The sequence below is a fragment of the Felis catus genome, chromosome C2 (genome assembly GCF_018350175.1).
Source record: "Felis catus isolate Fca126 chromosome C2, F.catus_Fca126_mat1.0, whole genome shotgun sequence".
Classification (NCBI taxonomy): Eukaryota; Metazoa; Chordata; class Mammalia; order Carnivora; family Felidae; genus Felis; species Felis catus.
The window spans coordinates 53,418,894-53,563,072 of record NC_058376.1 but is presented as its reverse complement, the minus strand read 5'-3'; the positions used below and the strand labels follow the sequence as shown (position 1 = coordinate 53,563,072).

General features: G+C 37.1%; 1 long non-coding RNA gene across 2 annotated transcripts; it reads right to left on the bottom strand.

Moving 5' to 3' along the window:
* Positions 1–57,961: 57,961 nt before the first annotated feature.
* On the bottom strand, positions 57,962–118,084 carry LOC109503421. 2 transcript variants are annotated; one of them, XR_002162384.3, is made up of 3 exons: positions 117,813–118,084; positions 76,237–76,314; positions 57,962–58,150 (listed from the first exon to the last, which is right to left on the bottom strand). It is a non-coding gene; the product is annotated as an uncharacterized LOC109503421 (long non-coding RNA). The 2 variants fall into 2 exon arrangements; XR_006585020.1 differs by lacking the exon at positions 57,962–58,150 and adding an exon at positions 74,333–75,010.
* Between the last annotated feature and the right edge of the window lie 26,095 nt (positions 118,085–144,179).

Below are 144,179 nucleotides of genomic sequence, written 5' to 3'. Positions count from 1 at the left end.
ATTCCTTGATTGGGTTCTTGGAATGTCATCACTCTGGTCAGTGATTGAATTGCTTATTCTGCACCTTGTCTGAACAGCTACATGGGTCTGTCTCTCTCTCTCCTTCTGTCAGCACATTGTGGAGGAATCTCTCTCTCTCTCTCTCTCTCTCTCTCTCTCTCTCTCTCTCTCTCTCTCTCTCTCTAACTAAAAAATTCTTTTTAACAGGAAGGACATTTTTTTAGTAATCTATTTAGAATTCTGTACTCACAAAACCTAAAACAATTTTATTTCCTATGGACTTTTTCTCTATTTCTCTTTTAAAAAGAATCTCCAAATATAAAAAAAAAGCTTTTTAACTTTTTGCCATACCTTTGACTAAAGATGTCTAAGCTGACACTGACACCATCTTTTAATTCTTTATTTTCATTCTCACAACTTGTTTTAACATGAATGAGGAAACTTTAATTTTTTTTGTTTGTATCAGTGTCAGAAAATATCACCTTTGAACTCAACTTTTCTTCTTCAGCTATAATTAAGCTTTTTAAAAATGTATTTGTGGGGTGACCTGGATAGCTCAGTTGGTTAAGTGTCTGACTTTTGATTCTGGCTCAAGTCATGTTCATCTCACAGGTATGAGATCGAGCCCTGCTTTGGGCTCTGAGCTGGCATGGAGCCTGCCTGAAATTCTCTCTCTCTCTTTCCCTCTGCCCACCCCCACCCCCCAAAATGAAAGTATATACATATTTGTGAAATAAATCCACAATCTCAGCCATGTGTGAGGCACCTTTCATGTAACATACAATGTGCTAGGCATTTAAATTATTTCTAAACCTTGGTGTAGTTGTATCAAATGTATATAATGTATAGAATTGGTCTAGATGCCAATGGCTGACTGGGACATAAGAAATTACCTTACATAAAATTCAAAACTATTCCTATATCCATAAATATAGCCATAAAATCAGAATTGAGTTGATTGCAGATCTTTTCATCAAACAAAATAAAATTAAATAAAAATAAACAATAGGGGTGACAAGATCTCTATAATATAGAGGATTTATTATTGTCCCCTAATTGAAGGCCCTGAAAGGAACAGACAATATCCAAACAATATCCAATGTGGTGTGTTTGTTTGTTTTTTTTTTCATTTTTTCCCCTAGCTCCAACTGCTAATGTTTCTGACACATAGTTGAAGTTCAAAATATGTTTGGAGATTAAATTTGGTAATTTAATGTCAACAAAATAAATTTCTATTGAGTTTTTCTGTGTTCACAATGTATTTTAAGACACAGTTTTGCATTAGCTCTTCTCATCAAAGGACACATGCCATTGTACCATTAGAACAATCAAGTTTCAATACTTTAAAGATTTTTAAAATACTTTTAAAATACTTAAACAAATTTTAAATTGATCAACTTGTCTTCTTTGTGCAAAGAGAGGCAAAAGTCCTAGAAACAACACAGGCATAGTAATAGTACCAAAGACTTTATGTTCATCAAGTTACTTCATTCTGTTCTATATCTTCATTCCATAACAGTCTTGATTGGAAGATGAAGTGTGCAGCAAGAACAATTGTATAATTAGAAGACAATCATTTACTCTGGCAACGTCTTGAAAGTATGAGTTTTAAAGAACAATTAAAATTTCTATGTGTTTGATTGGAATGTGTTTATCCTGATTAACAATTTACCAACATTTCTTTCTATAAACCTTCTCTGAGAAAATCTCAAAAACATTTTAGCTTCCATATGGGCCATTAGGTGATATGTATTTTTAATTCTAAAATAATCAAAGGCTTACAATGAACTTTCCATCTCATTCCATTTATTTCCCCCATGGCAGGAGAACTCCTTTAAATCAAGAATTCAGCCTATCTATAGTTCTACAGCAAAATGGCAAAAGTCAGAATAATCAAATTAGAAGACCAAAGTTTGAAAAGTAACATAAATGGAATAATCCACACCTGCCAAACTTGAGAAGTTTTCAAATCATATCATTAATACAGAGGAAACAGATCTATATTTGCTCTTTGGAAAGACACAGCAGAGGTAATGACTATAGTTGCCTGCCATTCAGAACATCTTTATCGCAGGACAGTTTGATAATGAGATTCTGCACAAAAGAAATAGATACTTTTAGAGAGAAGTCATGATGTAAAATGGATTCTTAATAAGACATATAAAAGACATTGAAATATAATACTTGTGGATTGCAGTGGTGAGAATATTTCCAGATTAGACTTCTCTAGTTGATAATTTTTATGAAAGCTATTTTAATTATAGTACTCATAACGCTATTGTATAATTTTACTAGGGCCTGTCCTTGGCAAAGGGCTTTTTTAAACTCACAAAAAATTCTATATATGATCTATATGATAAGTCATTTCTCCATTTTAGATATTAAGAATTAGAGGTTAAGGGCATTGCTTAAAATCTTACAGAACTTTTGGAAAGGTAAGAGAATTCATGCCCATTTTCTTACTTTCTTTTTCTTATTTCCTGGGCCTTAAACCCAGAACTTCCAGATCACATTCCACTGCATTTTACCATAAACTAGTTAACTCTTCCCCCAATCTCTCTTTGTTAGGAATTTACAAATCTCTCCCAATGAATGCAAGAACTAAATGCCATATTTACAGGTCTTGAATCCAAGGATCTATCTTAACAAACATGAGCCTAGGTTGAAAACAAAAAGTAGGAGTTCGTTTAAAAGTAATCTTTCAAAAAATAATAATAATACCTTTCATAAATATGCTTTTAAGGGCGGCAAAAAATGCAAAATTGGTGTTAAAAGAAACTTCCTTTCTTTTAGCTTCTTTCCATGATAATATATCTGGTAATGTATTTGCTTTACTGTACATATGCATTTATGACTTTTTTTATTATCTAAATTTATGAATGAAAATTTGAGTTAGGTGTTTTCCTCATACCCAAATGCTTCTTAATCAAATCACACATACTCTATTTGATGCTACCTCCCGCTGCTTGTTGAGAAGTACTTTTTCAAATTTTTCTTCCTAATATTGTTCTAATAGAATTAGGGTTGCCAGATTGAACAAACAAAAATATGGGGTACCAGTTAGATTTGAAATTTCACATAAATGATGAATAATTTTTTGTGTTAGTATGTCCTTAACATTGCATGGGACATAATTATCCTAAAATATTCATTGTTCATCTGAAATTCAAATTTAACTGGGCTTCCTGTATTTTATCTGGCAATTCTAAATAGAACCAATGGGAAATCAAAATAGTTTTGTCATTGGTTCCATGTGTGAGGAGTAACAGCCAGAAGTAAGGGAAGAGTCACTGAGACAGGAATAAATTATCCCTGAATTGGATTCAAATTACCTTAATGAGTGAGGGATTATTTTTTCCCACATAGCTGAATGTCAGAGTAAGAAGAAAGGAGGCCCCAGGTGCAATATGATCAACAATTCAATGATGTCCTCAAGGACCTGATTCACTGATTCCTTCCATGTCTCTGCTGGGCAGCCCTCAGGCCTCCCTTCCTGTGTGCAGGTTGCTAAAGCAGTTTTTGGATCACATCAGGAAATGGTAATGTCCAGAGGCAGAAAATAAGCTCTCTATTTCTGTGTTGTTTTCTTAACGGCAAGAAAGCCCTTCCCAGAAACCCTGTGAAGCCCTGGCTTCAAGAACACATGCTTCCCTCTCCTGCAAACTAGACCAGGATAATGAAATCATGAGTTTTAATCCAGTCTTGATACACCTGCAAAGGCAGGCAAGAGGTCGATTTCCAATGAGACATATGGAAGAAAAGGAGACATGAAACAATTAGGTTCTATAAGGGAGGAAGAAGATGGTAAACAAACAAACAAAACCCCCAGAAACTAGCCTGTATGTTCTGTTAGTTCTTCTAGTATCAATCTCATTGATATAGGGAAACCTGCAGGGTTCCTACAAAATTAAATGTGATAACACGTAGAATAGCCAGTCGTATAAGGAAACTTCAAATGTTTTCAATTTCATTGGAGTATTTCCCGTTCAGAAGAGGGAGGGAGCTATACTAGATTGTTGAGCTTATCACTGAACAACAATTGTACAGAAAGGATATGGTTTAGTGATGGTGAGAAAAGGAGACCAAAACTTTCCTCCCACTAAAAGTCTTCAAGACATTTTCATGTTCCTCTAGAGTTGAGTTGAATTTATCATTTAAGATCTTATTTCAGAGACACCCACACAGAGCTACCGTGAACTCAATTGATCTCAATGGCAGCATGAAAACAATGAGTCACTTCTAGTGAGATTTTAGTTGGTATTTGCTGAGAATCGATTTTGAGATTAAAAAAATAACCAAAAACAATAAGATCGTGTTCTCCTCCTCCCCTCTCCTTTATTTCCTCCTTCTTCTCTTAATTATTATTATATCATTAAGTTGTTTTTAATCATAAATAAGAATGTAAATTGAAATTTGAGAACATAGATTGGGAGAATTCTATTCTTATACAGTGGAAATTCCTAATTTAGTTGAACTGGGTGAATAATTATTGGGATTTGGAATAAAGAAAGAAACTGAAATTGGTTTGACATATGAAGGAACTACTGTGCTTTTCTTCATGGCTTTAGCTTAACATTGAAATTCCTTATTAAAGGGGTTCAGGACTCCCAGACAAGTGCATACTGTACAAAACACAGACTGTGTGAGTGGCCTAATGCTGCTAAAGCAAATAATAAGCAGTTAAAAGCACAGAATATAGAAGGCAAATAGACATACCCTTGGGAATTCTTTGATCTGGCTATCAAGTTATCAGCCCTGCCTGCCTGAAATGAATCTATTTATAACCAATGAGAGCAAGGTTTCTAGTTCTGATCTCTCACTGTGAGTACTCTACTGTGTATATTTCTACTGTGAGTACTCTAGAGGTGGGGGCAAGACTGAGATGCTGTCCTGGGAACCATCAGGAAGCAAGTGGCCTCACTAAATAGAATAAAAATAAGAGCTGCAACCTTGGGAAATGTATCAGGCTGTTGAGTGATAGAAAGTAATGATGACAGGTATGAAGAGTATCACATTTCAGAAGAGCTTTAGAAATGAGAAAAACCCTCGGACTCCATCCTACACTATCCAAAAAATCATGGATTACTACATATATTCTAGGGAGCTCAGACAAAAAGGTAATGAACAACCACTATGGCTTAATGATAATGTTCCAGAACATTCTTCGGGTGTCTTTTTCTCTGAGTCTATTTTTAGTAATAATTTTTTATTTTGGAATGTTTTAAAATAGCTTTTCCTTCTAGTATGGACTAAATATCAGGAATGCCTGTGAGTTATATTTCCTGGTACAGATTAATAGGTTAATTTGACTTTTACTGAATTCTGGTAGTATTTCAGACACCAGGGACACAAAGACCAAAAATAGATGAAAGTAGAGACACAGAAACGTGGATTGAGCTTGCCTTGGCTCTTCTGGAAGAATGGATATTACTCTCAGGGAGCCTACATCTTTGTAAACATTGAAAGATTATATATTGTTAATTACAATAACAGAAACACAAATCTTGCCAAAAAACACAAATAGAGAAAAAGCAGCACAGTGTTACTAACTGTGATGTGGACTGGAGAGTATGTGGGGCTTTCTAGGAAGCCTTTCTCAAGGATGTAGAATTTGAGATGCAAGGATGAGGGGAAGATAACAGGAAGAAATGTGAGGAGAAGCATGAGGGTGTGGAAAAAAATATGCTGGTCTATAAATAATCCAATATGACTGCAATATAAAATGTGGGTTATTGGCAAAGTTTAAAGGCCTTTCTGTAATCCAGTTGAAGGACGATGAGATTATAGACTAAGTCAATAACTAAACGGAAAGTCGAAACTGAAATGAGTTGTCAAGGAACTGGTCTTGGTCATGAAATAAATGTGAACAATGAGGAAAATGGTAGTCAGTAGGGTTGTTTACCAAATATTTCCAACTTTCCTTCTAAACACTGTTAGTTTTGTGCTTTCTCATCCCCCTGACGTGAGGTGTGGCGTTGTGACTTGCTTTGGCCAATGCATGTGAGCAGAAGTGATGTGTGCTGCTTCTAGGTGCGTGCTTGTTAAACAATTTGACATGCTCTCTTCCCTTGGCTGTGGTAATCATGGAAATGTGTGTTGGGTTGGATCCTGTTAGTTCAGATCTCCAAACAACTATGATGAACAGAACCCCCTGTCAACTCATGGTGAACATGTGTGAGCAAGAAATAAACTTCTGGTGTGTGGAGCCACTGAGATTTGGCACCTGCTATTTGTTATTGGCGCAACGTACTCTGGCCAAAAAAACATACTATCCAGCGTTCCAGAATACACTATTAATTTACCAGCACTTGTCTGACACAAGCGAGCTCGTAAATTCATTATTGAGACCTGATTGCATGCCTAGATTTAGATTTTGAACAAATTCTACACATCAAGCCTTGCAGTTTAGCTGCTTATTAAGGGTCATTGTGAGATGATCTTGTTAGAAGACGAAGGGCCCATTTTTTGCAATTTTAAAACAGAATATAGCAGTGACAGTCACCAGCAAGAAAACATTTGAAGAACACAATAGTAATCAAAATGCCAGACAGACCTTTGAAGGCATCTGGATTCACATCTTAAAATCACACGTCTGTGAGTCTGCAATACTGGACAAAGGAGATATGTAACACTTTGCAGGAAAGGGCAAAAGTGTTCCATGCTGATTGGAAAATGATAGTCATTGAGGTATGTACAGTCAGCACAGAGCTGCATCTATAGAATTAAATTATCTTTTGTGTCTACAGCGTAGGGACAATGAATTTACAGAGAGCTGTGGAAGAGCATGCTGTCGTAGTTGATTCCTGTTCATACACAAGTTGTCTCTTATTCAGCTTGCTCCCTTCTTGCCTGGAACTTTGTGGACCTGGCTGAATCTATGAAAGCAGAACACGTTTCCAGAGTTGCAGACAGTATGTTGGCCATTTAAGAGAATCAGACCCCTGTCTGAACTCCAGGAAATCCAACATCTGTCCCACAAGCTTCTGCAAGGCACCAGCTGGCTATATTCGCCATGACAAATTTTTGTTATTTATTATTATTATTATTATTATTATTGTTATTATTATTATTTCAGTGACTCTTCCTTATGTGGTTGCAGGTATACTTCCACTGTTTTGGAATATTCTTGCTTAATCTTTGTCTTTTTATGAATTTGGAAAGAACAAGAGAAATCCATGGGAAAAGCAAAACACAGTTTAGTTCCTGATTGAAGTTAATCCTTAAGTGGCCCTCTTGGGATCTACCTGTAAAGTTGTCAGATCATCTGAAATGGTATTTTTCAAAAGTATAATTTCAAAAGTTTATTTGATGATGTTCCGTATAAGAAGTCAGTTTTATTTTATTTTATTTTTTTTTAAATTTTTTTCCATGTTTTTATTTATTTTTGGGACAGAGAGAGACAGAGCATGAACGGGGGAGGGGCAGAGAGAGAGGGAGACACAGAATCGGAAACAGGCTCCAGGCTCCGAGCCATCAGCCCAGAGCCTGACGCGGGGCTCGAACTCACAGACTGCGAGATCGTGACCTGGCTGAAGTCGGACGCTTAACCGACTGCGCCACCCAGGCGCCCCAAGAAGTCAGTTTTATATCACTTACACAAATCTAAACATATCTTTAAAATTAAATAGAAGTTTTATTAAGCAATACTTACCCTTACTATCTGTTATACACTCTAATATCATGCACACACACACACACACACACACACACACACACATATAGTCATGGGGGTCTTGTTTGGTTGGTTATTGTACTTTTTTGGAGGGAAGAAGATGATCAGCTACTACCTACCTACCCAGCATCCACTCAGTGCTCTTAAATTACATTAATCTGCTCAGCACTGCTGAAGTCCTAGAGCTACATGCTTACTTCTCCTTCTAACATAATCTTTTACAGAATACTAGAAACACCTGTCATTTGATTAGCTTAGGACATGGAAACTCTAGCAAGGTGACAGTTTTATTGTTGCTGCTGTTGTAGTTCTTGTTGTTGGTACCATGTTTAGTTAAAAAAAATTCTGTGCCCACAAGAAGAGATAGTGCTACATCATGGACTTGGAATGTTAAAAAGAAATCCTGGAGGTGTAGAACTTGTCAGAAATTCTAGATGTGATATCTGCATGCTCTATTTCCCTCTTACATCTCAGAAAGCTTTGTAGCCTAAACTTTGTATCCTAAGAAATATTTTTCAAACTGTATGTCAAGAAACAATAATGAGACATAAAAAGTTATTTAATGGGTAATGGCCAAATTTTTTTCAGCCAACTATGGAAGAATAAAATAGAATGCATTGCACATAATTAGGTAATTATTATGTAATAATACTTCTGTTTAATGACATATGTGTATACATAGGGCTATAAATGGTGTATATATATGTATATATATACATATATAAATATATATATATATATATATATATATATATATATATATATACGCACACACACACACACATACACGTAGACTCTGCGTCTAGAGTTCTTGTCTAGCAAGAAAGCAGGATGCAGGATTAAAATGTGAGAGATGGCTAATGTCTGGGAGAAGACAAGAACCCCGATTAAGGGCCCTTGCTCCGTTTTTATTAAGATCAGAAGGCTTACAAACATGGTGATGGACGTGCACAAAGAGACAATGAAACTGAATATTAACTCATGGACATGACGGAAAGGGGGCTTTGAAGATATACAGAGTTAGGGGTTTGCATCAGTACAAAACAAAATCCTGGTGCCTGGCAGAAAATTGTTTCCAGCAGATGTAAGGCACCACCTCTGTTTACCTAAACTGGTCTAGGGGACAAGAAAGAGCAAGGTACCTCAGGGTCAACAAGGCACCTTTCTTTTGTTAATTAGCTCCACTCTGGGCAACTTCTCCCTGCAGCTGTTTATAGCTCTATTTACCTGCTTACCTAATTTGGTCCTTCCTTCCTGTGAAAACTGCTTTCTGCTATAGTACTAAGTTGGGGGGCGCTTCCACCCTGAATACCTAATCTTGTTTATTTCACATATCCATGTTTTGTATTGGGGCCTTTGCCCCACCCTCTCTATACCTATTTACCTAATCTTGTTTACTCAAATTTGAGAGTGAGCATCCTATGGCTTTGTAATTCTTTATGCCTTGTTAACCCATCAGTGCAGGCTCAGGGAATTCCTAAACTTATTCCCCACAGTTCCCCCTTGTTGTTTTTAAAGGTGCCTTGTTGACCCATCAGTGCAGGCTAAGTGTGTGTGTGTGTGTGTGTGTGTGTGTGTGTGTGTGTGTATACTTGGTCACATTGTAAAGTGCGTTCTTACTATTATAGTAAAAATAGTTTAAAATTGTTTTTAAAAAATCATTTACATTTTTAAAACAGTTTATTTATTTATTTTGAGAGAGAGAGAGCATGAGAAGGACAGGGGCAGAAAGAGAGAGAGAATATCCCAAGCAGGCTCTGCACTAGTACAGTGCCCAATGCAGGGCTTGAACTCACAAACCTTGAGATCATGACCCAAGCTGAAGTTGGATGGTTAACCAACTGAGCCATCCAGGTGCCCCCCAAGAAATCATTTACATTTTAGCAGTGATTTTTATATGCCAGACTTTATTCTAAAGGGCTGTATGTTAACTCATTTAATCCTCACACCTGGTCTTATAACTTTTCCCATTTTACAAACTGAAGCACAGGGAGGTTGAGTGATTTGCCTGACTTTATAGAACTGTTTAAACTTAAGCAGTTTGCTCCGCATCCTAGTCAGCTTGGGCTGCCATAACAAATTACCATAGATGGGGTGGTTTAAAAAACAAATGTTTATTTCTCACAGTTATGGAGGCTGGGAAGTCTGAGACCAGGATGGCAGCATAGTTGTGTTCTTGGTGAAACATCCTCTTTCACTTAGAGAGGTCGTCTTCCTGTGTCCTCACATGGTAGAAAAAGAGCTGCTCTCCAGCCTCTTCCTAGAAGGGCACTAATCCTATAAGGGCATGTGGAGGCTCCATCCTCATGACCTAATTACTTCCCAAGGCTCCACCTGCAAATACCATCACACTGGGATTAAGTTTTGACATATGATTTTGGAGGGGACAAAAATATCAGTCCATTGCAACAGGAGACTGTAATAACCTGTAACCTATATATACTGTTTGCTGAAAACATTGCTCTGGGTCACCATTGGCAAAGGGCAGGAAGGAAAATATCTGTGGAAGAAATGAATACAGTGAATGAATCCTATGGTCTGGGACAGGGTATTCCAGGCATAGGTAAACATGTATGAAGAAAGAGGTGATGGAAATGAAAAAAAAATAGTAGGGAGAAATTTCAGTGCAGAGGGAACGATTTATGTAAAAAAAGAAATAAAGAAAAAGGCAAAAAAAGAAATGACGATTGCTTGCTTAATTTAGCTGTTAGGAAAGGTCAGGCCATTCCAGACAATCATGTTCAATGCCCCAGAATCTCCAAACCATCTTTAAATATGATCGTTCTTGCTTCTGACTTGGAATTTAGATCCTGAAATTCAAACTCCTCTTTTTCCTTCAGAAACACATTCATACTTGCCTAAGTTTTAGGTTGGTGAATATTTCCAGAAAGGCACTCTACCCTTATCAGTTTAATTTCCTTTTCATCCTTTATTTATCCCATTTTAAACAACCTCTCTGTGAGTCACATATTTGCTGACTATTATCATTCTCTCTCTGGCCAAGCTAAACAAATTTCAGTGTTTTCATGAGTTTATGAGTCATCCTCCCCCTGATATTTAGTCATTCTTGTTGCTGTCCGTGGTACACTACACCCCATGGACCACTGCTCTCTCCACAGTGGTCCAGGTGTGGTTTAGGCTCACACTCTGCACAGCACCTCCAGGCTCAGACCTGTAGTGGGCATGGAGACAGGCCTTGGCTGGTTGGTAGGGAGGAGGGACACTCCCTGCTTACAGTCTTTAGGGCTCTCTCAGGGATGTATCACCTTTAAAAAAACTCCACCCTTTGGCTGCCTCCCTTGGGACCAAGAATTACCAGCTTCTATAATCAGAGTGATTTCAAACAGATGGTTTTTGCCTGTGGAATCTCTTGAAAATGTCTTATTTATTTGCTCCCCGGGACAAGAAGGATAACTCTTCGTGTCTTCTGTGGATTTTTAGAGACTGAATTTATTATCCTATCACATTCACATTTACTTAGAAACACATTAAAATATACACACACATACACAAATACACACACACTAAATTCCAGACATTAAATAATGGGTCTGTATCAATTTATTGATATTGGCCTTCCTTAAATATAGGAAAGCCTTGCTGAAATTGTTTCTTCTTCTTTTTTTTTAAAGGACTTCTATTCTTAGCCCCGTTGAGAATGATATAATTAGATTTCATTGTGCTTTTAGAGATAACTATGAAATAAATATCGCCTGACTTGAAAAATGCAGCATTTCTGTTTACAGAGAATTTATGGGAAAAGCTGGAACTCTTTGGTTACCAAATATAATAGAAACAAACCACATTTCTTCCTAACAAAAAAGCCCAGCAGCTGCATTAGCAAAGCCCCTGCAGCGGACTGTGGCTTCCAAAGTGTTGCTTCTTCTGAACACTAGAGGGCACTGGTGATTTACCCAACTCTTCTTGGTTCCAGGGCTTTTTAAAAATTCAGTGTGTTGCCAGCAACTTTTCAACTTTCAATGGGCAGGAATGGAGTGGAAAATAACTGTTCAAAAGTCTGTGTTTTGAGAAAGAGAGAGGTTAAAAATATTCTCTTCAGAATCTACCAGTAGAGAAAGGAAAAGTGGCTAATCTCTGTCCCATGCCGTTTAACAGTCCTTGTCCAGAAGTTGTCCTGGGCTCAAACTTCATCAGTTGTTAATGCCAGCAATGAAGCTTGTAAAATAGGAGATGGCTGGTTCCAATCCTATGTTCGAACACACTATTTTCCTTTTGACTCTGACTTTTGCTGTCATATGAGGAAACAGGTTTGTAATTATGTGTGTAACTATGTCAAAAAGAAAAGATATTCTGGGCCACAAGCACTGATTAAATGGAGTATGTTCATTTGGACATAATGAGGCGAGACAAAAAGGATTCAAATAAAACGAGGGCAGTAAGAGTATAGGACACCTTCACAAATGGAGTTTAAAACAAAAGAGCAGAAACCCTAGTTATCTATATGATCCATGCTCCTGATGCTTTGAAGCACAGGGGAAAAATAAACAGCAGCAGAAAAAACAACTGGAAAAAAAAATTTAAAGAGGCACCAATATTTGAAGTGAGGCCTTGAAGGAAAGGAATCTACCAATTAAAAGCAGTGACAGTTAATCAATTAGGTGTGACTAGGGTAATCAAAGCAACAACAGGCAGGGGCCACTGTATTATCTGCTTGCTTCATAATTATTTTTTCATTACAGATTTTTTTAAAAAGCTCATTTTATATTTCCCTAAAGCTTATAGAGAATTTGGGGGAAGGGAAGCCTATTTTCCTCTCAGAATCTCCTCTTGCCCAAATATGTCGGTTTGACCATAGGCATGAAGAGAAGAGTGACAGGGAAGGCATTGCATGTTCTTTTTTAAAAATTTTACATGCTTATTTATTTTTGAGAGACATAGAGACAGAGTGCAAGCGGGGTAGGGGCAGAGAGAGAGGGAGATACAGAATCCAAAGCAGGCTCCAGGCTCTGGGCTGTCAGCAGAGCCTGACAGGGGGCTTGAACCCACAAACTGTGAGATCATGACCTAAGCGGAAGGAAGTCGGTTCTCAACCAACTGAGCCACCCAGGTGCCCCAAGGCACTGCATGTTCTTAACATGCTTTGGGAAGCATAGCCTGATAGCAGCCAGGTTCAGCCCCCTTCCTCCTTCTGAGCGAGTCCCCAAAGCACTGAGGTCACTCCAGCCTTGAGGCTGCCTGATTCCCATCTTGATACATTTCTGGCATGTATCCCTGCTAAGGGTAAGTCATCCGCAACATAACCCACCTTCTTGGATGCGATATGCCGTGTGCTGTGTTGGTGCATAAAGGTGAAATTTATTGGGCAGCCACATCGCTTAGCGTCTGTCTGTCTGTCCAGGTTAATAACAGGCAGCTCAGCTCCACATCTGAGTTTGTCTTCTCCCAGCTCAGCTGTCACCTTCTCAGTCTCCAATAAATTAGTTTCTTCTAATCCCGGTAAACTTCCTTTGACCTAAAGACTTCTTTACTTTGCTGACTGGTTTCTACTTTTCATCCAGATGACTGCATTGTTTGCTGATTTCAAGAGTCCTTTGGTGTCAGCTTGAGGAGGTAATGGTTGTTTACTGACTGTGATGTTTAAAATAGTTTAAACACCCAGAAGATCTCATAGTTTGTAGAGGATGATGGACTAAATTACTCCACATGATGTTATTAGTGAAAGAATTTGCCTTCCTTCTTGTTGCAAACAGTTTATCCTCTGAAGAGTGGTTTAATAAAGATTTCAATATTATTAAAACACACAGGTAATTAAATCTGAAATGTACAATTGCTTTCTTTATAAAACGCTTTTTTGGTAGGGTTAGGTTTTGAAATGTGCATACACATACAAATCATTAAACCTTGGAGAGAATGTTATTGAGGATGCAAAGATCAGTGTAGGTATGGAGGTATGGAGGTTAAGTGTTTCAACTTGCAATGTTTTGTGTTTATTTTATAATGTGTTTATATATTTCTTTTATAAAATGAAAATTCTCATAACTTTTATAAGTTCTGCATATTCTTGTACATTTTAATTCTCAAAGGCACACACACACACATACACACATATGTTTATTACCAGACCCAATTTTTAATTTATTTTCTGGACAAAAGCTGATCAATTTCGAGCCATTTTTATTCGTTTGCTTGTACAATGACCAAGTTTACTTTGTTATAATAAAATGTAGAATGGGACATCTAAACATCAGACTTCTTTCTTAAAATTCTCCCTTTTTCAAACAACATCAACCTTATTTTAACTGGGTGTGTTATAAGTATTACATATTACATGCAACACATATTTTTAAGTTTGTTCAATTTACAATTGAAAGTACTTGGCCTTCTCTTTAAAATCTTGTCACTAATTTATTTAAAGGTAAAATTCTTTACTGAGACAATTTTTTTCTAGTGGTAACTAGGTTAAGAATTTGGGGACATAGTGACTAAAATTATTCTGTTTTCCTTTAAAAATTATTTGTAATGTTTATTTATTTTTGAGGGGGGGAGGGTAGAGGGGCAGAGAGAGAGAGAGAGGGAGACAGAATCCCAAGCCAACTTGGTGCTGCACAGTCCGGTGTGGGGCTTGAACTCACAAGTTGTGGGATCGTGACCTGAGCCAAAACCAAGAGTCAGATGCTTAACCCACTGAGCTGCCCAGGTGCCACTCTTCATTTTCTGTCAGAGATGTAAAACATACATTTAGGATATGATCTCTTTGGTGAAGACTGTCCAAGCTGCTATATCCTAACTACCTCAGAATCAGAAGGTGGTTTATACTCATGGCCCCCAAGAGCTATTTTAAGATGATTATCTCTTTTAAAAAGACAAAACAAAACAAGAACTCTGTTCTCTTCAAATGTTTACCATCAGCATCATTACTTTCTACCCTGTCTTTTTCAAGATCATACATTATTATTCTCACACCTGACTCACAATGCACCTCTCTATTCCTCGTCCTGCCATGAGGCTGAGTGATTGAAATTTTCACTTGGCCTCAGTTTCTTCATTGCCTCATGTCCAATGACTTCATTCACTCTAGCATTTTGACCACTCACTCCATTTTTCCTTGGAGCTGGCATCACCTTGAAATAGTTGACTTACACATTTATGCATCAACTACATTTTGAGCATCACCTCTTATCTTTCTGGTCACTGTATCAAATACTTGCACTCTGTCTTTCCTTTTTTTTTTTTTAATTTTTTTTTCAACGTTTATTTTTGGGACAGAGAGAGACAAAGCATGAACCGGGGAGGGTCAGAGAGAGAGGGAGACACAGAATTGGAAACAGGCTCCAGGCTCTGAGCCATCAGCCCAGAGCCCGACGCGGGGCTCGAACTCACGGACCGCGAGATCGTGACCTGGCTGAAGTCGGACGCTTAACCGACTGCGCCACCCAGGCGCCCCTGTCTTTCCTTTTACTTCCTCCTGAAAATTTCAACTTTTTCTCTACCTACCTCCTATTTTGACTTCCATCCAAAATTAATTTGGGTTCTGTAAGCCATCAGTTAAGGGACTTTTGTTGTTGGTATTCTACATTCCTTTGTTTCTTTGTCCTTTGAAATCCCATCTTCAGTCCATTATCTCTGTTGTTCCCTCTACCTTAAAGACTTCGAACCTGACCACAGTCCCTCACTGACACATTCTTATGTAGAGAATATAGACCCCACCTTCAATCTGTGGCTTAGATATTACTTCTTTAGGGAAGCCTTCTCTGAAACTCATATACTCTAGGAGCCTATTAGCTTCAACTCCTCAGTCTTCCATTACCTTTTCTTTCCCCTTGACTACTCACATTGGTAGCCACATGTTCATTGTCTTATCTTCTCTAGGGTTGTCTTTACACACCCCAACTGGTGGACCTGCAAAATCCCAGCACCTGCCACTGTGTGTATCTAGTTTATACTAACTACTGAAGAAATATATGCTCATTGGAAGCTATATGACTTTGGGCATCTAATACAATGATTTTAATATTTCTTAGGAAAAGCTTAATTCCTCTGACTCCTTCATGTCTCTATTGCTACCTATTATCTTCACCAATACTACTGTCTTTCTGGTTTTAATGAAATCATACTTAATATTTGCTTAGTGCATATTAAGTGCTTATAAGGGTCATTGTGACAAGTGCTACAGCTGTAATTTCACCTAATCCTCCCAATAATCTCTTAAGGTAGGCCCATGTTTTTCCCCATCCTAGAGATAAAGAAGCTGGATGATTATGTAACCTGCCCAAGATCAAGGACTAACATGGAAAACTGAGGACATGAACCAAAATTGTTCAGACTTCGAGCCTGACTATATCAACAGACCTCCAAAAGTGTGTTTAAGTTTCAATGAAAAGAATATTTTATTTTTTTATTGCTTATTTTAATTAATTTATTTTAATGCTTATTTATTTGAGAGAGAGAGAGAGAGAGAGAGAGAGGCAGAGTGTGAGGGGGGGAGAGGGAGGGTCAGAGAGAGAAGGAGACACAGAATCTGAAGCAGGCTCCAGGCTCTGAGCTTCCAGAACAGAGCCTGGCATGGGGGTCAAACTCACCATGAGATCATGACCTGAGCCGAAGTCAGGAGCTAACTGACTGAGCCACACAGGTGCCCCTCAATGAAAAGAATATTTTTAAAAATTAAAAAGATAGAATGTTTTTTAAAAATGGAAACTTTTTCCAGGTGTCTGGGTGTCTCAGTGAGTTGAGTGTGCAACTTTTTTTTTTCCTATTTTTTTCTTTTTTTTAAAATAAAATTTATTATCAAATTGGTTTCCATACAACACCCAGTACTCATCCCAATAAGTGCCCTCATCAATGCCCATCACCCACTTTCCCCTCCCCCCATCTCCTCATCAACCTTCAGTTTGTTCTCAGTATCTAAGAGTCTCTTATGGTTTGCCTCCCTCCCTCTCTGTAACTTTTTTTCTCCCTTTCCCTTCCCCATGGTCTTCTGTTAAGTTTCTCAAGATCCACATATGAGTGAAAACTTATGGTGTCTGTCTTTCTCTGACTTATTTTACTTAGCATAATACCTTCCAGTTCCATCCACGTTGCTTCAAATGGACAGATTTCATTCTTTCTCATTTCCAAGTAGTATTCCATTGTATATATAAAACCACAATTTCTTTATCCATTCATCAGTTGATGGACATTTAGGCTCTTTCCATAATTTGGCTATTGTTGAAAGTGCTGCTATAAACATTGGGGTACATGTGCTGCTATGCATCAGCACACCTGTATCCCTTGGGTAAATTCCTAGCAGTGCAACTGTTGGTTTCGACTCAGGTCATGATTTCACGGTTTGTGGGATTGAACACTGTGTTAGGCTCTCTGCTGACATCTGAAGTTGGATGCTTAATCAACAGAGCCACCCAGATGCCCCTAAAGAAATAAACTTAAATTTTTTTTTTAATAAAAATGGAACCTTTTTCATCTCTAGCAATGATGAACTAACTTAACTACATAGTATTTGTATTTAATCCTGGGTCATCTTTAAGATCTTGGACTCTGGTATTTTGTACTGTCTTCCTCTTCTCAGTCCACACTCTTGTCAGCCTTATATTTAAGTTGTATAGACTAATAAGATTCTACCACATGGGAATGAAAATTCTAGCAGGCTACATCTGAAGATGATTCTATGATCATCAACCTCTTCTCCAGGGCCCCAAATTTTTCACCTTTGTTTGCAGATGGTTGAATCCATGTCAGTGGATTTTGGTTAATGGAATGTGGGTTAAAGGGAATGCTGCTTTCAGGACCAATCTCTAAATCCATCCATTTTGTTATCTATCGCTATATAAACATCCAAGACTTAGTGCTTCTAAAAAGAACGTATATTATCTCACATTCTTTCTGGGTAAAGGATTTGGAAGTGGCCTAGCTGAGTAGTTCTTGCTCAAGGCCTCTCATGAGGTTGCAATCAAGATGTTAGCAGGACTGTGATTATCTTAAAGCTTGACTGGAGCTGGAGGATCAAGCTTTAAGATAGCCCACACACACTGTGGCTATTGGAAAGAATCTTCAGTTCCTCACTGATAGGAAGACATAGTTCATTATCACATGACCCTCTCCGTAAAGATGCTTGAATATCCTCACATAGAGCTGGCTGCATAATTTGTGGGGCTCAGTGTACCATGAAAATGTGGGGCTCTTTGTTAACAAAATTATTAGTAATTGTATGTAATATGTCAACCACTGACAATTAAACCATGTGTGAAGCCCTTCTTTTTTTTTTTTTTTTAAATCTTAATCTTTATTTATTTTTGAGAGAGTGACAGCGTGTGTGCAGGGGAGGAGCAGCGAGAGAGGGAGACACAGAATGTGAAGCAGGCTCCAGGCTCCGAGCTGTCAGAACAGAGCCTGACTCAGGGCTTGAACTCACAAACTGTGAGATCATGACCTAAGCCGAAGTCGAATGCTCATCCAACTGAGCCACCTAGGCAACCCTGTGTGAAGCCCTTCTAAGTGTGGGGCTTATGCGATTGCACATCCATGAAGCCTCTTTCTCACAACCTGGCAACTAGATTTTCTGTATATTACCACATAAATAGGTAATCAGGACTGGTGTTCACAATTATACAATTATACTGGCTGTTCAAAATATTGAGATACTTTTATTTTGGTTGGTAAATAACCATTGCTCAAGCCCTCCAACTGTCACTGCTCCCACTGGCCCCTCCCTAAGATAATCTAGGTGGATACTTTTGGTAAGCTATTCTGGTACCCAGCAGCCAAAGACTCCACAATGACTCCTGTGAGATGGCATCAATCACCAGAGGTAGCCCTCTGTCTATAGCAGCCTCCAACTTTGTCAGGGAAAATGGGCAAACATTCAGTGCCATTTGGGCCCCTTAGATTTGTCTTCTCACTACAGGTAGATATTTACCAGAAGTATCCTCACAGTCTTTTGTTGCATCTTCCAAAATATTGCGTACCATTGGTTAAGCATTGTTTAAAATTTTTTTTTCTTTTCAACGTTTATTTATTTTGGGGACAGAGAGAGACAGAGCATGAACGGGGGAGGGGCAGAGAGAGCGGGAGACACAGAATCCGAAACAGGCTTCAGGCTCTGAGCCATCAGAGCCTGCGTCTGAGCCTGACGCGGGGCTCGAACTCACGGACCGCGAGATCGTGACCTGGCTGAAGTCGGACGCTTAACCGACTGCGCCACCCAGGCGCCCCTAAAATTTTTTTAATGTATATTTATTTTTGCGAGAGACAGAGACAGAATGCGAGTGGGTTGGGGCAGAGAGAGGGGGAGGCACAGAATCCGAAACAGGCTCCAGACTCTGAGCTGTCAGCACAGAGCCTGACGCGGGGCTCAAACTCATGAGCTGTGAGATCATGACCTGAGCCAAAGTTGGATGCTCAACCGACTGAGCCACCCAGGCGCCCCAGTTAAGCATTTTTAATTTCAATTATTCATAGAACCACCAGCATTTTAATCAATTTCTGTCGCAAGGAAAACACTTAAAAAAAAACAACTCTTACTTACTCCCTGACCAATGGATAGTCTAGGTGAAATTATTAATTTTTATTTTTCAGAATAATTTGAGTTATCTTGTAGTAATTTAATCTTTGCTGTGTACAGGAATTTTTAGCCTATGATACATGATTCGTACAAATTGATATTTAATAATTTTAATTGTATAGGGCACATTCTGCCCTATATCACACTCCCCTTCCTCATTTGTTCATTCCCATCTTCAACAAAGACTCAATGAATACTTACCACATACAATGCTGTGGTAGGTGCCATGGGTGATAAAGTGTATCAGCCATAGATTATGTTCTTCAGATCAACTTGTTTGTCCGTCATTGCCAAGACCACTCACATGAATTACTAGGTGTTCTGAGACTTCTAGAACCCGTGCAGCCCAAACATACATCTTCAAAGGACCTCAGCACTGCTGAAAAAACATGTTCCTCTTTCTTGTATATTTAGCTACTGTCTTAACCCCTTTAGCTTTCCATTTATGAGGAATTGAATAACAGAAGTTTTGTAAATTATTTTTATGTGTAGTGCTGTTTATTTTTAGTATTATTTTTCATTTTTAAAAATTTATATCCAAATTAGTATTATTTTTCATTTTTTAAAATGTATACCCAAATTAGTTAGCATATAGTGAAACAATGATTTCAGGAGTAGATTCCTTAGTGCCCTTTACCCATTTAGCCCATCCCCTCTCTGCCAACCCCTCCAGTAACCCTCAGTGTGTTCTCCATATTTATGAGTCTCCTCTGTTTTGTCCCCCTCCCTATTTTTATATTATTTTTGTTTCCCTTCCCTTATGTTCATCTGTTTTGTCTCTTAAAGCCCTCATATTGGTGAAGTCCTATGATATTTGTCTTTCTCTGACTGACTAATTTCACTTAGCATAATACCCTCCAGTTCCATCCACGTAGTTGCAAATGGCAAGATTTCATTCTTTTTGATTGCCGAGTAATACTCCATTGTATGTATATATACATACACATATATGTATATATATGTGTATATGTATACATATATATGTGTATGTGTATGTATATGTATATGTATATATACCACTTATTCTTTATCCATTCACCCATCAATGGTCATTTATGATTTTTCCATCCTTTGGCTATTAATAGTGCTGCTATAAACATTGGGGTGCATGTGTCCCTTCGAAACAGCACACCTGTATCCCTTGAATAAATACCTAGTAGTGCAATTGCTGGGCCGTAGGGTAGTTCTATTTTTAGTTTTTTGAGGAACCTCCATACTATTTTCCAGAGTGGCTGCACCAGCTTGCGTTCTCACCAACAATGCAAAAGAGATCCTCTTTCTCCGCATCCTTGCCAACATCTGTTGTTGCCTGAGTTGTTAATGTTAGCCGTTCTGACAAGTTTAAGGTGATATCTCATTGTGATTTTTATTTGTATTTCCCTGATGATGAGCGAAGTTGAGCATTTTTCCGTGTGTCGGTTGGCCATCTGGATGTCTTCTTTGGAGAAGTGTCAATTCATGTCTTTTGCCCATTTCTTCAATTGGATTATTTGTTTTTTGGTGTTGAGTTTGATAAATTCTTTATAGATTGTGGATACTAACCCTTTATCTGATATGTCGTTTGCAAATATCTTCTCCCATTCTGTCAGTTGCCTTTTAGTTTTGCTGATTGTTTCCTTTGCTGTGTAGAAGGTTTTTATTTTGATGAGGTCCCAGTAGTTCATTTTTGCTTTTGTTTCCCTTGCCTCTGGAGACATGTTGAGTAAGAAATTGCTGCGGCCAAGATCAAAGAGGTTTTTGCCTACTTTCTCCTCAAGGATTTTGATGGCTTCCTGTCTTACATTTAGGTCTTTCATCCATTTTGAGTTTATTTTTGTGTACAGTGTAAGAAAGTGGTCGAGGTTCATTTTTCTGCATGTCACTGTCCAGTTTTCCCAGCACCACTTGCTGAAGAGACTGTCTTTATTCCATTGGATATTCTTTCCTGCTTTGTCAAGGATTAGTTGGCCATATGTTTGTGGGTCCATTTCTGGGTTCTCTATTCTGCTCCATTGATCTGAGTGTCTGTTTTTGTGCCAGTACCATACTGTCTTGATGTTTATGGCTTTGTAGTATAGCTTGAAGTCTGGGAGTGTGATGCCTCCTGCTTCCGTTTTCTTTTTCAAGATTGCTTTGGCTATTTGGGGTCTTTTCTGGTTCAATAGAAATTTTAGGATTATTTTTTCTAGCTCTGTGAAGAATGCTGATGTTATTTTGATAGGGATTGCATTGAATATGTAGATTGTTTTGGGTAGTATTGACATTTTAACAATATTTGTTCTTCCTACCCAGGAGCATGAAATCTTTTCCCATTTTTTTGTGTCTTCTTCAATTTCTTTTATAAGCTTTCTATAGTTTACAGTTTTTATAGATTTTTCACCTCTTTGGTTAGATGCATTCCTAGGTGTTTTATGGTTTTTGGTGCAACTGTAAATGGGATCGATTCCTTGATTTCTCTTTCTGTTGCTTCATTGTTGGTGTATAGGAATGCAACCTATTTGTGTGCATTGATTTTAATCCTGCAACTTTACTGAGTTCATGAATCAATTCTAGCAGTTTTTTGGTTGAATCTTCTGCACTTTCCATATGGAGTATCATGTCATCTGCAAAAGGTGCAAGTTTGACCTCCTCCTGGCTGATTTGGATGCCTTTTATTTCTTTGTGTTTTCTGATTGCTGAGGCTACGACTTCCAATACTATGTTGAATAACAGTGGCGACAGTGGACATCCCTGCCTTGTTCTTGACCTTAGGGGGAAAGCTCTCAGTTTTTCCCCATTGTGGATGATATTAGCGTTAGGTCTTTCATATATGGCTTTTATGATCTCGAGGTATGATCCTTTTATCCCTAGTTTGTTGAGGATTTTTTATCAAGAAAGGATGTTGTATTTTGTCAAATGCTTTCTCTACAGCTATTGAGAGGATCATATGGTTCTTGTCCTTTCTTTTATTGATGTGATGAATCACATTAATTGTTTTGTGGATATTGAACCAGCCCTGCATCCCAGGTATAAATCCCACTTGGTCACGGTGAATAATTTTTTTAATGTATTGTTGGATCCAGTTGGTTAATATCTTGTTGAGGATTTTTGCATCCATGTTCATCAGGGAAATTGGTCTGTAGTTCTCCTTTTTAGTGGGGTCTCTGTCTGATATTGGAATCAAGATAATGCTAGCTTCATAGAAAGAGTTTGGAGTTTTCCTTCCATTTGTATTTTTTGGAACAGCTTCAAGAGAATAGGTGTTAACTCTTCCTTACATTTTTGGTAGAATTCCCCTGGAAAGCCATCTGGTCCTGGACTCTTGTTTTTTTGGAGATTTTTGATTAGTTCTTCAATTTTCTTACTGGTTATGGGCCTGTTCAAATTTTCTATTTCTTCCTGTTTCAGTTTTGGTAACGTATATGTTTCTGGGATTTTGTCCATTTCTCCCAGATTTCCCATTTTATTGGCATATAATTGCTCATAATATTCTCACTATTGTTTTTATTTCTGCTGTGTTGGTTGTGATCTCTCCTCTTTCATTCTTCATTTTATTTATTTGCATCCTTTCCTTTTTCTTTTTCATCCAACTGACTAGTGGTTTATCAATTTTGTTAATTCTTTCAAAGAACCAGCTTCTAGTTTCATTTATCTCTTCTACTGTCTTTTTTTTTTTTTTTTTGGTTTGGATAGCATTAATTTCTGCTCTAATCTTTATTATTTCCTGTCTTCTGCTGGTTTTGGGGTTTTATTTGCTGTTCTTTTTCCAGCTCCTTAAGGCATAAGGTTAGGTTGTATATCTGAGATCTTTCTTCCTTCTTTAGGAAGGCCTGGATTGTTATATACTTTCCTCTTATGACTGCCTTTGCTGGATCCCAGAGTTTTTGGGTTGTGGTGTTATCATTTTCATTGGCTTCCATATACTTTTTAATTTCCTCTTTAACTGCTTGGTTAGCCCATTCATTCTTTAGTAGGATGGTCTTCAGTCTCCAAGTATTTGTTACCTTTCCAAATTTTTTTTGTGGCTGATTTTGAGTTTCATAGCGTTGTGGTCTGAAAATATGCACGGTATGATCTCGATCTTTTTGTGCTTGATTAGGGCTGATTTGTGTCCCAGTGTATGGTTTATTCTGGAGAACATTCCATGTGCCCTGGAGAAGAATGTATATTCTGCTCCTTTAGGAAGAAGTGTTCTGAATATATCTTTTAAGTTCATCTGGTCCAGTGTGTCTTTCAAAACCATTGTTTCCTTGTTGATTTTTTGATTAGATGATCTGTCCATTGCTGTGAGTGGGGTGTTGAAATCTACTATTATGGTATCACTATCGATGAGTTTATTTATATTTGTGAATAACTGATTTATATATTTGGGTTCTGCCACATTTGGCACATAAATGTTTACTATTGTTAGGTCTTCTTGGTGGAGAGACCCCTTGATTATGATATATGTCCTTCTACATCTCTTGATACAGTCTTTATTTTTTTTTAAATTTTTTTTCAACGTTTATTTATTTTTGGGACAGAGAGAGACAGAGCATGAACGGGCGAGGGGCAGAGAGAGAGGGAGACACAGAATCGGAAACAGGCTCCAGGCTCTGAGCCATCAGCCCAGAGCCCGGCGCGGGGCTCGAACTCACGGACCGTGAGATCGTGACCTGGCTGAAGTTGGACGCTTAACCGACTGCGCCACCCAGGTGCCCCATACAGTCTTTATTTTAAAGTCTAGATTGTCTGTTGTAAGTGTGGCTACTCCAGTTTTCTTTTGTTGACCATTAGCATGATAGATGGTTCTCTATCCCATTAATTTCAATCTGAAGATGTCTTTGGGTCTAAAGTGGGTGTCCTGTAAATAGCATATAGATAGATCTTGTTTTCTTATCCATTCTGTTACCCTATGTCACTTGATTGGAGAATTGAGTCCAATGAATAAAAATTCATTTTTATTTTTAATTTTTATTAAGAATATTTTTTTTAAATTTTTCCCACTATATTCTTTACTTTTGTGTAAATTTTTCAAATTCTAATTTACTCCCATCATTTCATTTGAGTCTACTTCAGTGTATTCATTTTTTTCAAATTCTCAAATGATTTCCTTTCAGTGAGTGCTGAAAGATATGAATTTATTGCCATTATGATACTTGTAGAGTTGGAGTTTCTGGTGGTGTTCTCTGGTCCTTTCTAATCTTTGTTGCTTTTGGTCTTTCTTTCTTTCTTTCTTTCTTTCTTTCTTTCTTTCCTTCCTTCCTTCCTTCCTTCCTTCCTTCCTTCCTTCCTTCCTTCCTTCTTCCTTTCTTTGTCATCTTTTCTCCCCTCAGAGAGTCCCCTTAAAATTTCTTGCAGGGCTGGTTTAGTGGTCGCAAACTCCTTTAGTTTTAGTTTGTCTGGGAAACTTTTGATCTCCCCTTCTATTTTGAATGACAGCCTTGCTGGATAAAGAATTCTTGGCTGCATAGTTTTCTGATTCAGCACATTGAATATATCCTACCACTCCTTTCTGGCCTGCCAAGTTTCTGTGGTTAGGTCTGCTGCAAACCTGATCTGTCTTTCCTTGTAGGTTAGGGTCTTTTTTTCCCTTGCTGCTTTCATGATTCTCTCCTTGCCTGAGTATTTTGTGAATTTGACTGTGATATGCCTTGTTGGTGGTCGGTTTTTGTTGAATCTATTGGGGTCCTCTGTGCTTCCTGGATTTTGATGTCTGTGTGTTTCCCCAGGTTAGGAAAGTTTTCTGCTATGATTTGCTCACATAACCCTTCTACCCCTATTTCTCTCTCTTCTTCTTCTGTGTCCCCTATGATTCTGATGTTGTTCTTCTTTAATGAGTCACTTATTTCTCTAATTCTTAAATCGTGCTCTTTTGCCTTCATCTCCCTCTTTTTTTCTGCTTCATTATTCTCCATAGGTTTGTCCTCTATATCGCTGATTCTCTGTTCTGCCTCATCCAATCTTGCCACTGTGGCATCCATCTGTGATTGCAGCTCAGTTATAGCATTTTTAATTTAATTCTGACTAGTTTTTACTTCCTTTATCTCCACAGAAAGGGATTCTACTCTATTTTCGACTCCAGCTAGTGTTCTCATTATCATGATTCTAAATTCTGCTTCAGACATCTTGCTTGTATCTGTGTTGGTTGAATCCCTGGCTGTCGTTTCTTTGTGCTCTTTCTTTTGGGGTGAATTCCTTAATTTTGTCATTTTGAAGGGAGAAAAGCAATTAATGAGGTAGAAAAATTAAAATTAAAAAAATTAAAAAAATTAAATTAAAAAATTAAAAAGACACACACAAAAAATAGAATAAATGATGCTAGATCCTAGGTGTGTTTTGGTCTGTGTGTTGAAAGTAGTTTGACAGATTAGAGAAAAAGGGGGTGAAAAAAAAGGAAATTAAAAAAAATTATAGGAGAAAAAAAAAGAAATTGTTTGAGAATTTGAAAAAAATGAATACACTGAGATAGACTGAAGTGAAATGATGGGAGTAAAATAGAATTTGAAAAACTTTACACAAAAGTAAAGGATATAGTAGAAGAAAATTAGAGAAACATATTTTTTATAAAACTAAAAATGAATTTTTCTCTTTCTGTATTCAAGAAAAAGAAAAGAAATGAAAAAGAGAAAAAAGAAAAGAAAATGAAATCGTTTGAAAAATTGAAAAAGTGAATACACTGTAGTAGACTAAAATAAAATTATGGAAGTAAAATAGAATTTGAAAAAAATTACATAAAACTAAAAAATACAGTAAAGAAATAAAAAAAATTAAATAGAGATTGAAAGGAAAAAGGAAGTTTTTCTGCATTCAAGAAAAAGAAAAGAAATGAAAAAGAGAAGAAAGAAAAGCAAAAAAGGAAATTGAAAGTTTGAAAAAGTGAATACATTGAAGTAGACTAAAATATAATGATGGAAGTAATATAGAAATTGAAAATTTTTACACAAAAGTAAAAAATATAGTAAACACACAAAGTAAAAAATATAGTAAACAAATTAAAGAAAAATATTTTTAATAAACATTGAAAATAAAAATGAATTTTTTTTCTGTATTCAAGAAAAAGAACAGAAATGAAAAAGAGAAATAAAAAGAAAGAAAATTAAATAGATGGACCTGCTAACAGATTGAAATAGGACTGACATTACTTCATTTTCCCCTAGAAGTCAGACTATGAAGTGCTTTATAGTCCATAAACTAATCAGGAGGTGAGGCTTTGTTCTTGAAGAGCGAGGTTGGGCCAGTTGGGCAGGGCTTAGTGTAACAGCTCCGTTCTCCACTAGATGGCACTGCCAGCCTACTGCGGTGGAGTGTTGTGGCGCTCGTAGTTGTGTATACGCATGCCCTGGAGCGGTGAAAATGGCATGACCCAGCTACCCAGTCTCGTATCAGAACTCTGTTCTTTCTGATCAGCAATCACACACCCGTCCTCTGTCTTCAGCTTTCGTCCACTCCCAGCCTTTTCACTGTTCATGACCAAGCCCCAGGCAGAACCTCTCTCACGAGTTTTGTCTCTGATGCAGCTGTTTTCCCCGGCCCCTTACTTCTGAAGGACTGGGGCTTTGACCCATTCCTTCCCTCTGCAGAAGGGTCTCACTGAGCAGTGGCCAAATGAGCAATGGCCGAATGTCAGCTGCACCCAGGAACGCTTGCTGGACCCTGCTGCTGCCGGTGCCTGATACTGTGGCTGGGTGCCAGCCCGCCCCAGAAATATTTTGTGAGATAGTGTAGCAGCAGCGTTTCAGGGATTATGGAAAATCACAACACACATCTGGCACCAGGCTTCACCCTTAACGACCTTGTTCCAGCACCAGCGAATGTGGCCATTCTCTGGTGTCTGCTGGGACCAGGTGGCTTCAACAGTTTCTACCAAATGTCCTTCCAGCAGTGGAACCACTCTTCCCCATGTGGCCCAAGAACCTCCCGGACCCCACTTTGGTCCTGGGGATTTGCCCTTCCCACCAGAGCACCACCAGGTATTGAGCTGCAGAGTTGCAGACTTTGCACTCCCCTTGTTTACATTCTTAATGGAATTTAAACCGTCTCCTTTCTCCTTTCTCCTTTCTCCCTTTTTAGTTTAGTCCCTGTGGCTGTTTCCAATTTTCTACTTTCTCTCCAGCTGGTTTTGGGGAGGTGTGTTTTCCTTTATTCTCCTCCCCCACCCCCATCTCTATCCTCTTTCCTCCCGCAAAAGCACCTCCCTTCCCACAGCTTCTCGCTCCCCAAGTTCACCTCTCCACACCACGTACTGCTGAATTCTGTGGTTCAGGTTGTGCGGAGTGTTGTGTTAATCCTCAAATCAGTTTTCTATGTGTGCAGGATGGCTTAGTGTTGGTCTGGCTGTATTTCATAGATGCCAGACACATAAAAAACTTCCATGCTGTTTCACCATCTTGGCTCCTCCTCCCAGATCCAGCACTATGTTTTTATTGTCTGTCTTCATACTTTCTCCAGCAAAAAAATGCATATCATTTGATGGTGTTCATTAATTGAACACATTATTTGCTTGTTATGATCTACAAGCTTGTTATGATCTGCAATGTAGACATTGCAACTTATTGTTATGTGATAGGTACTGTTATTACTATTAGTTATGAAGGTAAAACTGAACCTCAGCCAAGAAGGTAGCTCATCATTTTTAAACAATTGTAGCATATAAAACTTTTCCACTAAGTATATTATTAAAACTTAAGTGAAAGTAGCTGTGATTTATAGAGGCACAGTTAGCCCTAAGGAAGATTTTAAAGAAGACATAGCTTCTTTCTTCTACCATGCAATACTAATTTTACAAAAGAGATAAAGATGTGAGTGGGGAGAGAAAGATAACAAGAGCAAGCACACACTGTGTTTTAATGTCAGGCAAAGCAGACTTAAGAACAGGAACTTAGTAGGGATAAAAATGGTTATTATATTACCAATCAAGGAGTCAATTTATCTAGAAGACAAAGCAAACCTAAATGAGTATGCACTTATGATTAGAGCTTCATGATACATAAAGCAAAATATGTCTACTAGAAAATCCTAAAATATTTTAAAATTAACACAATACTAAATAATGTGAGTAAATGAAGCAATCACAATGGAAATTTAAAAATATTTTAAATTGAATTAAAATTAAAACATTTAAAATTTTGTATAATACATTTAAAGTAGTATAGTGTTAAATCCTTATGTTAGAAAAGGAGGTGTTGGGGCTCGGTCAGTTGAGCATCCAACTCTTGACTTCGGCTCAGGTTATGATCTCAAATTTCATGGGTTTGAGCTCCATGTTGGGCTCTGCACTGACAGTGTGGAGCCTGCTTGGGATTCTCTCTCTCTCTCCCCCCCACCTCCCCCCTCTATCTGCCCTTCACCTCCTTGTGCGCTCGCTCTCTCTCTCTCTCTCTCTCTCAAAATAAATAAATAAACTTAAAAAAAAAGAAAGAAAGAAAGAAAAGGAGGTGTCAACCCAGTGATCTATCTTCCCCTTATAAAATGAAGAAAAGAAGAGCAAATTAAACACTGAGGAAGAAGAAGAAAAGAAATAATAAAGATAAAATCAGCAATCAATAATATAGAAATCAGAAAAATAATAGAGAAAAACCAGTGAAACTAAAACCTGGTTCTTTGTAGAAATTAATAGCCAGAAAGCTCAGAAAACTAATATCAGTACTGAAAAAAGAGCACATCACAATAAATTCTACAGATATGAAAATAATAATAAAGGGGTATTCTGAACCGATTTATGACAAAAAACTCACTGACTTAGTTAAACTAGGATACTTCCTTAAATGACAAAATTACCAAAGTACACCTGACAAGAAATAACCTTAGTAAAACTATAGCTATTAAAGTTATTGAATATGTAGTTAAAAGCCTTGTCCATGCCCCCACTCCCACACATATATCCATGCTTCAGAAATGGATACTATGAAACATTTAAAGAATAAATTATACCAATACTAACAAATTCCCCCAGAAAACTGAAGAGAACATCCATTTACTCATTTTATGAGGTCAGCATTAACCTAAAACCAAAACCAGATTAAGACATTATAAGAAAAGAAAACTTCAGACCAATATCATTCATTAATATTGATGTAAAAATCATTAATGAAATATTAGCAAATCAAATCCAGCAATTTATAAAAAGGATATCGAATCACAACAAAGTGAAATTCATCCCAGGAATGTAGGGCTGGATCAACATTCAAAAATCAATCAGAGGAATTTATATTAACAGACTAAATAAATAGAGATCAAAAAAAGATTTGAAAAAATTATACATTCATTCATGATAAACACTCCCAGAATACTAGAAATGGTATGAAATGTCCTCAACGTGATGAAGGTCAATCTATAGCTAACATCACTGTTAATGGTGAAGGACTGAGTTCCCATCCCCTCAAGATTTGGAACAAGAAAAGCATGTATGTCTTTTTTTTACCATTGCTCTTTTAAGAATTAAAATTAAAAATAAGTATATATATTTGAAAGAAAAAGCTGGCTTTATTTATAGTGGATCTGATTGTTAAACAGCTACTAGAACTAATAAACGAGTTTAACAAGGTGGCAAGATACAAAATAAATATGCAAAAATCAATTTTACATGTATATAGTGGCAATAAATACTTAGAAAATAAATTTTAAAAAATTAAGAAAAAATTTAAAAAATAAATTTTAAAATACCATTTATAATGTTATCAATTTGGCAACCAATGTCACAAAATATGTGCAGGACTAAAAACTGTAAAATATTGCTGATAGAAATTACAGAGGAGTTAAGTAAATAGCATTTATTATATATGTACTATTATTATTGGTTGAAAGACTCTGTATTGCTATGATGGCAATTTTTTTCCCAAATTGATCGGAGATTTACTACAATCCAAATCAAATTCTTGGCTGTGTGTGTGTGTGTGTGTGTGTGTGTGCGCGCGCGCGTGTGCGCGCACGTTGTAGAAATTGACAAGCTGAGTCTAAGATTTTTACAGAATTTGAAAGGACTTAAAATAACCCAAACAATGCAATGTGAAACAAATTTATGAGATTCAGACTACCTGATTATAAGACTTACTACAAAGTGATAGTAATCAAGAAACTGTGGTAATGGCATAAGGAGAGATACAGATTAGTCTAACAGAATAGAAAGCCAATAAATGGACTGTGCATATGTGGTCTTACAACTGTACCAGGGTAACTAAATAGAGAAAAATAGAGATATGCAAAACCCAAACCAATGTAGAAATTCTACATAACAATATAAATATGAAAAGGCCTCGTGCTAAGGGAAAGAAGCCATACAAGAAAGGGGTACACACTGCATGATTTCATTTATACAACATTCCAGAAAAGGCAAAACTTTAGGAATTGGAATTGTATCAATGCTTTCTAAAAACTAAGAGTAAGAGCAGAGGATTTACTACAAAAAGGCATAAGGTATTTTTTACATATATAGCTTTATATCTTGCTCCAACTACATAAATATAAAAACAAAAAAATTTAATCTTTAGTACTGTTTGCCTCATTAGCTATGTCTTGGCAATGAGGGAGCTATTGGGATACACTGTACTATTTTGAACCAAGTCCCGTCCTTACAATGTTAATCTGTTTTACTCATGTCTGAACCATCACTCTAGAACAATGATTTCTATCAACAGTTATGAGATAGGTCCCAAATCATTAGTTACTACTTTTTTTTTATTTGACAAGTCTTGAGCTGTTATTATGTGCCAGGTACTTTTTAAATGCTTGAGGTAACAGTGATCAAAACAGAAGGATACAATATCCCCCTCCCCTCGGAACCCATTTTCTATTGTGAAGAGACAGACAGTATAAACAAGACAAATACTATGCACAATTAGTTGGATGGTAATAAATATTAGGGAAAAAATGAAAGAAAAAAAGAGAGGAGAGGTTGTATGGGATGTTGCATTTTTTGATAGGGTGTTAGTGAAGGCACCAACTGAGAAGGTGACATTTGAGTAAAAGACCCGAATGAAGTGATGGGGACTTGGTCATGTAAATATCTGAAAGAGGAACATACCAGACAGGAAGAGTGCAGAACCTCTGAGAAAAAAGAGACTTGGGGTGTCAGAGAAAAAGGGATAGGACTGTTTAACTGGATCCAATAGTATCCTTGGTCAAAGCGGTAATCGAGGACCAGAAATATAGAACCTCATGAGCTGTTGGGAGGCCTTGATTTTTACTCTGAACACATGGGAAGCCTTTGGAGCTTTTTGAACAAAGGAGTGTCATGATCTGACTTTCATTTCAAAGGGATCACTCTGCCTCTGTGTTGACAATATATGGGAGGGGAGCAAGGGCAAAAGTCAGGAGAATGAATGATTAGGAGGCCATTGCAATAATCCTGGAAAGAAATGATGATGTCTTGGACTAAGGTAGTAACACTGAATGGAGTTAGATTCTGGATGCATTTTGATCATATAGGTGACAGAATTTATGACCAAATGTAGGATGTAAAAGAGAATGGGATTTGAGAAAGGAATAAAAATGATTCCAGCAATTTGGGCCTGACTAGCTGGGAGACCAGAAAAGCATGTTTGGCACATGGGATGTGTAGAATGGGACATGGAAGTTCAGAAGCCCATTTTAGATATGTTAAGTTTGAGATGGAAAACATCCAGGTTGTGGTTAGGCAATTGAATATTTAAATCAGCACTTCAAAGAAGAGGTCTGGGCTGTATTGAAATTTAAGAGTCATTGGCATATAGATGGTATTTGAAGCCATGGGACTACATGACAATGAGATAAGGATAAGACAATGAAGGATGTAATGTAGACCGGTAAGAGAAACTAACTGTCCAAGGACTGTCCTGAGACGCCACCAATAGTAACAGATGAGGGGAGATGAGAAAAATCCCAAAGGAAGCTGAGAAAGATCAGGCAAAGAGACAAAGGAGAACCAGAGAGAATGTGGTGTCTTGGTTAAAGAACTAAAGTTTGCAGTCTACAGCTTTATAAATGGATGTGGATCCAAAGTCATTCCTGTAATGTCACTCCCATTATTTACATCCTCATAAGCTTTTTCTTTTGAATAGGAAAGAAAACGATAGAACTTTAGCTAGCAGGCCAGAAATTGTACAAAAGCATCCCGTCTTGTCCTCACCGCTATCTACACCAGGTGATCCTTACTGGTAAATGGTTAATTAACGTGGCAATTAAAACAAAACGGAAGAAAAAAGCAACCAAGCTACAGTGTCAGTTTCTGGTTACTTTTCCCCCTTAGTCCACACTATATACTCTCTAGTCCTTTTTAAATATTGGAGGGGATATCAAAATCTGGAGATGGACATGCAATAGATCACATTAATGAACAAGTTGTTCCTTATGCTGAATTAGGAAAACACAGAATCTCAAGTAAAAATTACTGGAGGTAACTCACTGTCCACTTCTATTTTAGTTTTTTGTAAAATTTCTCATAACTTCTCAACATGTGTTCTCAGAATACTTCTTAGTGTAGCAGCAATATCAGTAATATGCTCTGTGCTTTATTAGGTTTTTCAAGCAGCAAAGGGCCAAAGGTCTGTAGGTTAGTTTTTCTGGCTTTGTAATGAAAACTGTGGCCCTGTGCATTTCATAGCAGGTGTTTTTCTATGGTGACTGGCTCAGCTAAGGCCAGTGTGAACCTACACATTAATCTGTAATTGATGGGTAACTGGTGATATGCAATTTTTGCAGCATCATTTGACTTGTTGGCTCCATAGGAGCCTGAGGAATTATTTCTCCCAATTACATTTTAGTTTAGCTACGGTGCATTAAAAAAATTAATGTTTATTTATTTTTGAAGAAGAGAGAGACAGAGCTGAGCAGGGAAGGGGCCGAGAGAGAAAGGGAGACACAGAATCCAAAGCAGGCTCCAGGCTTCAAGCTGCCAGCACAGAGCCTGATGTGGGGCTTAAACCCACAAGCCACGAGATCATGACTTGAGATGAAGTTGGACGCCCAACTGACTGAGCCACCCAGGCGCCCCTTTAACTGTGCATTTTTTTCATGATATATCACTGAACGTGCTACTTACTATAATTAGCCAATGCTAACTATGAGAAACACCAAGTTAGGCAGCAGTAATCTTTGAAGGGGTAAAAAGGTGTTGCCCTAGAGAATTGTTGCTTTAGTACCTGCAGGCAGGGTGATGTGCAGGCTCTTGACTGGCTCACATCCCCACATGATCCACACAGAACAATCTTTGCTTTGGTTTCCAGCAGCATTTAAAACATTTTCAGATTGTTCTCATGCTTCTTTACTCCCCAGTCCTAAGTTTAACCAAAGCAGACCATTTTCATTTTAGTACCCCAGTTCAGTCTCTACACGCTTCTTTTAGAAACACATGTATAATTTTTTAAAGCATCTCTGCTTCATGCCATCCCTGAATCACATCCTTTGCCTGCACTGATTATGCTTCTTTCTTTAAAATGTTTCTCACACTCAAACATACATGAGCCTGTGTGTAGGATGGTGTCTTTCAGCCTTTGCTCAGTTTAACTGAATTGTTTAGTAATGAGCATTGCTCTAGGAATAGCTGACTGGTTATAATCTAGGACTTTAATGATCCTGTCCTGCCATCTGATGTCAAGCGGGACTTGGGAGTAGTGCTGTTCGGGAGCTGGCAGTGATCCCTGACAGCACAGAGTCAGATGTGACAGGTGTCTGTTGATCATCCATTTCTGACCTCACAGGGCATAGAATTTGAAAACTTCAATGGGACCTAAGAATCCATGTAGCACACAGAAATATTATTATCTGATTAATTAGGGTTAGAACCCAACTATGCAGGTTATTGATTTTGTTTTATTTTTTAACGAGTCAGTGCATTTGAGGACAATGTGCTTCGTTAGTAGCAGTGTTATTGCAGATTTTAGATTCAAATGCCTGGGAAAATGTGGAGCTAACAATATGATTTCTAGGTACAGGAGGATCTAAGAACAAAACAAAAAGCTGTGATAATTCTTGCAAAACAGCTAATAATCTGCAAGTGGGGCTGAAGAATGCAGTCATATGGATTTTGTCATCCCTAAATCAGTTTTGGTGATGCATTAGCCTTTTCATCAAGAAGTCTTATCAGAATAGTAGAAAGAATCTGCACCAGTGAAGTATGCCTCTCAGAGGTTTAATCTCAAATAGAGTAACTGAGATTTATCTCGTGATCCTGTTTTATGCCACTGGCGATGACAGGTGTGTTCAGACAATAAACCATTAATTCATTTGAACACACTGTGAGTACTCACTATGTGTTGCCAAACATTATGGTTGATTCAGTGATTTAAAAAATTACAGGATCCTTTGAGGTAACTAGTCTGTCCATCATTAACAGAACTTCTTGTTCTAAATTCTAAAAATCATCTAACAAAAATGAAAATGTCAAAACTTTGCTTCCTTGAACAAATTCATGCCTCTTTTAGAAATCTTTAATATTTGGATTCCTTTGCTCCTTGAACAAAGAGTAAAATCGACTGTAAACTTTAAGGAAAACGTATATTTGGCTTCCCCACAAATGTATATTATTAGCTTTTGTCTCTTCTTTTCCAAAAGTTTTTTTACATTCAGTTACTTTATTTTTTTAAGTTTGTTTATTTAATGAGGTTTGTTTTTCCTGTGGATCACAAAGAAAGCAATTCCCATGAGTGCATGGGATGGAGGTATCTTCATTTATCCTCAAGTATCAAAGAACCTATAAAATTGAGCCGAGGTAATCACTAGCTTCTGGCAGGTTGTCACTTCCTCTCTAGGAAAAGTCAAAAGCCATTATTCTGCTACAATCCTTAATCCTAACAGTCTAGAAGCATACATTTAGAGGAAAGGTACACACATATACACTCAAACATGTATATGTACGTGTGTGTGTATACATACACTTATATGTAGGTATGTGTATATACATATATTTACAACTCTGACCAAAGGAGACTATGTTATGGATGTGTTATGGATATGAGGAAAACAGATTAATGCTCCCTGGGGAAAATGTGAATATTCTAGACTTTCAGTGTAATTTTAGGGTACCAAACCAGTCTCAAACTGTCAGAATTTAGTTCTGTTAATGGTGTTGATAGGGATTGAGTTGAGCAAAGGCTATGAATTATTTCACTATTGCTACTCTCTCTACTTCAGGGAACCCAGTGCCTTCATTGTGTTGCTCCTTCATTTCACTTGCAAAATCTTCTCTTGCATGTATATTCTTTGTCAGTCACTGTGCTGGGCAGTAGTGGGAGAAACAAGGCACTGATGATGATTTTGTGGTAAGGCCTTGGATAGGGGTTTCCACTGGCAATGTGGGAACAAGAGGAGAGGCATCTAAAGGGAATTGGCCATTTAGGAGTACAGGGCAGCAAGATGTGTTCTTAACTTTGTGCCATGGGCATTTTCAGCGATCTGGTGAATTGACAAATCTGTAGGCAGCCCCCTTCATAGGAGAATATATTTAGATCTATATATAAAATGTATGAGAATTTGAGGGAATCAAGAATCATAAAATGCAGTTGTCAAAATATTGTTTAAAACGCATTAAATAATAAGATCTAGTAGCAGACATAACAACCACTGTAATTTTGAAGTGGTAATGTGCATAAATAATGTTTTGAGGTGCATACAACTTTAATATGATATAAAAATACCTGTGATTTCTTGGTGGGAAAGCTGCAGGTCCTGTTGATGTGACAGTGGTTGTTGCTAACATTTGTAATTGAAAGAATGTTCAATTTCAATTTGATTTTGATGAAACAGAAAAGTAACTTTTTGCTCATCCAAGTTTATAAACTTCCTGAATTCTCTTTATTCAAGAATGCTTTGGGGACCATGGACTTCAGACTAGGAGCCCTGCACCAAAGTTCTGTGCTGGTGCAGTGTGGGAAGTAAAAGGAGAAAATGTGTTCTGAACAGAGGCCTCAGATCTCTACCGAGTGACTCATGATTCTATAGCATTCTAAAGGACCTGTACTTCTCACTCCCACTCTCTTTATATTTGGTAGTCTTGTTTCTTTCATAGAGAGGTTTGCTTTGTAAAACTAGGAGAAATAATCTCCGTTAGTGACTTTATATGTTATCAGAACTGATAAAAATATTTTTTTTCTAAGCATGTCTTGTTCTTCTTATTGAAATACTGTTTCTATTTGGAAATTCTGCCTGTAGCAAGCCTGAGGGTTAGGAATTATCAGATGAATTGGGAAAAAATTGTATGCACCTTCCTCTGTGATGATTAATTTCATCTTTGGTTATCTAGTTCTGTATTTTTGAATTTCTCTGTTGCTTTTCTTTTTAAAAAAATTACTGAAGTGATCCATGCTTGTTTAAAGAACACTATTAATACATAATATGAAAAACGAAGTGTAGTATAAAATCAGTTATACTACCAAAACAAAAATTTTTCACTATGCTTCTACTTCATTGAGGAACTAATATTTGTTAACCACTTTTATGTATGTTCTCTCAGAATGGAGATATTTGTTTTGTGTAAAATACAGGATCATAATATATATATTAATATATATAGTTTCACAATCCAATAAGGGGATTGCATTGTTCACTCATTGCATCTTAAATTGGATGTGTCTTGACATTTGCTTTGTTTTTATTTTTCTGAGTAAAACACTCTGAAAGTTTTGGTTGATTTTTGAATCTGGAAAATTCTTACATAATCACTGTTGGCATATTAAACCCTTTCATCAAGACAAAACTGGGCCCGAGGCAAGGAAAAGGACTTTCAAGCATAATGTGGATATAGGTATGTGGCATTCAGTGGACAGAAAAGGGTGATAAAATAGTTTGGAAGACAAGTGGTTAATTTTCAGGAAGATAAAACCAAAAACAGTTGCAACTAGTTGAGTCACTGCCCTGAAATTTTGCACAGCAAAGCATCAGAGGAGAAAGGAGAATAGGTTGTCACTGGCTGGACAGGTCAGATTTTTATGCCTCATTAATCACAGTATATTATTGTCTGTGTTTTCCTGATTGCCCTTCCTTTTCTTTCCTTTCCTTTCCTTTCCTTTCCTTTCCTTTCCTTTCCTTTCCTTTCCTTTCCTTTCCTTTCCTTTCCTTTCCTTTCTTTGCTCCCGCCCTCCCTTCTCCTTCCTTCCCTCTTATCCTCCTTCCTTCCTTCCCTCTTTCCCACCTTCCTTCCTCCTTCTCTTTCTTTCTTTCTTTCTTTCCTTTTTTCTTTCTCACATGTGGCAGTTGCTCTGCACCAGTGAAAAAGTAGTTAGAAAACAAATAAAGATACACACTCACCTTTCCCTTACTTAAATTTAGTAAGACCTTGTTTACCAATATCCTTCAGTGAGCTGTGAAGGTTAGTGAACAGCTCTAATTAATTCATTACGGCTCAACTTTTATTTATTTATTTCTTCTTTTCATTTTTTAAAATTATTTTTAAAATAATCTCGACATTCAACATGGGCTCAACAACTCTGAGATCACAATTCACATGGACTGAGCCAACTAGGCACCCCTCAGCTTTTATTTCAAGCGAAGCTAAAAAGGTTATCTTAGGAAGCAAGAAAGGACATTTTCAATAATAGGTAGATGACCATGGTGTGGTAAAAAAGGAGCATAAGAAATGCTTAAGGAATAATATTATGCTCCCATGTTTTTGGAATTTAAACCACAAATCACTTAGTAGGTGGCACTTACTCCAAGTGGTCACCAAGAGTGTTGAAAATATTGTTCTCAGTCAAAAAGCTACCAATACAGTGTTTTTGTAGATCCATTGACAGCTCTAGGCTTGGCGGTCGTGGGAAACTTATTTGTCTTTCTTGTCACTGATTTCAACATACATTCTTTGGAGGGTAGAGAATGACCATCTATTGTGGGTAGATACAATTGTCTATTGTGGCTTTTTTTAACCTTCTATTGCATTTATTTAGATTTGCCCACAAACTACTTCTATTGAAAAAACAAATCTACATTTTGACCTAATCAGTTACCTGCTTAGCAGTTTAATATGCAAATGCATGCTGGAGGAAAAGAGAATAAACTTTAAAAGAGAGGGTGAGGAGCGCCTGGGTGGCGCAGTCGGTTAAGCGTCCAACTTCAGCCAGGTCACGATCTCGCGGTCCGTGAGTTCAAGCCCCGCGTCAGGCTCTGGGCTGATGGCTTGGAGCCTGGAGCCTGTTTCCGATTCTGTGTCTCCCTCTCTCTCTGCCCCTCCCCTGTTCATGCTCTGTCTCTCTCTGTCCCAAAAATAAATAAACGTTGAAAAAAAAAATAAAAAAAATAATAAAATAAAAGAGAGGGTGAAAATTATGAAATTGAGTAAGGGAGAAAATTCAGTAAGTTCTATCTTGATTTTTTTTAACTTTCCAAATTTTTTTTATTTTTTTAATATGAAATTTATTGTCAAACTGGTTTCCATACAACACAAAGTGCTCTCCCAACAGGTGCCCTCCTCAATGCCCATTACCCATTTTCCCCTCCCTCCCATCCCCCATCAACCCCTCAGTTTATTCTGTTTTTAAGAGTCTCTTATGGTTTGGCTCCCTCCCTCTCTAACTTTTTTTTTCCCCTTGCCCCATGGTCTTCTGTTAAGTTTCTCAGGATCCACATAAGAATGAAAACATATGGTATCTGTCTTTGTCTGTATGACTTATTTCTCTTAGCATAACACTCTCCAGTTCCATCCACGTTGCTACAAAAGGCCATATTTCATTCTTTCTCATTGCCAAGTAGTATTCCATTGTATATATAAACCACAATTTCTTTATCCATTCATCAGTTGATGGACATTTAGGCTCTTTCCATAATTTGGCTATTGTTGAAAGTGCTGCTACAAACATTTGGGTACAAGTGCCCCTATGCATCAGCACTCCTGTGTCCCTTGGGTAAATTCCTAGCAGTGCTGTTGCTGGGTCATAGGGTAGATATATTTTTAATTTTTTGAGGAACTTCCATACTGTTTTCCAGAGTGACTGCACCAGTTTTCATTCCCACCAACAGTGCAAGAGGGTTCCCATTTCTCCACATCCTCTCCAGCATCTAGAGTCTCCTGATTTTTATTTTTAGCCACTCTGATTGGCATGAGGGGATATCTCAGTGTGGTTTTGATTTGTATTTCCCTGATGAGGAGTGACGTTGAGCATCTTTTCATGTGCCTGTTGGCCATCTGGATATCTTCTTTAGAGAAGTGTCTATTCATGTCTTCTGCCTATTTCTTCCCTGGATTATTTGTTTTTCGGGTGTGGAGTTTGGTGAGTTCTTTATAGATTTTGGATACTAGCCCTTTGTCCAATATGTCATTTGCAAATATCTTTTCCCATTCCGTCAGTTGACTTTTAGTTTTGTTGATTGTTTCCTTTGCAGTGCAGAAGCTTTTTATCTTGATGATGTCCCAATAGTTCATTTTTGCTTTTAATTCCCTTGCCTTTGGAGATGTGTCCAGTAAAAAATTGCTGCGGCCGAAGTCGAGAGGTTTTTTCCTGCTTTCTCCTCTAGGGTTTTGATGGTTTCCGGTCTCACATTCAGGTCCTTTATCCATTTTGAGTTTATTTTTGTGAATGGTGTAAGAAAGTGGTCTAGTTTCATCCTTCTTGATGTTGCTGTCCAGTTTTCCCAGCATTTAGCATTAATGTCATACTCAGTAATTTTTAAATTTTGTATACTAAGTGTTATAGGAATTGGAATAGATGACTTGGTGTTTTTGCTTCACTCCTGTGTTCCTTTGTTATGAATACATTCACCATTTTCCATGGTTAATCTATCTAATAACTGACATTACACTGTGACCTTCTAGAGTGAGGATGATCTTTTTTCCTTTTTATCAATACTGCCTGCACCATGCCTGTTGTTTCTTTTTTAAATAAATGTGAAAATACAATAGGTTCTTAAGGTGCAATGATTTTTCTTTTGATTTCTGTGCCAAAAAAGGCCAAAATGACCATATTTGAGGAAGAATCATTAACTACTCTTAAAGTGTGTTATGAATCGGGGTGTATGAGATCAATGGTTTTCTCAGCTAGGAACCAGATCCTTCATATTTACCTCTGAGACTGTGAACTATTTCTTCCCAATGCCCTTACTTTTGAATTAGTAATATATGCTAAAAACAAACATGATCTCAATAATTATGATAAATAAGTTTTTTAAATTGGAGATTCTATGTTATTTTCATTTTATGACCAGAAAGCAATGATGCTCCAGTGCCACTATATACTGTCCAAGATATAATATCTTGTGATCAATGGTAGAATAATGTAGAAAAGGAACAGTCTAGTACCATTATAGCACTACTCCATCTTGCTCTGTCTCATCTCCCCACACTCCTGCTTTCTCCTGTAAGACAAAGGTAATCACAACCATGGGAACAACAACAAAAACAAAATACATTAACAATGACTAGAAATAGATACAATAAAAATAATGGAATTTAGACCCCAGTGCCAGGCAAGATTCTTTTTTTGCTGTATGGCCTTAAGCAATTTACATTGTCTCTCTTAACCTTACCATCCTTATTGTAAAATGGAAAATGAAGTAATTCTGTTATGATTATTTATGGGATTGTTGTGAGATTCAAACAGTGAGATATTTTAAGGGCTTAATAAATTGGAAATCACTAAATAAATATTGGTTTAAAATGGTTCATGAATTACATCAGTTCCTTTGGTAAGAGATTTTTTAAACAAATAAATATTTTCAATGATGTCTAATTCCTGTTGTATATGAGAACTTTGGTGGGAATGTTTGAGAAACCACTTCAGAAACAAGGTGTCTTCATTGGACATACCCAAGTTACTCCTGAGGAATGATTCGTATGGAGAAAGAACTCAAATTAAGAAACCTTCGTGTCCATAAAATGTAGCATGCTAGAAAACGCTATATTTATCTTACTATGGAATGCAAAGTAAGAAAACTCTTAAACTCAGGCATGGTTTGAATTACACAGGATGAATATTAAAATTTAGTTTCTAAGTCCTTTAAAAATTTATCTCTGAAATTTTTTGTATAAAATGCTTTTGAAATATAGACAATTAAATTTATCAAATATCCAAGAATGTGGGATGGAAGGACAATGGTGCTGAGACACTGAAGATATTCCTGAATGTGAGAGACACATTAAAATGATGGCAAGAGGGGCGCCTGGGTGGCGCAGTCGGTTAAGCGTCGGACTTCAGCCAGGTCACGATCTCGCGGTCCGTGAGTTCAAGCCCCGCGTCGGGCTCTGGGCTGATGGCTCAGAGCCTGCAGCCTGTTTCGGATTCTGTGTCTCCCTCTCTCTCTCTGCCCCTCCCCCGTTCATGCTCTGTCTTTCTCTGTCCCAAAAATAAATAAACGTTGAAAAAAAATTTATAAAATGATGGCAAGAGAAGTAAAGATTAGAAGGAAAGAAAATGAAAATAAATTCAAGCACCAAACACCACTAATACCAACTCTTAGTTTATATCGACAAGCACCAAGCACTACTAATACTAGATTTAGTTTATATTGCCAAGCTCTGTGTGCCTGACATGTACTAATGCATGTTTTCCTCTCACACGTATGAGGTAGATATTATTATTACCCCCTATTATGGATAAAGAAACTGAGGCAGGAAGAGGTTAAGTAAGTGAAGACCACTAACACATGGAGGTTAAAGAACACCCTATTAAAGAATGGACAGGTTAAATAGGAAATTAAAGAAGAAATAAAAACTACACAGAAGCAAATGAAAATGAAAACACAACAGTGAAAACCTTTTGGATGCAGCAAAAGAAGTCTTAAGAGGGAAGTATAATACAGACCTACCTTAGGAAGCAAGAAAAGCCTTAAATGCACAACCTAACCTTACAATTAAAGGAGCTAGAAAAGGAACAGCAAATAAAGCTTAAAGCCAGCAGAAGAAGGGAAATAATTAAGATTAGAGCAGAAATAAATGATATAGAAACAAACAAATAAAAACAGTACAACAGGTGAATGACACTAAGAGCTGGTTCTTCAAAGAATTAATAAAATTGATAAATCTCTAGCCATACTTATCAAAGGGAAAAGAGAGAGAACCCAAATAAATAAAATCACAAATGAAAGAGGAGAGATCACACCCAACACCACAGAAATACAAAAAAATCATAAGAGAATATTATAAAAAATTATATGCCAACAAACTGGGCAATCGGGAAGAAATGCACAATTCCTAGAAACATACAAACTACCAAACCTTAAACAGGAAGAAATTGAAAATTTGGACAGACCCATAACCAGCAAAGAAATTGAATTAGTAATAAAAAGTCTCCCAACAAATGAAAGTCCAGGGCCAGATGGCTTCCCAGGGGACTTCTACCAGACATTTAAAGAAGAGTTAATACCTATTCTTCTCAAATTGTTCCAAAAATAAAAAATGGAAGGAACACTTCCAAACTCCTTCTTTGAGGCCAACATTACCTTGATTCCAGGCAAAGACCCCACTAAGAAGGAGAATTACAAGCCAATATCCCTGATGAACATGAATGCAAAAATTTTCAACAAGGTACTAGCAAATTGAATCCAACAGTACATTAAAAGAATTATTCACCACAATCAAGTGGGATTTATTCCTGTGCTGCAGGGCTGGTTCAGCATTCATAAATCAATCAAGATGAAACACCACATTAATAAAAGAAAGAATAAGAACCTTATCCTCTTAATAGATGCAGCAGAAACATCTGGCAACCCTCTACAGGTAGGGATAGGTGGAACATACCTCAAGATCATAAAGGCCATATATGAAAGACCCACACATAGTATCATACCCAATCAGGAAAAACTGAGAGCTTTCCCTCTAAGGTCAGGAACATGACAAGGGTGTCCACTCTCACCACTAGTGTTCAACACAGTGTTGGAAGTCCTAGCCCTGGCAATCAGACTACAAAATGAAATAAAAGGCATGCAAATTGGCAAGAAAGGAGTTAGACTTTCTCTTTACAGATGACATGATCCTCTACATGGAAAACCTGAAAGATCCCACCAAAAAACTGATACACAAATTCAGCAAAGTTGCAGAATATAAAATCGACGTATAGAAATCAGTTGCATTTCTATACACCAATAATGAAGCAGCAGAAAGAGAAATCAAGGAATCCATCCCATTTACAATTGCAGTGAAAATCATAAAGTATGTAGGAATAAACCTAACCAAAGTTGTAGAAGCTCTGTGTGTTGAAAACTATAGAAAGCTTATGAAAGATATTGAAGAAGACAAAAAGAATTGGAAAAACATTCCATGCTTATGGATTGGAAGAAAAAATATTGTTAAAATGTTGATACTACCCAAAGCAATCTGCACATTCCATGCAATCCCTATCAAAATAACACCAGCATTCTTCACAGAGCTAGAACAAACAATTCTAACATTTGTATGGAACCAGAAAATAGCCTAAATAGCTAAAACAATGTTGACAAAGAAAACCAAAACTGGAGGCATCACAATTCCAGACTTCAAGCTGCATTACAAAGCTGCAATCATCAAGGCAGTATGATACTGGCACAAAAACAGACACATAGATCAATGGACTAGAATAGAGAACCCAGAAAATGCACCCACAAATGTATGGCCAATTAATTTTTGACAGAGCAGGTAAGAATATCCAATGGAAAAAAATACAGCCTTTTCAGCAAATGGTATTGGGAAAACTCGACAGTGACATGCAGAAGAATGAACCTGGACCACTTTCTTACACCATACACAAAAATAAACTCATAATGGATGAAAGATCTAAATGTAAGACAGTAAAACATCAAAATCCTCGATGAGAAAACAGACAGAAACCTCTTTACCTCAGCTGCAGCAACTTCTTACTAGACATGTCTCAGAGGCAAGGAAAACAAAAGCAGTAATGAACTATTGGGATCCCATGAGGTAAAAAGCTTCTGCACAGCAAATGAAATAATCAACAAAACTAAAAAGCAGCCAACAGAATGAGAGAAGATGTTTGCAAATGATATATTGGATAAGGGTTTAGTATCCAAATCTATAAAGAACTTATCAAACTCAATATCCCAAGAACAAATAATCCAATGAAGAAATGGGCAGAAGACATGAGTAGACAATTTTCCAAAGAAGACATCCAAATGGCTAATAGACACATGAAAAGATTCTCAACATCACTCATAATCAGGGAAATACATATCAAAACCACGATGATATACCATCTCACACATGTCGAAATAGCTAAAATGAACAACACAGGAAACAACAGATATTGGCAAGGATGTGGAGAAAGGGGAACATTCTTGCCCTGTTGGTGGGAATGCAAACTGGTGCAGGCACTCTGGAAAACAGTTTGGAGGTTCCTCAGAAAGTTAAAAATAAAACTACCCTATCAGCAAGCAATTGCACTACTGGGTATTTACCCAAAGGATACAAAAATACACATTCGAAGGGATACGTGCATCCTGATGTTTGTAGCAGCATTATCAATAATAGTCAAACTATAGAGAGATCCCAAGTGTCCACTGACTGATGAATGGATAAAAAAGATGTGGTGTGTGTGTGTGTGTGTGTGTGTGTGTGTGTGTGTGTGTGTGTGTAAAATGGAATATTTCTCAGCCATCAAAACAAATAAAATCTTGCCATTTGCAATGACGTGGATGGAGCTGAAGCGTATTGTGCTAAATAAAATAAGTCAGAGAAAGACAAATACCATATGATTTCACTCATATGCAGAATTTAAGAAATAAAACATATGAACATATGTGAGCAGGAAATACAAAGACAGGGGAACAAACCAGAAGAGACTCTTAATGATAGAGAACAAACTGAGGGTTGATGGAAGGAGATGAGTGGGGATGGGCCAGATGAGAGATAGGCACTAAGGAGGCACTTGTTGTAATGAGCGCTGGTGTCGTATGTAAGTGATGAACCACTGAATTGTACTCTTGAAACCAGTATTACACTATATGTTAACTGAATAGAATTTAAATAAAAATTTGAAGAAAAAAAAAGCTTAATGAAACTGGGGCTGCACATGAAGAAAGCGATAGAGCTGGCATTGAAACTCAGGCAGCTTGGCTCTGAGGCCTGTTTGCCATACTGCCCCTTGAGAAAAGGTAGGTAATTTGTACCCATTTATATCCGCAGAACTAGCTTTTGATGATCCACTTGAATCTTTTTCAGCTTGACAGGCAACAGATTCCATTTTATTGTTGCATTTATTCATGTTTTCCTTATTACCAGGGATTCTTAATACCTTTTATATATTCATTATCCTTTTATATTTTATCTTTTGTGGGTAGCATAATCACATTTCCACATGTTTTTATACTGAGACATTTATCTATTTCTGTTTTTGGTTTAAGAACCTTGTACCTTGTATACAGGAGAAATAGCAGTATATATATATATATATATATATATATATATATATATATATATATATATAGCTATATATAAAGTTTCCCCTATATTTTGTTTACCTACATTTTATGATGCTTTTTTCTAAAGAAAAGTATTACGTTCATGTGTACCTATATGCATCAATCTTTTTCTTTATGGTTTCCAGCTTTCATGTCATGCTTGGAATGACTTTCCCCATTCCCACACCATATCACTGTGTCACTTATAACACTTTACAGTATTTTATGACTTTATTTGGTAATTACTTACCATTCTGGTGCACTTAGAAATTTTGCTGGTATAAAGAAAGAAGGAAAGATTATTTCCTAGAAATATCTTCCCATACAACTACTCCTTGTAGTTGTACTCCAACCCCATTTACTAAATAATCCGTCTTCTCTACCACCAATTTCAGATGTTGCTTTTATCATAAAATATGGTCTCACATATATTTAGGTACTTTTGTCTAGACTCACTGTAATTTCCAATGATCTACCAATTCTTTTGCCAGAACGAAATTGTTTAAATCATTCAACCGAGTAATGATTTTCTCCATGAAACGCCGTCTCCACTTGCTTTCCATGGTATTGCACACCCCTCATTTTCCCTTGGCTCTGGCTTCTGCTTTGCTGTCTCTGGTGTTGTTACACTTATTTTGCTGGACCCTTACATCCTGATGATCCTCAGAATTCATTCTCCCACTCTCTTTTCAGTCTTCATATTCTCCATTAGCACTCTGCCTACTCCCCAAACTTCAAGACCATCAAAAATGCCCTGAAAACTCCAAAACACAAGTCTCTGTCTCAAAATTCTTCACTAAACACTAAACCTGTTCCCCAAGTGTCTTTGTACACGGATGTACCACAATCCCCTTAAATTCACAATGTCAAATATTCAGGATCTTCTTCATGTCATTCTCCCCACACTTTCTCTTTTTCCAGCGTGTCCTGTGCTAACTCCTACCTGGCACCACTGTCCACCCACCAGGCCAACCCAGAACTCTGGGATTAACCTTGACATCAACTTCCTTCTTCTTCACTTGCTGTCTAGTTAGTTGATAAGTTTGTTGTGCTAACAACTATTATTTCCTCTTTTTGTCTTTTGGTAACGTTCCAATCTGTAATGTTAAGCCCCATTTTGGGCTGCCATCATTTTCCACAGAACACTTCGATTTCCCCCAAATCCTCCATGTTGTTACTAATCAGATCTTCCTGCAAATCTGATCTTTTCACTTCATCTACATAAAATCTTCACTGTTCTCTATATTAAGAGAGTCCAACTTTTAGGTAGCTTTTAATTTTTTTTTCAATGTTTTTATTTATTTTTGGGACAGAGAGAGACAGAGCATGAACGGGGGAGGGGCAGAGAGAGAGGGAGACACAGAATCGGAAACAGGCTCCAGGCTCTGAGCCATCAGCCCAGAGCCCGACGCGGGGCTCGAACTCACGGACCGCGAGATCGTGACCTGGCTGAAGTCGGACGCTTAACGACTGCGCCACCCAGGCACCCCTTTAGGTAGCTTTTAGAAAGACCTTCCTGGTCTGGCGCTTGCATACCTCATCTCTTGCCAGTGCTTGCCTGCTCCTAATACTCTGAAAATACCCAACTTCTTTATGTTCTTCAAATACATCCTCCTGTTCTCTGCGGCTTGGGTCTTGCAAGAGCTTCTCCCTCTGCCTGGAACATCCCTGCTCTTCTTGGCTACCTGCTGCTTTTCACCCATCTAACCTCAGCTGAGACTTGGCCTCCTCCAGGAAGCCTTCCTCAAACCCTCCAACATACGTCTGGTACAAGCAGAGGAACACCCGCGACATCGTATGCAGCTTTGTTTTAACACACTGTTTTGACAGTGCCAGGCTAAGTATTCTGTACAGTGAACCAAATTGTAAAATGCACAAAAGGAAGAATTTTTCCTGAAATATACACCACTGTACCCTTGCAACCAGGAGAGTGCCTAGACACTCAGAGTGCTCTCTAAATATGTGTGGAAGAAACAAACAGAAGAGGAAGGGAAGGGTCAGGGAGGAGGGAAGGGTAAGGGAGAATATAACTTCTATCTATCTATCTATCTATCTATCTATCTATCTATCTATCTATCTATCTAACTATCTACACAATGTCTTTCTTTTTCTCCCACACATACATAATAAATACACAGGCACAGTTATACACATCCATACAAATATCACACACAAATTCCATACACAAAATACTGAAAGCAAATGCTGCAAAATATTAATGGTTCCTCATGGGATTTTAGGTAGTTTTTATTTTCTTCTTTAGGTCTTTCTATATTATATAATTCAAAAGAAAAGAAAATCTGTAATTAGAATAAGCTTTTCACATTAGATTTACAGTGATCTTGATTATAACTCATAAAGCGCATTAGCATCCTTGAGTAAAAACATTTTGGTTTGTGTAGTATTTGCTCCCTGGAGTTGCTGTAACAAAGTACCACGGACTGGCTGATATAAAACAACAGAAATGTATTCTGTTACAGTTTTGGAATCTGGAAGTCCGAAATCAAGGTGTTACAGGGCCACGCTCCCTGTGACTGTGGATGGTCCTCTCTTGCCACTCCCTGGCTCTGATGGTGGTGGTTGACTTGTGACACTCTAGCTTCTGCAGCTGCCTCACCCAGCCTCTGCCTTCATTGTCACATGACGTTCTCCTCCTCATGTGTCTCTGTTGCCACTTCGTATAAGGACACAGGTCATTGGGGTTATGGCTCATGCTAAGCCAGAATGACCTCATTTTAATTTAACCAATCATATCTGCAGTGATAAGGTCACATTCTGAGGTACTGGGAGTTAGGACTCCAACATGTCTTTTGCGGGGGAACACAATTCAATTCATAGCATGTTGTACATGCAACTTTTTTGTCTGCTATCATATATGTAATGACAAATAATGAGGTTATCTGGGTTCTGCTTTTAAATTTCTAACAAAACACACACTGACATTATGACACACATGTAACTATTTAGCAGTCTTTATGATATAAAGTAGTATTTTTTCCTATTACTATTTTTTTTCTATTTTGCTACTGAGGAAAGCATATTTCTTCCTTTTTCTATTTATTATATTTGTATTAATTACGATTGAGTTTGGTTGCCAGTAGGAGATCTGGCTGTAGTGGCATAAACATAAAAGGCTATATTTTCCTCACATGAAGAGAAATCCTGAGGTAGGCATCTCAAGCATGTAGGGCCAACGGTTTGTGATTTCAGGGGTCTTTGATTCAGCACCTTAAAATATACACTGCCTACCCATAATTATATTTCAGACCAAATGAAAGAATTAGGCATGGGGGTGGGCAGCTGAGGAAGCCCCTCTTTTAAAGCCTGTTTTCCTCCAGCATCACTAATCATTTCTGTAGCAGCTCATTGGCCAGAATGGTGACGCCTGGCCACCACTTTCTGCAGGAGAAATTGATAAATGAAGGAGTTTTGTGCACATTGCAGACCTCAACAGAATCAGGATTCTGTTCCTAAGGAAGACTGGAAAAAGACATATTGATAAGCAACTAGCTGTCTTGGGCATCACTCCCTCTACATAATTGTTAATGGAGGGTTGGGAGGATGGGAGAAGGCACTTGTCTCTTTCCTTCCCCCAGCTTAACCCATCAAGCACTGAAATTTACTAACAGTTAATTCTAATCGTGGATTATGTGATATGAGGACTGAGTCATCTAATTAGTCCAGGGCTTTGTTGTTGTTGTTGTTGTTGTTGTTGTTGTTGTTGTTGTTTTCCTAATATAAATTAAATATGTGACATGAAGGGGCGCCTGGGTAGCTCAGTAGGTTAAATGTCTGATTCTTGATTTCGGCTCAGGTCATGATCTCACAGTTGTGCAATTGAACCCCTGCATAGGGGCTCCATGCTGGGTGTGGAGCCTGCTTGAGATCAAATCTCTCTCTCTCTTCTGCTACCCTTCCCCCACTTGCATGTACACACACACTCTCTCTCACTCTCTCTTCTCTTTAAAAATAAAAAATAGAAAAATATGTGACAAGATGGCTTAGATGCTGAAACAAGAACTTTAAGTGTAGCCTATACAAATGGTTCTCAAACTCTGATCCACTCTTTGGTCTTAGGTTTGGCAAAATTTTATTGGCACGGAAAAATAAGAATAATAAGAGTAATCTGGTGAGTTTTTCATTATGTTAAGTTGGTTCAACTTATTTTTTTTATGCTTATTTTTGAGAGAGAGAGAGAGACAGAGAGACAGAGTGTGAGCAGGGGAGGGGCAGAGAGAGAGGGAGACACAAAATCTGAAGCAGGCTCCAGGCTATGAGCTGTCAGCACAGAGCCCAATGCGGGGCTTGAACTCAAGAACCATGAGATCATGATGCAAGCTGAAGTTGGATGCTTAACCGAGTGAACCACCCAGGTGCCCCTGAAGTTGGTTCAATTTAAAGAGTTGTCCATTCTGAAACTGTGTCCTTGCCCTTTAATGGGGGTATTAAATGTTCTTTCTTATATAAAATGTTGGGGATAATAAATAGCAACATTTTTGTTTTGCTTTGCTGTGTGTTAATGTTTTTACTCAGGGGAAAAAAAGGTTATATGTTTGACCTCTTTTTTATTTATTTTTTTGCTTCATGGAATACAGAAATCTGAAAACCATAGGCAATTATTCACCTTTGTATATATTTGGTACATATTTTGTATAAATGTCTGTAAGTATTCATATTTCCATATTTACATTAACCTCTATTTTTAGGTATATAAAAGGTTAAATACCTAATATTGGCTTTCTTGACTTTCATCTTTGTCTTGCATCAGGTTTGATACCTTCTAAAGACTATGATGTTTAGAAAATGATGATGTAGTTAAGATTAAAATAATTGGAGCAGACTAGTTCTCCTGGACATAAGACTAAGTTCTTTATGTATATTACATTTCTTCCTCATTGCCCCTCTTGGTGGTACATACAAGTTTTATTGTCCCACAGATAAAATATCTGATATTCACAGAGGTTGATTGACTTGCCAAAGGTATCATAGAGGATAAAGGGAAAGTCAGGATTCAGATTAAGTTCTGTCTCCTTCAACAGACCAAGCTTTGAATCTATTTATAGAAACCATGTTATTCCTTTAACTCCTATGGGTGAAGTTATGCCTTTATTCAATAAAACCTTGATTTTGTTACTTCAGCAAAACTATTGCTGTGCTTGGTATGAGAATATTTTCCCCTGCAAGGGCAGTCTTCAGAGGCCTATTGATTTCTTTTTTTTTTTCTAAATTGCTTGTTTATGAAGACTACAATGAGTATATTACTAATATTTAACATTGAGTTATGAGTCCCTCTTCTTAAGCAAAATATAAAAGTATATTAGTTTCACCAAAGTTTTTAGGATCTGAACAGACATTTAGATGCTTCAATTCTCAAATAGTCCAAATAACTGAAAGAATACAGATGTCTGATAAGAAAAGGAATAAATTCTGGGTTCACTTTGAAAAGAAAAACACAAAGGACTCAAAATTTGGGCAGTTAGAGGCTTCACAACCCTCCTAAAGAAGGAAGTTGCTACAAGCATAAGCAGATTATTAAAATGTGGGAACATATGACTATTTCCCCCCAGATTCTTAGGTTTTTGAGAGAAGTTTAAAGTGTTAAATTTCATCCACAGGATCTCTGTTTTCAAAGGCTGGGTGACAGCTGAAATTTAAAACACCTTACAGGTCAACACTGGATAGACCAAACACAAGTCTTGGGGGAGAGACAATCCATCAGCTAGTGGCTCGCAATGTCTGATTCAAGTTTTTTGTCGCATGCTTGTGTAACCATTGTGATGTTGGATGTGAACTAATTAGACAGTGGCGCCCTAGGCTATTGCTCCAAAGGATAAAGATGGTCGTGCAAGTGTTAAATTTCAGTTTGAGCGAAAACAAGACTCTTTTCTACCATTCTCAGATTTTAAAAAAGACTTACTAATCATGATAAAAATATCCCTTTAGAATTATTAGGGCCCGTGGCAGGGAAAAAAGCATTGAGAACCCATGAGTAGTTGTAGGGCAGTAGGAAGTGCTGTCCACAGGAGAGGATTCCCACATGGCAAAGACAGACTGCTTCCTTAGCCAATTGGTTAAGGCTCACCAGCAATTTCTTATCGATGAGTTCAAGGGTGCAGTAGCAGAGTCCACTGTATAGATGTTTTAGACTTCATTCTGACTTTCACATCAAATACACACACACACACACACACACACACACACACACACACACACACACACACTACACTCCCCAGTACTTGCATTCCAGATGCTATTAATTTCTGTGAATACCTTTTTTTTTTACATTTATTAGATCTCTACTCATTTAAGAAAAAAATTGTATAGGATACAAACTTTGTTCTCTCTTTTTCTTACCTTTTTCTTTAATAAAAATTTAGTTATGTGAAAATCAGTTTATCCATAATAAAAATGGAGGGGCTTGAAAAAAAAGAAACAAAGACAGACTCAGTTCCCTGTGTTCAGTGTTTCCTCTAATAAATTCTTCATGACTCTACCTTTAATGATGGTTAGCTTGACACCGACCCTGAAACAGGATCTGGCTACCGCAGATGCGTTTACAAGAAATCCCAGAGGTCTCAGAGGAGGCTGTGCTTGGTGGCAAAGGCAGGAAACATCTGTGAGGCAGGAGAACTGTGGCTCTGTGGTCAGGTGGCCCTGCCAACATTCCCTGTTGTTTCATTTACCCCAGTGTGAGGAAGATTCTGCAACACAAACCACTGCATAGGGGTGGAATAGAAGGGCGCCTTGCCTCCCTGGCCTGTAGCCAGGCCTAACAGCTCCGCCATGCTTATAGTCAGCCTCCGCCCAATAGTCCCTGTCCAGTGTCCAGTGTCCAGTGTAATTAGCTAAAATGTATCAAAGGAATTTTACTACCAATTTCTAAAGCCCTTTGGGAACAGGATCCATGTCACCTTGGTATTCTTCACATGAGGACTTTTCTGGTTGTATTTCAGAAGATGGGATATTGTGTGACGTAAGCAATTTGATTTCCCTGATTGCTTAGCCTGCTAGTTCTGGATAGTTTTCTTTCATTTTTTGGCTACCTACTCTTAGAATCCCAGTATCCCCATAAGTTTTCCCCTTCCTCCTCCCCTTCCTCCTCCAAAAAAGAAAAAGTGTCCTTGGCAAAAGACCTGATAAATTCATGAACGCTCAGGAATAAAGTACTAATCTCTTGAAATGTTCCTCTTGTTCTCTTCTCATGAGATTTTGCATCTTAGCAAGTCCAAGAAAACTTTCAGCAGAAGGAAGGAAAAATAAAACCAAAGTAGGAGATTTCTATCTATAGCTTTCCATTTATACCTGTGTGTACATTGAAAGTATAATTGATAGATTTGTGCAACACAAGCCAGGCAAATGCAAATTTAATCTACACATTATTAGAATATAATATTTCCAATCTGAGAAAACTCTGGGTGCCTTGAAGCTACAGGACATGTTTATTTCCATTTGCCCCAAAACACTTTTTTCTGTTTCACTTTTGTGCTCCTCAGTACCACTCCCTTAGGCCCTCCATCCCTTCTTCCTTCTTTTTCCTTCCTTTCTCCCTTCCTTCATTCCTCTAGCATTTCTTGAGTGTCTGCCATTTTCTAACCATTGCACTGACGCTGAGACTATAGGTATGAATAAGGTTCAGGTCCTACTGTTCAGCAGCTGGCAGCCTGGAGGAGGCTACAGAAAGGTGAACAAATAAAAGGCAGCTAATAAGAATAGGAGGGCACCTGGGTGGTTCAGTTGTTTGAGTGTCTGACTCGTGGTTTTGACTCGGGTCATGGTCTCATGGCTTCATGAGTTCGAGCCCCATGTTGGGCTCTGTGCTGCCAGCACAGAGCCTGCTTGGGATTCTCTCTCTCCTTCTCTCTCTGCCCCTCCACCACTCACGCTGTCTCTATCTCTCCCAAAATAAATAAATAAATAAACAGAAAACCAAACAAACTTAATTTTTTTTAAAGAAGAGGATTGCTATAGAGATATGTAGAGGAAACTCCAACGATAAAGTAGGTAGCTGTTGTTTGATATATGTAACAATATTCTACCAAAAAGATACTATTAGGTAAATCTCTTGAAGGATGACCAGAGATTGTTATTTAGAAAATAGAGGAGTAGCATTTCAGATAAGAGGGGAAGTATGTGTAAAGGAATATCAGCTTCAATAACAATGGTTATGTCGTGGTGGGATAGAAGCATGTAGCCTATGTGATCAGAGGTAGGGTGTTTGACATTGGGGTAGGATGCTTAGGTGGAAAATTAAAGTTACTTCATGCACTTAACGTTGTCAGCAACAATCATGGTATCCCCTCTGGTGCAGCAATTGCAAATAACCCATTTTCTGAACATTTCTTTCTGTCTTAGGACAGATTGAATGGCTTCCTGGTTTTCTGCCCATGTCACTGGTTGGTCTTCCCTGGTCATCTGTTGGACCTTTAAATGGAGCGCCCAAGTCTCAGTCCTTTGACTCTACTCCCTTGCCGTTTTCTGTTCTCTATTACCAGAGGCTCCTTTGTGAAGTATGCAAGAGCACTTGCATGAGAGTCAAACTTCTGAGTTTCAATTCCAACCTCTTCTCTTACTAGACGAGTGAGATTTTTCCTGTTTCCTCATTGGTAAAATAAAGAGAGAAATAAGACCTATCTTAGAGGTTGTTGGAGTCTTAAATAATTTAAGGTATGTATTCAGAAAAGAGTCAATGAGCAGGTCTGACTGCTAATCTTCAGAAAGGCCTGCTGACAAGATTGGCCCTGAGCTGGTACCTAAGAACTTGGATTTGGGGAGCGTTCCTACCCTCCTCATATAAGAGCGGCTCACTGTACCTAAGCTGTTTATGCAACATATGTTTTTTTTTTAATTTTTTTTTCAACGTTTATTTATTTTTGGGACAGAGAGAGACAGAGCATGAATGGGGCAGGGGCAGAGAGAGAGGGAGACACAGAATCGGAAACAGGCTCCAGGCTCTGAGCCATCAGCCCAGAGCCTGACGCGGGGCTCGAACTCACGGACCACGAGATCGTGACCTGGCTGAAGTCCGACGCTTAACCGACTGCGCCACCCAGGCGCCCCTGCAACATATGGTTTATGCTGAACACCTGCATTCCTTCTGGGAATCTGAAACTTTGGCGCATGCCAGACAGTGGCTGCCTATGTGATTAGCCTTCAGTAAACACCCTGGGCACCGAGTCTCTCATAACCTTCCCTGCTTGGCAATATTTCACATGTGTAACCACAGCTTGTGGTTGGGGAATGAAGCACATCCTGTGTTACTCCACTGGATGAGGACTCTGTGCCTGGTTTCCCTTGGACTTCACCCCATATTCCTTTTCTCTTTGCTGATTTTGCTTTCTATCCTTTGAATGCAATAAATCATAGCTGTGATTATGACCATATGCTGAGCTCTGTTGAGTCCTCCTAACAAATCATTGAACCTAGGGTGGCCTTGGGGGACTTCCCCACATAGCATGTAAAGAGTGTTTAGCTGAGTGTTACGCATATAGTAAACGTGTAGTAAACACTAACTATTTTTATTATACACTCTTTTCCCAAGGTGAGCCCTACCTCACTTTAAGTTTCACCTCTGTGCTGATGACTACCAAATATATATCAGCAGATTAACCCTTTCGTAGTTCAGGACTCACGGATCAGATTTCCTGTGTAGTAGCACCATTTGAGTTTTCAGTGGACATTTTGGACAGAACATGCACAAAAGGGACTCGGTTTCTGTTCCCCAGTCTTTCCAGGACAGTTAAAATCACCACCATTCACCCCGTTTCTTTACTGGAGTCTCCAGTGTTTTTCCCCTTTTCCTCACTCACCCTCCACATCTAATCCATGAATAAGACTTGTCTGATTTCCTTCCAAAAATATATCTCAGACTTTAAACACTGTTTACCAAATCACTGCTTTTTCTTCCTGATCTGTGACAGGAACACCCTGAGCAGTCTCCCTGCCTCCATTCTTACCCTGCAGTCAGCCCTCTGCAGAGCAGCCAGTGCTGTCTCTTTTAAATCAAAAGCAGAGCATATCTTTCCACTACTTAAAAAGCTTCCATGTCTTCTCACGTTAACTGGAATATGATTCAAACTTCATGCCATGACCTAGAAGGGCCTGCACCATCTGGCCCCTGTTCTCAAGTACGGTATTTCTATTGGCTTGCTAAGACCGCCTGTCTCTTCCTTCAACATGCCAGGCTGGCTTCACTGAGCATCTCTACATAGGGAGCTCTCTGCCTGGAGCACATTTACTCCAAATTTCTTCTTGGTTTCCCCCTCTCAGAAGTCAGATCACTTTCAAATGACCCTATTGAAAGTGACCACCACTCACTCACTTTCTAGCCAGTGACTACTTTATCAACTAACACTATCATAGTTTTGCCTTATTTACCTTTTATTTTTAAAATAGTGATCAAAATCATTAAAATCAGTCTGTGGCCTACCCCTTCTGTCCTCATCCTATTCCCTAGAAGCAAACACTTGGAATCGTTCTGCTTTTCTTTCTTTTCTATAGTTAGCTTTTTAACTTTGAACAGTAAATATTTCTTTATCAACTTTAGTCAGACCTGTTAATTTTCCACTTTGAAAGATAGGGCTTTAGCTTACTGTATCACTCTTGATTTTCCCTTAGAACCTACCCACAAAATAGATCACTGTATTATCATTTGCTTCTTTCACTGTTTGCATTTAAACTTTGAATACTATTCAAACTTTTCAATGCTTTCCCCCATTCACTTCAGACAATGTCTCTCGAGTCCCCATCATGAAAAAGGAGGATAATTGTATCCCTGTCTTTCTCTCCACACATACTAAACCACTTCCCAAGTTCTGTTATCTAAACACTTTTCAGGTTACCAGGATTTAAAACATTGGTATTCTAGGGGCGCCTGGGTGGCTCAGTCAGCCAAGCGTCTGACTTTGACTCAGGTCATGATCTCATAGCTCATAGGTTCGAGTCCTGTGTCAGGGTCTATGCTGACAGCTCAGAGCCTGGAGCCTGTTTCGGTTTCTGTGTATGTCTCTCTCTCAAAAATAAATAAACATTAAAAAATTAAACATTAGTATTCTATTCTGAGGCCATATTTCAGTTTTTTACATTGACCTATTTGTGTTTTAAAACGAGCTATGATGGAAGAAAAAACTTGATTCGGATTCTTCTTTTTCTTTCCTTTTTTATCAAAATATGCTTTCTAACTAGTATTTGATTACTCATTGAGACTAGAATGGAAGTGACTGCTTAAATCTCATAATCATGAGAAACAAAGATGTATTGACTGAATTTCAGGCTCAAATCATACGTTAGGTTTCTAATCACTTATCTAGAGTTCCTGTAATCAGACTGTTCTAAAGCTAAGAGTTTTTTAACTTGAAAGTTAATACAGTGCATATATTTTGTATTACCCACACTTCCAGCAGGGTTTGAGGCAGAACCATATAACAAAAAATATTTCTTCAATAAAATGTATGAATAATCATACTGAGTGGCATAACAATGACTATCAATAGTTCCACATCACTTCTGTCTACATTTTCTTACCCAATGAGTGTAAACAATATACATGACAGTTTATCAGTTTGTAAAAGTAATCTGCATTTAGTTTGGCTTCTACTTGCTTTACCCTTACATATTCTTGCACCTTGCACTTTCACACAAAACCATTGTAGGCCCATTTGTTTTTTAAGATCAAGTTACTCACACAATGAACAATATTCATTGTCATGTCCACCACTGTTTTGTCATTGCTTGATTTATTTATATCATGGTGACATAACTAGAGTAGGTTAAACTGGGGGGATCGTTAGCCTGGTGAGCTGATTGAAAGCTAGTAAATTTCTTTAGGTTGAAATGTATAGACATTAAGTTTATCTGTATAAATTACATTTTTGTAAATGTATTAATGTGCTAAATTTTTCCAGTTGAATTTGGATGGATGGGAAACACTTTGAAATCATAGAAAGGCCATCCTTTTCTTATATTTCTGGAAAAAGGTAGGCAGCATACTTTATGGTTAAGCACTGAGGCTCTAGAGTCAGAGATTATTTAATCTCATATCTACTTGTTGGGTAGACTTTGGAAAAATAGCTTAAATTCTTCAAGACTCAGTTATCTTATCTGCAATAAAGTGATAATATTAATTTTACCTTATGGGCTGCTTTAAGGTAAACTTGAGACAAGGTTTATAAAGTATTTAGCATAGTCTCTAGAAGGAGCTACATTTTATAATTACTGTTAAGTCCAAAAAAATCCTCTTAAGCTATTTGATCTATGTGTCTCCGTGAAAAAGCAAGCCAACAGCATAGATATTTATGATGCCCCTGGATATTTATGTATAGAGTTGCCTACATTTGTTCCTAAATATTGAATTATTTTGGTTTACTAATCTCTCTTAGTCAACCAAATAAGAATGTGGGCTCTAATGAGAGTGAATATAATTGTTAGGAAGCATCTGAATTCTAGCAGATTAAATGATGGAAGTATAGGATACATATATCAGCTAGCTTTTGCTGCATAACAAACCAAACCAAAACGTAGTGGCTTAAAAGAAAAACTAGTCATTTAGCTTACATTCTGTGTGCCACAGTCTGAGCAAGGCTCAGCCCCATGGTTCTTCTGATCTTAGCTGGGCCCACTGTTGTGACTGTAGTTGGCAGGAGACTGGCTGGTCTCTGATGGCTTCAGCTGCAGCACCTCATCTTTGTTCCCCTTTGTCTCCCATCACACAGCAGGCGAGACTGGGCTTGTTGAAATGGCAGCTGAAAAATGAATAAAAGTGATTCATGAGTCTTTGGCTCAGAACTGGCATAATGACATACTACTATGCAAAGCAAATCACAGTTCTAATCCAGAGTCAAGAGTAGAGAAATGAACTCTACCTGTTAATGGGACATGCTTCAAAATCACATTGCGAAAGATATGCATACAGGGACAGAGACACTTTGAGATCATTTTTGTAATCGATACAGCAGAGTGAAGATATATAATTTTGCTAAAATCACTAAACTTTTAGTAATAACATCAGGAAAATAAAAATGATTCACGTGGAACAATGAAAAAAAAAAACTCAGTGGCCTCAATGGTAAGAAAAATAATGACTTGGTATTTGGAAAATATGAGAAAAATCTAGAATAAATGAAAAATTGGAAATTAAAATGACTACATCTAACCTGTATTTCCTCTGTGTATTATGAAGATGGAAGACTGAGCAAAGTCAAAGATTTATCTAACCTGACTCAGCAGAAATGCAGTCATCTGCATATGTATGGGTAAAATGTCCAAATAGAGAAAATCTCTTCCTAATTTAATAGAATATAGAAAACCCAAATGTTTTTACATAAAGCTTATACTTCCCATAATTAGACAAATGCATCATAGCAAAGACATTAAAGGTTAACTAATGCTCATTTGACATTATGATAAGGGTTTTCAAATTAAAATTTTTAATCTCTTATTTGGAATTGGGAAATTTCTAACTGACAGCACAGCCAACCAAGTGATTGCCTGACAGTGAAATTAAAATTTAGCAAAAGGAAGTGTCTTTCTTTGTTGTTGATTTAGCTGCATCTCTAAGCCTAGTTTCCCTGTAAATAGCTTATTTTTGATACCAGACACGTTGACATTTTCTAAATGAACAAGAAAGTCTGACTCCAATAGGAGATTAATGCTTCTTAGAGATTCATAGGGGTAGATTCATTGGGGAAGGGGGTTCACAAAGCTATTGAATACATTCCTGGTATATTTGCTGGTATAGATAAATCAAATATAATGCTGAAAATTGAATATTGCTCACGACTCTAGACTTGATACATATATTTAAGACAGTGCAAAGATCCAAAGAATCCTTATACACTGGTTGTATTTCTGATTTTAACAGTTTCTGTCTTAGTTTTAGTAAGAAAGAGGGTTTGCTGTTTTAACCTTTCATGAACAAACTCCATTAAAAATATATAAAGTAAGTGTTAGACTTACATCTCCTCCCACTAGGCACTTGCTGCTTACAATCCTTCCTTGTGACCCTTTACCTAGACTAACTCTTCTCAGCTACACCCAGATTAGTTTTTTTCTTACCAGTCACCTCATTTATTTATTCATTCATTCATTCATTCATTCATTCATTCATCTATGCAATCTTTTTTGGGGCTTCATTATTTCTCAAATATGTATTGGGTACTATGCTACAATAAAAATACATATAATTATACGTAATAAAGGAATATCTATCTATACCTACCTAGAGAGAGAGAGAGAGATTTATTATAAGGAATTGGCTCATGCAATTATGGAGGTGACTAGTAAGTCCAAAATCTGAAAAGCCAATGTCCCAGTTTGAATCTGAAAGCCAGAAACTGCTCCAAATCCCAGAAGAGCCAATATACCCATTAGCAGGCCTTCAGGCAGAGAATTCTCTCTTACTACAGGGATGGCCAGCATTTTGTTTTATTCAGGCCTTCAGCTGATTGGATAGGGTCCACACACATCAGGGAGTGCAAACTGCTTTATTCAGTCTATCGATTTAAATGTACGTCTCATCCAAATCACCCTCACAGAAACACCAAGAATAATGTTTGATCAAATATTTAGGCAACCTATGGCCCAGCCAAGTTGACACATAAAATTACCAATCACAGAGATCTTTCATTTAGGGACTTTCTGCTTTCTATTATTTCTAACAGTTAATCTGATTGGTGAAATCAAATAGACAAGACCACCGTTTGCTGTAACAGTTTCCATTATAGTGATGTGCATTTTAGCAGATGTTCTGAAATCAGAAGTATTCCTTACTCAAGCCAAAGGGGTAATTAAATTGTAGACAAAATGGGAGAGAGACCCTTGACATTTATAGTCAAGTGGACTACATGGTAGTGACTTTCAGTATTCAAGCCATAAGGAGAAAACTGAACCTCACCTCTTTTTTTGCAAGTCTTCCGTGATGGTTCAATGTAAAGTAAAGCCTCAGCACAGTAGCTTATATTCTATGCTTTAAGAAACCAAATGTTTCTGTTAAGTATTTTTTCTATACATTGTACATGAGAAGTCTATGTGAAATGATTAACAGTTCTTTTGGGACTGCTATAGGAGGCAAAATAACTTAAAGGTTAATAGCTAATACACTGAGGGTACCTAGGCGGCTCAGTCTGTTAAGCATCTGACTTCAGTTCAGGTCATTATCTCACAGTTTGTGGGTTTGAGCCCCACGTTGGGCTCTGTTGGGCCCTCCACAGAGGGATTTTGTGTCTCCCTCTTCTGTCCGCTTCTCCTCTGCTTATGCTCTGTATCTCTCTCATTCTTAAAAATAAATAAGGATTAAGAAAATAAAAGATATAAAATTTAAAAAAAGTTAACGCACTGGAGTTAGAATCTCTTGCTCTGCCCTATTAGTAGTATGAATGTGGGAAAGTTGTAACATACCTGTGCCTCTGTTTCCTTGACTGTGAAGACAGTAAAGCTGTGTAACTTCAGGCTTATAATTAAACTCTCTAGGTTTCAGTTTTACCAAGAAAATAAATAAATAAAATAATAATAATAATAATAATAATAATAATAACAACTACTGCCTAAGTTCTGAATATTAAATATAATCATAGACATATTCATATATATGAACTTTTAGAGTAGTGCATTATTGGCTATTACAGCCACTAGTTGTTGCTGATTTTGATTATAATTATGATTAAAACCAATGACTCTCAATGCTGTCACACACCTATATATTTAAACGTCTTCTTAGAACCACTCAAAAGTCTTTTCAAACTGTGACACGTCCTTTATAATTCATGCTTCTAATACTCTAAAATATTTTAACATCTCATTGCTACAATAAGTCACTGGTTTTGGTGGGAGTATGTATGTCACAGCTTTCATTAATATTGGTCTAAAAAATGATATCTCTTACAAACTTGTAAATGATATTTTTTAAAATGTTGTAGGTCATAGAAAGTTTAACTCTCCAGATTTCTTATACAATCTATTGCCCCCTGGGCAATACTCTACTGCACATGGCTCAGGCTAGGCAGTATGCCTGGAACATTCTTCATCTTCTTTCCTGCCCCTGTCACTACCTGGCTTTCATCTAGCTCCTACTTACTCTCCAGGTCCCAGCTTGCTGTTACCTCTTCTGCGATACCTTTCCCAACACACCTCTTACTCTTTTGTGTAAGTGTTCTGTCCTTGAACTCCCAGAGAACCTTGCAGTTTCCTTTAATAGCAGTTGCACACTGCATTGTTATCACTATCTTCCTTTTCTTTATTCCTCGCTATGATGTAAGCTCATGAAGATAGAAACACTGGCTGTGGTGGTAACTGGAATGTCATAAATGTGGAGCTCCTGGAATGTAAAAGATACTCAAAGTATATGTTCTACATGAGTGAAATATATAGTTCCACCAAACACATCATTAAAAGTATGGGAAGACAGGGGAGGTGGGTGGGGGGATGGGTTAAATGGGTGATGGGCATTAAGGAGGGCACTTTTTGGGATGAGCACTGGGTGTCATATGTAAGAGATGAATCACTAGATTCTACTCCTGAAACCAAGACTTACTGTATGTTAACTAACTTGAATTTAAATTAAAAATAAGAAAGAAATAAATCAGCAAACAAATAAAAATAAATAAACAGCGTTTTGAAACCTGAAAATAAAAGAAAAAAAAAGTATGGGAAGAGAAACCATAATTGTGAAAAGAATAAACGTGTTTCAAGTAGTACTCTAGGAGATCCTAAGAAAACTATACCTTTAGTGTACAAACATTGAAAAAATGCATTAATCTAACAATCAAAATGAAGAGAATTTCTATTTTATCATTTGTTACAAACATTCCACATGTTGAGACAGTCTCCACATAGCTCACAACTACATGGTCATCCCTCTACCTTACTACAAATTAAATTGTGGCCATTTTGACTTGCAGCTGTGTTTTCTTATAATACACGATTCTTTTCAATTTGAAATTTAGGAGAATAATTTGAACTTCAGTGTAATAACTTATATCAGTTTCAAGGTACTCTACCGCATGTTATCTAAATTGTTCCTACACTAAATCTAGAGTTTAAACTTCGGATTTGAGCTCTCCCTATCATTATTTACTCATTAGTTAGGCTAGGCTAACCTGTCAGTCTAGGGCCAATTAGGAGACAGACAGAAACCACATTGTAATTTGAGGAGAGAAAGTTTAATACAACAATTATTTAACTATAATAGGGGAATGATATTAAGGAGGTAAAGAGAACTCAAAAGGTGCTCTAGAGCAGGATGCGATTGTATAAGGAAGGACAATTTAGAAGGGTTTCTTCCCAATACCTGTGGTTCAGACCTCATTGTTTATAATTTCTGGATGGCAGGCAAGTTTGCTGGGTTGCCCAGACCAGAGCTGGTGCAATGTGGCCAAGAAAGCAGGAAACTGCTCTCTGGGTGCAGGTGGGCAGATGCTAGGAGGCAGGAATGGAGAAGGAGTCAGCTGTTAGGAGTTCAGTTGCTGGCAGTGTGTATGTCTGATGCACAAGGTGGCTGTGTTGGAGGGCTGCAGAAAACCATTCTTCTAGCACAGGTGAGCTGAGGCTGATGTGCAGAGGCTCAGAGGGAGACAGGTTTGCGGCTGCCAGGAGCGAGACTGCCACTGGCAGTGGTCACTGGGCCTAATCTGGGCTGAGTGGTTGCCGATGGACTACACGCTGGGTGCACAGTTGGGGCAGACTGTTAGTAGGTGTGTGTGCGCACACACGTACCATTGCTAGACTGTGCAGCAGAAGTAAGCAGAAGCAAAAAGGCAGCTTCCAGAACCAGGAGGAGGCCCCTGTATCCTGCAATATCCCTGGGCATCCTCTGTTGACAAAGCTGAACACGCTCACTATAAGGGAGAAATGCTCAATGGGGCAGGTACTAGAGAGTGTCTCTGGAGCAGAGAGGCAGTGAACTGAGAACCCACCCAGTCTACCCCTGCAGCTACTCAGCCTCCATGTGGACTCCTCCATGCACACTTGAACTCATGCTAAGCAGTAATACAATGCTAAGTGATACAACTAGACCCTACTGAACTGAGAAATAAATCCCACGATTTTAGTGGCTTGTCAAAAATAAGTTTATGTCCTACTTCATGCAGAAAGGAAGAAAGACACAACTGTCTTTCAATGTGTGCAGCAGGGACTTAGGCTGCTTTCTCTTAGCACTCCTGGACCTGTGCAGTTTTTGTTTCTAATTGTGGAGAGACAGAGTAGGTGATGGGGGGAGAGACAGTCACTCTTAGCTGCTACAGTGGAAATGACCCATCTCCACATCCCTTGTCGCGATGTTCTCATTGCAAAAACTTATCACATGACCACACCTCGAAGCTTTCCGGCAGGAAAAATGTAAGGAACATGTAGATGCCTGGTGAATTCCAGTGGTGTCTATCACAATTTGTCAAATATATAAACATAAAACATTTCGGATACGTCATAATGCACGATAAATTGATTCAGGAAAATAAGGACTGAGAGCCATCAGCATCAAGAATATGTATAGTTCTGGTGTTTTCCCAACGTGTGAACTTTGTCATTTAGCACAAGACAACAGTGTTGTTTTTTGAAGTCTACTTGGAGGATTTTAGTTCCCCTGAGCTGTTATTTATTGCAAACCATTTCTCAGGGGTGTGTCATTACATGGAGGCTTAGTCGCTTGTCTCCAAGAAAAAAGGAATAGGATTAGGCTTTTCTGCTTAAATAAGATGACAACAGGAAATGATTTGTGTAACTTGCAAAAATATAAAAAGAATGAATTTTAAATCAGCAGTATTTTCACATAATACACGTTTATTTCAAACCTTTCTAATAAAGCTATTTGCCAGTAGAGTGCTACTAATAAGGACCCAACTAAAACAAAATACATAAAGATGCTTATCTTTTCTGAGTTTGCTGTACAATTATCCTCGGAGTGAACCTCACTACTGACTTTGCCCCACGGATTCATTAATTCACCCTTTACAAACAGAAGGCTGAGTTGGTCAATGGACTTTTGCTCAGAGGCAGAAATACACAGACACATGTTTTAACATGTCTAAAGTACCTAAGTTCAAGTAGGAGAACATCTGCAGATATTTGTCTGAAAAGTGTAAAAGCCAACAAAATAAATATATCTAGAAAAATAAACTAGGAACATATGCACTAAGTGGCAATACTGCTTACAGGGATGGTAAAATTATAAGTGATTTGTTCCCCTTCTTGCTTGTAATTTTCTGTATTTTCAGAACACTGTACTTGCTTGCACTTTTTGAATTTTACAATAATATGTATTGTAAGTATTTTACAATAACAAGTTACTGCTTTGCAACTGGAAAAAGACGATAAAATTTATGTTGGTAGGTGTGACATATGTGCCCTTATAGTCTATGAATGTATCAACCATTAAGAAGCCTAACTTATATTAGGAGGATCATGCTCTACTACAGACCATATGGTACAGGACCTTACTGAAACAAATGAAACTGCTTTGAGGATTTTAATAAAATAGATAAACTGAAAAATTAAAGAATTTGTTATATGAATACCTAATACTATCAAATGTGTATATTCAGATTAATTTGACCTGTATGTATATGAGAAGACAACATATTAATATAGTGTTATACCAGAGTGCCTGAGTGGCTCAGTAGGTTGAGCATCTGACTTTGGCTCAGACATGATCTTGCTTTCATGGGCTTACTTTCAAGCCCCGCATCAGGCTCTGTGCTGACAGCTCAGAGCCTGGAGCCTGCTTTGGATTCTGTGTCTCCCTCTCTCTCTGCCCCTCCCCTGCTCATGTTCTGTCCCTCTCTGTCTCTTAAAAAATAAATAAATAAAATAAATTGTTAATAAAGTAATGGAAAAACAAAATAAAATATTGCATTATTCCGTCAGTAAACATGAAAACTCCCCCTACTTATTGATGCCATTTTTATTCTTCAATAATATTTTACAATGTTATCAAAAAATTTTTCTTTTGGTAACTTTTTATATTTATTCCAAGAATTCCCATTTTTTAATGGTCATTGTAATGAGATGTTTTTTTTTAAAAAATATTATTACATTTTCATATTTATTTGTCTGATATAACAGAATGTTAATCACCTTTATACATGGAGCATATATTATGCAATGTTGACTTCTCTTATTATTTTCAATATTTATCTATAAATTCTATTAGATTCTCCTTGGATGCAGGCACATATTTGGAGTATAATGAAAATTTGATTTCTCTCTTTCTAATTTTTATCTGTTTTAACTCTTCTTGCTATTGTGTTAGTCCTTCAGGTGAAATGTAGAAGCAGTACTAATCACGTTTTTCTGGTTGCTTATTTTCTTTTCCTTTTTCTTTTTTTTTTTTAAAGTTTATTTATTTTTGAAGGAGAGAGAGACAGAGTGAGAGCAGGGGAGGGGCCGAGAGAGAGGGAGACACAGAATCCAAAGCAGGCTCCAGGCTCTGAGCTGTCAGCACAGAGCCTGATGCGGGGCTGGAACTCAGGAGCCATGAGATCAGGACCTGAGTGGAATTCATCACATAACCGACTGAGCCACCCTGGTGCCTATCTGATTGCTTATTTTCATGGAATTCTTTTACAGTTTGATTAGTAACCATAAAAATTTTGTGGGGCCTTGGTCTATATTCTTTATCAGGTTAAACAATTTGCCTTCTATTCTTACTTTACTGAGAGTTTGAAGCATGAAGCATCAAGTGTTGTATTTTATCTGATTCTTTCTCTGCAGTTTTAATACATTAACATGACTTTCCTATCTTATTCTTTGCAAACTTGGGATGAAATTTGATTTGGTTGTGTTATGTTTTTTAAATACATGCTGGATACCTTGTCAATTATTTATGACATTCATTTCTATGTGAAATTGTCCTAAAATCGTCCAATCTCACATTATTTTATCTAGTTTTGGTATAAAGGTTATACTAACCTAAAAGAGTTTTGTATATTACCCTCAGCTGCATCTAAGATATTTGTTCTTTCAGGGTTTGGTAAACTCATTTATGAAATTATCTGGAAACAGAGTTTATTTTTGTAGGTATATTCTTGACTACCAGTTTAATATTTATAACAGCTATTTAATCAAGAAATCAGCAAATTAAGGTCTGAAAGCCAAATCTAGCCCACTGCTTCTTTTTGTAAGTAAAGTTTACTGGGCAAAGCCATATGAATGTATATATGTAGTCATTTAGTCCTGTATTTATTTATGTATTTATGTGTTTATTTATTTTACATATTGTCCATGGCTGCTTGCATACTACAATGGCAAAGTTGAGTAACTAGGAAAGAAAATGTATGACCCTCAAGGCTAAAATATTTATTGTCTAACCCTTATAGGAAAAGTTTTCTAGTCTTTGGTCTTATCAATTCTTGAATGATTTTCAAAATTATTTTATTCTGTAAAATTGTCCAATTGATCAGATTTTCCAATTCAGTAGCATAATGTTCATATTATTTTTATAATGTTTATAGTGTCTTCCTGGTAATCCCTCATATTTTAAATATTTCATATGATATTTTTGCATATTTTACCCACAAATTGCTTAGAATTATATGTATATTATAATATTATATATGTAAATCATAAACTTTAATTATTATTAACATTAATGTATTAATATATATTATATTATATTATATATTAATATATTATATATTTATATATACATCAGAAACTTTGGGAATATCTAAAACTTGGCAGGAGTACAAATTTCTTCCCATAAAATATTAGTTATTTTGATATTTTGTGTCACTATGATTAAAGCTAAGTGGTAAAGTTTAAAAAAGTATATATAGACAGAGACCTGGACTTGAATTTCTAATAAGCCATTTAATTTGCCATGTGATTTTGAACACATTAATTTAACACTTCTGACCTTAGACTTCTTCTCTGTCTTACAAGAATTACAAAAGTTAGCCACTGGAGCTGTTTTAACTGTAACATGGGTTTCTTTTCTTTTCTTCTTTTTTTTTTTTTTTTTTTTTTTTTTTACCTTTAACTTGGCTCAGGAGAAATATGAAACGGATTCATTACTTCAAATCCAAGAACAAAAGTAAAAGTCTTCCCCTTCCTGGCTTTCAACTATCCTCTAAAAGAAACTAATCCTTCATAGAAGGGAGTAACCTAGATGTGAAAATTTTGCCTAATCTATTCATATGGTATGAATTCCTCACATTCCTTTGAGACCTAGGTGTTTGAAATCCAAAAGGCAAGAGTAATGCTTTGTTATTTGTTTCTGTGATCTCACAAGTCATCCTTGCCTAGAGTAGGGAACATCAAATGACTGACTCAATGAGAAAGTGGCCAGAAGGTAGAAGGAATTACTGAGGATAGATATCTCATCAACTAATATTTCAAAAGCATCTTACCTCATGAGGATTAAAGGAGGCAGTGGATGTAAAATGTTTGGCATAGTGCTTACCACATACAAGTCTCAATGTAACATCAATTTTCTGCTTTAAAAAATGATGTTTTGCAGGATCTGTGCTAGTATCAAGACTTTTGACTACATTCTGCCTAATGTCTTTGACCTCATATTTTGCATTTCCACTTAAGGATCTGCTTATTGTTCCTTGCCTAACCCACATGATTAAAAAAATAAGTTTATTTATTTACTTTTTGAGAGAGAGAGAGAGAGAGAGAGAGAGAGAGAGAGAGAGAGAGAGAGAGACAGTGCAAACAGGGTCAGGATGGGGGGGGGGGGAAAGAATCCCAAGCAGGGCCAGCTTGGAGCCTGACACAGGGATTGAACCCATGAACCAGTAAGCCACATGATTTTTAACTCAATTCCATTTGCCACCTCATATTCAATTGTCAAGTCAAATAAGATAAATAAATGCATTTATGCATGAGTAGGATGTGGCAAGGATAATATGGACATTAATTATTCTTACTAGATTAAGTGGAAGATGGTTCTGAATTTATTTTCTGTAATCATACTGATCAGTTAAGACCACAATTATTTGGGAAGCTCATTCAGTGTGGGAAGTTTGATTCTAGAAAATAATGGACTATGTAAATAACAAATTTAGATTTAGATATTTGGAAATCAATTAAAATTGATAATTTCATAATTATCAAAAATAAATAACCAATAAAACTTTGGGTTTCCCATGGGGTGTACATTTATCAACGTGAATAAATATATACTGTGGATATGGTAGAAATTCTGACATAATCATTGAAACTGATTATTATGGTATTTACATTTGTAAAGCATTATATCTTGGGAAGAGGACGTTATTCTTATTCTTAGGGTGTTGGTTTGCTGGTTACCTCTAACAAATCAGAAAGAAGGATTATGTAATTTTATTGAACATCTATAAAATGGGATAAGAGCATCAATCTCTTCATAGGTTTGCTCTGAGAATTAAATGAGAGAATCCATTGTTCTATTGCTGTTATATCTTTCACTTTTACATGTGTTATAAACCCTACAATATATTGTATTTTTTAAACTGTCAACAAAAAGTCAGTTTTAACTGTCAACTAACTTTTTAAAGTGGTTTAAATAAAAAGGAAAAATTCTTTATATTTGCTCACTTAATTATCCCCAGTATTCTTCATTCCTCTATGTAGATGCAGGTTTTCACCTATTATTTTCCTTCAGCCTGAGGGACTTCCTTTGACACTTCGTGTTGTAGTCTTCTGCTTGTGATGAATACTTTCCACTGTTTATCTATGAGAATGTCTTTGGTTCTTAAGTTTGAAAAATACTTTTCACTCAGTGTGGAATTCTAGGTTGACAAGTTTTGCTTTCCATGCCTTAAAAATGTTCCACTGTCCTCTTGTTTATTTTGTTTCTAATGAGAAATGTACAGTTATCCTTATGTATTTTCCTCTACATAATGTTTCTTTTTCTATGAGTGCTTTTAAGATTTTTTTTGAGAAATTGGTTATGATATGCTTTGATGTAATTTTCTTGGTGTTTCTTATACTGGGAGTTTATTGGGTTTCTTGGATCTATGGACTTGTAGTTTTATTTAATTTTGTAAAATATTCAACTATTCTTTAATTAGTTTCTCTGATCTTCTTCTCCCTACCCCCCCCCCATAGACTCCAGTAGTTGCCTGAGCTCACTCTTGTTTTGTTCCTTTCTTTCAATTATTTTTTCTCTGTGTGTTTCATTTTAGATAGTTGCTATGTCTTCTCTTACACTAACCTTTTCTTTTGCAATGTCTAATCTTCCATTAATTTTACTCATTGTGTTTGTTATCTCACTCCTGGTAGTTTCAGTCTCTAAAATTTGAATTTTGGTCTTTTTTTTTTTTTGTATCTTCTATCTATTTAATTTTCTCAACATGTGAAATATAGAATGGATAACTCTTCCAATTGTCTTTAATTCTAGCATCTGCATCAGTTCTGTTCTATTTAAATTGTTTAGTTTTTCTCCTTTTTGTGGGTCACATTTTCTTGCTTCCTGACAAGAACTGCCAACTATTTAGTTGGATGCCAATTATTATGAATTTTATCTTGTTGGGTGCTGAGTAGTTTTGTATTTCTATCAGCATACTTCATTTTTTCCTAGACTTTAGTTAAGTTACTTGCAAAGACTTTAATTATTTTTTGTCCTGCTTATACGATCTGTTAAGCAGGACCAAAGTCATATATAGTATAAACCTGATTATTCTCTACTTCTGAGTCAAGACTCTTTCGAGTATTGTATCCAATGCCAGTGAATTATAAAGCTTTCCAGTCTGGCCGGTGGGAGCAGGCATTATTTCCAGCTCTCTGTGAGTGCTAGGTACCGATCCCTCAAAACTGGGGTTCTCTGTGTAGTTCTTTCTTTCTTAGCACTATGTCATGTGAACTCACGCCCCTTGGTCACCCAAGATTTTTAGCTCTGATTTCTCAGCTCACACCATATGCTGGGTTCTGTCTTAGTTTCCCCTCCTTGTGCTGCATCTTGGAAACTCTCTAAAACAGTAAGGTGGGACAATGGTAGAGCTTAATTAATTAATTAATTTTTAATTTTTTATAATGTTTATTTATTTTTTTTTATTTTTTTTTTATTTTTTTTCAACGTTTATTTATTTTTGGGACAGAGAGAGACAGAGCATGAATGGGGGAGGGGCAGAGAGAGAGGGAGACACAGAATCGGAAACAGGCTCCAGGCTCTGAGCCATCAGCCCAGAGCCTGACGTGGGGCTCGAACTCACGGACCGTGAGATCGTGACCTGGCTGAAGTCAGACGCTCAACCGACTGCGCCACCCAGGCACCCCTATAATGTTTATTTTTGAGAGAGAGAGAGAGAGACAGAGCGTGAGTGGAGGAGGGACAGAAAAAAAGGGAGACACAGAATCTGAAGCAGGCTCCTGGCTCTGAGCTGTCAGCACAGAGCACAACTGGAAGGTCAAACCTCTGAACTGTGAGATCATGACCTGAGCCATAGTCTGATGCTTAACCGACTGAGCCACCTGGTGCCCCAAAGCTTAACTTACTTGTTGGTCATCTCTCAGGGATCACTGTCCCATATTGCCTGATGTCCTATGTCTTGAGAACCATTGTTTCATAAATATTATATATATATTTTTTATTGTTTCAGGTGAAGGGGTTACTCAATCTTGGCCAAAGTATAAATTCTCATGTGGAATGTCTGATTTTTTAATTGCAGTATCTTATAGTGGAATTCGATTGTATCTATTTCTGTTCCTTTTACAACCTTCAGCATCATTTTTTTTTAATTTTAACTTAAATGAGAAGATGTCATTGGAATGTATTAAGAGATTTCTTTATAGGTATTTGGAGAAATGCTATCTATGTACCTATGTATCTATGTATCTATGTATCTATCTATCTAGTAGTAAAAGTTACAGCTAACTTTAGCACAAGACTGCAGGTAAAGAAACACTGGTCATCAACAACCAAATATTAAATATTGGAGCAACTTTATTAATTAATGTTAAAGGAATCACAGGAAAAAATTAAAAATAACATTTAAAATATGTGTAGAGTCTAAATGCATGACCTAATTCTCTTATATTTCATTTTAATAACCCAGTTACAATAATAAAATTTGTATGTCTTTGTTATTTTTTGTAAAAATATTCAATGTAATCTAATGTAAAGAATATCATAATCAAATATTTCATCTTTGCTCTTCTTTAATTTATTAAAACAATAATGATTTTACAGTTTTTAATACCATTTTTAACTCATAGAGGCATAAATAAAAACAGACCTAAATTTATATTGCAGGAATGGATGTAACTACTACTTATTGCCTGGTCATATTTCAGTGAGGAGAACAGGTGTTAATTTGCATTTGAGGAATACAGTCACCATTGACTATGGCATTCAGTCTTTGCATGGTCTGGGCAGTAACTAAATAAAAAGGTGCCATCAGGTCAATAGATAAGGCACTCTGGTTGGGAACAGATGCTGGTGAGTATGAAGCTTTGTTTATGCCATGCCACATCTCCTGAAATTATGACCCGACCCAAGAATAACTAGAATTATGTTGCTACAATGGTCTTTTTACTGAGTACATAGTTCTTAATTTTTAAATGGGCTAAATACACACACAAGGTAACTTGTACAGAATTATATTTCAGATTAGAAAACAATTTTTATTAAATAATTATTTTAAATAATAATATCTTCAGTATTGGCCTCAGAAAGCTAATTAAATAAAAATATATATTTAAATACTGTAGTCACCATTCCTAATGCCATTTATATGGTAAAATGTACTTCAATGAAAAACTTAGAATACTAGGATTTTATCCTTCTCCGTAAGTCTATTAGAATATTAAGTACCACTGCAATTCTTGGGTGGTGTGGGGGGAGCATTCCACAGGAGATAGCCACTTTGGGGGAATTATTTATAAAGTGTCTGCATATTCTAAAGAGATATGTATTTGCATGAGATAAAATGTCTTTACTAGTTACCTACTCTCAAAAAGTTCTAAACTGAATAATAAAACAACAGAAGTTAGAAATGCCAGGCAAGAAACATTCCCCTCCCTTGTATCCTCCACCTTGTTAGCTGTGGTTTGCTTATAAATTGTTTTAATCTGAAAAGATGGATTGGAAAAGGATCTTTGATTAGCTCATGAGAAATCATGGGGATTATTATTTTTATTATTATTATCACTGGCTTGTAAATTCACATGTGAATAGCTCAACACTATGTTCTGTTTTCAAAGGTATTACATTATTTCAAATAGCTAATGAAACCTAATATTTGTTGCATTTGTTACAGTTTTTAAGTCACTTTCACATACAGTGTCTCATTTGATCTTCAGAGCCCAATGCTTGAAAAATAGAAAGGTTGATTATCATATGTATTCTATTATTCACAAATAGCACACAGTGTATTCATTGGAAATTCACTTAGCTACTAAGTGTTCAAGGTATCAGCTATATGAAATTGCAGCAATTCCAGTTTATTTTGTCACAGACCCCCGGATTACTTAATATATTAAAATGCACCAAGCCTTAAAGACCTAACTCTTTAGAGCTTGCACAATATATTATTGTCTGTGGTTTATTTATTCTGCCATATTTATTTAACAAAATGCATAGCAGTGAAGTCTTTGAAGGTCTGCTTTGAAATGTGAGTTTCACAAGTCCCAAATATAAAATAAGATTATGGATTATAATGACAATAATAGCTTCTGCTTCTCCCTTCTCCCTTCTCCCTTAGTAACTGAAAACTTACGCTTTCAAGGGATTTTCAGAATCAGTTTATTATTCTCTTTTTAAATATATTTTTGACATAATATTTTTTAGAACTCATTTTGCATTGTATTTGCTCCATTCTTCTCTTTTTTACCCTTTTTCCTTTATGCTCGCATTTAATTTCAGTGGGTATATCACCAGTTCAGTACTCTTTAAAAAGGATTCATCACCTAGGTGCCTTTTACTGTCTATGGCAAAGAAAAAAAAAACAAACAGTAAACCTGAGATCATGTCCTGACCTACCCACTGAAAAATCACTCTGGAATTAAGGACATAGTTCTGGCTGTTTAATCAGATCTTGTGTGTGTGTGTGTGTGTGTGTGTGTGTGTGTGTGTGTGTGTATGTGTGTGTGTGTGTGTGTGCGTGTGTGTGTGTGTGTATTCTGAATAAATAAAATTAGTCTGCAGACAGACAAGCTTAAAGATATTAAATTCAAGCTTTCTAACTGATGGACAAGCTAAAGAAAAATACTATGGTGTGTAAGCTCCTCTCCTTTGTATAAAGAAAGTCATTTGGCCAGGCAAGCCTCTTAGGCTACGTGTAATTAAAGTCAATGGAGGGAAAAGCATAGCATTTTAAAAATGTAACTTAAAATATGGCAGTGGGGGAATATTTGACTCTTTGTACTTCTGGGGGTGAAGCAAAATGGTTGGGAGATTCTGCAGTTTCCATAGGCAAGCAGGAGATAAAACTGCCCACCCCTAGTTAAATTCTACCCCCATCTGCCAAAGCAAGTCTTGGTAATTGCTCCACTGAGAACAGAGCAGCGTTGAATTTGCTTGTGGTGTGTTTTATTGTGATTTGCATTTTTCTGCATAGTAATTCATAGGCTTTAATAAAACATTGATTTACATGCTGTTACAAAGTGCATCATCTTTCAGGCTTTAAATTAAACATTTCAGCAGTGTGTATATGTGTGTGTGTGTGTCGGTGGGGTTGGAGGGTGGGGTATACATTAGCTTGATTCTCTGCCTTGGGGGAAATGTCTTTTCTCCCCCATCTGTCCTCTTTAAATGCAAAGCCTTAGTTGAGCATTTTTTATTTGTGAGTAGTTTGTCACTCTCTAATTTCTGTTAAATTTCATAAGACCTGACACATTTGCATTTACAGGGCTGTTAGATAATGTTTAGCACTTTTCATCTTCAAAGTGCTTTATAAATATTAACTAATCAAAGGTGCCAGCACACCCACGAGGCAGAGAAGTATTGGATTGTTGTTTTTATCTTACTTGGTTTACCTTATGGGAGGTTTGTGAGATGGTTGAATGTTTATATATATATACTTTTTACCTGGTGTTAGGGAGCTTTTCCCTACTAGTAAGGAATTACGCCGTTTTCTGGAACCTGAACATGGTGGCCTGTGATTCATTACTTACCATGTGCAATCTTTAACAGTGATTTGAATTTCTGCACCTGTATTGTTTTCCTTCTTAGATTGTAAACTTCATTTCAGTAAGTGTTTTTTATATTTACTTTTTTTACACAGTAGCTACCCTAGTACTGCTCTCCTTTATTCATGCATTCCAAAAGCATTTCATATGTGCCCACTCTCTTCCAGGCATTGTATTAAACCCTAGGAACATAAAGTTACTGAACACTTAAGTTCTGTTCTTGGGGAGGATACTGCCAGGGCTGAAGTAGCAAATGGTTGGCACACTCAGAAGAGTTTGAGAACATTTGATGCAAGAACAATTTATTAAATATGGACAGGGTGAAGAGAACAAGCCAGCATTTGTGAAGACCAACGAGTAGCAGCCGTAGGAAGATATTACCTTCCCTTAGGACTAGAGGGTGAAGAGCTGAAGCCATGGAACAGGATCCATGTGACAAGAGATGTGATGTTAGAGAATAAGACTGCTCCCAGGCCTGTGGAGAAGCGAGGAGGGGGTGGGGCAAGGACGTAGGCTAAGCCTACATCTTCTCACTCTCCTGTGTCCCGGTTTGTGGAAGCCTGGTGAAAAGGAATCAAGAGGTAAAGGGAGTCTGGAAAGCATGCTTCATGGAAATTGCAGTGCACATTGCAGGGCATAGAAGGGATGCAGAGGCTGACAGACAAACAGCCAGCACAAGAATCTTACAAGGTAAAGACTGAGCAAGGCAAACTCACATATGTATGGAAATTGACATATGTGTATACATGCTGGGGAGGTAGGGGAAGCACAGATACCTTTTCTGTGTGTACTTCGGAAGGATGGAACTTACTCTGCCTGTAAGCACTGGGAAGGCATTAAAGAGAATGTGAGCTTTTATCTAAGCCTTGAAGGCTGGTATTTTGAATTATTTGGACTGTGAGATCTCAGCATTATTTTGCTAATTTGAAGAGGTACAAACAAAAGAACAACCGTCCTTTACTCTGTGGTATTTTATTCTGTGGTATTTAAATGTGGTATCATTGGACTGATCTTTCAGATATTTAACATCATTAGAGATTGACAATGACCCACAGAGCTTCTATTCTGACCACTGATTAAGCTGTTGATTTTTTTTAAAAAGTCACTGACAGTCAATTAAAATTACTCTCTGGGAATGTTCTTTAATCATTTAATTTTTTTCTTTTTCTTAAATATTCTTGTGTAACTTGGAGAAATTTAACTAGCATGGTGGTGACTGTGCTATCGCTGCCTCCCAGGAGTGTTATCTAGGATCTGCCATCCACACTTTGTGCACCCATATTTCATTGTCATTCCTTTCCGTTAAAGCCTCTGATGAATAAAGATAGCTAATATTATTTAAATGAGACGTTTTTATCAAAAGCATGAATTTCCTTATGTTTCTCAATCATACAACCCTTTGACCTCCACCCTGATCTTCATTATTATCACAAACCTCTCTTTTTTTTTCTCTAACTTGATGATTGTAATCTCTTTTTTTCCCCAAAAGCAGAAATAAGAAAGAAATCCATTTCTCAGATTTTCTCCCTTATTTTCTCCCTTACATCATTTTTGCAGTATATCAAGATGATGGATTCTCCTTAGAGAGCGTGCTAAGGCAGGTATCTACAAAGTGAAGCGAATTCTGGCAGATCTGGTTTCCAAGTACTACCTCTGCGGTGTATATTAATCTGTCTCATTGGTTATCCAAATGTTTCTGAGGTTATTACTTCCTATTGGAACTTGGCTTCCTGCTGAGTAGCAAGAAAATGTTTACTAAATAGTGATTATGATTTGAAGGACTGACCTTAATAAGCACTCTTTTCCATCAGTTCTGGTGACGTTCTTTTCAGGGCTTCATGGAGCAAATTCTGTGTGGCATTTCCTGTGCAAGACATGAAAGCAAAAACAAAACCAAGTGGAGATGTAGTTCTAAAAATGATCTTGTGACACTTGTAGGCCTGAACATCACTGAGTGTCATTGGGAGTATTACTGGAAGCAATCATATTTACAGGATTTGTTTGAAGGTGTTTTTGAAGTTATATTTTGAATGCCACAGACGTCTCTTTTACTTTAGGACTTGGCAGCTGTTTCTCACCATTTCATGCTTGGGAGTATTCAATGCCAGGATGCACTTCTCAGTCAAAGAAGTGAAATGATTAGTCCCATCAGATTACATAGTCCATAAACTTTGAAAAAAAGCAAATATTAACAGTCGAACACAGTGTGAACTATCCTATCATCGCTGGATAGCAGATAGTAGAATCTCTGACAAACTTTAAGATCCATTATGAAATATATTGTTGTAAGTAAGTGACGCTAGCTAGAGAGAAACACATGAACATAGTTACCAGTCATGACTGTACAGAACAGGTCCCATACAAGAAATAAGCATCTTCCCCACACTCTCCTGACTCCTCATCCCAATTATAAGCATTATTCTCATTTTATTTCATTACTTATGAAAAACTATGCATATGCCTACTTTTTTGTAGCAGTGAGTACTTTATTAAATTTACACTGATTTTTTTTTTTTGAGAGAGAATGTGGGAGGAGCAGAGGGAGGGAGAGGGAGAGAGAGAATCCCAAGCAGGCTCCATGCTGTCAATGCAGAACCCCACACGGACTGGATCTCATGAACCATGAGATCATGACCTGGGCCAAGATCAAGAGTCAGATGGTTAACCAACTGAGCCACCCAGTCACTCCTATCATTAAATTTTTAAATTGCCAATCAAGAAAGGGAAAATTGTATCTTGCATTTATTTTGATTTACATTTGCTTTCTTTGGGTGAATTGATCTCATTTGTTCACAAGGAAATATGAATGATATGCCTTATATGTCTCACATAACCATAATATTTATTTCCCACATTTAAAATTCTCATTTGATATTAGATAAACTTTAAATGAGGAAAACAAAATTACTCCCTGGATGTTTTTGGGAACTACAACAAAAAAGAATTGATTCTGGTGGAATTGTGTGAGGCTGTGTAAAACACAACAACCAAAGAACAAGAATAATGAATAATGTAGAATTGAGTTCAGATCCCACTCACTAGCTATGGGACCTCAGGCAGGTCACTACATTGTCCTTAATGATAAATAGCGTGAGAGTGAACTTAGAGTGCTGTTAGGAGTCACAGATGAACTAATGAGGGAGGAGACAGTGTTCATTATCTATGAAGAAATAAACCATTAAATGGGAACTTAGTACTTTAGGAAAAAATGGAGTTGGCAGGATGGGGTCTCTACCACTAGCTGTGGTGTAGATGTAGCTCTGGTGAACCTCAGTCTCAGCTGGCTAGTGCATCAGCAGGTTTTCCCTGTTCTTGCATGATTCTGCATACAGAAAGCTATTTATTGGAAATACTGAAAGGTTAAGACAGCCCTCTAGGCTGGAAGGGTAAAATCCACAAGCAATGGGAGTGATCATTCATTTTGTAAAATGCCCTATCCCTTTTTAGGTTTTCCGCTTGAGAAACAGATGTGTCTACTCATGGGGAAAAGTAAACATTTCTCTAGTCACATGATCAATTCTACATATGCCTGAACTTGTCTCCCCTAAATATGGCACTTAGTGATTTTTATTCTAACTCCTACTCCTTGTTCCTTAATGTTTTCTTTCACATATTAAAATAAAAAAAACAAAGGATGGGGACACCTGGGTGCCTCAGTCAGTTAAGCCTCAGACTCTTGATTTCAACTCAGGTCATGATCTCACGATTCATGAGATCAAACCCCGAGTTGGGTTCTGCACTGACAGCTCTGAGCCTGCTTGGGATTCTCTTTCTCTCTGCCTCTCCTTCATGCTCTCTCTTGCTCTCTCTCAAAATAAATAAATAAACTTTAAAAATTTTTTATTTTATTTTTTTATTAAATTTTTTTTAACGTTTATTTATTTTTGAGAGACAGAGAGACAGAACACAAGCAAGGAGGGGGCAGAGAGAGAGGGAGACACATAATCTGAAGCAGGCTCCAGGCTCCAAGCTGTCAGCACAGAGCTGGACGCAGGGCTCAAACCCATGAACCATGAGATCACGACCTGAGCTGAAGTCAGACGCTTAACTGACCGAGCCACCCAGGTGCCCCTAAACATTTTTTTTTAAAGGTTGAAAGCATTTTATTGATTTGAGCTTTCTGAATATTATTATTACCATTTAATATTGGAAGTCTAGACAGCTAGTAGAGTCTTCTGCTCTCAATTATGACTCAGCTATTTGTTGGTTAGTTTTGTACTGAGTTAAGTTGCTGAAGGAACATCTAGCACTGATGCATTTAACCTCAGATAATAAAGTTAGCTTCAAACCTTATAACCTCAGCTGAAGTGATTGCATTTCTGCAATTACATTAGGTTCCCCTGAAACAGGTTAATTGAACTGTTGTATACTGTTTTGTCAAGATTTATCCCCTTATATAAATCTACTTGTGTCAGCTCTGTAGCACATTGCTCCAAAAGAAAACTACCTGCCTCCGGAAAAAACCCTAAACAAGGCTCAGTAATTAAATCGAATAGAGAGGCAGATTCATCTCAGCACAGGTTTGAGGGAAAAAGTGTCATCCTGTGGTTAGAAAGTTTCTAAGCTACATTACTGAATTGTGTTCTTTGTTTGGGAGGTCCACTGTCAGGCAGAGACAAAGGTTCCTAAGGGCCATGCATTGGAGGGGAGTGAGCACTATAATTGCAATGAAAGCTTTGTATTTAGAGACTTAAAATCTAGGCTGGTCTTTTTGGTGCGGGTGATCAGTACTTGCTTTTGTGCTATTATTTGACCAGTTCCAAGAAGGGAGTGTGTGTGTGTGTGTGTGTGTGTGTGTGTGTGTACGTGTGTGTAAAACCAGCTATTATATGAATTTATTATATTATTTATTATTTACAATTAAACACAATTTGTTCCATATATTTATTTAATTTATTTATATATAATTATATAAAAGTATATAGTTTATATAATTTTAAGCATCTATAACCAGAGTTTGTCTTAAACAGCAGTTTACAATAATATCTTCATAAGTATTTGAAGATAAAATAGAGTTCTTAGGCATGGTTTTATAGAAGGCAGACTTTTTAAAAATTCTGGTCCCCAAATTGAACAGGATTTTGTGGATAAGAGCAGTGAAAGGGAGGGTAAAGGAGGGTGAACATAATTGCAAGAGGCTAGGGCCTGGGGAAGAAGGTGGTCATCAGAAATCCCACTCAATAAAAGTTAGCCACTGTTTTATGATTATAAAGGACTCTCATGATTTTTTCATTTCCATCACCAAATGGTAGAGCTAATTGCAATTTAGAAGTTCAGAGGAGAGAGAGGTCATTTTGAATTGGAGTAGACTGAAAAAATTTTGTGGACAAATTTGAGTTAAATGTATGGGGAGGGATGAGTGCCAGGATGGCTCAGTCGGTTAAGCTCCTGACTCTTGATTTCAGCTCAGGTGATGACTTCACGGTTCATGAGTTTGAGCCCTGAATTGGACTCTGTGCTGACAGCACAGGGTTTGATTGAGATTCTCCCTCTCTCTGCCTCTCCCTTGCACTCTCTGTCTCTCTCAAAATAAACTAAAAAAATTGATAAAAAAATGTATGGGGAAATTAGGGGGGATTTGACCTGATAGAAAGGCAAGTTAAATTAATTATGGAAGTGAGACACAACAAAATTGGTTAAAGAGATGGCAGGACAGGAGCACTGGGATGTGACCTTGAAACGATAAGTTCAAATTTGACTGTGGGGCTATGGCTTCCAGGTTAAAGCAGTTTGGGCTTGACCCTACTGGCCATATGAGTTGTCCAAGACTTGTTAGGACAGTTTGAAGTGATCAAAGGCATTGTTATAGTCTTAATGTAGGAGTACTTTATAGAATAAACAAGATTTGTTTATAGCTGTTTTTTCAAATAATCTGAAGTTTGTGCCTTTTAAAGATGAGATGTATTGTCACAATAATATTCCAAATTGAGTTTTTTGAATGTGAGTTCAAGTCTGCTTCTTTCTTTTTTTTAAAAAATTTTTTTAGTGTTTATTTATTTTTGAGACAGAGAGAGACAGAGCATGAACAGGGGAGGGGCAGAGAGAGAGGGAGACACAGAATCTGAAACAGGCTCCAGGCTCTGAGCCACCAGCACAGAGCCCGACGCGGGGCTCGAACTCATGGACCGTGAGATCATGACCTGAGCCTGTGAGATATGATGTGAGCCGAAGTGGGACGCTTAACCGACCGAGCCACCCAGGCGCCCCAAGTCTGGTTCTTTCAATTTCCTTAATTATGCTAGACTAATAAGCCAAGACCAGAGTATTTTGATGCCGAAGGAAATACAGGAGAAGCTGAGGGATTTCCTAATCATTTTATTCACATTTCAACATTTAGCAGGTTAAGACCAAAGCATTTGATACTCATACCTGCATACAATTTTATAGATTTCTAATACAAACCTACTTCCCTGATTTTAAATTGGTGCATGTATGAATGAATTACAAACTATGTAGTCATTTCAGCAATCTATTTTCATCTGCAGTTTTAGAAACTAACTACCTATCTTTATCTGCCACATGAATTCACTAAGACTTAGCTTTGCTATTTGACAGGTAGGTACATTACTTTTAAAAGGAAGAACAGCCTGTGTAAGATTACAGGCTGTGATGGAGTCAGTGAATACGATTCAAATATTCAATCTTTGGTTTTGATAATGTTGGGAATTTTTACCTTTGGGAAGGACAGTCAAGGAGGAAAGTGGAATACAGAGGCAGTTCTGGGATTCTTGGAGGAAAAGGTTGCCCTGCAGAAGACGTGAGCTTTTAAAAATACAATTCTTTTTTTCTTGATGATTCTTCAGTTACTATTGGTTTTTCTGCTGCCTTTACTAAGAAATGTTTGGAACATCTTATCCAGGAAGTTTTCACTTAGCTTTCCAGACACAGAGTTGAGCTTTCACCTTAAAGATTGTATAATCCTGTTGGGACTCCAACAGTTTGTAATTAATTGGCCAATTAATTGATTATTATGTTGAATCCACTATTACTCTGGGAGACCCTGGGGGAGGGGACAGATCTGTGTCCTATCAAACTGTTGTAACTCCAGCACCTAACAGAGTAAGAGGCATACAGTAAATACTTAATAAATACCAGTTAAATGAATGAATGAATAAATAAATAAATAAATAAATAAATAAATAAATAAATAAATTCATGATGAAATGTTGAATACTTCTCACTTGCAAGTTGTCATTTCAATTGATAAAAATGTATATAATTATTTTTGATATTTGCCTGTAAGGCACTTGAACTTTAGTTTGACAGCTAAAACTTTGATACAAAAGTAACTAGTCATGTTTGATAGATTATACTCTCTGCCTCTCTTTTCTCTCATTTATTACCTAATTTTAATCTTTATCTGCCTTCATCACTGTGTCTTATAAGAATGCTAAATGATCTTAATCAGCTTGACTTCTATGAAGCACTAGGCACTGGAGAATCCAATCCTCCTTTGAACTTCTTTTTCTTTCCCCTTTTAGTCCCAAGACACTGTACTGGATGCTAATGTCTCCTTTCCACCACTGTACTATTCATGCAGCCTCCATCATTAGCATTGTTCAATATTCCCACCCAACCCATTAGGTGGTCTGTCTTCTTTTTCTTATTTCTTTTTAAATTTTTTTAAAAGTATATTTATCTATTTTGAGAGAGAGAGAGAGAGAGAGAGAGAGAGAGAGAGAGAATGAGTGCAAATGAGGGAGGGACAGAGAGGGAGAGAGGGAGATAGAGAATCCCAACCAGATTCCATGCTGTCATTGTAGAGACTGATGTGGGGCTCCATCCCATGAATGATGAAATCATGACCTGAGCCAAAATCAAGAATTGGAAGCTTAACCAACTAAGCCACCCAGGCACCCCTCTTCTTTTTCTGTACTGTATATCCTTTACAGTGTTTTCTAGGCTAATATCAATATTCAGGATAAAGTGTATATGTAAAATCAACTTCCATCACTAAGGATATGCACTTGAATACCACGTCATCCTCTCAAATTCAATGTTTTTAAAACCAAAAATCATGTTACCCTCAGTCCTTTTCTCTTCAAATTTTCCTTTACTGTCATAGTGCCAGCAGTCTCCTTGTCATCTAACCTTGAAACTTGGTACACATCATTTTATCCTGTTCCTTATTCTTTCCTCATCTTCTTTTGCCTTTTTTGCCAAACCCACATAGATTCCTTTTTATTGCCACAGTAACCAGCAAGGCACTGGTTTTCCTGCATCCAGGTATTGCCTTCTTGGTTCCATGTTCTATGCTATGTTGAATTGAGCCTCATAAGCTGTGCATATTACCCTACCCTAAGAACCTTCCCATGGCGTTTACTACTTGTAGTCCGCCTTGCTTAGCCTGGAATTCAAAGCCCTATACAATATGACTGACAGAGCTCTCCAGCTATTTTACCCCTTCACAAAGTGAATGATTTAATAACAATGCAGCATACCTGATTTGGTGCATTTGCATGCACTGTTCCTTTTTCTAGATTATTGGGTTGAAATAGTACTTATCTGAACTCTATCCTTATATCAGAGTCCAATTAAAGTCTAAGGGTTTATTTAAATCTTCTCGTATAGTAACAGTTTCCAAAGTGTGGAAGTTAAAATTTCAAGTGGTGCACAGAAAAACATTACAATAACATGAATTATTTAGTTTTAAAAGTTATTCCCTTGCCTATTTCCAATTTTTCTGATTTTATCAAGCAGAAGACAACAATTTGGTTCTAGCTTGTTTTAAATATCACTCTAACACTAGATAATGTTTCTTTTAATCAGTGAGAAAGCAAGGAGAGAGCTCAGTGCATTTGGCACTAAATATTATCTAGCAGTTGGAAATAAAAGCCATTATTTAAAAAATTTGTTGTTACCTTCTATTTATGTCAAGAATCCTGGCTTTCCTTTCGAGTGATGACTTTAAGCTTCATTTAAGCTATGTTTTACCAGCATATACAGGAAAAAATCAAGTAATAATAACATGCACAATAATTGTTAAGAGGAAACTTCAGGAAGTTGGAACATGAGAATACGAAAAATCATAAAAGCTACCCATGAATGACTGCAATCTGGAGAACCCTCCGGTGCCATTTAGCCTACAATTTTTTTTCCTTTTTGAACTGTGAAAGTTCAAGCACTCTTCTATGAGGTTTTTCTGTTTTAACTAATGGAATCCTCTCAAGAATCCTGTGTAAGACACTTTTGTTTTCCCTATTTTACAGAGAAGGAAATGGAAGACATAATTTGCCCAATTCTCCATGTAGTAAAGCTGTAGGGACAAGTCTGGAACGCACGGTTTCAGCCTCCAGAGCCTGTGCTCTTAACCACAATGCGACTCTGTCTCCAGAGAAACACATCAATTTTTGATTTGATAATAACAAGTAAGGTCTTTTGTGCTCACTGCCATTCATTTGTCCCTTTCCCTCAGAGGAAAGAATTTTACTCTGACATGAAGTCAAACTCTGGGGAAACCTCCTATGAGTAATTGTATTTAGAACTGATTTCCATTGCTACAGACAACCTGAACAGCTTTTCTTTCCAATGGTTTAGTTCTTAAAACTCAGGGAGCACTCAGTTAACTCCAGGTTCAATAACAAGTAGGAAAATGCCAGTCCCTGCATGAATAACTTTCAGAGTTTGTCCATTAGTAAGTCCAGGAGCATGATGACCAAGCACAATTTGCATCTGCTTCCTCAGCAGACTGCCGGGTAGATGAACAGCCCTTGGCAGTTCAAGTGAAATATTTAGTAACTAAACAGGGAGGAGTATGAAAGCAAATTATATACACTGGAGAAATACATCACAGGGAATGTAATGGTTGGGATTGATATTAGAATATATCACCCTTATATTTGCCTCTTCAATTCTCTAAAAAACTGAAGGAGCACTTTTCTGAGGAACTATAGTGTCTAATTTTATATGCTATAAATCATAATTTGACTTAAGGATTTCATAATAGCCAGATATATTTTCAGCCTCTATATATTTGAGATATGGATCTCATATACAACTAAGAAATATTTAAGATAGAAATTTGCTCATAAACACTGCATATTTATTTTTGAAATGGACTTCATATAACCCAAAGTTGCTATATTTCTTTCATAATTTTTGTAGTCACTAATTATTGATCTAACACAGAAATGGGCAAACAATGCCTACAGGTCAAATCTGGCTCTTGGCCTCTTTTTATGCAGGTGGCAAGTTTGTAATGATTTTCACGTTTTTAGAGGTTATAAAAAGAAAAGGAAAGAAAAGAGTATGTGACAATGATCGTATGTAGCTGAAAACATCTATAAGCCTTTTACAGAAAAATTTACCAAATTCTGATCTACTTCTAAAGTTTTTATTTCCAGTTTTGTTTTGCTTTGAAATTATTTCATGTTTCTTAAATATCCCTAATTAAATTCTGGTATCTGGTCATACTTTATCTTTCAATTTACAATATGTGATTCCGGTGTTATAAGGTCAATCAGTTACATTCATTTCACATTTTGCCTAAACTAGTGTTTGTCATTCTGGAGACCTGCACCTTAGGAAATGCACCTGAGGAACCTCCTCCAAGGACTGTTCGCACCAGAATACCAAACCTGAGCCTGATACCGTCTCAAGTGAGATTTGGGGTGGGGGTGGGGGGCAGTCATTGGATGGAATAGTGTGTTTTGCTGATAAGAAGGCTATAAGTCATTGAAGCAAGAGGGCAGACTGTGATATCTAGATGGCCTGCCTATGAATCATGCCTCCTGGTATTTACACACTTGGAGTTTCCTTCCGCACTGAATTTGAGTTTGCCCTTGGTAACTAATAGAGTGCAGCACAGCAACACCACATTACTTCCAAGCTAAGTCATAAGGAGTCTTGTAGATTTACCTTGTTCTCCTGAAATCCTTCCTCTTAGAATTCTTCCTCTCAAAATGCAGAAACTATTTGGTAAGTCACATGGAAAAGACATTTGTATGTATTCAGCCCAAGCTGAGCTCCTACATAACAGCCAGCATCAATTATCAGTCATGTGAGCATGCCATATTTTCTTCATGGAAAAAAAAAATCTAATCTGCTCTATAGTTTAATGACATTATTACATTATTTTTTAAAAAAAAACTGAAACTGATGAAAACAAAATAGACATTCAGCAGGCTGGATGCCAAAAAGTTGCACAAATTCTTTAAAGCCACCCGGTTGCATAATACTTTTAAAACAGATACTAGTATTATTGAAGAAATAATTATTTGTAAGAAGTTATTAGATTATAATAAGAATGTTTGTTGTAGTATTTAAGGAACCCCCCAAATGCATACTTAACAATTTAGTAGACAGAAAATAGAATAATGGAAAATTTTGATAATAATGATATGTGATGAATTTAAAGATAAACAAGAAAAGAGAATTTATAGTATAATAAGCCAAATAGAAAATAAATGTCATATTTAGATGATGAATTGACAAATGGCCAACTGTTTGGGAAAATGTAAATTATATACAGTATACACTCATGCAAATATAACATTGCAATAAAAGTAAATTTTCTATAAAAATTAAAAATTTTCAAGGGTGCCTGGGTGTTTCGGGTAGTTAAGTGTCCAACTTTGGCTCTGATCATGATCTCACAGTTCGTGGGTTCAAGCCCCACATTGGGCTCTCTGCTGATAGCTCAGAGCCTGGAGAATGCTTTGTATTCTCTCTCTCTCTCTCTCTCTCTCTCTCTCTCACTCTCACTCTCACTCTCACTCTGTCCCTTCCCCACTTGTGCATGTTCTCTTTCTCTCTCTCTCTCTCTCAAAAATAAATTAAAATTTCTAAAAAATTATAATTTTCAATAAATAAGTGAAATCATAAGATATGAAGAAAGTATAAATGAATGGATATTTACATAAGAGGCAGGGTAAATTTTCTAAATTTTAAGATTAATGCCACAATCTCTAATGAGAAAATATTAGAATTGGCCATGTGTTTAAAACATCTTTACACAAAATTAAAATATATAAACAAACAAATAAACATATAACAGGCAAATAAGCAAATAGAAAAATGTTGCAATATATACCAAAATATTATTTTTCTTGATACAAAGAATGTTCTTACACAATGATGAAAAACAAAACAAAACAGGGGCACCTGGGTGCCTTAGTCAGTTAAGCATCTGACTTCAGCTCAGATCATGATCTCACAGTCTGTAAGTTCAAGCCCCATGTTGGGCTCTGTGCTGACAGCTCAGAGCCTGGAGCCTGCTTCATATTTGTGTCTTCCTCTCTCTCTGCCCCTACCCTGTTCACATTCTGTCTCTCTCTCAAAATAAAATAAAGACATAAAAAAATTAAAAAAAAACACATGCAACACAAGCATTCTAAGAAAAATGGAAAAGGACATGAACAGTCAATTAAAATGAATAACATAACACAATATAAAATATGTTATCTCAATAGAAATCAAAGAAATATTTAAAACTCATCTAAAAGTTATTATATTAGCAAATATTAATGAAATAATATGTGAGAGAATAGCTATTTTTATATACAACTATCACACTGTAGTTTTGTGTAACTCTAGAGGGCATGATGGAACCAAAAACTTTAGTTCATTTCTTTATACTTCAAAATTTCCATTTCTAGGGATGTTCTCTCCAAGTTAAATAACTCATTAAGTTCACAAAATGTAACATAAGAGGCGGTATATAACAACATGAATAACAATTCTGTAATACATTTCAAACATTTTTTCTTAGTTTTATTTTACCTCATCCAACCATAGATCCTTCAAAAACATGGGAAAAAGAAATCTTTGTACATATAGTTTTGATAATGAAAATTTCTTAGAACCAACAAATCTCAGATAGATTTTTCTCCCAGTTTGTTATGTAGTCCTTTAGCCTTCCGCCCTCATATGTACTTGTTGTCAATATAAATCTGTGGGTGTGTGGACACTGGAATGTGGAAAACCCCTAACATAATTTCAAGTATATAAGTTTCATTAAATCGTATTGATTCTTTATGAAGTTGTTGTTCCTTTCGGTCTGAATGTCTAAGATTGATTTCAAGCAAATGCAGCAACAAATCAAGTGTTCTTCCTTGCGAAGAGATGGATCCCTCTCTCCTGTCAATCTCTGGCTAAGTGCCATTACCATTTCTTTCTTTCCATTTGTATGGAATTTTGATTGTTTGTCTTAGACATTTTTATCTGTATCTTACCACTCTTGTATCCTGAGTAAATTCTAGAATAAATGTATATAGTTAAGATGGACTCTGGATTTGGGGATACCAGTTTTCCCACAATCAGTAGGCAGCATGCATAATTGTAGGCACTGTCATGTATGAAACTCCTTAAGGTAGTCTGCTCTGCTGTAAAGGTTGTCTGAAGTTGTTGGTGATAGGACTTTGGACAAGTCACTTGAACATTCTTCTTGACCCTCACTATCTTACTGTAAGGTGAAGAACTTGCAGCAGACAGCTTTTGTAAGCAGTCTCTTTTAATTCAAAATCATTGCAGCGTTTAACACAGACTTTGGATCAGATAGACCTTTGCCGACACCCGAGTTTCATACAATTTAGTGGCTGTCTAACCTTGGGAAAGTTATTTGACTTTAATCATTTATTCTCTAATGTGAGGAGAAGAGACTAACTTATAAGCAAATTTGACTAAAAATGCCTGTAAAATATGTAGTCCAGTGCCTGATGCCTGAATGGAGTGATTAGTGCTTCTCTTTCATCTTCCAGCACCTGCGCTCCTTTTCTAGATGTGAGAACTGTCCTACCTGTGATTCTTAGAACACCTCCCACCCCAGAAGCCAGTTAGCAGTTTTTCCAGGCTCTCTTGCAACAATGCATAAGCATGTGTTCTAGATGTTCCTAATCACATCACTGAAGCTAGAGGCTTATAAAATAAATGCCTAGATCAAATTTATTTGGCAAGATTATGGTAAAGAAGGAAGCTACACTTAATTTTCAGTGTCGATTAAGGAAGCTTTACTGTGATTTTTGGCAGTGTTTGTGAATGTTTAATCTCCAAGAATTTTTTCTTTCTTTTTTTAAAGTTTATTTATTTATTGAGAGAGAAAGAGAGAGAGAGAGAGAGAGAGAGAGAGAGAGAGAGAGAGAGAGAGAGAAGAAAGAAAGAAAGAAAGAAAGAAAGAAAGAAAGAAAGAAAGAAAGAAAGAAAGAAAGAAAGAAAGAAAGAAAGAAAGAAAGAAAGAAAGAAAGAAAAAACGAACAGGGGAGGGGAAGAGAGACTGGGAGAGAAAGAATCCCAAGCAGGCTTTGCACTGTCAGCACAGAGCCCATCACAGGGCTCAATCCCATGGACTGTGAAATTGTGACTTGAGACCAAATCCAGAGTTGACTCTTAACCAACTGAGCCACCCAGGTTCCCCTCTCCACAAATTTTTTGATCCTTCTATAGATTTTCTTCTTATCAAGTAACCTGCTTTTCCACTTAGATTAGCTAGTCTTTATTCTACTGCTTACAACTAAGAACTTTCACTCATATACTGGCACATAATACTAGTCTTCAAATGGTGGTGGTGGTAGTTAATAATAATTGTAATAGTAAATGTCATATTAAACTATGAATGACTAAATGTTGATTTTACTAAGGCTGGAAGATGAGTATATAGGTATGTGACACCATTTTCTTTTATGTATGTTTGAAATTGTGATCATTAAAAAACTTTTACATAAATATATGCATGACAGACACATGTGGTGACAGATGGATATCGTTTGATTCTTAACAGATGTTTTACAGCTTATTTTTGAAATCAAGTGAATGATATCTGCAAGAACTCACAAATCCTAAACATGAGGGTTTATTCAGCTTAATTGTTTAATATTTTGAATATCTGCTTGCCTCACTTACAGGTTGTAATTATAATGATGTGAGGGGATGATGAGAAACTTACATTTTTCACCCTATCTTAATATATTAACCAGCAATAAGTTTAGTGTTTCAAATTTTGATCATGCATTTTCTCTAAAGAATCATATTTTACATTAAAATATATGGTTAAACAGGTTGCAAAGTGAACAAATTATAAATAATTGTAAAATATGTTAGGAAAAAATATTTCTAATGTTTTGTCAAATGATCTGCTTTGAAGTATATACTATGGCAATCAAAGCCTTTGAAGTTTTAAAGGTTGAATTTAGTTATCATAAAAATATTAAAATAACCAATGTAGTATTGCTTCATAATTGAGTTAGACATATATACACATCTCAAGGTATTATTTTTTTTATATGAAATTTATTGACAAATTAGTTTCCATACAACACCCAGTGCTCATCCCAAAAGGTGCCCTCCTCAATACCCATCACCCACCTTCTCCTCCCTCCCACCCCCCATCAACCCTCAGTTTGTTCTCAGTTTTTAAGAGTCTCTTATTCTTTGGCTCTCTCCCACTCTAACCTGTTTTTTTTTTTTTCCTTCCCCTCCCCCATGGGTTCCTGTTAATTTCTCAGGGTCCACATAAGAGTGAAACCATATGGTATCTGTCTTTCTCTGTATGGCTTATTTCACTTAGCATCACACTCTCCAGTTCCATCCACGTTGCTACAAAAGGCCATATTTCATTTTTTCTCATTGCCACGTAATATTCCATTGTGTATATAAACCACAATTTCTTTATCCATTCATCAGTTGATGGACATTTAGGCTCTTTCCATAATTTGGCTATTGTTGAGAGTGCTGCTATGAACATTGGGGTACAAGTGGCCCTATGCATCAGTACTCCTGTATCCCTTGGATAAATTCCTAGCAGTGCTATTGCTGGGTCATAGGGTAGGTCTATTTTTAATTTTTTGAGGAACCTCCACACTGCTTTCCAGAGCGGCTGCACCAATTTGCATTCCCACCAACAGTGCAAGAGGGTTCCCGTTTCTCCACATCCTCTCCAGCATCTAGAGTCTCCTGATTTGTTCATTTTGGCCACTCTGACTGGCGTGAGGTGATACCTGAGTGTGGTTTTGATTTGTATTTCCCTGATAAGGAGCGACGCTGAACATCTTTTCATGTGCCTGTTGGCCATCCGGCTGTCTTCTTTAGAGAAGTGTCTATTCATGTTTTCTTCCCATTTCTTCACTGGGTTATTTGTTTTTTGGGTGTGGAGTTTGGTGAGCTCTTTATAGATTTTGGATACTAGCCCTTTGTCTGATATGTCATTTGCGAATATCTTTTCCCATTCCGTTGGTTGCCTTTTAGTTTTGTTGGTTGTTTCCTTTGCTGTGCAGAAGCTTTTTATCTTCATAAGGTCCCAGTAATTCACTTTTGCTTTTAATTCCCTTGCCTTTGGGGATGTGTCGAGTAAGAGATTGCTACGGCTGAGGTCAGAGAGGTCTTTTCCTGCTTTCTCCTCTAAGGTTTTGATGGTTTCCTGTCTCACATTCAGGTCCTTTATCCATTTGGAGTTTATTTTTGTGAATGGTGTGAGAAAGTGGTCTAGTTTCAACCTTCTGCGTGTTGCTGTCCAGTTCTCCCAGCACCATTTGTTAAAGAGGCTGTCTTTTTTCCATTGGATGTTCTTTCCTGCTTTGTCAAAGATGAGTTGGCCATACGTTTGTGGGTCTAGTTCTGGGGTTTCTATTCTATTCCATTGGTCTATGTGTCTGTTTCTGTGCCAATACCATGCTGTCTTGATGATGACAGCTTTGTAGCAGAGGCTAAAGTCTGGGATTGTGATGCCTCCTGCTTTGGTCTTCTTCTTCAAAATTCCTTTGGCTATTCGGGGCCTTTTGTGGTTCCATATGAATTTTAGGATTGCTTGTTCTAGTTTCGAGAAGAATGCTGGTGCAATTTTGATTGGGATTGCATTGAATGTGTAGATAGCTTTGGGTAGTATTGACATTTTGACAATATTTATTTTTCCAATCCATGAGCAGGGAATGTCTTTCCATTTCTTTAAATCTTCTTCAATTTCCTTCATAAGCTTTCTATAGTTTTCAGCATACAGATCCTTTACATCTTTGGTTAGATTTATTCCTAGGTATTTTATGCTTCTTGGTGCAATTGTGAATGGGATCAGTTTCTTTATTTGTCTTTCTGTTGCTTCATTGTTAGTGTATAAGAATGCAACTGATTTCTGTACATTGATTTTGTATCCTGCAACTTTGCTGAATTCATGTATCAGTTCTAGTAGACTTTTGGTGGAGTCTATCAGATTTTCCATGTATAATATCATGTCATCTGCAAAAAGCGAAAGCTTGACTTCGTCTTTGCCAATTTGGATGCCTTTGATTTCCTTTTGTTGTCTGATTGCTGATGCTAGCACTTCCAGCACTATGTTAAACAGCAACGGTGAGAGTGGGCATCCTTGTCATGTTCCTGATCTCAGGGAAAAAGCTCTCAGTTTTTCCCCATTGAGGATGATGTTAGCTGTGGGCTTTTCATAAATGGCTTTTATGATCTTTAAGTATGTTCCTTCTATCCCGACTTTCTCAAGGGTTTTTATTAAGAAAGGGTGCTGGATTTTGTCAAAGGCCTTTTCTGCATCGATTGACAGGATCATATGGTTCTTCTCTTTTTTTTTGTTAATGTGATGTATCACATTGATTGATTTGCGAATGTTGAACCAGCCCTGCATCCCAGGAATGAATCCCACTTGATCATGGTGAATAATTCTTTTTATATGCCGTTGAATTCGATTTGCTAGTATCTTATTGAGAATTTTTGCATCCATATTCATCAGGGATATTGGCCTGTAGTTCTCTTTTTTTACTGGGTCTCTGTCTGGTTTAGGAATCAAAGTAATACTGGCTTCATAGAATGAGTCTGGAAGTTTTCCTTCCCTTTCTATTTCTTGGAATAGCTTGAGAAGGATAGGTATTATCTCTGCTTTAAACGTCTGGTAGAACTCCCCTGGGAAGCCATCTGGTCCTGGACTCTTATTTGTTGGGAGATTTTTGATAACCGATTCAATTTCTTCGCTGGTTATGGGTCTGTTCAAGCTTTCTATTTCCTCCTGATTGAGTTTTGGAAGAGTGTGGGTGTTCAGGAATTTGTCCATTTCTTCCAGGTTGTCCAATTTGTTGGCATATAATTTTTCATAGTATTCCCTGATAATTGTTTGTATCTCTGAGGGATTGGTTGTAATAATTCCATTTTCATTCATGATTTTATCTATTTGGGTCATCTCCCTTTTCTTTTTGAGAAGCCTGGCTAGAGGTTTATCAATTTTGTTTATTTTTTCAAAAAACCAACTCTTGGTTTCGTTGATCTGCTCTACAGTTTTTTTAGATTCTATATTGTTTATTTCTGCTCCGATCTTTATGATTTCTCTTCTTCTGCTGGGTTAGGCTGCCTTTGCTGTTCTGCTTCTAGTTCCTTTAGGTGTGCTGTTAGATTTTGTATTTGGGATTTTTCTTGTTTCTTGAGATAGGCCTGGATTGCAATGTATTTTCCTCTCAGGACTGCCTTCGCTGTGTCCCAAAGCGTTTGGATTGTTGTATTTTCATTTTCGTTTGTTTCCATATATTTTTTAATTTCTTCTCTAATTGCCTGGTTGACCCACTCATTCGTTAGTAGGGTGTTCTTTAACCTCCATGCCTTTGGAGGTTTTCCAGACTTTTTTCTGTGGTTGATTTCAAGCTTCATAGCATTGTGGTCTGAAAGTATGCATGGTATAATTTCAATTCTTGTAAACTTATGAAGGGCTGTTTTGTGACCCAGTATATGATCTATCTTGGAGAATGTTCCATGTGCACTCGAGAAGAAAGTATATTCTATTGCTTTGGGATGCAGCGTTCTAAATATATCTGTCAAGTCCATCTGATCCAATGTCTCATTCAGGGCCCTTGTTTCTTTATTGACCGTGTGACTAGATGATCTGTCCATTTCTGTAAGTGGGGTGTTAAAGTCCCCTGCAATTACCACATTCTTATCAATAAGGTTGCTTATGTTTATGAGTAATTGTTTTATATATTTGGGGGCTCCGGTATCGGTGCATAGACATTTATAATTGTTAGCTCTTCCTGATGGATAGAGCCTGTAACTATTATATAATGTCCTTCTTCATCTCTTGTTACAGCCTTTAATTTAAAGTCTAGTTTGTCTGATATAAGTATGGCTACTCCAGCTTTCTTTTGGCTTCCAGTCGCATGATAAATAGTTCTCCATCCCCTCACTCTCAATCTAAAGGTGTCCTCAGGTCTAAAATGAGTCTCTTGTAGACAGCAAATAGATGGGTCTTGTTTTTTTATCCATTCTGATACCCTATGTCTTTTGGTTGGTGCATTTAATCCATTTACATTCAGTGTTATTATAGAAAGATACGGGTTGAGAGTCATTGTGATGTCTGTATGTTTTATGCTTGTAGTGATGTCTCTGGGACTTTGTCTCACAGGGTCCCCCTTAGGATCTCTTGTAGGGCTGGTTTAGTGGTGACAAATTCCTTCAGTTTTTGCTTGTTTGGGAAGACCTTTATCTCTCCTTCTATTCTAAATGACAGACTTGCTGGGTAAAGGATTCTCGGCTGCATATTTTTTCTGTCTAGCACCCTGAAAATCTCGTGCCAATTCTTTCTGGCCTGCCAAGTTTCAAAAGAGAGATCAGTCAGGAGTCTTATAGGTCTCCCTTTATATGTGAGGGCATGTTTACCCCTTGCTGCTTTCAGAATTTTCTCTTTATCCTTGTATTTTGCCAGTTTCACTATGATATGTCGTGCAGAAGATCGATTCAAGTTACGTCTGAAGGGAGTTCTCTGTGCCTCTTGGATTTCAATGCCTTTTTCCTTCCCCAGTTCAGGGAAGTTCTCAGCTATTATTTCTTCAAGTACCCCTTCAGCACCTTTCCCTCTCTCTTCCTCCTCTGGGATACCAATTATGCGTAGATTATTTCTTTTTAGTGTATCACTTAGTTCTCTAATTTTCCCCTCATACTCCTGGATTTTTTTCTCTCTTTTTTTCTCAGCTTCCTCTTTTTCCATAACTTTATCCTCTAGTTCACCTATTCTCTCCTCTGCCTCTTCAAGCCGAGCTGTGGTGGTTTCCATTTTGTTATGCATTTCGTTTAAAGCGTTTTTCAGCTCCTCGTGACTGTTCCTTAGTCCCTTGATCTCTGTAGCAAGAGATTCTCTGCTGTCCTGTATACTGTTTTCAAGCCCAGCGATAAATTGTATGACTATTATTCTAATTCACTTTCTGTTATATTATTTAAATCCTTTTTGATCAGCTCATTAGCTGTTGTTATTTCCTGGAGATTCTTCTGAGGGGAATTCTTCCGCTTGGTCATTTTGGATAGTCCCTGGCATGGTGAGGACCTGCAGGGCACTTCCCCTGTGCTGTGGTGTATAACTGGAGTTGGTGGGCGGGGCCGCAGTCAGACCTGATGTCTGCCCCCAGCCCACCACTGGGGCCACAGTCAGACTGGTGTGTGCCTTCTCTTCCCCCTCCTAGGGGCGGGATTCACTGTGGGGTGGTGTGGCCCGTCTGGGCTACTTGCACACTGCCAGGCTTGTGATGCTGGGGATCTGGCGTATTCGCTGGGGTGGGTAGGCAAGGTGCACGGGGGCAGGAGGGGCAGGCTTAGCTCGCTTCTCCTTAGGTGATCCTCTTCAGGAGGGGCCCTGTGGCAGCGGGAGGGAGTCAGATCCGCTGCCGGAGGTTTGGCTCCGCAGAAGCACAGAGTTGGGTGTTTGCGCAGAGTGAGCAAGTTCCCTGGCAGGAACTGGTTCTCTTTGGGATTTTGGCTGGGGGATGGGCGGGGGAGATGGCGCTGGCAAGCGCCTTTGTTCCCCACCAAGCTGAGCTCTTTCGTCAGGGGGCTCAGCAGCTCTCCCTCCCTTTGTCCTCCAGCCTTCCCGCTTTCCGAGCAGAGCTGTTAACTTATGACCTCCCAGACGCTAAGTCGCGCTTGTTGTGGGAACACAGTCCGTCAGGCCCCTCCGCTTTTGCCAGCCAGACTCGGGGGCTCTGCTTGGCCGGCGAGCCGCCCCTCCGCCCCGGCTCCCTCCCGCCAGTCCGTGGAGCGCGCACCGCCTCGCAGCCCTTCCTACCCTCTTCCGTGGGCCTCTCGTCTGCGTTTGGCTCTGGCGACTCCGTTCTGCTAATCCTCTGGCGGTTTTCTGGGTTATTTAGGCAGGTGTAGGTGGAATCTAAGTGATCAGCAGGACGCGCGGTGAGCCCAGCGTCCTCCTAAGCCGCCATCTTGCCGCTTCTCCTCGCTATTTGATTCTTCAAGACCAAAGGAGATTTCCTCACTCCACTATGCTAAGAGGGACTCATATCTAACAAAATATAATCAGGGGCATGACACCCCATCACTTCTGCCATGTAACACAACCTAATAAAGGAATTGACATCCCATCACCTTTGCTATATTCTATTGGTAGAAGCAAGTCACAGCTTCTGCCTGCACTCAAGGGGAGTCTCAAGGTATTATTAATGCAAATAAGATGTTTCCTTCAATAACTAAAATGCATACAAAGAAAAAATAAGGGAGACGTTTCAAGGTGCAATTCATCTAATCATAAAGTGGAAGAGAATAAATTTAAACCATAATAATAGCTGAATAGGACAATTTTGGACTGAATTGCAAAATATTATTATTATATTTTATGAGTATATTGTTTTAGAACAATATTCCCTAAGCTATTTGTAGATAGAAGTCTGAGCAGAAACTAAGGCCCGATGTCAGTGTGTAATTAATAAATGGAAATCATTTATGTGGGAGTTATTCTAACGCCCTTATACTGGCAATGGATCCAACTGAATCATTAAGAACTTCAAAATCACAAAAAGTTCTTCAATTTTATAATTATGAGCTTCAGTCTTTACATACATTCCCATTTGCAAAGCTGTGTTATTTGATATAACATTCCGAACCTTTAATATTTATCAAGAATATCTTCATTTAGGATTTTTTTACTTAAATTTTTTTTAATGTGTATTTATTCTTGAGAGAAAGACAGAGACAGAATGTGAGTGGGGGAGGGTCAGAGAGAGAGGGAGACACAGGATGTGAAGCCGGCTCCAGGATCTGAGCTGTCAGCACAGAGCCTGATGCGGGGCTCCAACTCACAAACTGTGAGATCATGACCTGAGCCAAAGTCGGACGCTTAACTGACTGAGCTACCCAGGTGCCCCTAGGATTTTTTACTTTAAATATCCATACTAGTTTTGCTTGCTGAATGCAAGTCAAATCCTTCTCTCATCTCCTATTAATGTTCGAGGACGGGTTTTTGTCATCTTTTGTCTGGAGTAACCCAAATGCCATGTAACCCATTTTCGTAATTACGATCTATCCATTTTCAGTTCCTCTTCAGGTATCATAGTATATTGATTCTAATCATTCAAGTTTTCATATTTTAACTTCTTTGCAATCAGAATGCTTCTTACAATCACTGCCAGCCAGGTGGCAGTCATGATGAGGTTATTAGTGTCTTTGCCCAAATCTCATTTGCCCCAGTATCATAATTTGCATGGATGTCAGTGTCTTAGAAAAAACTAACAACCCAAGAATAATGGTAAAATAACATTTCTAAAAAGAAGAGCAAAAGTAGTCTAGCTTTACATGACTGCACATATAGCTGTTTAACCCTAATAGCTTTTAGTTTTTATCAGTTCTTTAAGAAATGTGTTACCAGGGCACCTGGATGGTTCTGTGGGTTAAACATTTGACTCTTGATTCCAGCTCAGGTCATGATCTCATGATTTATGGAACTGAGCCCTGCACTGGGCTCCATGCTGACAGTGTAGAGCCTGTTTAGGATTCTCTGTCTTAACTCTACCCCTTCTCAGCTGGGGTATCCATGCTCTCTCTCTCTCTCCCCCTCCCTCTCTCTCTCTCCCCCTCCCTCTCTCTCTCTCTCTCTCTCTCTCTCTCTCTCTGAAAATAAATAAATAAAAATTAAAAAAAAAAAAAGAAATGTATTACCAACATTCTTGACAGCATGGACAAAGATTTAGTATGCAAAATCATAGATATTGACCATTCTGAGTTTGGAAATGACTCAATATTTGGATACTCTTTATGAAAAGTTTTGAAAATACCTTAACCATTTTATTTTAATTATATCCTTTTTAAATGTATACGCAAAAATAATACCTGGTAAAGATCAATGTTTAATTCTAAAAATAGCTTTTCAACCAATGTAAAATAATAACTTTAAGTAATCAGGAAGCATTGCTTTATAGTTTAAATTAGCAGTATTTTTTAAGTACACCTTAAAACCTTTGACATCTTCAGTAATTACCTAGTGACACCTTTTTAACTGGCTTACCTCCAATTAAAAAAAATATATAGCCATCAACATTTCCCTGTTTCCAATGAAATACAGTCACAACCTATTAACATAATGGGGACTGATTTAGGTTGTGTTATCTAGAAGCAGAGACCAAAACAGAATTCTTGCACAAGTGGTTTGCTGATGCGATGCTTGGAGGTGAAGCCTGTGACTGGGAAACAGAATAAGCAGGAAAATCATGGTATAACTGTGTATTCAGCTGAAGTCTATGTAAAGTCTAGGTGACAGTGTGTGTTCAGCTGATACTATGGGAACTTGTTATAGTTCTGTACCATATCAACATAGTTAGGTTGAAACTACGTTTCCTAGAACCCTCTTGTGGTTTTAAAGTTGGCCACAAGAGAAATACGCATGGAATTTGTAAGGCAAAAGTGAAGCAACAGCTATTCTACTGTGAAGGTCAGTGAAGGGCACTAGGCGCGGTTGCAGACTGCTCCCACTGTTGATTATCTGCTGGCTCTGGTCCTTGGCGAGAGGCAGCAGCTGGGTCCAGAGCTACTCCAGCTCCCATGTGATGTCCTTCAGTTTCTTGAGTCCCAGATGAGATGAAGGTGCAGTTCCATTTTGTAGGTCTCCAGCTTCATGTACAGGTCAGCCATAGCATCACGGTTGGAGGCACAGACATGGCTTTCTGTGCTCATTGATTCTAGTCTGCTCTTACAAGTTCCAGTTTGCTCTTGTTCTCTCCCACTTTATGTCCATCTTTTCTACTTTACTGTCAGTCTTCTGACTTTTGGCAACTTCAGATTTGCCATCAGATGCGATGGTAACAGTATTCCATAGACGTCTTCACCATTTTTCATAACTGCATAAGTCTAATGTCTATATAAAACCACTTGTTCAGTATCACTCATAGTGATCAGCCCTCTGACCAAACCCTGAATACTACAGCCCACTAGGTCAGCTATCTCCTCACAAGACAAGGAGGCCAGGCTTCCTTTCCTACTGCATAGCAGCCATTGGCAATGAATCGCCCTCCAAGAGGGACATTGTAACCTCCCAAGCATTTTTGGGCAGAATGACTCTTGTAGACCAGGGTCAATTTTCCTGAGAAATTTCAGCAATGAGTTATTGGTGGACCACAATAACAATAGCTGGAGAATGAGTATGCCATCCAATGAAAAGAGATCTGGGCAGGACACTGGTAGCATCTACTCTAAGATTTGGGACCTAATTTTGACCACAGTTAGTCTTTTGTCTGTTTTCTTAACAACCATTCATTTTTCACCTCAGACCTAGACCTTTTTCTTCCTGGAGACTGCTATCGCAATCTATGAGGTTATTCGCTAATATGCCTTCCTTTCAGCTATCACATTACGCTGTACATGCCTTTATTATAATAATTGTTTTATTTATATTATAGCTACATCTCAGATTTTTAGGTTGAGTGTTTGGTAACTCTAGATTTCCTATTATTCAAAGTAGGTGGAATTATTTCTGGAAGGTTAAATTATCTTGTACCTTGGGTAATTAACATTAGAATGCTAGCAGTACTGCATTTTGAAATCTTAATGTTTATAATGTATGTGTACACTAAGAGGATTCTAATTCAGCTTTGCGTGAGTTACCTTATTCTTATGGGGAAAGTTAAGGCAAATGGAAATTAGGGATACGTGGCCTAGAGTTCTTGTAGGTTTCTTATTTTATTTTATTTTTCTGTTTGTTTTTTTTACCACTCCTCCAAATGAATATCTTAACAGAAAAATTACTTGAATTTATGTATGCTCACGGAAGAGTGCATGTGGGGTCCATTTTATCTCTTATATTTTTCTGACAAACAGTTCTAGTTTCATTATTTTCATGTAATGTATCATTAAAAGCTACTAAAAGAAAGAGAAGTAAAAGAAAAGGTGGAAACATATTTTAAGACCAAAACTCTTCTACTAATTACAGAGCTTGCAAATTTCTAAAAATTATTGCAAGGTTTTACTTTATTTATTTATTTATTTATTTATTTATTTATTTATTTATTTTTTAATTTTAGAGAGAGTGTGCATGACCAGGGGAGAGGAGCAGAGGGAGAGAGAGAAAGAATCCTAAGCAAGCTCCATACTCAGCTTGGAGCCTGATGTGGGGCTTGATCCCATGACCCTGGGATCATGACCTTAGCTGAAATCAAGAGTCAGATGCTCAATTGACTAAGCCACCCAGGTGTTCCTATTACAAGGTTTTAAGACTAAACTGGGATCACAGGCACTATAATTTATGGAATCAGATTTTGGACCTGGATTCTAACTCTGCAGTTAACAGAGATGATTAAGGCATGAAAGGTCTGCATAGTTCAAATAGGACAGTGGCTAATGAACAAACAGAGTAAAGCACACATGTAGAACCTGAAGATTTTTTTCCCAGGGGATATTTTCAGGAGAAAAAAAGAATACCAATGAATGATGTGAACAAGGAAATAACTGAAAAAATGACCCAAGGGAAGAAAAGTCAGAAAGGTAGACATGACATGCTGAAAATTAAAGAACTGAAATTTTAAATTGTTCTAATTTAATATAAATAATGCATATTTTCAAGTAATTAATGCTAGCTATTATAGCAAACAACCCAGGATTGTCAATGCTTAATGCAATAAAATGTTATTTTTTGCTCTCCTCACAGGCTAATGAGGTGTTTGGCAGATGGTCTTCCCCATAATTGCAGAATCACGGTTCCTTGCACCGAAAATGGTGCAAACCACTTTTTACTGCTTCCTCCGAGTCCTCCACTGGGTCCTTCCTCTTTGTTCAGCCAGTCAGGAGAACACAGAGTGAAGAGAATCTGCATGACATTTTGTGACTAACTTGATTTCTTCCCAGAAGCAGTTGCTTGGCACCAACCTAACTAAAATTGGGACTAGGGAATGTAGTCTTCCCATGGGTTCAACAGGAGGAAATTGATTGCTGTGTATATATCTGTTTTCTACCAGAGTTATATTTATGAGCTGAGCTGGGGTTCTGTAATTAGGTCTGCCCAAGTTTAGATTCTGACTACTGTTGATCAGCTCTGAAACTTAGAGAAAGTTGACTTAACCTCAATGCCTCCATTTCTTTATCAGTAAACTAGGGGAAGACAATAGTATTCACCCTGTAAGATTGTAATAAAAGTTAAGTGACATAATGTATTAAGGTATTTATCTCAAAACCTTGGCATATTAGTTTTAGTTAGTGTTTTTACCATTTATACTTTAAAAAAATGTTTTATTTATTTTTGAGAGTGTAAGTGGGAAAGGGGTAGAGAGAGAGGGACAGAGGATCTGAAGCAGGCTCTGTGCAGACAGCAGTGAGCCCAATGTGGAGCTTGAACTCACAAACCAAGAGATCATGGCCTGAGCCGAAGTCAAATGCTCAACCACCAACGTGCCCCTACCATTTAAACTTATAATGTGCTAAAAGGAAACTAGAAGTAATAATTTCCAACTGGCATCACTTAGAAGTATTTTATGCAACTACTGTTGAAACTTATATGCTCCTCCAAGAATACTTTTGGGAAAATAAAATTCCACTAGACACCAGGGGGTTGGAACCAGCTTATAGATCCAGCTTAACCCTCACCTCTGAGTGAGATTGAATGAAAGGAAATCAAGGAAGATAATTAAAATAAGAAGGAATTTGGCTCTGTTCCTTTTATCACCTTATTTTTCTATTTGGGAGCCTTCTGGATATTCATACGATCATCATATATGAGTATTTCTCTAGATCATATTGGTTGGACTCAGCTTTATGAGTCAAAATGGAAGAGGAAGGAGAGGGTACAGCAATACAAAAGGAAAACTGTCAAAATTAGTCAAGGCTATAAAGGAGACATCTGCACTTGATTACAAGTACTCCAGAGACAAAGGGAAAATAGAAACATACATTTATGATTGCAACAGATGAATGGGAATTTGAATGGGAGAAAATATGCATTTGGTATATCTGAGTGTTCTCAATTGGCCTAATCCCTCTTTTTGAATCTTTTAATTTTCCTATTTATGACCTATACTCCAGTCCAATTGGCCTGCTGGGCCACCATAAATAGAAGTCACGTTTGTTTCATTTTATGTCTTCAGACATACTCTTTCCTCTACCAGAATAACACCATCGAGACCCAGGTCTAACACCACTTACTAGAATCTCACTAATCTATAGTAATTATGATAAGCTAGCTGCTGTCACAAATACAACCCCAAACGGATCATAGTTCAAGCACAAATTGCTTGTTTGCTTATGTGACAGTATTCAGTAGGCAAGCTGTTGCCCTCTTTCACAGTCATTTAAGAGATTGGAGGTGGCTCCACAGATGTCTTGCAAGTCACACTGAGGGGGATCTTCTTCATTGCAGTTAAGCAGAAGAGGAAAGAACATTAAGGATTTGATGTTCTAATAGGCCAAGTGAGAAAATGATACTCCCTCTGTTCCCATTCAACTAGCTGGAAGTCAATCATATACCCAAACTGTAAGGGAGGCTGGAATTGTAGCATAGATGTGTACTCAGATGAGTACATTGGTTTAGGTAAGCAGCTGGCATTCTCTGGCACACCTACTTTCAAAGTCCATTTCAGAGGACACCCTTTTCACAAAGCCATTCCTAATTCTCCTCAGTTTTACTAAATTTCCCTAAACAGATCTGTTAAGTCACTTATCTCATTTGACTTAAAAATGCAGAGGTTTTGATTGTTTGCTTTGTGCTGGGTTAGTCCTTCCCATTAGAATGCATGTGAGCTCTTCTGAGGGCAAAAACTGAGTAGTATTCGTCTTTATGTCTCCTCCAGTAATTAGAGGAGCGCCTTACACACTGTAGAGACACAATTAATATTTTAATTTGATTTTTCTTTGGTTTAGTGTGGAAAGATATAAATTCTCAAAAAATTAAGCTCATGAAAATCACAACTGGCAGTTTTATGTAGGTATTTATTTAGGATATTATTTTAAAGCTTAGCATATACTCTAATAAAGTCATACTTTGGAAAATGCATTCCAGGCATGAACAAGTGATGGCATATGCGTTACAGATGGAAAAGAACAAAAGATGCCACTTACACTTCCAACATACTGAAAATAATATAATGAAGCCTCTTATAAATGGCTGTGCTTCTCTCTTATAATGAGGATAAAACAATTCACAAGAACAAAAGCACAGCTTTCGAATGAGTGGTAAATGTAATAGAACTACTTAGTAAGGAAGGGAATTATTATTGAGAGATGAAAGAACCAAATTTAAACAATAAAACTATATTCCATGATTGTTTCCACATTTTTACTTTGGGAAGGTAGATGGGTTATAGAGCTCATCTTGATTCTGTTAAGTATTGAAAGGAAAATTTTACAAGTTTCTTTTTAAAAAAATGTGAATGCCAGTATTGACCACAGCTGCAGGCTAATTAAGGAATCTCTTAATGATAAGAATGCTGGCTCATTTCCAATTCAGATTGCTTATCACCAAGACAGACAACATAACTGATGGCCACACAATATTAAGATATACATCAGAGTCTGTGAGAGAAACTTGATATCTATAGTAAAATTGTCAATCCATGGGAAAATATAGTCATATCAGATCAATTTTCAATTTTTTTGTTTTGTAAAAGGATGTGTGTAATGAATGATAAATTGGTGGTGTATTACAAATGAAAGATTTGTTCAATAACATTCTATACTCTGTTTAAAAATGAAAAGCCACATACCCAGAGCATTGGTCATGCTGACCTCATATTTAAATCTTAAAATGTAGATGTAATACAGAAGCATAAGATGAAACTTATACTGTTAGAGTATTGTGTTTTATTTCAAATCCAATCATTGTATTAGGGAAGTTATTGGCTTCACTGACTGCACTAGAATTCAGTTGCATTTATATCACTCAAGATAAGTACACTTTTGAAAGTTTCATGTTATAGTATTTGGCTGTAATAAAATTTGTTCTATTTTAAGAATAGAACAGAATTTAAGTTTTAAGAATAGAATACTTGTATACACTGTCAAGCATATTATTACCCAAATTTGGTAAACTGCAGATAAGAATATGTCCCTGACATATTAAGGATCTTATCCATGAATTCAGCTGGTTTATAAATGGCTTAGCCGGGTCTCACACTAGTAGCATTGTAAATATTCTGTCTTATTTGGTGTGAACACAAGATCTAAACACTGTTTGTCAATAGAAGTCAGTATCATTATTTCTGAAAATAATTGAGATACTTGGGTAGACTCTATCTCTACCTTAAAAATATATATTTTACTTGCCAAGAGAATACTAAATTTGCCAATGAATTTAAGATTTCACTTAACTTAATAAATTAAATAATATTTTAGAGAATAACTGAGGTTTTATTTTTTTTCTTGTAGAGACTAACATTTTCTCGTGGTCCTGAGGCCATTTTCCCAGTCAATCAGTGACATTCATTACTTCTGGGAAGGGTTGACACAGACTAAAGCAAAGAAGTCAGTTGAATTCCTGAAAATATTTTTTTAAACATGAGCTGACTTGGGATAGTTGAGAGTCTCCATTGTAAATACTAGAATTTTTGTAGACAAAGGGATTTGGGGCTTCATAGTGTTAAAAGACAAGTGATCTCAGAATGGAAAAATTATACTTAAATCACATCAGAAATAAAATGCAAGAATTATATAAGAACTCATTTTCCTGCTACGGTAAATAGAGAAAACAGTGGAACCTAGCAGATGTACAGAGAGATCTAGAAGAGGTTTAGTTAGAGTCTTCATGTTTCTTTGGTCCCTTAGAAAGGAACTAACACCTTCTCTGGGGACAGTTTGCAAAAGGTGGATATGAGAATGTGTTTGGTGGGATCTGATACAGATGGTACTTGTGCCTCCCTTCCCAGCCTGTAGTGTGGAGAAATTAGACTGTCTTAGAGGGACCTCATGTCCAGACTGAATCCTGAGTGGTTATTCTAACAACGCATAGGGTAGAGGCAAAAGGAATGGGCCTCGGGTCAGATTTGAAGGACACTTGCATCTCATTACCATCTGGAGTTACTATGAAAATTTTCCTAGTTACTATGAAAATAGAGTTCCCTATAACTCTAGTTATAGAGTGTGGTATTGCCTAAGAATAAGTAAGCAGAAGCAAAGATATGTGGATGTACAATGAGGCATAGACCTAAATACCAGAGGTCATGGGAGGATCATGGACCTTGGCAGTAAAGGGGAGCATAAGTCATGGAGATGAAACAGAATGAGTTACTCTTGGTAAAGGCCAATGCAGATGAAAAACAGTGGTAGAAAAGAATTTTGCCATAATGGCAGGGAATACATAAATGCATAAATACATAACCCCACTCATCAAATTTTAATCACTGCAGAGAGAAGGGAAAAAAAAAAAAAAGAACGTAGACTATTTAGGAAGATCCACAATTGACTGAATAGTTACATAAGTATCTAAACAAAAACTGAACTGATTGCATAAATAATTAAGATTAAATTTGAGGTATTGAGCAAAAGGAGGAATTTAATTCAGTTATGTAAAATTCAGTTGAGTTTAGTTATATAAAGTCACCGAAGAATAGCCTATTATATGTGGCTAAAATCTTATGACTGCTATCTAGCTATTATTATTTTAAAAGTAAAAATTTTAACATATTTAACCATATTTACCTACAAAATGAAACACCAAATTAAAACCTAAACAAAGATTATATTTCAATCAAAGTACTGGCTAACACCTTTTGAAGATCAAACTCCAACTAGTCATTTAAAGAAGTTAAAGAGTTAAAGAAGGAACAAGTGAAGGTAGAATTGGGAAAACACTTTTACCTACCTGGAACTCAAAACTGGAAGTTTTCTTATCTTGGCAAATCTTCTCCAAGATACATTGCAGTTTGAAATCCCCTATTGCAAAACCTATCCAGTAAAAAATGCTTCTGACCTGCTCAATAGATAAGAAAACCAATTCTACATTTGTCTTGATTTGTCTTAATTGAATTAAGCTCTGATTAACCTATAAAACATCTCTTGTACTTATTCAGGTTTGCCCTGAATTATTAAATATATCCTTTCAATATATTTGATTTGTGTCTGTATAAATAATAATATAGCTATAAATCACCCTTTAAATATGTTGTAAGAAATATTTGATAAATCATTAAATTAAAATGTCCAGTACTTAATTGGAAAACAGTCTAATCTGTTTATTATAATTAATTTTAGATACAAGTAATGCTAAGGCATTGGTAATAAGTAACTGGACAAAAGATAGTTAATTTTTATTGGTCACCAATTTTATCAGAGTTGGAAACTTGTGAGGAGCAGTAGAAAAAATTCCTGGATTATGGTACTAGATTACTGGGTCATGTTAGGCACATCACTTATTTGGGCCTTTGTCTATAAAAATGAGAGTTCAGACAATATTGCTGAAGCTTCTTTTTGTTTTTTCGTTGCATAGATCTTTTTATGTTCTGAAAGGGATTCAGCCTGAGCTGACTCTGAATGATAAATTTGGAAAAACAACAAGAATTCTGGAGAAGGGCATGAAATTGAAAAGAAAAACCCAAATGGCAGGTGCAAAGATGTAGAAAGAGAGTTCAGGAGTATGCTGCAAGTAGTTCAGTATGCCTTGAATATTACATGATTAGGCAGGTAAGGAAGAAGAGCCACATCATACATGCTCGTGAGTTGCTTTCTGAATGGAAATTGAGGCTTAGATGTCAAGACAGTTGAGTTTTACACTAACCTGCACTTAAGAAGCATTGTGGAATTGGGCAGGCAAATTAATTTGTCCAGGTATTAATATATGAACAAAGGGAGAATCAGAGTTGATAAGTTTTATAGTTTCTTCATTGCCTTAGACTTCTTCTGTTCGTATTTCTTCACTACATTTTTTTATGATTATATAACCCTATCAATCAAAAAATTACTCTCATGCTATTTACCTGTACATTTAAAAGTTATTTTCATGTTTATTAGAAATACAGACAAAATTTTTTTAAAAGAATGATAAAAAGAAGTAAATGCTACTTGAGAGATAATTTTAAATCATATTTAAATAAAGTAACAAAAGGCCTCTTTGTTTTCATTAAATAATATTGAAATACTTTTCAAGAATTTTGAAACTTTTGGTTTAACATTTTTCCATCAGCACTATGTTCCTTTACCTTAAAGGGGCACATGAAGTACATTTATTAATAGATTCCTACCCATAGCCACTTGCTATTGTAAAGGTCAAATACTTTAAAAGCTTCATCTTTTTTTGTAAAGGAAAAAAAATGAACTTATCTTTACTAAGTTTGACAAATCTATGGTCTTTGCTATGAATTAGTTTATGAAAATTTATGTACTACAAAATATTTTCATGATCGCACTTGATAACACTACAAAGTTTTATAACAATTTTACTACTTAAAGGTCTTGTTTTTATAACATTAACCACATTAATGTTATCCCCATGCTTGCCACTGAATTACACATATATCACTTGTGACAAATAAAACAAGTGAAGGAATGAGTGCCAATCTGCCTATTAAAAATGAGTTCGAGGGGCGCCAGGGTAGCTCAGTCGGTTAAGCATCCAACTCTTGATTTTTGCTCAGTTCATGATCTCACAGTTCGTGAGATCAAGCCTCGCACTGGGCTCTGAGCTGACAGCATGGAGACTGCTTGGGATTCTCTTTTTCCTTCTCTCTGTGTCCTACCCTCACTCATGTCTCTCTCCATACCCCCCCCCCAAATAAATAAATAAACATTATAAAAAAAGAATGAGTTCAAAAACACATTTTTTTAAATAAAAGAGCAGGTAGAAACAATTTCTCCTGTTTTCCTTCTATATCCCAATATACCACCTTAGAGCTCATTTCTTTATATAATTAATTCAGAAAAAATCACCTACAGGAATAGGTTTTTAACTATTAATAGCATTGGTATTATAAGTTCTATAATTATTAAGTGATTTATAATTTAACATTAAGAGCATGTTTGTTTGAAAAGATTAAATTCTAAATTTCCTTTGGACAGTTATGAAGATTCTTTTCTGTAAAACTTATTTTGAAGTTTTATGCATTAGGCTATAGTTAATTAGCCTAAGTTGCTAAGAGGATGTTTGGGGAGAGTAGAAGAAACAGGAAAGGCCACCCACAGAGCATAATACTCAATAGTTCCTGCATGGAGATTTTGGCATTAATGTTTTTATGAAGAAAAGGCACACACTGTAGTGATTATTGATTGCCTGTTGGGGAAGGGAGGGCAGGGTTGAGAAAGAGCAAGGGCTTGAGAGAATTCAAGGGTCTGAACGGATCTGATTAAGAAGCACAATTAAAGAATCCAGTCAGGGAAATAAATTTGTGCAGATGGCTGTGAAAGGAAAGTGATAGTCTTTGCTGTCATGGGTCATAAATTCACTTTTTTTCTCACAAAAGAGATAATTGATGCTTCAAACATTATGGACTAAAAGTACAGTAATGAACCCACAGTTAGTATTGGGATAATATTGTCTTTTCGTAACTGTTACTGGGAGCTTTCCCTCATAGAATGGCTTTGAGGACATAAAGAAAATCCATCCCAATGATAAAAGAGATTTTCAAGAGAGGGATCCTGGGGCTATTGCTTCCCTCTTACGAATTGATCTATTTTCTGCCTCCATGCAATGTTCAGTTTCATTGAACCTTGTAGTATTTCGGAAAATGACAGGGATAGAATTAGAAAAGGATATGCTTTATTTATTTTTTTAATAAGAAAAAGGGATGAAGGCAGGAGAAGAAATACTAGAATAGGACCCATACATGAGGGTGATGTTGCGATTTCAGTTTCTAGCCCTTAATGCATTTCTCCTAAAGGTCATTATTTCCTTCCGCTATACTCTTTCTACTCTCTTCCATCTTTCTTTCCTGGCTCACTGAGGCACATTTTTCTTCTACCTTTGAAGTAAAACCCTTATCCTTTTACTTTCCAGGGGAATTTCATCATGGATGCTTTTTGTTTGTTTGTTTTGTTATTATATTTGAGATTGAGCACTATCATTTCCCTGAGCTTCCGTTTTTCTTTTTTTCTATAAAATGAGAATTAATAATTCGTTCTTTTTTACTACACAAACTTGAGAAGTAGAACTGGGTGGCTGATCTCTTTCTACTTGCAGTAGGTCTCATGATACACACACTAGCAGCACAATAAATATTGTCTTTTTTTGAGTAACAGAGTGACAGCTGTTCCCTCCAGTGATCATTATTTCTTGAGCCATTATATGTGAAATAATTCAAATAAGGCAACATATAAATATATTTTGATAAATTAAGTCACAAAGGCATTTAGCTATTCCTATGTTATATAAGTCACATCGAGATACAACGAAGACTCAAGACAAAATTATATAATATTCATTGGAGCAAGAATGGCTCTTAATATGAATCAGACATTGTGTCTCTTATGTATTTTAACTCTTCTATTCTTTACCATGGCACTGTCACCTATTTTGCCTTCACTGGAAAATAGAACTTTAATTCCTATTATCACATATGTACAATGCTTTCAGAACAACTACATACAACATATATAATATCAAGACATTTTCAGTTATTTTTTATGGCAAGATTTAGTGAAGTTGGCAAAGATTTTGTTGATACTGATGTCTAGATCTACACTTGTAAGAAAGATTATAATCAGCTTCTGTACAGATACAAAAACTATGAGTTTCCTCAGATCTTTTTCACCAAGGAGCCTGTGGTAACTCTTAGTGTAGCTAAGGGCTTTAGCCCAATATACATTCATTCAGTTCTGTCCTATACTGTCCTTGTCACATGATGAGATGTCTGCTGTTTGATTCTGGGTTTCTTTTTGGTTAATTTTCTGATTAATCTGAGGAGTTACCATGAAAACTTTTCCTCTGACCTGAATTTTTACATCCAGTGTTCCTTGTGAAATGGGAGAGGGAACAGCAAATGAATCATTCAAGCATTTTTGTCAATGAGACTCTTTTTCTTTTTCTTGGATACTGAGCTCAAAATGTCTTCCTCATAGAATAGAGATATTGATGACATAACACATTCTGTACTGTACCATTAGATGGTACCCCATCCTCAAGTCTTTGGGGACAGATAACCATTAGAATCATGCTATTATGATTGTTGAAGGTCAGTTCCTGATGGCTGCCAATGTTCTGTGATCCTGTGTCCTGTGACTAATTATTCTCAAATATCTCTTTCTAGAAATATCTTCCTCTTTTCTCTACATTTTCTACCACATTTATACACTTGCCACTATTTCTCTGCTATTCTTGCCTTAAATGCTCACTTAGATTGTTATTAGATTTTATACATTTTTGACAATATTAATTTCACCCTGAATTATATTTTGTACTGTAACCTTTGGTTTCTGATATCCCAAAATATATGCTCAAGATGTTTCATCAATAGAATTCTTGACTGAAATCTGCTAGGTATCAAAGCTCCAAGAGAAGAGGTCACTTAGTAAATGGTTTACCATGTGTTTCTTTTCATTTCTGGCAAAATAAGTTCCCCTTGAAGTATTATTATGAATAAGTCATCATCTAGGCTATAGGCCAGCTATGATATTTCCATTCTCTGGCATGCCCTTAGTATAATGTCATGCCAGCCCAGCACATAGAAGGCAGGGCTTTCAGGGGCATTGCCCCAAATATCTTTCAGTGCTATACCTTTCCATTTTGGCTTATGTCAAAGAAGAGACCTCATTGTTTAGGGGAGCATCCCTGAGCCAGAATACCCAATATTTGACAATGTCTTTGCTGAGACAGTAACATGAGCTCAAAATATGCTTTGACATTGAGTATGCCACAATGTCTCCTCTTTTTCTTTGCATCTATAATATCTACCAGATATAAAAATGACAATGATAAATGACAATGAAAAAAGAATGACTAAGCAATTGAGTATATTAAACATTCATCTCCCAGAGCCCCTAAACTAATTATTTAGTCTCAGGTCATTCATGTTAGTTTGACTCTCCCTCACAGTATTTTTTCATCATCTAGATATATTACTTCCTATTTGTCAAAATCAGTATAAGAAACAGTAGTAGTAAGTTCCCAAGAAAAAAATACACTAATTTTTTCCTTAAAGAGAAAGGAATCCTACCTATTTTCCCAAACTATTACTGCATATTACTCACTCACCAATATATCTACCCATCCATCCATCCATTCATTTGTTCATTCACCTGCTTATTTGCCAGAAAGGTTTTTGATGCCAAATTAATGTCTAAGCACTGGGTATCAGGGATATAGAGGCAAACAAACCAGAATCCTTTTCAGAGGGAAGAATCCCAATCCTGTGGTTTAATCAGATAAAAAAAAATCGAACAATTACAGTAGGCAGGCTTATGATGGGATTATGCCCAAGACTGTTTCAACACAACATAAGAGCACCTGGTTGAATGGATAAAATCAGGGAGAGTTTTCCTGAGGAGGTAACACTTAAATTATGTCTTGAAGGATAAAATGAATGATCCAAATGGATAGAAGGAAATAACAGTGCTCCTTGCATAAGCAACATTCTATAAGCATAAAGTGAGCATGTCATATTCTGCGGCTACGTGTGAATGGTGAGTGGTGGGAGGAAGATGTGTAGGCTACAGAACCCAACCCTTGTATGACATTTTAAGAAACTTCTACTTGCTTCTAAGGCAGAGTTCATCCACTGAAGTATTTTAAGCAGTAGAGTCATGATCAGGCTTGTGGCTTTAGTAAGCTCTGACAAGAGGAATTGGCTAAAAGACTTGAGACAATAAACAAGGAAATAAATCAGGAGGACTTTGCACTAAAGACCTCTTTAACTAATTAAGCCCTTTTCTTCATACTGATCTATTTACTGTCTCCTAATCCTAATAAATATCCTAAATAAATATAAATTATATTTATATTTATTTATATTAAAATAAATATTTATGAAAGATAATATGTGGACAGCACTATGAGGAACTAGAGACATAAAAGATAAACACGGCCATTTTCTCCTCCCAAGAAGTTGTTTTGTTAAGTTGGAAGCATTCAGGACCCAGGTATCTTTAATACAGACAGGATGGAGGAAGAAAGTTCATGAGACGGACTGAAGGGAGAGAGAGATAATATCTGTCTGAGACAGTAGGGGCTTGTGAGAGACTTCAAAAGAAAAATTATCAGAAGAAAATGAATAGAATTTCAATCAGTGATACTAAGAAAGAGGAGAAGAAATTTCTAAGAAAGTGATATTATGCAGATCTCCCATCATGTATCATGTAACATTTTTTCCCTCGTTTAAAGAACAGAGAGAATTAATGGATTGTGCCCACAGTTCTTAAGAGCTGAACCAAGGTGGCCGTGTCCTTCCGTATGTTATTTGTATATTGTGAAGTGACAAAATGAACAAAATATGCTATGCCCCTGCTTTAGTTCATTCAAGCAAACACTTATTTTGCTCCTTCCATGTCCCAGGTACTGTTCAAGGTCCTAGAAATATAATATTGGAAAAAAAAAAAAAGCAAAGCCAAATGCATGTCCTGAACATCTTTTATTCTATCTGGGGAAGGCATTTAATAAACACAAAAATATTTAAATAGATAAGGTTATTTTGGGAAGTGTTAAGTTCTACAAAGGAAATAAACCTGAGTAATGAGACTCAAGTGGGTAGGGCTTTGGCAGACTATTCAAATAGGTGACCGTGAGAGACTTCTGAATAGTTTAATTCCCCCCCCCTTTTTTTTACCTCTTAATGAAGTATGTGTAAAAATCACTAATCTTACAGGCATTGCTCTATCACTTTTTGGTCATATTTTTGCATGTTTACCATGTAGATCAAGATATGGACCATGTCCAGCACCTCAGAATTTTCCCTTTGGCTCCTTCCCTAGCAATACCTGGTTATGAACTGCATGTTGAGCAGTTTACATTTGAAATAAGACCTGAGTAATGAAAATAGATCAATCCTGTGAAAATCTGCAAGTAAAATATTCTATGCAAAGGGAACAGCAGGACTTTAAGGCAAGAAAAACCTTGTTTGTTTAAGACTCAAAATTAATGTCAGAGTAGCTATAACTTAGTGAAACACACACACACACACACACACAATAGTAGATTATGTCAGAGTTAGGTAGGAGGCAGATCATATAAGGCTTTGCTATTTATACAAAAGAATCTGAAATTTTCAGCTTCCAGTGTGGAATCAGTGCAATAGGAGGGATACAAATAGTGTGAGATATTGTTGATTTTTGTAAACACTCATTCCAAAAAAATGTTTATCCAGAAGGCATATGAAGACTGAACTATGGCAGTAGATGTGGAAGCAGGAAGCCCAATAATGAGTCTGTACTCAAGAAAAAGATGACGGAGAGTTGAATAATGGTAGTAACAGTGGCAAGAATGTTTACGGTTTGCTAGATTCAATCAAAATATAAGGAGATAAAGCAAAGTAGTGGGACAGACAGATTAAGTGAATGTGGCATATTCAAAAACAGAAATACAGTCAGGATGATTCATAAGCCTAAGCAGCTGAGTAACTAATGGAAACATTCATGATGATGGAGAATACTTGGGGAAGAGTAACTTGGACAAGAACTAGGGATGTATGTAAAGACGTGATTCTAGTTTGAAAATTTATGCTTGAGATGTCCTTTTTACATGATTGATCAATGAGTGAGATATATAAATTTGGGGTTCAAGGGAAATGTTTGGATAGATTTGGACTAGATTTGGGAGTTCTATATTAGACATTTCAAGCCATGAGACAGAATGAGAATGAAATTACCCAAAAAGAGCACAGATAGAGAAACAAAGAGAACTGAAATTCAAACCTTGAGGCATGGTAGCAGAGAAGTATAAACTAGCAAGGGAGTCTCAGAAGGAATAGAGCAATATAAGAAAAACATGAAAATGAGATATATTAAAAGCCATGTGAAACAATTTCTTTCAGACTCAGTATCACAGAGACTTTGGTAAGATAAGAGGTTGAGAACTGGCCAGAGGATTTGGCATAATGAATACCTTTGGGGGTTCAAAGAGTTTCTATTTCTTCTTAGTCTAAAATTCCTTTATTGATTTAGTCATTATGTAGAAAGAGCTTACACATAATTGCTGGAGTTCTTTTTAAGGGAGTATTTTCAAACTCAAGGCTCTCCTGATGCTTGAACCATACTCAGTGTCAGCAAGACCACATCCTCACCCAGAAAAACAAACAAGAAAAATAATGCTAAGGTGACCCTGAGTGAATAGTACACCTCTGCTTTCAGCTTTTCAGCATCTCAAAAAGCCCATTACCTTCAGTCCACCAGTGTTTCTGATTTAATACCTTTTGTGGTTCTGAATTTGGGCAGAGAAGCATAATCACAAATCCATTTTCCCAAAACAGGTGACCTCTTACTGCATCATAGCTAACTACTATTATCTTTATACTAAAAAGAAGGATCACCTTTCTTTTTCCCCATATGTGGTTAAGATATATAGTTCAACAAATTTGTATTATTATTATTATTATTATTATTATTATTATTATTTTTAAGGCTTCATATTTTTAGAGCAGTTTAAGGTTCAAAGCAAAATTTAGGAGAAGATACAGAGATTTCCCATATGTCCTCTCTCTCCATACCAGCATAGCCTCTACCTAGTTCAACAAAATTACAATAAATATGGTGATATAACACAAGAGATAAAAATAAATATAGAGATGCATGCACAAATGCATGCACAGAATATCTCCTTATCAAAAGAGATTTGCTGGAACCACACACACACACACATACACACACACACACACACACACACACACAAACACACTTTTAATCTTTCCCCCCAAAACAAAAGAGCAGCTCCCCTACAAAGTAAATGAATTCTCTGTCACTTGAGAGGTACAAAAAGTCTGTGTGAAAGAATATCTATTTCTGGCATGGTGACTAGGAAATGTGGACCAATACTCCCACCATGAACAAATAGAAAAACTATTCAAAATATATTTTAAAAATCTACTTGAAGGTATCAGAAAGCAAACAAGTCACTGAAAAATTATGAATCTGAGATATTGAAGAAGAGAAAAAACAGAAAGAGGAACTTAGTATTTGGAAAATTCCAAAAGGCAAGTGAGAAGTTGAGAAGTTGAGCAGAACTTCTGATAATTCCATGGGGGTAGGAGTGACAGAGTGGCTGCCAAGGAAGCAATGCTTATAAATACCAACAGGAAGGGCACACTCTGGCAGTAAGAATGTATTATAAATGTTCTGGTTCTCCAGGGCAATGATGTCCCACTTCAAAAAATATTGCTTCTTATTAATTAGATTAAGCTCATGGAAGGTTATTAGTTCTAGACATATATCCCTTTGGAAGAAGAGAAGACATAATACTAGTCTTAATGACATACAATTTATATTACTAAACCTAAAAGAAACAGGCATATGGGAAAAAAGAAAATATTGTTTTTAGGGGCACCTGGGTGGCTCAGTCAGTTAGATGTCTGACTTCGGCTCAGGTCACAATCTCACAGCTCTTGAGTTCAAGCCCCACATCGGGCTCTGTGTGAAGACAGCACAGAGCCTGGAGCTTGCTTTGCATTCTGTGTTTCCCTTTATCTCTGCTCCTCCCCTGCTCATTCTTTCTTTCTCTCTCCCTGTCTCTCAAATATAAATAAACATTAAAAATTAAAAAAAAAAAAAAGAAAATGCGTTTTTAAAAGGAAAATATGGGGGTGCCTGGCTGGCTCAGTTGGTAGAGCATGCAGTTCTTGGTTTCGGGGTTGTGAGTTCAAGCCCCAAGCTGGACAGTGAGCTTACTTTTTTTAAAAAAAGGAAAATAGAGATATTAGAGCAGACACACAACGGAGTCAGGTAATGGAAAATAATATCTTGAATACGTTTCAGATAATGGTGTTACACACTGACTTTAATATAAGTAGTCTGAATATTTTCAAAGAAAGATATAATTGAGAACTTCTGAAAAGGAATAGTAATTAATAAAATGGAAATGTATGCCCTGAAAAACACAGTAGCCAAAATTAAGAATGCAAAAGATAGGTTTCACAATAGATCACAAATACCTAAAGGTATCACTAATAAAATGGAAGATAGGTCAGAACACTGTATAGAGATAGAAGAACAGTGGGGGAAAAAAATGATAGAAAAAGCACATAACAACAAGATAAACCTAGGGATACAGTGAGAAGATCTACCATATATGTGATTGGAGTTTCATAAAGAGAATATGTGGAAAGACATAACTGCAATTTTCTAAATCATTAGATAGTTATTAGAACAATAATTCAAGACTAAATATGAATGTCAAGTAAGATAAATACAGAGAAAATTGCACCTGGCACATCATAGTAGAGCTGCAGATAATTAGAATAGGAAAAGGTAAACATCTTAAAAGCAGTCTGAGAAAAAGATAAAGTAAAAGGAGAAATGACTAGAGAACAAACCTCTCAACAGAAAACCAAAAATCGAAGAAGAGAATTGTAGTAGTTATCTGTTGGTGCATAACAAATCACCCCACACTTAGTGGCTTGAAGCAACAAACATTTATTAATCCATAGAGTCTGTGGTTCAGCAGTCTAGAAGCAGAAGAACTGGGTGGTTCTGGCTCAGGTTCTCTCAAGAGACTGCATTGAAACTGTCCACCAAAATGCAAGTTGTCTCAAGACTCAACAAGGGTCGAGGGGTAGGGGTAGGGATCTGTTTCCAAGCTCATTGAGGTGACTATTGGCAGGCCTTAAAAGATCTTCCAAGCTTCCTACATGGTTGGCTTCAGGCCTCATTCCTGTGCCATTTGGAGTATTTCATAGGCTGAGTGTTATCATGACATAACAGTTGGCCTTTCTCTTTCCAAGGCAACCTCTCAACATGGTAGCTGGCTTCTCTCCGAGAGAGAATGAATGAGAGTCAGAGGGCACACCAACATGGAAGTCATAGTCTTTTTATGGCTGAATGTCCAAAGGGTCATCCATCCCATTACTTGAACTGTAATTGAGTTGTTAGAATTGAGTTGTTAGGTTTGCTTTCTGCTTTCCTGATAGAGCATCATCCAAGTGTCATGTGGAATTACTATTGCTATACAGTAATTACAAATTATTCCTGACAGTATTTTATTTATTTATTTATTTATTTATTTATTTATTTATTTATTTATTTATTTTAATATATGAAATTTATTGACAAATTGGTTTCCATACAACACCCAGTGCTCATCCCAAAAGGTGCCCTCCTCAATACCCATCACCTACCCTCTCCTCCTTCCCACCCCCCATCAACCCTCAGTTTGTTCTCAGTTTTTAACAGTCTCTTATGCTTTGGCTCTCTCCCACTCTAACCTCTTTTTTTTTTTTTAATAACCATCTTATTTGACTTGTTTTTGGATCAGGAAATAGAGATGAGCTCAGGTGGGTGCTACGTCTTAGCTGGGTTATTTAGGGATGAAGCATCTACTTCTAAGATAGGTTCTTCATTCACAGGATGAGCGCCTAAGTAGTTCTTGGTCTCTCCACATAATGTGCCATCCTGTAGGGCCAGTCCACATAGCCTGTATTTCTTACATAAGGCGTGATAGTTTCAGATAATTACATTTCTTACATGGTGTCTGGTATCCATGAGACAGGAAAAGGAAGCTGTCTAGCTAGCTAAGGGATATACCCGAAACCAGTGTGACATCACTTCCATGGTATTTGTATGTGATGGTAGTTAGAGCCAACCCAGTCAATTCCAGGTGGTGGGGAAATTAATGTCACCTCTCAATTAAAAATTAGGAAAGTCACATTTCAGGAGAAGTTGGTGGTTTTGGAGATGGTATTGCTGCCATCTTTGAGATAATGCAGTCTTTCAGTCAGTTCTCTAGCCACAACCACCTACATCCTATCTACATGCAAAATACACTTTACCTGTCCCTGCAAATTTTATAACATTATGGTACAGAGGTCATATTTGACTGGATTCAATCTTTGTTTTGAAGCCATTTCTCAAATTGAGAATCTTTTGCCATCTGAAGCTAGTTGTAGCTCTTTTGTATACCCAAAATTCAGATCAAAAAGCGATGAGTTCCTTCTTTATTTCGTCTCTCTACAGCCATATTTCATTATACACAACTAAAAGAAACCAGTTGGGCTTTCCAACGTTCCGCCTTAAAATCTGCTAAACAATTCTCCAATTCATAGACACATTTTTACTTTATATCCCCTTCTATATTATTTATTGTTGTGTAAAAAGTGACCTCGAAACTTAGCATCTCAAGACAAAATGAAACAAAACTTATTTTCTCACATAGTTTCTGAGAACCAGGAACCTGGAAGCGCCTCACATGGGTGGTTCTGGCTCAGTGGTTTTCATGAGGCTATGCTCAAGATGTCGGCAGGGGTTGCAGCTATATGAAGGTGTGACTGGAGCTGGGGGATCATCATTCCAGATGGCTCACTCACACAGCTATTGGCAGAATGCCTCCATTCAGCACTGGTTGCTGCCAAAGCTGTCAGTATCACAGGGCAGCCTGGGAATCCTTCTAGCAACGCAGCTATCTTCCTCCCGACTAAGTGATTCAAAAGAAAGAGCAAGAAAGAAGCCACAGTTCCTTTTATGACCTAATCTCTGAAGTCATACATCTTCATTTTATTCCATTAGAAGCAAATCACTAAGTCTAGCTCACAATCAAGGAGGAAGTTAAGCTCCACCTCTTAAAGGAGGTGGGGGAGGGGAAATATCCAAGAATTTATGGACATATTCTAAAACTACTACATCTGAGTTAACTCTGTCAACAGTTTTGCTGAATTTTCCATCAGTATGTAACGTAGCGTATCTGTTCTTCAGTCTCCAATGACATTTTTCTCATTATCCTTCCCGGCCACACACTGTCTACCTGTGAGGTCCCTCACACTGCTACCCAACATTTGGTTCCAAATATAAAGGCACGTATTTTGCATTTCTGTTGTAACAAAAAGTCTACTTTCAGTATGAAATTTTGGGTTAGGTATATTTTCCTGAGCCACAAACCATTTCAAGCTATTAGTGGATTAAAATAGTAACTATTTGCTATGTGTGAACATCCTGTGGATCAGATATTTTGTTGGGGCATAGTGGGGAGGCTCCTCCCCTCCATGACGTGGGGATCTCAGCTGGAGTACCTGATATGGCTGGAGATGACTGCTATAGCTTGATGGGGGCAATATGTCTTGGGCCATAATTTTGCGTGTGAGTTGCATTTTTCAGTTCTTTTCTGTGGGCTCTACTGACGTTAGAAACACAAGATAGGTTCTTTTCTTATGTCTGGTGCCTGGGTTAGAATGGCTAGAATGACTGGGTCTGGTCAGACATTTCGTTTTCTCTCTCTAAGTGACTCTCTGCGGAGCTTGGTGGTCTCACAGTGGCTAGAATTCTTTTATGGCACTTACCTCCAGAAGGATCATCTTAAGAAACTCAGGTAGAAGTTTCAAGGATTGATATGACTTAACCTCACAAGTCACTAAGCATCACTTCCTCTGCATTCTCTTGATAGTACAGGGCCAACAGCGAACCACTGTGTAAGGGGATCACACAAGGGTGCAAAGACCAAGAGCCTTGATTCAGTTGGGAACCAAATTTGGAAACTAGCTGCCACAGTCCCCTACTGGTTATATATGTGTTCACTGACTTCTAGAATACACTTTTTATTCTCTACTCAAAGTACATTTCCTGAAGCACAATTTTTATCTGCATCAGTGGGGTAAATAAAGTTTATTGCAATGGTTTGCAGATGTAACTAAATTGGAATGGGTTTCATAAGGCATAATGATACCCAATAAAGTAGATAATATTATCTTCATTTTCCCAAACCAATAAGTTTGTTTTTTTTTTAAGCACCAAAGGAGCAATTTTATGGGCATTGCTTATTCATTTAAGAATTTTATATACTGCCCCTTGTACATTCCTCTGTGGTCCCAGAGCTTATGCCTTTATTCTTTAAGAATTGGTGTCATTTTTAATTATACAATTTCCTCCAATCACAAAAATACAGGGGAAAGCATTACACTGAGTAGGTTGTCAATATGTTTGTTGGTGTTACTATTTGTATAGAAAATTATGTATTAATACACATGTATTTGAATAAGCATGTGCTAAATGCCTATTTTATGCTGGGTTCTGCGTGATATTTTTATGAAAGTATACACATCCTTAAAACAGCTTCATAACCCACCCCTCTCCCCTCCCCACAATCTTGCTTCCTGTCTGCATGGCTTGGAGTACCACTCAGGCTAATTGAAGTTCAAGAGCACTGATAGTCATTTAAATATAGTAATTTTATATCTAGCAATTTTCTCTGAACTGTCCCTGAGACAGGCATAAGATTTTTAAATTTTTATGGCAGTAGAATAGAATTCATTCTAATTTCCTTCAAAGTAAGAATAGCAGCATAAAAGGTAATTCACAGTGTGCAATCTTTAATAAATCTTTCTTCTTTCCTTCTTTTCCTTCGTCCCTTGCTCCCTTCCCTCCTTATTTTCTCTATCAAGAAATGTAGAAAAAATATATATAGGATTGCCAAAAATGTCACCTTCTATGTGACGTTCTTTTTGGTCCACCAGAGAACCTCTAAATGAGGTTTATTTTTTTTGGTCATCCTTTCTGAAGTGGCTTCTTCCCTTAATGGAAAACATATTACTTTCTTTGACTCTTTCACCACACTTACCACAATCTATAAGCCTCTTTATTTGTTTGATTGTTTCCTTTTCCCTCTTGAAAGATAACATCAAGGAGAATAGATACATTGTGGGTCTAGTTTACCACTGGATCCTTAGTGCTTGGTCTAAAGATAGCAACAAATAAAGATCTGTTGCATAATTAGTGAAATAAATTATTCCTGTGTGGCTGCCACAGTTGGTTAAGCATCTGACTCTTGGTTTTGGCTCAGGTAATGATCTCATGGTTCGTGAGTTGGAGTCCCACATAGGGCTCTGCTCTGGCAGCACAGAACTTGCGTGGGATTCTCTCTCTCTCTCTCTCTCTCTCTCTCTCTCTCCCTCCCTCCCTCCCTCCCTCTCCCTCTCTCTCCCTCTCTCTCTGCCCCTTCTCTGCTCTCGCTGTCTTGTCTCTCTCAAAATAAATAAATAAATAAATAAATAAGCATTAAACATTTAAAAAAATATATTGCATGTGGCATCACAGAACCTAAGCAATGTAGTGTCCATTTCTGGATATTGTGGATGCCTCCCCAATATATGCTTTCCTTTCTCTTGGCAACTACCCCGTTTTCATAAGTTTCCATACTTCCCCTTCATATTCCAAATGTTTTAGGGAAAACCAATTCTACTCCTAACTCAGAAATGTGGCAGATGAGCCAGGAAAAGGAATTCAATGAATGACATTCCCCAGGCTGCAGTGAGAATAGTTTTTATCCAGTCAACCAATGAGGAAGTCTGGGAAGCAATTTCTTCACTGTTAGGTAATAAGAGATATACATTTTGTGTGGCCTGCGACATACACATTACGGTTGAGCATTCATCATTAAGAAAAAGAACATACCAGTGATTTCTACCAGACTTAATCCGATGTTCAGCTTTTAGATCTCAGCAGCAGTTGACATATTCTGTGGGGGACACTACTATGCATTGCCTGGAAGACTATTCAGAAATAAGGATTTATTATACCAGCTTCGCAAATACTGGCTATCATCCTCTTCAGGGATTACCTCACCTAAAGAGAGTTACCTTACCTATTTCCTGGAGCAGCACACATTTAATGACACACAGATGTGTGAGTATAAAGGCCTGGTCCTCTTTGCTTGAATTTCCAACACCTCTGAGGTTCCTCCCATTCTTGGTACTCCTTTCAGGGTCAGCAGAAACCTGACCTCCAGAGAAACTGCATTGTATTTTGACTTCTTCCTCTGTCAAAACCTGTTTTCTTTTTCCTCCAACAGGTGCCGATCCAAAGCACACCCCTTTATAGATATTTTTCACACTAATGTCTAACTGACACACCAAAATATGTCACCTAGAAGACAGCCTAATGAAACAGAAATTCAGCTCTCCCCTTTCTATCCCAAACAGAATGTGTGTTTCTATTTTTTAAAAAAGATTTATTAATCTTCCCTTAGTGTTACAACCTTCAGAGTTCTACTAGAGCTGCAGTTTTGACCCATTGCTGACTTTCAGAGGTAGTTGCTATAAGCAAAATAAGCAAGTAAGCATATTTTTACGCAATATTGGGGGTAAAAAAATACATGTAAGCAATTATATATATATATATGTATATATATATATATATATATATATATATATATATATATTGCATTTTGCCAACATTCATTAATTCTAGGAGTTAATTCTTTGCCAAAAATAGTTATATTTTTTCTATTAAAAAAGAATACCTAAATATTAAAGAAATTTAAGCTTATAGTTTCTTGAATTAGTCAAGAAAATACCTCCCATTATTTAACCTTTATTGTATTTTTATCTTTTTCTTCTTATGTATATATAATAAAACTTTAGATACATTTGACATTTATAGAATATTTGATTTAGCTTTTGCTATGAAGTTTCAACTTAAATTTACTTAAAAAAATTTTTATTTAAAAAATTTTTTAATGTAATTTAAGGTCAAGTTGGCTAACATACAGTGTATATAGTGTGCTCTTGGTTTTGGGGGTAGATTCCCATGATTCATCGCTTACATACAATACCCAGTGAAAGTAATTATATTTTATATTTTACCCACATTTAAAATATGTGTGGAATTTACCATTCCTCAATATATTTTTCAGAAAACAAACCCACTAAGCCCAAACAGGATAACTTAAACTGGAACCAACATTGTATTCCAACATTACTTTGTGATGTTAGAAGTTTCCAATAAGGGGTGTCTGGGTGGCTCAGTCAGTTGAGTGACTGACTCTTGATTTCAGCTCAGGTCATGATCCCATGGTTCATGAGTTCAGGCTCCACATCAGGCTCTGTGCTTACAGCGTGGAGCCTGCTTGGGATTCTCTCTCTCCCTCTCTCTCTGCCCCTCCCCTGTGCGCACACACACACACTCTCTCTCTCTCTCTCAAAATACATAAACTTAAAAAAAAGTTTCTAATCAAGTTATAAGCATTGCCTGAGAGTCCTCCTGACATTCAAAAGCTCTGTTTGCCTTGTAACTTGAATCTCTAAAAAGGTAAGGTGACTTCAGTCCTGAATTCTTGAATGTTACATTTTTGTTTTTGCTTTTTAAAATGTTCCTAATTTATTTTGAGAGAGAGAGAGAGAGAGAGAGAGAGAGAGAGAGAGAGAGAGAGAGAGAATGCACATGGGTGTGCATGTGCAAGTGGGGGAGGGGCAGAGAGAGAGAGGAGGAGAGAAAATCCCAAGCAGGCTCTGTGCTGTCAGTGCAGAGCCTGACGCCGACATGAGGCTCCGGATTACCAACCGTAAGATCATGACCTGAGCCAAAATCAAGTCGGATGCTTAACGGACTGAGCCACCCAGGTGCCCCCTCAATGTCACATTTTGAATTAACATTTGTGCCATTGTTATGATCCGTGGTGAGAAATTGAAGTGTGGGGAGAGATAAGACAGCGTGTATTTGTCAGGCTGCGTATCTTACTTAAAAGCCAGCGAAAATGTAACGCATTTTGTTAGTCATCCATTTATTGCTCCAGCTAGTACTGGTTTGAGTTGGACAAGATTTGATAAGTGAAGGATTTATTTTCAATGAAATTGTAGGCTTTGCATTTATGGATAAAGAAGTATGGTTTAAGAAAACTTTGGACTGTGTGCCAGGAGACCAGATTCAAGTTATGTCACTTTCTAGCAGTATGAACTTCCTGAATTACTTAATCTCTTTTAGGCTTATTATTTTCATCCGATATTATAGAGCAGATACAATACTGTTTTGAGGGGTATAAACATGGAAGTGGAATCGCTAGATCATATGGTAGTTCTATTTTTAATTTTTGAGGAACCTCCATACTGTTTTCCATAGCAGCTGCAACATTTTGCATTCCTGCCAACGGTTCATACTTCTCCACAACTCCATGAACACTTGTCTTTTTTTGTAGAGTGGATGTGAAGTGATATCTCATCATGGTTTTGATTTACGTTTTTCTGATGATTAATAATGTTGAGCACCTTTTTATATACCTCTCAGCCATTTGTTTGTCTTCCTTGGAGAAATGTCTATTCAAGTCCTTCGCCCATTTTTTAATCGAGTTATTCTAAATCTGGTTAATAGGTTAATTTGTAAGAATTCCTTGTATATTCTGGAAGTTAACTTCTTATTAAATATATGTTTGCAAATGTTTTCTTCCATTCTATATGATACATTTTCTCTCTGTTGATTAGTTCCTTTGTTGTGCAGAAGATTTTTGCAACAATTCACAGTAGTCAAGATTTGGAAACAACCTACATGTTCATTGACAGACAAATGGATAAAGAAAATGTGGACCATACATACAATGAAATATTATTCAGCCATAAAATAAAAGTAAATCATATCATTTGTAGCAACATAGATGGACCTGAAAGATATTATGCTAAGTGAAATAAAATAGCTAAAGAAGGACAAATACTGCTATGATTCCATTTATATGAGCTATCTAAAATAGTTGAACTCATAGAAGCAGAAAATAGATTAGTGGTTGCCAGGAACTGGGGGAAGGGGAAAGTAAAGTTGTTCAATGAGTATAATCTAGTTATATAAGATGAATATGGTCTAGATATCTGCTCTATAGTATATTGCCTATAGGTAATGATAGCCTTGTGCACTTAAAAACTTGTTAAGAGGTTAAGTCTTGGATGCAGCTAGAATGTATTGTGCTAAGCGAAATAAGTCAATCAGAGAAAGACAAATTCCACTCATATGTGGAATTTAAGAAACAAAACAGATGAACATATGGGAAGGGCAGGAAAAGAGAAGAGAGGGAAACAAACCACAAGAGACTCTTAATGATAGAGAACAAACTATGGGTTGACACAGGGAAGTCGCTGGGAGGTGGGCTAGATGGGTGATGGATACAAAGGAGGGCACTTGTGATGAGCACTGGATGTGGTATGTAAGTGATGAATCACTGGATTCTCCTGAAACCAATATTGCACCGTATGTTAACTAACTAAAATTTAATTTATAAAAAGAGAAACTAAAAAAAAAGTGTGAGTCTTATGTTATTTTTATCACACACAAAAGAAGCAAAGAAACTTTTGGAACTGTCAGATATATTTATTACCTTGATTGTGGTGATGGTATTATGCATGTATGCAAATGGCCAGCAGCAGGTAAATGAAAAGTGCTAATATCACTAATCACATAATCACCAAGTAAATGCAAGTTCATCAAATTGTATACATCAAATATGTACAGATTCTTATATATCAATTATATTGCAATAAATATATTGCATAGATATAAGTATGTTGCAATAAAGCTAAAAATATGATAATGCATGTGAAAGTACTTTGAAAACTGAGACAAATTGTACACATTTCAGAAATCACCACTATTTTAACATTATAATAAAATATATGTACCAGTTAGGGTACAAGTTTATAAGCAACAAAATTTGATTAGGATAAATTGAAGCATAAAGACAAACTGTTGGAAGGTTATTGAATGCGCCACAGGAACAAGGAAGTCTTGAGAGTTGAAGTCAGGAATGGGGGAGTTTAGGAAGTAGGAAACCCAGTCAGGGCCACATTCTAAAAATAGTCTGGTGAACATAGTATCATTGGCACCACCAGTATACTTACTCCATCTGTGTCAGTAGCTCACCCCTGCAATAAGACACCACTGCTGCCATGGTCCATGTTACAGGAAGCGAATCCCAAACTTCATCTTTCGATGACTAATTCAAGTTTCAAAATATATGACTATCTGAACTTGAGTCATAGGTCTGCATCCTACCTGCGGGGTCAGAAGAGGGTCTCTTAGCCCAATTCTGGTTTTGCAACAGAAATCAGAGTCCACTAAGTTTCCCTACATAGGAATGAGTTACATCAATAGTATTTTCTTAATAAAGCTTGGATAACGGGCCATCCAGGGACAAGGGAAACTCCCCATCAAGTTTTCAATAGCCATCACTCGACGTTAATTACCTCTATAGAAGAATAACCTTGGCTAGCAAATAGTGATAGGAACTATGCTGTAGCTGTTAATCTATATCTGTAATAATTGCTTTTACAAGAATGAAAGCCAAATAACAAAGCTGGCAAGGATAAGGTAAAAAACACAAAAGGAAAGAAAAATGCCTTTATAATTACACAGAGTATTGAATTACTAGTGAGCAGGAAGGAAAATGCACAGTTCTAGTCAGACAATGGTAATTATTTCAAATGCACATTATGTGGGTAATTTGTGAAAATGAGCTAAATCACTTATTAATTATATATTCAATGGGCTAATTTTCCACTTTTCAGAAGAAAGTATACATTTATTCTTTAAGAAACCCTGAAAATTATTTATAGTCTTTAGTAATAACTTGAAAATGAATATTACTGTCATAGCATTTTATTCTTGCTGATCTATATGAAGATTTTCATTCCAAATTTCAACTTTGTTGACTTACTGTATGGTCATTGGAATTTTTCTTATGCCATGAACAGAAGAAAATTAGAATACTATTTCAGTTTTATAAGATGATGAAAGTTAGCTTTGGAAGATGTCATCAGAATGTGAATATATATTTATACATATAAATTCATTTCTATGCTTCATGAAAACTTTCTAAGTCACAGAATTATCTCTCACTGAACAAAGAATTCTGTATAGAGGGACTAAAGGCAGTCTGTTGAGAAGAAGGATTAAATTACAGACTATACAGAGGAAAAAATGAGGCATAGATTACTTCGTGTTTTCTTTGGAGAAAGCTCAATCCAAACTTATGAACTTTATGTGTGGCCTAGTATCTCTATGTTGATTCATCATGAAGAAACAGGTGAAGTGTTAGGAATAACTTTTTACTGGATTTTTAATTTGTGATGAGAACCCAGTGTCATATAGACAAAAGGCTTAATCCCACTGTACTTTCCTTTACAGCGATTCCATAGATTTAAGAAAGTATAGAATTGGCCCTAGAGTCAGTTTATAAGTCTATGAGCATGACTCCTGGAGAAACAAGGGTGACTGATCTTTTTCCTGGTTTGTCACAGATGAAACTGGTGCCCTATCTCATCCCCCAAACATTCTCTGGAGCCCGCCTGCAGCTTCAGTGGAAAGTTCCCATTACACCTACTGCTCCCTTGACCACTTGTGACTCAGTGTCCGAGCGATTAATCTGACCCTGTGAGTGGGGAAGGACAAAAGTGCTGGGGAGTAATGACCCAGGAGCACCTCTCAACCAGTAACAGTTTGAGGTCTGTGGACAAAATCCCCAGCTCTGGGCCCTTTGGGTCTGGAAATTCTGAGGTGTGTTTGATGTGAGAGTCAGTGAGGCTCACCCTCAGTTGCTCATAGTGGTAACTCTGTCATTAACACACACGTTCTGCCTCTCCTGCCTCCCTTCCTTTACTTTCCCCCTCCCTCCTTGCACTTTCTGGGATCAATTCACATATGGCACCCAAATTCTTGCCTCGGGTCTGCTTTTATTTTTCTGCCTAATATAAATGTCCACTTATATTTTTAAAGTTTATTTATTTATTTTGAGAGAGACAGAGACAATGTAAGCAGGAGGGGGAGAGAGAGAGAGAGAGAGAGATTGAGAGACAGAGAGAGAGAGATTCCCAAGCAGGCTCTGCACTGTCAGCACTGAGCCCATTGCCAGTCTCGAGCTCATGAACCATGAGATCAACATATTCAGGGTAGGACCTGACACATAATAAACACTCAAAAATAGCTTTTATTATTATTATTTTTACAGTTACTATTCCTTTAATATGTATGTATTGAGGGATAACTATATGACAGACACTGTTAGGTGTTGGGATTACAGCAGTGAAACATCCTCGCAAGACTGCTGAGCTCATGAGATAGTGGTAAAACACGTGTGATATATGATAAGCAGATAATACCTATCTAAATATTTTAGTGTAAGGAAATTAGATATTTTTCCTATGTATACTGAAGAACTACACAAAGTATAAACAGAGAATGACATCTTTTTTCTCTCTTTTTTAAAAGGAATTTGAGGAATCTGTACTTGAATCTTCTACCTCTTTACATTTGTAGTAGTAGTGCTGGCAGTATTCTTTTTTTAAAAATTCTTTTAATGTTTATTCCTGAGAGAGAGAGAGAGAGAGAGGGAATGGGAGAGGGGCAGAGAGCAAGGGAGACACAGAATCTGAAGCAGGCTTCAGGCTCTGAGCTGTCAGCACAGAGCCCCACATGGGGCTCGAACTCACGAACTGTGAGATCAGGACCTGAGCCCAAGTCAGATGCTTAACTGACTGAGCCACCCAGGTGCCCCTGGCAGTATTTTTTAAACTATTTTTTAAAAATACTTACTCATTTTTGAAAGACAGAGAGAGATAAAGCACAAGCAGGGGTGGGGCAGAGAGAGAGGGTGACACAGAATCTGAAGCAGGCTCCAGGCTCTGAGCTGTCAGTATAGAGCCCGATGCGGGGCTTGAACTCAGGAGTGGTGAGATCATGACCTGAGCTGAAGTTGGACGCTTAACTGACTGAGCCACCCAGGTGCCCCAAGTACTGACAGTATTAACAGGTATTTATTTATTTATTTATTTATTTATTTATTTATTTATTTATTTATTTATTTATTTATTTATTTATTTATTTTTAAGTTTATTTATTTATTTTGTAAGAGAGAGAGAGGTGGGGAGGAGGAGCAGAGAGAGGGAGAAAGAAAGAGAAACCCAGGCAAGCTTCGCACTGTCAGTGCAGTGCCCAATATGGGGTTCCAACTCATGAACTGTGGGATCATGACCTGAGCATAAGTTGGAAGCTTAACCGACTGAGACACCCAGGTGCCCCAGGGAATAGCATCTTTGAAAGAGCACATTTTCATTGCTTCATCAACAGTATAAAGATAGATTCATTGGAGGAAAATATTGATGATGGGGTGATCTTTTAAGAAACTACCACAATATATCAGAAAAAGATAATAACAGTAGTAAAACGAATGCATCTGAGACACTTTTCTGGATGAGAATAGATAGAACTGGGTGGAGGGTCAATCAATAACTGACAGGGGAAACACAAGAAGAACAGGTGGAGAAAAAGGTTTAAGATAACTATGTGTTCACTAAGATCTATTGGAGAAAACCTTTGCAAAAGAACTCAGAGGAAGCAGGAGTTGGAGAAGGTGAAATGGTTCTTGAAGATTTGCAGAAAGTTGTAAGAGCAGAAGATTTGTGCCTTTATCTGGAGTGATGAGTTAAGAAGATAGACAAGTTGGAGGTTAGGATGAGAGGGTGAATCAGGACTCATAATGTAGCTAGGGAGAGGGAGATTGCTCACAGGAGAAAAGAAAAGATCAGGAACATTTTCTGAGTATTTTAAAAAAGTGATGTCTCTCCTTATTTCAAGGCTGATTCTGCCATCACTTCTGTTTTCAGAGTGACTCAATCTCCGATTCTACCCAGAATGCTTCTCTCCAGCTCTCAAAGGGCAGCCAAGAACCTTAGTGTCTCTATTTGGTTATACAACGGTCACCTAACTCTGGATAAAATATTCATGTTCCATGAAATCAAACAATGCCTTCCAACATTTTTGTTTTCTTTTTAATCTCTAAAAGGATTATTCCCTTTAACATAAACATAGTACCATAATCACACTTAAAAATAATAACTCTTTAATGTTATTAAATATGTAGCCAGTTCAAACTTTTTTTTTTTTTTTTGGCTTTTGTGACTCATCCCTTCCTTATTTCAGCAATATATCAGCTCTAAATTTTTATTATTTCCAGACTTGGTTTTCTTTCTCTTGCCAAGTTAAAAGACAAATAAAAAGTTGGGTTTTCATAAAGGTTCTCCCACTCCTGCAGGGATTTAAACAAAATACCACAAACTAAAATCATCTGAAACAACCAGTTTCTATGATCCTGAAATGTAAACATGTCAGCAAAATCAAATATGGCTCAGATATATGTAGCTCAAATATATTGAGATCTAAAATACAGGCTGGAGTGTGCCTGCTTTCCAAGGGAAGAAAGGGCATTGCAAGTTCATAACTAAATGAAAGACTTCAATAATTTGAATATATTCCCCAGGAGCCAGGGGGATGAAAAGGTTTCTACACAAGACTTGTGCAAGCCTCTAGATTAGGAAAATTGAATATTGTAGAAATGGAAGTAGTTGTTCTTCTACCAAGATAAAACAGCCTATGAAAAATGTCTACTTGGTGGCCATTGCTCTGTCAGGACTTCACATATGTGAAATAATCCTCATGATAACTGTATAAAGTAGGGATTGTCAAACTCACATTGTGGATTTGTAAAGCAAGCTTATCAGATGAGTCCAAGATTACCTAAGTAGTAGGTAGATTTACTCCTATGCAGGTTAGACTTTAAAATGCATCATCTTAAGAGACTCTTAAATACTAAAAACAAAGTGAAGGTTGCTGGAGGGGTTGTGGTTGGAGGGCTGGGCTAAATGGGCAAGGGACACTAAGGAGGACACTTGTTGGGATGAGCACTGTGTGTTATATGTAAGTGATGAATCCCTGGATTCTACTCCTAAAATCATCATTACACTATATGTTAACTAACTTGGATGTAAATTAGAAAAAAATGTAGAAAATTTTAAAAATACATTAAAAAAAGAAATTCATATTTGTGACTAATTTTAAAACATGAAACTTAATCATGGTTCAATGTTTAATGAAATAAGAGGAATCCAAATGAATGTGTATGATATAGTTTCAATGGTGTTAAAACATGTCTCTCTCTATGTATTGATACGAATGTCAATATTGAAAAATAATGCCAACATTTTAAAAGAAAAAAAAGATAAAATGCATGGTCTCTCCATAACTATAACATGCTGCCTCTTCTGGACTTAGTCAAGGCGAGTTATCACTTGCCAAAAGATGAGAAAAAACAAATTTGAGACATACCTATATAAACATGATGCCAAGCTGTCCTCTATGGAGAAGATGTGCCCCGGGCACTCCAATGGCAAATGAAGTGAAACATGCAATCTTAGAGCAGCTACGCCATTGATCGAATTTGGTCACAGCTAACTTTCTTATGCACATACATGTCATTAAATTTTCCCTTGAAATTGACCCCTGTATCAATTAGAGTTCAGCCAGAAAAACAGAGCCACAATTATGTGAATTAGGGACTTAATGACATTAATTAGAATCATTAATTCTATTACTTAGACCTTACACTCATGTGCAACAATCCAGGAAAGTAAAGGTCTAAAATGAGGAGGGAGGAGCACCAATTATTCCAGCAGACACATGGGTACAGGTACACAACCAGAATTGCAGGACAAGGTTGCCAGATTTCACAACTAAAAACACAGATCACAGAGTTAAATTTGAATTTCAGATCAATAACACATGATTTTTAGCATAAGTATGTCCCATGCCATGTATGAGATGTACTAAAATTTCTTCCATTGTTTGCTTAAAGATAAATTTAACTGAGTGTCCTGTATTTTATCTGGCAACAGTATAGTGGGAACATCTGAGAAGCCACATATATTTGCGTCTGAAGTAAGACCTTAGAGGGGAGGTTTGTGGTGTGTCTATGGAAACAGCTGCCAGTTCTGTGGCTACACAACTAAGTGTCCAGTGGTGGACTTGGGGCTACTATTGGTTAACAGGGTCAGGAAGAGGAGCTGGATATGGAGCAAAGAAGAGCAAAGACATATGGGACCCACTGGGCTCCTGTATTGTGGACTGACATGATATCTAACCATAGCTGCCTCTGGAGAATGAGGATTTCTGCTTCACAGCTCCTTCCTGAAATTGCACAGGGACCTGTTGGCCACACAGGGAAGGAGGTTCTGGGAGAGGCAACTTCTAGTCTTGCTCAAACTGGCATAACTCAATACAGCACATCTATTCTTTTCACCCAACACACACACACACACACACACACACACACACACACACACACACACACTCTTTCTGAGTTAGAATGTTCCAAAAAATACATGAATTTTAAATATATAGTTGTATGAATTTTGACCAACTTATATACACCTATTTAAGCACTACCAAGTCAAGATACAGAAGGTTTCTAACACCCTACAGAGTCTCCTCATGCCCCTCTACAGTAAATTCTTTCTCTCTCATAGTAAACACTATTGATTTTTTTTTCATGTTATATGAGTTTTGCCACTTACAAAGTTCTCTATAAATAGAACCATACAGTATTTTTCTTTTGTATCTGGTTTCTCTCACACAATATAATGTGCTCATCAATAATTCTGCATGTACCAGTTGTTTATTCTTTTTTCATTACTGGATGGCATTCCATTGTATGCATGTATACACATTTAAAATTAAAATTAATTTATTGCAAAGGTAACATATCACTGACACTTCGATAAAAAACCTCAGCATTACTGCCATATAGTAAGAGGTAAGCATGCAAAAAGAACACAGTAGAAAATGTGATTTAATACTAGTAAGTCATACTTACTTGTCAATTGCTCTGAAACTTCTCTCATTTTCTGATGTTAATTGGAGTGGTATCACATACATACAGGCACAGACCAGAGATTTTTCTTTTTAAGTGCTCAAAAGTATTGATGGATAAAAGAAAAAGAAAGTTATTTACTTTGATGCCCTGACCTCAAACAATCTAAAATCATTTTGCTCACAATCAGTGGTAACTGCCATCACCTCGACATCCCACACACATTCTGAGAAATGTTACACTGAAACACGATGCAGAAATCCTTAGAAACGAGAGAATTGGGGTACTGTGGGGTTCCCTGTGGTCCCTACTCCAAACACAACCCTAGAAATCAATTCTGCCCAATACTGAGCTCGTGGTGAGGCTAGAATACCTTTTAGAATAACAGTCTTAGTGAGAAGGCAGAACCAATTTAATGAGCTGGAAAGTCTACACTTGGGCCTGTCTTTGGAACGGCCAGTGTATGTTAGGGTGGTGACAATTTTCGCCAAAGAACACTCCTAATAAATGCTTAAAATCTTGGATAAACTTATCGTACTGCTCTATTACGGTACCGTAGTGCCTATTTATCTGCTTCCGGGATCTAGCTCCTTGAGAACAGAAGCCACATCTTTTTAATCTATGCATCTCCACTGCCTGACAGAATACGTGGCATTTGCAGAAAACTTTGAATGGATGGCAGTGGCAGCAGTACCAGGACACACCATGGCATCAGGGTATCACAACACAACCTGTCCTAAAGTTGGTGGAGCAGTAATGGAACGAGGATGATGGAGAATCGGGCTGTCAGGTTCACACTGGCTTGGAGTGCAACAGTTGGACTTTGGGTCGCTCTGCTCAGCTCTGATTGTCTGGAGAATGGATGTCTCTTAGGGTGGAATTTTCCAGACTTTGCTTGAATATTTCATCTACCAATTAGCTGTACCTGAACAGAATTATCAAAAGGGACCTAGTAGTGACAAGTGTACTAGGAGAGGAGTTTATGATGCCAGAAGAGGAAGAACCTCTTACCTGGGGGATACATGAAGAATTGGGTTTTAAGACAATTGGTCTCAGCAACTGGACCAATCCCTCACCTAGTTAGAAAGCAACTGAAGGGGCGCCTGGGTGGTTCAGTCTGTTGAGTGTCTGACCTTGGCTCAGGTCATGATCTCACAGTCCGTGAGTTCGAGCCCCGCGTCGGGCTCTGTGCTGACAGCTCAAGGCCTGGAGCCTGCTTCAGATTCTGTGTCTCCCTCTTTCTCTGCCCCTCCCCCCTCATGCTTTGTCTCTCTCTGTCTCAAAAATAAATAAACATTAAAAAAATTTAAAAAAAGAAAGCAACTGAAGCTAATATGACCTAATTGTAGCCTGAAGAGTACAACAGATCTTCTAACTCTAGATAGAGTTGTTTTAAAAATTGGCTAAGGAGGCAAAAAGACAATGATAAGCATGGGGTGGGTATAAGGCTTTTTGCTTTCAAGTGGAGAGAGAAACATCGATAGAGATAGACAAACGTATATATATATATATATATGTGTGTGTGTGTGTGTGTGTGTGTGTGTAGACACACACACACACATATAATATAAAATTCTCTTTGTATCTGTTTTTATACATATATATTTATAATTTTACCTATGTTTTCTAACTTTTATACAATAATCATGGGTTATTTTATAATTAAAGTAATAAAAGTTCAAAAATACAGCTTTAAGGACATTTCAAAAGACTGACACATTGAAAAGGGCTTCTTAAAAAGTATTACTTAATACCAAGTTTACGGGAATGCTACCCTTGATGTTTTCTCTTTTAATTCCATGTTGAACAAGAAAAGTGAGAACTAATGACAAATTTGTGGAATATGTCATATTTCATATGTGCTAACATCAGAATAATATTTTCAAAGATAGGAAAACATAAAGCATATGGTGAAAGAAATCTATAAAAGCCCCCAGAAGCACACTGCCTGGCCCTCCGTAGGCAGTTAATAAGCATTAGTGTTTTTTCATCTATAAAAATCTCAAGATTAGGAGATCTGGTACAGGCTGTAAAATGGAATTGATAACTATCACTGACAAAATAGTTTTTACATTTAAAAAATATTTAAGACTGATCGAGAATATACTGAAACTTTTTGAAGTTTAACCTAGGTTGGATCTATAATAATGAATAAATAGAGTAAATAAGAGTTTTGGTTTAATATAAACAGTTGTGTTGTGAATGAAAGCTGAGTTGACCAGAGGAATCATTCTATCCAAGCCATGTGTACCCAAAGCACGTTTTTCAACCCTATTTTGCTATTTGGCAATGAAAGTTGCCTGACCCTGTATCTTTGTCTGTAAAGCCAGCATATTTTGATTTGCATATAGCAGTGCCTAATACATATTTGCAAGATAAATGAAAGGAAAAGTAGGTGACATGGAGGGCTCTCCTTACACAAAGACAGAATCACATGAGGAGACATTTGTGTGGGAAATTTTTCCTCAATATATCACAGGAAAGAAGTGCATTATGCTTTGACTCATAAAGCCTTGAAGAATCATTTTTTACTATGTCAAACCAGCTCTCAGCAAAACCCTGTTATCGATGGGTTACTCTCCCTTGCTTTAAGTGATCTTTCCCCTCTGTCTTGGGCCCGATGTCCTGGTTGGTCTCATTCTAACCTCAATCCGGTGCCCTGGCCAGTGGAATTTAACTAACAGCTGATCTGAACTAACCTGTCTGCCAAACCAAGCCCCTCTCCCTCCGGCTCCCTTTCTCCCAAGTCCTTTTCCCCAGAGCCCAGCAAAGTGTCTGGTGTATGTACCAGTCTTTTGTTTGTACTCAATTGAATGGCTGTGTCTCCCCAGATTATTTGCATTTTATTAGAGGACTTACAAGGTTCAAAATAATGGATCACCAATGTAAAAATTCAGTGTTTAGGAGACAGATATCCTATACTTTCAAATTCTTTTCATGGAGTTTCACTCCCCCTGCTTATGGACGTCATCAACTTATTATTTTTCTTTAAACTTTAAGCCCATTGAACACTTGAAACCGTTTGTACCAACCAATTGTACACAGCCTGGTCTGCACTCATGGTCTTAAAGTGTCACAATCCGGTAGTGTTCAAATGGTTCTGGAGGCAGGGATACGTACATATTTTAAGCATTTCCCAAGGGGAAAGCCAGCATGTTAGAGAGTGGAGAAATGTAGCTTGCTAGAGAATGAACCAGTTAGACTCAGAAGGATGCATGCACTTTGAGATAAATAAATCTTGATAAATTGGCCCCAATCTGAAGTCTTCCTTCTCAAAGTTTGAAGAAAATTTCCAAGATTTCTCTTAAATAAATAATGCTTGGTGGATAGGGAATACATAGCAATTTTGGATTACCTTTAAAGAATCATAACATTCTGAATTCAATCTTACCACATATTCATAGTCTGTAAAATGTTTGCATTTTTCTGCATGTGGATTGAAAAAATTTTTTTATTGTTCACTTTTGAGAGAGAGAGGGAGTGTGAGTGGGGGAGGAGCAGAGAGAGAGGGACACAGAATCTAAAGCAAGCTCCAGGCTCAGCTGTCAGCACAGAGCCAGAAGCGGGGCTCGAACTCATGGATCACGAGCTCATGAGCTGAGCTGAAGTCAGACACTTAACCAACTGAGCCACCCAGGTGCCCCTGCATGTGGATTTTTAAAACTGGTTTGTTTATATTTTACATCAGACTTTTCATTTGTCCCTTTAATGATGTTTGTGTCTACAGAACTATGGTGCATCACTATCACTCTTTTAGTTGCCAATGGCAAAAAGAAAAAAAAAAACAGCAATGCAAACTGGCTTCAGCAGAAAGCAAATATATGGATGGTTTCATGTAACTGAAAAGGTCTGGAGTAGCTCAGGCACGACTGAGCTAGAAACTCAAATGATGTTATCTGGGATACCTTGTTTGTTTTTGTTTGTTTCTTTGGGTTTGTTTTCCTCCATCCCTTGTTGGCTTCATGCTCAGAAAGCTTCTCTCTTTGTGGTTAAAAATCCAGCCTTGAATTTTCTCAGGTTCAAGAATAGTGAGAAATATGTTTTTTTCCTTATAGCCTCTGCAATTTCCTCTGTTTGGAACTAACAAACAGAGGTGGCCTGAGTCTTTGGCCACCACTGAATCAATCACTCTACCTCTACCTAGGTAGGTATATTAAAGGAGAGAAGGAGAGAAAGACACACACACACACACACACACACACACACACACACACACACACAAAAAGAGAGAGGGAGAGGGAGAGAGAGAGAGAGAGAGAGAGAGAGAGAGAGAGAGACAGAGAGAGAGAGAGAGAGATTTCCTTGAAGGCAGTAACTATCTCTAATAGACCAATTTTTTCCACTTTATTCCAAGTTTGGTACGTGCCTGGCTCATAGTACATATTCAGTACAGTTCAATATAAATTGAATTGATGTTTAATTAATATCTGCATCACTTTCCACGTTAGTAACTTTTCTCTTTACTATCTTGCTGGATTATTGTAATTCTGCCAAGACAATATGAAACTTCCTTCAACTTTTACTTATCTCGATTTACTTAACCTCTTCTCTTTGCATGTTACTCTGTTATCTTTCTATCACAGCTGCTTCTTATAGATCCCTGCTTTTTTAGAGTGGCTACATCTTATAGTATCATGTGGAATATCATAAAAAGTTTTCTACTTTGTTGTCTCATGAGAATGATGTGGGGGAGGGGAGCAGGGGAGCAAGAGAAGCTTGTATTGAGGGTTTGTGATGACTCCACACACTCCATGTGTGTCAGCACCTTTGATCCTAAGAGCAAATGTATGAAGTAGAACAATTATTGTCTCCAATTTACAGATGGGAAAATGGAGGCCTAGAATAGTTAGCCGTTTGCCCAAGTTTTTGAAGTTAAGAGTAGATGAGCCATTCCAGGAAATAATTCATATCAGTAAGTTGTTCATTTTTTGGTCTATTTGTTTGTTTATGGGGGACGCTGTCTTTTATGGTGCAATTTTCCTTCAGATCTCCCATTTTGTTCATTGCTGGTGTTTTGAATATTGATGTTTTTATCTAATAATGGGAAATATGTTGAAACCTGTGTGTGCAAAGCAGACTTGGAGATGAGTATTTGAGTGCTGGTTAAACCTCTTCCCAGGCAGCTTGAAAGCAGGTTAGTATGCATGCTTCCAGATGGAATCTTCATATTTAACAGCCACTTACTTCATCTAGCAAGCCTCATGTTCTTTGTGGGATTGTTTTCCTTTTTCTACTATCTATTCTGACATGCTGTATAGAGCATTATGTAAAAAACTATAATCACTGTCCTTTAGCAGTAGGTGACTGTGCAGTTTTCTACTGAAGTAGGTCCTGCCTTTCTGAGCAAGAGGCCAAGCATCCTATGTGTTCTCATGTTCTTTCAGCTGGAGGATGTCATTACATTTCATGGAATAATATACAAAAGAAAAACCACTTGCCACCCTTCATCTAGGTCCTCCTATCTTATATTTAGTAGAAATTCTTCCCATCTACCAGTAACATATTATATGAGAGCCTTCATATGTAGGTCTTGTGAATTTATATCTTTTTCTGAATCTCATAGATAATTTTATGGAAGTTTATAAGGCCATTAGCCAGAAACCATTTGAAATCAGACAGCTCATTCATTAGGTTCATTGATTTTTCTAATTTAACTATCACAGGGTAATCTTCTGTATTTCCATTACTACAAGTTATTGGTAAGAGAGAGGAAACTCATTTTTCTCCCTTGATCTCTAGCATTATTATTTTACAAACAACTCAACAACATGATAATAAAAAGGAGGAAAGGGAGGTTTTTTTTTAATTTTAAATAGAAGCATCTAAGTACAAGTTATGATGTTTTCATTTGAAATCAATCAGTGCCATTCAATGCTTAATTTAAATTTAACATCCTTTCTGCTTAAAGTAAATATATATGTAATGACTTACTTTGCTTCCAAAAACTGAAAATTTATGAATTCGGCAAACATAGGTACTGACTGAAAGACAGCTGTAGTGTTCTGGAAATCTGAACTCAAGAGTACTACATACTAAAGTCATATGACTAGCACTGTGTTCAACCATATATCCTTTTCCTTGAAATAAATCACTTGCTTTTGCTAAGCCTTGTTTTTTTTTCTCTTTTAAAATGGGAATAATAAAATCTATATTATAAATAAGATCTAGAAGATTATATATAGATAAGAGATTATAGATGTAAATGACAGATAATAGATTATAGACATGGAAAAGATGTTGTGAGTTTTGATGAATGATATTTAAGGAAATGATCTGAAGTAACAAATACTACAGACATGTGGGAATTGTCCTTAATAATGGTGATAATACTTTGTTGTTGCAAACTCTTTTACATGATACTGCTTGGAGACTCTGATCTTCAATCATTAAGAAGTTTTCTAAAAGAAAATGTCACCACTAGGTTTAAGGATGTCACTTATTTTTGGAACTTTCACATGCAGATTAAAAATAGAAATAGCTCAGAATATGTCATGACGCATCTCTTTTTCCCTTTGAATGAAGTCAGGGTATAAACTTGTTATTTTTGTTTTGAAAGCCCACTTTCATCACCAAATTACAAACTAACTTGGGTAGTTTCATCTCTTTTCAATCAAAGATAAATCTACATGGTAAGGTTTTGTTCACTACTTCTCTGCTATTTAATAGCCTCAATTTAAAAACGATGTTTGGGGCACCTGGCTGGCTCAGTCTGTTGAGCCCTGGACTCTTGATCTTGGCTCAGGTCATTGGCTGGAGGTTCCTGAGTTCGAGCCCCACGTCGGGCTCTGTGCTGACAGCCTGTTTGGAATTCTTTTTCCCTCTCTCTCTACCCCTACCCCACTCGTGCTCTCTCTTTCAAAATAAATTTTAAAAACTTAAAAAATAAAAATGATGTTTGTAAAAAGGATTTTAACATACTTGAATATTGCCTAACAGTCCATTACAACAAATCCGAGATTTAAAATACCCTCTGGAAAACCGTAGACATTTCACTCTCTCATCACCCACCCACTTATGTTATCGTCCATGTCAGCCAGGATGCCCTACTCAACATGTTTCCTGTGTTCAAGCTTCTTTTTTTTTTTAATTAAAAGACTTTTTTTAATGTTTATTTTTGAGACAGAGAGAGGGAGGGAGAGAGAGACACACAGAGAAAGAGAGAGAGAGAGAGAGAGAGAGAGAGAGAGAGAGAGAGAGAGAGATCGTGAGTGAGGGAGGGGCAGAGAGAGAGGGAGACACAGAATCTGAAATAGGCTCCAGGCTCTGATCTGTCAGCACGGAGCCTGATACAGGACTCAAACCCATGAACCACGAGATCATGACCTGAGCTGAAGTCAGATGCTTAATCAACTGAGCCACTCAGGCATCCCTCCTGTATTCAAGCTTCTAATTCAATCTGCCTGTCATTTATATCCACATGCCCTTCTTCCTTCCCCTCACCTAATGGTACCCCTCTGCTCTGTAGAACTCTCAAAGCTTGATGACATCTGACTCCAAGCCCCCAATAGTGCCACCTCAATGAGCTTTCCCAAGATAGTATATTTCAATTTTGCATGTTTATATTTCACACCAATATAAGTATTTTTACATACTGACATATGTGCATAATTGGTTGAATCTCAATTATTTGTTCTTTTCAGGAAAACTAGGAGAAAATCACTTATTTATTATTTTAGGAATCATCTGTTTTGCTACCTTTGAGTCTGTTACTTCATACATAGAACAGGTACTTAGGAAACGTGTACCTTTTATTCCATTACTCTTCTCGTCTATGAATGATGAGGCAGTCATTACTCAGCCATTACAATTTTTCAAACTTTCTTGTCTTTCTTATGTATTTCCTTGAACGATAGCTATGCTCTAATTTTGCAAGTGGTTGTTATATGTATGTCCCTATCAAATGCCAATAAGCAACTTTTTGATGAGAATATTCGGCGCCTTTTTAGAAATGAAGAAAGGAAAGCTTAATTAGTTCGTATGACGTGACTGGAATCCAACAACTAGTGAGTAATGGAATCAGGTATTTGACCTGGTTCTGAATGACTGAGAGATAAAACAGTTTAATGGTTTTAGAGCAGGCTCTGAAATTAGGCTGGCTGGGTTGGAATTCTGGCTCTCACACTTGATACATCACCTTAAACTAACTTTGTTTTTTTTTTTTTTTTTTTTTTTTTTTTTTGCCTATCTATGAAAAGCTGATCTAAATAGAACTACCATCTAGAATTGTTCAAATTAAAGCAGTTAGTGTTTGTAAAGCACTTAGAACACAGAGGTGGCCCCTACTAAGTGTACAGCAAATGCCAGCTTGCTGACATTAATGAAAGGGTGGAAAGGATAAGTGAAGACTGAAGGAATAGGTCCTTCACTATAATTTGGCCGAGCAGGCCTCATTTAATGCCACAAAAAATCGAAAAGATGACAAAGAAGAAAATATAAAATAGAGGGAATCTACTAGGTAAGCAGAAAAATAATTCTATAGAAGTAAGTTAAATTAACAGTACTTATATAATGCCCAGCTACATGACACGAGCTACTAAAAATTGTACCATAAATTGTGGGGACAAGAGATGCCAACACAGCACCCACAGAAGACAGTATCATTGCCCTGTTAAAAAGGGGAAATGGTACATAATGGTTGTTTCTTTAGAGATAAAATAGAAAAGTCCAGTTCAACTCCCTTTCAAGTACATTTCCTGCGATTGTTGAGCTCAACTGCCCAATGACACCTGCTAAATTTAAGAGTTGTTGACCCTGTCCCTGGGAGTAAAGTTGCAACAAGGATGATAGGTAAAGTTCATTGATGACTAGATCTTTGTGTGCCATTAGACAGACAAAGGGCTTGTTATTTTAAAGGACACAGACAAAGAGAAGCTGGATCTCAGACCCTTCACAGTGTGGTAAAAAAATGTGCTTTTTCAGCAGGCCATTTTAATAAAAAAATGTTATTGTTTGGGTATAAAAATTTTTACTTTAATCTAGAATCATCCCAGACAAATAAATAAATTTATGTGATAGACACACTGCATAGCCTCATGAATTGGAACTCCTAAAATAAATCTGAAGGATTGGCTTATGATAAAAATCTTCCCCAAATCTTTGAGAAAATATTCTCCCATGACACAGAAGATACTTTAGCTGAGAAAATTTAGACTCTGGTTTTATTTTCAAGAGCTCCTGGCATTACACACAAAAAACTTTAAACGTATTTAGTGGGTATAAATTTAATAGTTTTAGTCACTGTGTTACCAGCAGATAATCCTGGATTTTTATCATAGGAAAGACTCTTATAATCATACAGTGATAATAAATTAACCACATTTGGCAAGGTATTCATCATTAATATATAGGTAAGAATTTATGACTTACGTATATTAGGTAAAAGCTAAAAGACTATTATCCATTCATTTATCTTGTTCTCTTTTGTTTTTTAAAAAATGTTTATTTATTTTTGAGAGGGACTGTGAGCTGGAGGGGGGCAGAGAGAGAAGAGAGGGACATAGGATCCAAATGGGGCTCTGCTCTGATAGCAGAAAACCTGATGCAGGGCTCGAACTCGTAAACCATGAGATCATGAACTGAGCAGAAGTCTGACACTCAACCAACTGAGCTATCCAGGTGCTGCCATCTTGTTTTATTTTCTAAGTCCTATCCTTGACTCATTTCAGATAAGCAGAAAATATATCTAGACTTTCTTAGTTGAGTTCACAGTGCACTGAATTATGTTCTTCTACTTTTTCTTGACTTTTAGTAATACCTAGTAAGAAAGAGTTAAAAGATGGACACATTTTCATCTTCTGAAAAACACCTGTCAAAGTTCCCCTAGTATATAATTCTAAGAGAATGCACCTATTCTGTAGAACTTGGCATTTCTTGAGTGTTCAAATGTAGTAATCATTGCGGCCAAGTTTCTAGAAGGATTATCTCTCTTTCTATCTTTCTCCTACATTTAATTTTACAAGCAAATGGCCTGGGTGGCATGATATCTAATAAGAGTTTGTTTTAAAAAACAGTAGAAAAACAAGTGATAATTATGTGATGTGATGAAAGTGTTGGCTAACATTGCGATGGTAATCTTATTGCAAAACATAAATATAACCACACATTGTGCACCTTAAGCTTACACAGTTTAGATATCATTATATCTCAATAGAAAAATTAAAAAACAGAGTTGTAAGTCACTCAAAATCATGTGTATGATAGGCATGGTGAAAATTAAGAATAAACAAATAAATAAATAGGAATACAAACTGGACCACTATCTGAGAGCATACACAAAAATCAACTCAAAATGAATTAAAGGGGAATGTTAAGACTGAAACCATAAAATTCCTAGAAGAAAACATAGGCAGGAATCTCCTTGATGCCAATTTTGGCAGTATGTTTTTGGATTTGGCACCAAAAGCAAAGGCAACAAAAACAAAAATAAACAAGTGGAACTCCATCGAACTAAAAAGCTTCTGCCCCACAAAGAAAACCATCAACAAAACGAAAAGGCAATATATTGAATGAGAGAAAATATTTGCAAATGATATATCTGTTAAAGGGTTAATCCCCAAAATATAAAAAACTTGAACAACTCAAACAACAACAACAACAACAACAACAACAACAACAAATAATCTCATTTTAAAAATAGGCGGAAGATCTGAATAGACACTTTCCCAAAGAAGATATACAGATGGCCAATGTGAAGGTGCTTAACATCACCAGTCATCAGGGAAGTGCAAATCAAAACCACAATGAGATACTACCTCACATCTGCTAAGATGGTTATTATAAAAAAAACAAGAGGGGAGCCTGGGTGGCTCAGTAAATTGAACATCTGACTCTTGATTTCATCTCAGGTCATGATCTCATGGTTCATGAGTTCAGGCCCCAAGTCAGGCTCTGCACTGACAGTGCAGAACCTGCTTGAGATTCTCTCTTTCTCTCTCTCTGCCCCTTCCCTGTTTGTGCTCTCCCTATCTCATATTAATAAATAAACTTTAGGGGCGCCTGGGTGGCGCAGTCGGTTAAGCGTCCGACTTCAGCCAGGTCATGATCTCGCGGACCGTAGGTCCGAGCCCCGTGTCAGGCTCTGGGCTGATGGCTCGGAGCCTGGAGCCTGTTTCCGATTCTGTGTCTCCCTCTCTCTCTGCCCCTCCCCCGTTCATGCTCTGTCTCTCTCTGTCCCAAAAATAAATAAACGTTGAAAAAAAAATTAAAAAAAAAATAAACTTTAAAAAATATAAGAAATAATGACTTTTGGCAAGAATATGGAGGGAAGTCTTATGTACTGTTGGTGGGAATGTGGATTAGTGCAGCCCCTATGGGAAACAGTATGGAGGTTTCTCAATAAATTAAAGATAAATCTATGATTCACAAACTCCAATTTTGGGTATTTCTCCAAAAGAAATCAAAGCACTACCATCAAAAAGATATCTATACTCCCATGTTTATTGCAGCATTATTTACAATAGCCAAGACATGGAACCAGCCTGTGTCCATGGATGGATGAATCCATAAAGAAAATGTGATTTTATATATACCTAATATATATGTTATATTCTTATGTATCTTATATATTATATATCTAATATAATTTTATATATTATAAAATATAATTTAAAATATATATGTTGAAATATTACTCAGCTATAAAAAATGAAATTTCACTGCTGGCAACAACATGGATAGACCTCAAGAGTATTAGGCTGAGTGAAATAAATCAGACAGAAAAAGATAAATATCATATAATCTCACTTATATGTGGAATCTAAAAACAGAACAAAACAAAAACAAAAACCATTTGAACTTATAAATACAGAGAACAAATTAGTGATTGCCAGAGGCAGGGGGTGGGCACATTAGGTGAAAGTGGTCGAAATATGCAAAATTCTAGTTATAAAATAAACAAGTCCTAGGGATGTAATGTACAGCATAGTAACTATATTTAATAATACTGCATTGCATATGTGAAAGTTTCTTAGAGATCAGATCTCAAAAGCTCTCATCACAGGAAAAAAAATATAACAATGTTAGAGGTGAATAAGTTAGACTTATTGTGGTGATCATTTTAGAGTAGATACAATTATTGAAACATTATGTTGTACACCTGAAACTAATATAATATTAAATGTCAATTATACCTCAAAAAATTA